The sequence below is a fragment of the Giraffa tippelskirchi genome, chromosome 9 (genome assembly GCF_054371585.1).
Source record: "Giraffa tippelskirchi isolate mGirTip1 chromosome 9, T2T-mGirTip1v1.2.pri, whole genome shotgun sequence".
NCBI lineage: Eukaryota > Metazoa > Chordata > Mammalia > Artiodactyla > Giraffidae > Giraffa > Giraffa tippelskirchi.
This window is the reverse complement of record NC_137283.1, coordinates 19,659,046-19,803,224: the sequence shown is the minus strand read 5'-3', so window position 1 is coordinate 19,803,224 and position 144,179 is coordinate 19,659,046. Positions and strand designations below refer to the sequence as shown.

Below are 144,179 nucleotides of genomic sequence, written 5' to 3'. Positions count from 1 at the left end.
GATTTTTAAAAAATGAGTGATAATATCAAAAGCATGTTGATATAAAATTAAAATTTGATTGTTTGTTAAAAAGTTTTCTCTGACTTCTGAACCGCTTTTGATAACAGATGGTAAAAATTTCCTTAACTCTATGGAATCTGCCTGGACAGCAGAGAGTCTATATCTTACCCAGGTTCACTGTGCTTTGATAGCCTAAGAAAACAGGATCTTCTCAATATTAAAAAAGGCAACTTTATTCACAACTGTGTAGCCAAGTGTGTTTGCCTTTGTCTTCTATTGTCACTTTGGTTAACTAGATAAAGAAGTATTATTTCATAATGACCTGTAATCCTATTTAACCAAATAATCAAACCTTGTGACACTTTCCAAACTTTTAAACATGAGATTAGGTATGATAATACAAAACTTGTTAGTTTATAAAAAGAACAGTTGGATCTAAATTTTGTTTCTTAAAGATTGAATAAGTTAAAGTTACCTGTTCCGATGGCTTAATTTTTTCATTAGTACTTGTGAGAAACCAAATTCTAAAATTTTGATCCCAAACAAATTTTAAGGTTACCCCTGGAAAATCTCAAACAATTTGTCTCTGGTAAAATATTAAAAATAATTAAGTTTATTAATATGTTAAATTACATGGGAAGTACTATCAAAATGATGTGATACATCTTATGTACAGATGCATATCCTTAATAGGATTTAGAAATTGTGTAAGACCCCTAGAAAGCTGACATTTTCTGATATCCTGTCAGTCATAACTGTAGTTGGTATCTTAAAATGTTATATTGAATATAATATATGATGTTATAATGAACTCTCGTATCTTTAACCAGGAGCGTTTTAAGTCTTTTGTTATTAATATGCAGTTACTGTGTTACTTTGGCTTTTGCAAGGGTGAAACTGATGGAAAGGACCCTCCTGGCTACTCGTGACCACTGACAGCACTGCCAAGTTACAAGGCATTAAACCTGAGAGGCGCATTGGACAACTGGTGAAGGCTCCACCTGACATCTGATTCTGCGCAAAGTCTGGAGACCGCGAAATCAGATAACAAGGAAGATAAATAGCCTACCTGAAGATAGACTACATCTCCCTAAGAATTTGGGTCAAGACTATTTCTTTTCATTCCTCCTCCTTTTTCTGACTATTCTTTTCCTAATTCTTACACCAGAAAGGTGTCATGATTTTTTGTCTACCTTTTGCCTTGTTCTGACCTGGAAAGATAATTTCATTGTTCACATACCTCAGGCCATTGGCAAGGTAGGACATCCAGGCTCCAGCTGACTGCTGGATTGACCACACTGCTGACTATCGTCGTTTTGCCTGCTATGAAGTTCTCCTTGATTTCCAAAGCCTCAGTTTCTCTGGAATCAACAGCTTCCTCTCTTCTGTATCAGACTCCCTAACTCTGAGCACCCCTTTCCCTGCCTCTCCTTAGCACCCCCAAACCCAGGGCACCTTGTGTCAAGGCTTTCTACAAACCTCATGTGGGGTCTATAGAACTTCAAATTTTACTGGCCTCCATGGCTGTGGTCATTAGTTTTTCTTAAAGCTTTAAATGCATGTTCACAGCTGACCAAAACAAATGATCACCCCAAGACTAGAGCTTCAGAAAAGGAAAAGGTAAGCGAATGACCAACTTAAAGAATGTGAACCTGACCCTGTGACCTGACTGACCACAATCTGAGAACTCCAGTGCAGTAGCTGGGGGTAGGGCTGATGCTTTACATTTTGATCACATCTCTTAGTTAATCTGAGAGTCTGGTCAACAGTGGGCGGCAGGGTGGGAGTTGAGGGGGAAGGATTGTTAAAAACAACAGAACAGAAGCCAAAATGAAGTCACTTACCCTCAGCCCTATGTCGCCACACTGAGATAATCACAGTTTGGGCTTTCTCAGAAACGAATCTTAAACCAGTCCACAGGAATCTCCTCATCAGCACTAGTAGGTAATCTGCCAGAAAACCCCCCTGCCATTCCCTAAAGGACAGTAATCCTGTAATAACCAACCTGTGTTTTGTCTAGAGGAACTGCCTTCTTCCTCTGCTTGTAAACGGTTTTCATTTTGTACAGCTCCTCGACGCTCCTTTTTATTTGTTAGAGTCTATGATGTGATGCTGCTGCTGCTAAGTCGCTTCAGTCGTGCCCGACTCTGTGCGACCTCATAGACGGCAGCCCACCAGGCTCCCCCGTCCCTGGGATTCTCCAGGCAAGAACACTGGAGTGGGTTGCCATTTCCTTCTCCAGTGCATGAAAGTGAAAAGTGAAAGTGAAGTCGCTCAGTTGTGTTCGACTCTTAGCGACCCCATGGACTGCAGCCTACCAGGCTCCTCCGTCCATGGGATTTTCCAGGCAAGAGTACTGGAGTGGGTTGCCATTGCCTTCCCATCAAATAAAGCCAGTAAGATTTAAAAAGTTACTCCATTGAATTTTATCATTAACACTAAGCATCCATGATGGGAGAAGTACCACTAATATGGGGTGGTGTTGGAAACAATTTAAGTAAAATGATTTTTTAAAATAGGCATATGGCTGCAGAAAATAACCTAGTCCCTTCTAAATCATCATGAGTTGGAGAAATATCCAAAGGATACTTCAGAAAGAACTTCTCCTTATGATGGGTAAAAGTAATAAGGAACACTCAATTTCATCTGGGATTTTCTACTTGCAAAAGGAGAGACTGGTTTATTTTTAAAGTTTCTATCAGTCAGGCCATGTCTAAATTAGAGGTTACAGATAAAATAATCCTTTAATAGTTCACTCATTTTCTGAATAAATAACATATTATCTAAAAACATACACACTAGTACTATGAGAAACTTAACCATTCTCAGGAAAGTTAGGAGTTTTAGGAACATTGGTTCCTTAGAAACAGACTGTTCAACTTCCAAAATTAAAAGGAAATCCAACTCTGAGCTCTATTTATTATAGAAAAATTGATTTATAATTATAAGTGCAATTTGTATTTCGTTAAACAGTTTTTCCAAAGAATTGACTACTGTTCTAATGGCCTTGTTTACTTAAACAATTAAATTAGCATTTAATGAGAAAGAAAAGTTGTAGCCAATTAAAGACCAAAGTAATATAAACACTGTATTTTCTAGCAATTAATTGATAACTCGCTTACCATGGGCTATCTAACAATTAACCAAGGAAACATTTCTAGGAAATAGAACAGACTAATGCAAATGTGTTCTGGATTTATTCGTTTCAATCCATTTACCGTACTATCTAATCTGGCATAAGCAGAAAACCCCCAAGAAAGATTAATATTGAAAAACACTTCTAAAGCCTTCTGGTGTTGGGAGCTCTAATTGTTTTGGTAACAGAAACTTTTAAACGAAGGAATTTCTAAGGGCATTCATCACAGGCTTCTCTATCAAAATAGGAGAATAAAGAGTTTTCCAGGTGTTTTTTCCCCTATATTATAAACTGGCAGCTCTCCACCCAACTATTGGTGGATTCAAGCTTGCTCTCCCGTGACAGTGTGGGGCCACTGTATGGTTACAGGTGTCATATTTAAACACCATCTCTGTCACCAAGAAAGAATATTGCAAGTGACTGTGCGAGGCATCATTAACCTTGACTCCTATTGCATATTTAAAACATCACTAATTTTTTTTTTTTTTACTTTGACCTTTAAACACTTTTCAATTCAAAACTGACTGTGGACCACAGTAGTTCCCTGTGTTGAGTCACTGCACCACTATTAAGAACAACTAAAGTAAAACTTACCTTTTCACCTCCTATGAGTGGGGTCCATGATGTTTCTGTCTTCAGGTAAAAGGCTGAAGGCTCATCCAACTGTCCGGCTTTTTAATTAGTGAATGTGACATTTGATTATTTAAGGAAAAAAAAAACACTGGCATGTTGTAAATAAAATATCAGATCAGGCTTTCTCAACCTCAGCACTGCTGATATTTGGAATAGGATAACTCCTTCTTGTAGTGGGCTCCCTTGTGCATTGCAGGATGTTGAGCAATATTCCTAGTTTCCACTCACTCGATGCTGGTAGCAGCCCCCCAGGATGACATCTAAAATGTCTCCAGACATTGCTAAATGGCCACTGGGCGGGGGGCAGCACCCCCCACCCCCTGTTGAGAACCACCGTCTAGACTGTTAAACAAGTGTGCACTGCTCATGCGCAACTTTGGCGGCTGTGTTGGCAAAGCTCTGGGAACCAGCTGTACAGAGTGACATATGTACTTGTGTAAGTAGTTCTGACCCTACTCAAGTTCTTTCACAGAAAGAGAAAATCTTCATACATTTTGAAAACCAAAGGCAAGGGGCCATGATACAATCACCTACCACCATCATGTTTTCTCTCCTTTCTAGGGATAGTTAAATGAGGTTTTAGGCTGCTCAAAGTTTTGGGATCATTTTTTTAGAGGCAAATTGAATCTGTTTTCCTGAATGTTGTAGCATTAATCACCAGGAAAATGTTCTTGATACAGGAGATAGCCTTCTCCCGGGCTTCTGAAACACAGCAATCTCAAGTGTTCTGCGGGAAATTGAGTCTTGTGTTGACTCATAGTTCATCTGTTTATGATATCATCTTCATCTGGGCAGACAGTAGAGAGAAATTACATGAGTTCTATTAAGGTTCAAACACCACCCATCTATCCCAACACAACAGTCACAAAAAAGATAATTTTTCTCAATATCACCATTAGCTTCAGTCTGTGTAAAATTATTACCTACATCCACAGAAACGCAATGGACCATTTTAACTATTTATTCCACTCAAGCTGTCAAACTAAAACAGAGTGAAAATGCCAATAACATATAGCTAGGTCTTAATACACTTCTAGTGTATCGTAAATGGAAACCTAAATACATTATAGACAGCTTTCATCAGTAAAAGAAATACAGCTGGCTAGGCTAGGGTGAACCAAAATCCCTTTGCCCAAGCCCTGTCCACAGGGAACGCACATTTAAATTTTCACTAAAAATATTATTTACATCACCTTCCATATTCTTTTGAGTTGACAATACGGATCTTGTATTTCTGCACCCTGAGAAGTCTAGCACTGGGCCCAGCATTAAGAAAATATTAGACAAAAAAAAAAAAATGTTACTTGCATAAATGGGTCCATAGCAGCTAATTCTGTTTGCATCAGATAAGGCTGTAACATTATAATTTACACAGCAGTGTGACTCACACATAGTGAAACGAGCAAAAACAAAGTACATCTGTCATTTCTTTGAGTCTACAAATTCAGCAAAAAATAAATTGACATTGATCAAAATAATCTATTTTATAGAATTTAATGAGGTATACAGATGTTTTATAAACAAACTCAGGTGAGATCAAAGCTAGAAAACAGTTGAATGATGCAGTGTATCTTTAAAAATATACTTTAAAATATCACTTTATAAAAACAATTTAACATAATTGCAGAACACCTGGAAATTACAAAAATAGTTTATTATTTAATTCTTGTAATTCTCAAAACTCCATTTCCCAGATATGTTATTCATTTTATATAGAATTACATTTATTTCACATAATCCAATAAATATATCTGATTCTCTAACAATACACTGCAAATATCTTAAATAAATAATTTTTAAGGGTTTTGTAACATTTCACTAGAATGCATATACTGAGAATGACAATCACATACCTATTAATGGCTATTTAAAATATTCCCATATTTCTCAGTTAAAAAATACAGTTGATAACTATTACCCATGTATTGTGTGTACTTGGAATTACTATCTGCAGCTTTGTCATTTTTAAGCATTTTGTTATGCATCGTACCAATTGTTATGAGTTGAACTGTGTCGCCCTCAGAACTCCTATGTATAAAGTCTAACCCCTGGAAACTCGGAGCGAGTGTTTATTTAGACATGGAGTCATTGAAGATGTGTTATGTTTAGATGAAGTCATACTGCAGTAGGGTGGGTTGCTCATGCCCGTGTGACTGGAACCTTATTCAAAGGGGATATCTGGACAGAGACACAGAGAGGCAAGACGATGTAAAAAGACGAGAGAGCACAGCCTTGTGCGAGGTGAGGAGAGAAGCCCGAAACAGATCCTTTCTTCCAACCTCAGGTGGCACCAGCCTACTGACCCTCTGATTTTGTACTTGTAGCCTCCAGACCTGTGAGACAGTAAGTTACAGGAGTTTAAGCCACTTGGTTCAGAGAACTTTGTTGGTGGGGTGGTTTAGATGTTAAGTTGTGTGTGACTATTATGGCCCTATGGACAACAGCCCACCAGACTCCTCTGTCCATAGGATTTTCCAGGCAAGAAGAGTGGTGAGTTAGAAAGAGAAACCCCAATATAGTATATTAACGCATATATACAGAATTTAGAAAATGATGATCCTATATGCAAAGGCAGGAAAAGAGACACAGATGTAAAGAACAGACTTCTGGACTATGTGGGAGAAGGCGAGGGTGGGATGATTTAAAAGAATAGCATTGAACCATGTACATTACCATATGTAAAATAGATGACCAGTGAAAGGTTTATGCATGAAGCAGGGCATGCAAAGCCATTGCTCCAGGACAACACAGAGGGATGGGGTGGGGAGGGAGGCAGAAAGGGCGTTCAGGATCGGGGGACACATGTGCACCTGTCGGGGATTCATATCGATGTGTGGCCAAAACCACCACAATACTGTAAAGAAATTACCCAATTAAAATAAAAAAAAAAAAAAATACTGGAGTGGCTTGCCATTTCCTTCTCTAGGGGATCCTCCCAACCCAGGGAACCTTACAGCAGCCCTAACAAACTAATATTGCTACCAACACTGTGGAAAATTTCTCCCTAAGTCAGAACTCCTTTGTCTCTAGCCAGCCCCACCACACCTTCACTAACACTTAAAATAGTACAAGACTTTTTTTAAAAAAATCTTTTACTGTATTGTATTTTCAGGTCAGTATACATCTATCTCTATTTCCCTTCTTCCAGCCCAGAGTACTTAACAGCGGGCATTTTCTTAACTTAATATTGCAATGGTCTTCAAATAATTAAAGAAACAATAATAACAATAGCTAATACTGAATCCTTTCTATGTTCAGGCTTCATGACAAATTAAACTCTTTATGTTAATGATTTCCTTAATTGCCACATTAATGAACTCATGGAAATGAAGTGTCATCTCCATCTTTCTTTTAGTTTGGCTTGTCATATAAGTCATGTCACGCGCATTTTAGATGTTCATTATATGTTGACAGCTTTGCTCCTCTGGCATAAGTCTTTACAAATGATTATGCCCTGCCGCAGAGTTTTAACTAGCTAAATTCTAACCACAGTGGTCCTCAGAAAACTAGATTACAGTTGGCACTGGGGTGGCATTTATTCCAGGCATTAGAATTTTCACTGAATTGAAAGCAATTGGAATTTCTCTCAAGTTTTCACAGTGGATTAATTCACTGAATAACTCCCCCTAGCTTCCTGTCCCAGGAGGGAGGAGACCAGCAGTCAGAAAAGCCTGTTCAGATGGTTGAGCCAGATATGATGCAAACGTTGCTAAGTGAGTGACAGCAATCGGCAAGGATTATTACACTGGAAGCTGATGGCGGAGCAAGAAACAGCTGTTGGGGTTTGGGGAGCAGAGAGCACTGGATGCCAGGGTGGTAATGAATGAATTGTCTGGGGAGGTGGCTGGGTGGTAGCAAACAGGGCTGAACTGGAGAGGGCAGGACAGACCCCAGGGGTGGGCAGACAGGGCAGGGTCTCAGAACGGCGGGGGGCAGAGGGCGGCGGGGCTGGAGGCATTTGTGGCAAGACAAGGTGGGCTATGGCAGGAGCATAAAGGGAAGTTAATGAGGGCAGGGTGGGCTGACAGCAGCACTGGATTTTTGTCACTTAGGTTGCAGCTGCAAGTTAATGCAGAGCTTGTTTGGGGGGACAGCTGTCAAAACCTGAGGTTAGCTAGCCTCTGTCTCACATAAGCACTATGCAAACACAGCCAGGGCAGAGTTTGAGGAAGATTTTTTTTTTTTTTTTTGCTGATAACAACCTATTTCTTACTATCAGTGAAAGAACTTGGATTTTACTATTTGAACTCTAAGTATACTTTACTCTTTGAACTTTTTGAACTGTAAGGGACCACCTAGGAAACGTGTCATCTCAGATTTACAGGGTGGGAAATTTGAAGGAGCATATGAATGGAGTGAAGCTCTGATGAAGGCTGGGGCATGCATTTATTAATTCAGGCCAACACCGCCTTCTCCAACAGAAGTGTCTGACCTCATACTCACTTGGCGCTCTTCAAGATTCTGCACCCAGTTCTGAAGCGGGGCTAGTGGGCGGATTCCCACAGCACCAAGCAATTCTCAAACGTCAACTGGGCATCCTACATGTGCTTTCCTGGAGGGAGCATCAGATGCCACGGGTTAAGGTCTCTGTCCCATGAGACTGCCCTCACTTCAGATGACAGTCACAAGTTTAAGTTGTCACCTGTGCTTCTGAATGACTGATTATACATCAGAGCTTCTGACCACCCACTCCTTGGGGGTCAGTTAATTAGCTAGAGCAGTTCACAGAACTTAGGGAACCAGGTTACTCACTAGATTACCAGTTTCCTATAAAGGATGAAGGTCCATAGCCAGATGAAGAGAGAAACACGGAAAGGTTTCCAACAAGAGTGTCTGTACTCAAGGAGCTTGGGGTCTGGCACAGGGGTGTGTGAAAGATTTCTGGTCCACGACCTGGAAGCTCCCCAGTCCCCCTTCTTTATGAGTTTTTTTGAGGAGGGTACACTTCATAAACATAATTGGTTAAATGATTGGCCATTGATGATGATTCAACCTCCAGCCTCTCTTCCTGGAAATCAAGGAGTAGGATTAAAAATGACAACCTTCTGAACCTTCCTACATTGCTAGTGGAAATGTAAAGTGGTACAGCCACTATGGAGAATAGTATGGAGGTTCCTTAAAAAATGAAAAATAGAGCTACCATATGACCCTGCAATCCTGCTCCTGTGTGTACATCCAGAGGACAACATGGCCCAAAAGGATGCATGCACCCCAATGTTCACTGAAGCACTGTTTATACTAGCCAAGACGTGAAAGCAACCTAAATGTCCCTAAATCGATAGAGGAATGGATAATGAAGATGTGGTACATACATGCAATGGAATATTACTAAGCCATTAAAAAGAATGAAATAAGGCCACTTGCATCAACACAGATGAAGAAATTGTCACACTGAGTTAAATGAGTCAAGCAGAGATAGACAAATATAGTATGATATCCCTTATATGCAGAATCTAAAAAGAAATGATACAAATGAATTTATTTACAAAACAGAAATAAACTCACAGACTTAAGAGAACCAACTTATGGTTACCAGGGGTGAAGGATGGGGGCAAAGGATAGTCAAGGATTTGGGACTGACATGCATACACTGCTATATTTAAAATGGATAACCAACAGCACAGCACAAGGAATTCTGCTCCATGTCATGTGGCAGCCTGGATGGGAAGGGAGTTTGGGGGAGAATGGATACATGTATACATATGGCTGAGTCACTCTGCTATCCCCCTGAAACTATCACAACTCAGTGAATCAGCTATACCCCAATACAAAATAAAAAGTTTGTTAAAAAATGACAAACTTTAATCACGTGGTTGGCTCCTCTGGCAACCTGTTTCTATCTTCAGGTGCTTTCCAAAAGTCACCTCATTAGCATACCAAAGACATTTATGAATCTCATCACTTAGGAAATTCTACAGGTTTTAGGAGCTCTGTGCCACAAATGAAGACTAAATATCTATTTCTTATTATAAATCACAGTATCATACTCTTTCTGCCTACAAGAGTTAAGACTGCTTCCTGGCTTAATTTTTCCTGCCTGCACACCTACTAACACATTTTTCCAGTGGTATAACATGAATGTTTGATGCCTTCACTGAGACCTTGCCTATCCACTGCAAAAGGACATGTCTGGTTATATGCAATAAAATGACTGTTTATGCACAAGGCTAGATATCGAATTTGGCTAAACTGCAGCTGAGAACAACAGCCATATCCTGAGTGTGTTTCTTCTGGGAGTTTATTAATTATGTTCAGAACCATCTAGCAGTAAAAGATAATGTGCTTGGATTTCTCTAGCTGGAAGTTCACTCATCTCGTATTCTGGAAGCCCTCCTTGTGCTGGCCCTACCGCTTGCTATTCACTACTCAATACTCCTCCAATCACACCCACCCAAAACCCAAACAATTTCAGCATATTTCTTTATCTACTGGATATTTATTTTTGTATCCCTTTTCTTTATTCAGGAAGGATTTTATACTATCCAAAGAATTTACAGAAAATGATTTTATGGTTTTCTTTCTGGTTGATCATTCATTCATCTGTTCATTTTATCATTCAGTCAAAATGCACTGACTGGTGTTATTTTTTTGTGAGGGGTGGGCATTAAGTTCTGGGAATGTCCTCATGAACTTTAAGAGACTCTTTTTAGATGGCAGTAAAGCCTAGCAACTGGAGAAGGAAATGGCAACCCACACCACTAATTCTGCCTGGAGAATTCCATGGACAGATGAACGTGGTGGGCTACAGTCCGTGGGGTCACAAAGAGTTAGACACGATTGAGTGACTAAATAACAACACAGCCTAGTGACGACAGCTATAAACTTGAGGCTTCCCCAGGATTCCTATCACCTCTAACTACTCTACCATCACACCAAGGCAGGACTTCCAGGGTCATTCAAGATTTATAAACAGTGCTCTGGGGAACTTAGCAGTTGCCAGGAGAAATTGTGGCACTGGTGTTAAAAAAAAAAAAACAAAAAAACCAACTAGGCCTGGGGGTGCCCAGGCAGTGGCTTATGTTTGCAGTACAGTCTGCTGGTATCTTACATGCAATTGAATCCATCCTCTTGCATTTCCCTGTGATCTGAACCCTGAGAAATGGTCTATGGCAATGGAATCCTTTTCAAATCAGAAAAGGAATGTTTCACAAAGGCTTCTTTTCCCAGGAGCATGTGCAAGATCAAGGTCGCAGTTCACAAATTCTACTTTGGTTTAACACCTTGATAATGTCACTGTCTCCACGGGAAAACTTTCGTGGTATTAACGCACAGCAGGCATGACCTTTAACTATTACAGTCTGTAATCTTGGATGCATTTTGCAGGAGGCTGTGCTCCTTTGACCATTTAAGTACTATGTAACTGTAGGGCTAGTGCTTTACCAGGCATTGATAGAATCCTTCTTCCCATCAGTTCCACTAGGGTATCAGGGGCCCAGATCAAGGCCAACAGAAGAATAGTCTCACCTTCTCCCCTTGACCTCTTTTCCTCTCACAAAGTCCCTTTGGTGTGTAAGGCTCTGGAGATAAAAGATGAATGAGAGATAGCTCTGCCCAGTTTAGGGGAAGGACCCAGCAGAATGTACTTCATTTTAACATAACATAAAATTTTTTTAAATTACAAATAAGAGCAGTGACCAGAATTTGGACTAGAACTTCAGGATGGGATGATTTAGTGAAAGGAGAAAACTTAGCATGGGGAATTGTCTCAATTTACTATTTGACAATAAAAGCAAGCTTTTATACTTTCTGCAAATCAAACCCATATTCTGAAATAGATAGTAGAACAAATAAATGTAGTGAAGCAACAGAGTGCTCATGAAGGTAATCTCTATAGATTTGGTGGTGTGGTGAGCACAGTGGTAGGAGTGATCTTCTCTGAGGTCCTCCCCTTCAGAACACTAACAGGTCTTGGCACACTTTCAATTACTAAGAGCTATTAAAAATAAAATAGGCTTCTTGGATAATCATGAACGTTTGAGAGACAACCAAGAGCTATGGCAGGGTAGAACAATAAATTTTATCCCCTACATGAGGCTACTCCTTTTGGAGAGGTGATAGTTTTATTTCATGCACAGAAATCAACAAAGTGAGTCTAGAAAAGCGAATAACCAGAGGAATATGTTCCAAATGAAAGAACAAGATAAAACTTCAGCAGGTGTGATAGCTCGACTTCAAAGTGATGGTCATAAAGATGATCAAAGAACTTGGGGAAAAGAATGGATGGGCATAGTGAGAATTTCAAGAAAAAAATAGGAAACATAAAATACCAACTGCAAGTCATAGAGCTGAAGAATAGTATTACTGAACTGAAAAATAAACAAAAATACACTCTATATGAAGCAGAATAAAGATTCAGTGAACTCAAAGGGTGTGGAATTCACCTAATAAGAATCGCAAAAAGAAAAAGCAATGAAAAAAAGTGAAGATACCTTAAAAGACACGTGACACAATCAAGCACACCAATATTTGCATTATTGGGGCTCTGAAAGGAGAATAGAGAATGAAAGGGGCAGAACACTTATTTAAATAAGTAATGACTGAAAACCTCCTTAAATTGTGGGAAGAAACATACATCCAGACCAAGGAAGCTCAGAAAATTCTGAGTAAGATAAACCCAAAGATATCCATACCAAGACACATTATAATTAAACTGTCAAAAGTTAAAGACAAGGAAAAAAATCTTACATGCAGCAAGAGACAAATAACATGTTATGTACAAGAGAACCCTCATGAGATTATGAGATTTTTCAGCAGAAACTTGGCAGGGTAGAAGGGAGTTGCATGATATATTTAAGTGTTAAAAAAAATTTCCAATGAAGATTTTATCTGGCAAAGTAATCATTCAGAGTTTAAGGAGAGAGAAAGAGTTTTCCAGACAAACTGAAGCTAAAGGAGTTTATCACCACAAAACCAGTATTATGAGAAATATTAGAAGGATTTAAGTTAAAAGAAAAGATGACTAATTACTGAGAAAAATATACAAAAGTATAAATTTCACTGGAAAAGGTATACATAGTAAAGGTAGTGATTTAATTACTTGTAAATCTAGTATGGAGTTTAAAAGACAAAAGTAGTAAAAAGAACTCTGAAGATAATAGTTAAGTGATACACAAGATTAAAAGATCAGAGATGTGACATCAAAGATATAAAACATGGGAGGAAGTAAAAATGTAAAGATTTAAAATGTGTTCAAATTTATGCTGTTATATACTTAAAACAGACTGTTATGAGTTGTAATATGTAAGTTTTATGGTAACCACTAAACAAAAAACTATAGTAGATACACAAAAGATAAAGAGAATAGAATATAAACATATTACTAAGCAAATATATTAAACCACAAATAAACCTAAGAAGAAGGACCAGAGAAGAACTACAAAACAGTTAAAAATAATGAATAAAATGGCAATAAGTATGTCCAATCAATAACTATTTTAAATAAACAGACTAAATGATCCAATCAAAGAGAGACTGGCTGATGGGATTTTAAAAAGACCCATTGATATGATGCCTACAAGATACTTACTTCAGATATAAGGACACACAGAGACTGAAAGGAAAGGGACAGAAAAACATATTCCCTGCAAATGGAAACCCAAAAAGAAAGTTGGAGTTGCAAGAATTAGACAAAATGACTTTAAAACAATGACTAATAAGGGATGAAAAAGGACATTACATGATTAAAAAGAAGTCAATCCAACAAGATGATATAAGTAAATAAATAATTAATAAAAAGAAATTACAATTGACACCACAGAAATAAAAAGAGACTACTTCAAGCCACTATACGCCAATAAAATGGACAACCTGGAAGAAATGGCCAAATTCTTAGAAAGGCACAGCCTTCCAAAAGTGGACCAACAATAGAAAATATGAACAGATCAATAACGAGGAATGAAATTGAAACTATGATTAAAAATCTTCTGACAAACAAAAGTTCAGGATCAGATATTTTCACAGGCGAATCTATCAAACATTTAGAGAAGAGCTAGTGCTCATCTTTCTCAAATTTTCAAAAAGATTACAGAGGAATGAACACTCCCAAGCTTAGTCTAAGAGGCCACCATCATCCTGACACCAGAACCAGACAAAAATATCACACTAAAAAGTAAATTACAGGTCAACATCTATGATGAACATAGAAACAAAAATCCTCAACACAATACTAGCAAACCAAATCCAACAACACATTAAAAGGACCATACACTGATCAAGCGGGATTTATCCCAGAGATGCAAGAGTTCTTCAATACTTTCAAATCAATCAATGTGATACACCATATTAACAAACTGAAATATAAAAACCATATGATCATCTCAACAGATACAGAAAAAGCCTTTGACAAAATTAATACCTGTTTATGATAAAACCTCCCCAGAAAGTGGGCATAGAGGCAATCTACCTCAACATAATAAAGGCCACATATGACAAACCCACAGCAAACATCATTATCAATGGTGATTAGTTGAATGTGCTTGTTCCAAGGTCGCGAAAAAGACACGTCCACTCTCGCCACCATTATTCAGTATGCTTTTTTTATGCTTCAGTCCAAAAGCTCTAGTAAAAGCAATCAGAGAAGAAAAAGAAATACAAGGAACCCAAATTAGAAAATAAGAAGTAAAACTGCTACTGTTTGCAGATGATGTCATACTATACACAGAAAATCCTAAAGATGCCACCAGAAAGCTACTGGTGCTCATCAGTGAATTTTGCAAAGTTCCAGAATACAAAATTAATGCACAGAAATCTCTTGCATTCCTGTACTCTAACAACAAAAAATCAGAAAGAGAATTTAAAGAAACAATCCCATTTACTTTTGCAACAAAAAGAATAAAATACCTAAGTAATAAGCCTACCTAAGGAGGCAAAAGACCAGTACTCAGAAAACTGTAAGACACTGATAAAAGAAATCAAAGATGACACAAAGAGATGGAGAGATACACCATGTTCTTGGACTGGAAGAATCAATATTTTGAAAATGACTATACTACCCAAATCAATCTACAGATTCAATGCAATCCCTATCAAACTATCAATGTCATTTTTTCACAGAATTAGAACAAAGAATTCAACAATTCATACGAAAATACCAAAGACTCCAAATAGCAAAAGCAATCTTGAGAAAGAAAAACAGAGCTGGAGGAATCAGGCTCCCAGACTTCAGAATACACAACAAAGCTACAGTAATCAGGACAGTATGATACGGGCAGAAAAACAGAAATACACATCAATGAAACAGGATAGAAAGTTCCTACATAAATGTACACCCCTATGGATATCTTGTCTTAGATAAAGGAGGCAAGAATATACAATGGAGAAAAGACAGCATCTTCTATGACTGATGTTGGGGAAACTGGACAGCTACACATAAAAGAATGAAATTAAGTACTCCCTAACACCATGCACACACAAACTTATAAAGGATTAAAACCCTAAATGTAAGGCTGGACACTATAAAACTCTTACAGGAAACACAGGCATAACAATCTTTGACATAAATCATAGCAAGACCTTTTATGATCTACCTCCTACAGTAATGAAAATAAAAACAAACAAATGGGACCTAATTAAACTTAAAAGCTTTTTCATAGCAAAGGAAACCATAAACAAGACAAAAAGATGACCCTTGGAATGGGAGAAAATATTTGCAAATGAAACAACTGATGAGGGATTATTTCCAAAATATACAAACAGCTCATGGAGCTCGATACCTAAAAACAAACAACCCAATCAAAAAATGGGCAGGAGACCTAAACAGAAATTTCTCCAAGAGGACATACAGATAGCCAATAAACACATGAAAAGATACTCAACATTCCTCATTATTAGAAAAAATGCAAATCAAAACCATAACGAGGTATCACTTCACACTACTCAGAATGGCCATAATAATAATAATAATAATAATAATAATAATAATAATAAAAAATCTTCTCTGACTGCTGTTGACCAGGAGTCCCAAAACTATGTTGAATAATAGTGGCAAGAGTGGGCACCCTTGTTTTGTTCCTGATCTTAAAGGAAATGGTTTCAGATTTTCACCGTTGAGAATAGTGTTTGCTGTGGGTTTATCATGTATGTTTATCAACCTCAAACACGCAGATGATACCACTCTAATGGCAGAAAGCAAAGAGGAACTAAAGAGCCTCTATATAAGGGTGAGGGAAAAGAATGAACACACTGGCTTAAAACTCAACATTCAAAAAACTAAGATTATAGCATATGGTCCCACCACTTCATCGCAAATAGAAGGGGAAAAAGTGGAAGCAGTGACAGATTTCATCTTCTTGGACTTCAAAATCACTGTGGACGGTGACTGCAGCCATGAAATTAAAAGGCACTTGCTCCTTGGAAGGAAATCTATGACAAATCTAGGCAGTGTATTTAAAAGCAGAGACATCACTTGCCGACAAAGGTCCATATAGTCAAAGCTACGGTTTTTCCAGTAGGAAAACCCGGCTTTGCCTAGGTTTGGATGGCACAATCAAAGTATTGTGTGGATGTGAGAGTTGTGCCATGAAAAAGGCTGAGCACCGAAGAATTGATGTTTTCAAACTGTGGTGCTGGGAAGATTCTTGAGAGCCCATTTGACTGCAAGGAGATCAAATCAGTCAATCCTAAAGGAAATCAACCCTGAATATTCTCTGGAAGGATTCTTGCTGAAGCTGAATCTGCAACACTTTGGCCACCTGATGCAACGAGCTGACTCACTGGAAAAAACCCTGATTCTGGGAAAGAGTGAAGGCAAAAGGAGAAGGAAACGAGAGGATGAGATGGTTACACAACAGACAGGAATTTGAGCAAACTCCAGGAGACTCTGAAGGACAGGGAAGCCTTTGCAGTCCATGGGTTTGCGAAGAATCAGACATGATTTAGCAACTGAATAACAATAACAAAAAAAAAGTAAGTACTTAAGAATCAAACAATTCTAAACACAAGAGAAATTAAGCTAAGAGTCATCAACATTAAGTATAATACTTTCATTGTGCCTAGGCTTTTTTTAAATTTATTTTTTAATTGAAGGATAATTGCTTTATCTTGAAGAAATTCCTAGAAACATGGGGTCTACATCAAAACTGAATCATGCAGAAATATAAAATCTGAATAGACCAATTATTAGCATGGATATTGAATTGGTAATTTAAAAAACCTCCTAACAAACAAAAGCTCATGACTAGACAGCTTCACTGGCAAATTATACCCAAAATTTAAGGAAGAGTTAATACCATTTCTTCTCAAATTCTTCTAATAATGGAACAAGAGGAAACAATTCCAAACTCATCTCACAAGGCTAACATTACCTTGATACCAAAATAAGAGGATAACACAAGAAAGAAAATTACCAGACAATATTCCTGTTGAATATAGATGCAAAAATCCTCGACAAAATATTAGTAAACCAAATTCAACAATACACTAAAAGGATCATATACCACGATCAAGTAGATTTGATTATAGGAATGCAAGAATAGTTCAACATCTACAAATCAATCAAAGTGATATACCACATTAGGAAAATGAATAAAAATCATATGCTCATTGCAATGGATATAGAAAAGTATTTGAGAGTACTTAAATCCATTCATGATAAAAATCTCAACAAAGTGGGTATACAGCAAACATACTTCAACATGATAAAGATCATTTATGCCAAGCCCACAGCTAACATCATAGCGGTGAAAAACTTTCCCTCTAAGATGAAAAACAAGACAAAGATGCCCACTCTTACCACTCTTATTCAACTTAGTATTGAAATTCTTAGCCAGAAGAAAAAGAAGTAAAAGGCATCTAAATCAGAACAGAGATGGTAACACTGTCACTAATTGTAAATGACATACATATAAAATCCTAAAGATGTCACCAACAACTCTAAGAACTAATAAACAACTTAGAAGTTAAGAAGCAGGATACAAAATTACTATGCAAAAATCTATTGTGTTTCTATATACTAATAAACTAGCAGAAAGAGATTTTAAGAAAAAAAAACATTTATAATTCCATCAAAAATAATAAAATGCCTAGGAATAAATTCAATAAAATACCTAGGAATAAATTCAGGTGAAAGGTCTACACACTGAAAATTATAAATGCTGATAAAAAAAAAAACCTGAAGAAACATACTGAGAGATATTCCATACTCAAGGATTGAAAAAAAAGGGAGTATTTTTAAAATATGCATACTATTCAAAGCAATTTACAGATTCAACGCAATCCCTATCAAAATCCCTATGGCAATTTTCAACAGAAACAGAACAAATAATCCTAAAATTTGTGTAGAACCACAAAATATCCTAAAAGCCAAAGCAATTTTGAGAAAAAAGAAGAAAAATGGAGGCATTTCACATCCTGATTTCAAACTATATTACAAAGCTGTAATAATTAAAGCAGCATGGTACTGGCAAAAAACCAGACAAATAAATCAATAGACAGAAATAAACTCATAAGTATATGGTCAATTAATTAATTACAAAGGAAACAAGAACATACAATAGGGAAAGGATGGTCTCTTCAATAAATGGTGTTGAGAAAACTGGATAGCCACCTGCAAAAAGAAACGAACTGGACTACTATTTTATATCATACATAAAAACAAACTCAAAATGCATTAGACACAAAAATAAGAATTGAAACCATAAAATTCCTAGAAGAAAACACAGGCAGTAAGCCACATTGACAGTGCTCTTGTTGATGTTATTTTGGATTAGACCCCAAAAGTAAAGGCAATAAAAGCAGACTAACAAATGTGGCTACAATATACTAAAAGACTTCTGCACAGCAGACAAAAACCATCAAAATGAAAAGGCAACTATTGAGTGAAGAAAATATTTACAAATCATACCTCTGATTAGGAGCTAATATCTAAAAAATATAAGGAACTCATATGACTCAATAGCAAAGAAACAATGTAATAAAAATGGGCAGAGGATCTGAATAGACACTTCCACAGAAGACATACTGATAGCCAACAGGGTCATGAAAAAACACTCAACATCACTAATCATTAGACAGATGCAAATCAACACCACTGTGAGATAGCACTTCATATCTTTTAAAATGTTATTATCAAAAAGACAAGAGATAACAAGTCTTGGCAAGGATGAAGAGAAAAAGGAATCCTTGCACACTATTGGTGAGAATGTAAATCAAAAGAAGATTAGTCCTGGGTGTTCATTGGAAGGACTGATGTTGAAGCTGAAACTCCAATACTTTGGCCACCTCATGGGCAGAGTTGACTCATTGGAAAAGACCCTAATGCTGGGAAGGATTGGGGGCAGGAGGAGAAGTGGACGACAGAGGATGAGATGGTTGGATGGCATCACTGACTCGATGGACATGGGTTTGGGTAAACTCTGGGAGCTGGTGATGGACAGAGAGGCCTGGCGTGCTGCGATTCATGGGGTTGCAAAGAGTCGGACACGACTGAGTGACTGAACTGAACTGAAATCAAAAGATACATGTACTATCATATTCATAAGCACATTATTTACAATAGGCAAGATAAGGAAACAACCCAAGAAAATATAAATTATGTCAAATTATTCCTATATATAAATTATTACTAATTATTATTATTGTGAAGATGGCTCAGATGGTAAGTAATCTGCCTGCAATGTGGAAGATCTGAATTTGATCCCTGGGTCAGCAAGCTCCCCTGCAGAAGGGAACGGCTACTCACTCCAGTATTCTTGCCTGAAGAATCTCACGGACAGTGGAGCCTGGCGGGCTACTTTCCATGGGGCTGCAAAAAGCTGGACATGACTGAAGTGACTTAGCATGCGCGCACACACACACACACACACTCACTCACACACACACACACACACATATATATATTTTAACCATAAAAAGACAAATATCTTGTCACTTGCCACAACATGGATCAACCTGGTGGACATTATGCTAAATAAAGTCAGGCGTAGAGAGACAAACACTGTATAACCTCAATGTGAAATTAAAAACCAAAACAAACAAAACCCCCAACAAGCTCATAGATATAGAGAATAGAGTGGTGGCTGCCAAAAGGCAGGGGCTGGATGGTGGGTGAAGTGAAGCAGGTAAAGGGGATCAACATGCACAAACTTTAAGTTATAAAATAAGTCATGGGGATGTAATGTACCACACAGTGTATACAGTTAATAAATAGTACTGCTTGGCATATTTGAAAGTTGCTAAGAAAGATCTTATAAGTTCTCATCTCAAGAAAAAAAAAAATTTGGTAACAGTATGATAACAGATGATAACTAGATTTATTATGCTGAACATCTGCAATATATATAGATATCAAATCATTACGTTGTATACCTGAAACTAATGTAATGCTGTATGTCAATTATAACTCAATAAGAAAAATAAAGAAGCTCACAAAAGAATTCTTACACAAGCTACTGTTTGAGATTTCAGTAATAAACATTGGAGACATTTGAAAGGAATTTTAATGTTTGAACTTGGAGGAATTCTGAGATCTCCAGTAGTTTAAACTAAATGAAACAAAGCTGGTACTGAGGACCTAGAAATCAATCTGGGAGTTAAGGGGTAAAATGTGCAGGGCATGGTACCTGCCTCAGACTATTGGAGTGAAAAAGTTACATTATTTCTTATTCTAGTTAGAGCTCTGAGGATGCAATTGGCTTTGAAGATATTAACTCTTCAGGGGGAAAGGAACGCTCATTTATCACTAGCATTCTGTGGTTATTCTTCATGACTAACTGAAATGTGCTGGATACACACTTTTAGAGCTAATGTCCAACTATTCTAGAGTAGATAGAAATAATCCAGCAAGGAGATTTTAGAACTAACTAAATTTAGAGAAAAACCCATTTGTGGGGTGGGGGGTGGGGGTGGGGTGGTGGTGGTGAGGGACTACCCAAGTATTGCTTTAGTGAAACAGACATTAGGCTCTAATATTTAGTCCATCATTTGTTTAAGACTACTGGCCCTGAGAGAAATTAAAACAGCAGTCATGATCACAATATACTGTTATCTACAATGCATTCTGGCAGATAAATTCATGGGCTTTGTAGCTAGTCAGCCACAGGTTAAATTCTATACTCACCATATTCTCATTGTATGACATTAGGCAATTTAACCTGAGTATCAGTTTCTACCTATGTAAATTGGAGTTAGTATTACAATCCATCTTTAGATGTTGAGAGGTCCAAATGAGTGCACCCTTGTCAATAGGGAAAACAGATTAGCATTAAGAATATAGTAAGTGTTCAACTAAGGGTTGCTGTGCTGTGCTCAGTCATGTCCGACTCTTTGTGACCCCATGGACTGGAGCCCACCAGGCTCCTCTGTCCACAGAATTCTCCAGGCAAGAATACTGGAGTGGTCTGCCATTTCCTACTCCAGGGGATCTTCCTGACCCAGGGATTGAAGCCAAATCTCTTATGTCTCCTGCATTGGCAAGCAGATTCTTTACCACTGTGCTGCCTGAGAAGCCCCTCAACTAAGGGTAGTTACTGTTATTAGGATCATCATATATGTATATGCAGGACACATAGTTTTAGCCTGGAGAAGGCAATGGCACCCCACTCCAGTATTCTTGCCTGGAAAATCCCATGGACTGAGGAGCCTGGTAGGCTGCAGACCATGGGGTCGCTAAGAGTCGGAAACAACTGAGCAACTTCACTTTCCCATTTCACTTTCATGCATTGGAGAAGGAAATGGCAACCCACTCCAGTGTTCTTGCCTGGAAAATCCCATGGACTGAGGAGCCTGGTGGGCTGCCGTCTATGGGGTCGCACAGAGTCGGACACGATTGAAGCAATTTAGCACTAGCAGTTTTAACCTGCTCAATAATTTCTTTCTTGTAGTAGATAGCATGTTTATTTTCTTAATTCACTTCTTCCCTCATTTAATGTTGGTAGCTGTCAATCAAGTTGCCTCTTCTTCTCTGGTGAGGAAGCAGATGCTTGATCCACACAAACTTAAGTCACAACCTCCCTACAAGTCCTGTATCTTAAGAACAGAAAATGTTTAGACAAACTATTATAAGATAGGCTTTGAAGAACTTGTCCATATTTTCTCTTACTCCATTCCTTGATAATAGCTATATTTCTATCTTAGGTTTGATGAGCTATCTAGTTTTGTTTAACACATTCATTTGCATTTACAAGAGAGCTGGTTTCTAATGCTTATAACCAAAGGGCCCTCAATGATGTATCAATACTAATGCTTCTTTGTGTACCAGTTGACTCTGAATATTCTCTATTAAAGACCTAAATTTAAGACAAGATACTATAAAACTCCTAAGAGGAAATAAATATAGGTAGAACACGCTTTGACATAAATCACAGCAATATTTATTTTTTGGATCTGTCTCCTAAAGCAAATAAATGCAAAAATAAACAAATGGAAACTAATTAAACTTAAAAGCTATTATACAGCAAAGAAAATCACTGAGAAAATGAAAAAAAAAATCTACTGAAGGGGACAAGATACTTGCAAATGCTATTGTGGGTAAGGGATTAATACCCAACATATATAGACAACTTATATATCTCAACAACAAAAAACCAAACAACTTGATTAAAAATGGGCAGAACTGAATAGATATTTTCCCAAAGAGGACCTGGAGATGGCCAATAGACACATGAAGAGATACTCAACATCACTAATTATCAGGGAAATGTAAATTAAAACCACTAGGATGTGAGCAAACAAGGACCCTGTTGTTTGTTCTTGCTTCCCATTGCTGCGGCAGGGGCCCCAATAAAGTCTTGGCCTGAATTTCTCATCTGGCCTCTGACCAATTTCCTTTGATTAAGGAGGGCACAAATTCTCGTCAGTAACATTTTGTGGCGCCCACCATGGAGCATGGTCCCTTCCAGGGAGGGAATTTGGGCACCTCTTGAAAACACCAAACACAGCTTCCCCATGGGTGACAAGCAGCTGCCTGAAACTCCTGTTTCAGCATTACCACGTTTGGTAAGGCTGCCTTCCTGATCCCTGGGGCCTCAGTACCCTTATTCAAGCAACGGTCTCCCCTTCCCCTTTGTTCTTTTCCTTCATCATTCCCCTTTCTCTCTCCTGAAATATCTTACTTCTCTGTCTTCTCGTCTCTCTGGCCTGTCCTTCCAAGAGAGTGGACATCAGGCAGCTACAGCATCACTCCTCTCAGCCTGTGATACCATGTCCCTGCGGCTGGCAACAGCTCACCTTCACGGGTGACAAGCAGTGGTGGGAGAGGCATGCCTCACACCGTGCAGATTGTGGTCCAGCAGGTGCTCCCTGACTGGAGATTTATGAGCGTGACAGAGGTTCAAATCTCATATCATGTATTCGCTGAAAATGGGATTGTCCTAATCTTCTCACCTTTATTTTCCTGTCCCTGAGAGAAGTCCTGTTGGGAACAAGCTAAAGTGGTAGATTTCTATATACTGGTGTACCCGTGGGTGAGAGTCCCCACTGTGGGTGCAGCCCCACAGACGATGTACAGCTGACTGGTTTCCAGGCTTGACCACCCTGGCTGGCAGTGGACAGGATGCTCCCTCCTTCACGGTCCTTTCTGGAAGCAAGCAGCTTGGTGCCTGAATACACACCCACAGGTGGTGGGTTCAAAGTGCAATCTCTCTTTTTCTGTCTCTCTCTTTCAGTCTTTTCTGTCCCTCCTCCCTTTACTTCTCCCTTGGTCCTCACACCTACACTTCAGTCCCCTTTATCCTGAAAACTTCTTGTTCGTGTCCTTAAGTTCTGTGATGGGTATCTTTGTTTGTGGTGTAGTTTTGTCTGTCCAACTGTTCCTGCTAGTTTTTGCCACCATTGTGGGCATCGTGGAACACTTAAGCCTTGAAACACAAACACAGCCCATGTTGCCTGAGACTTCAGCCTTGGCTTACTTAGTGCATTTTAAAGAACAAAAAGAAAAAATGGGAGCTTGTGTTTTTCCCTCTGCTCTTTCAATGTAACTCTTCTTGCCCAAGCTCAAGGAGCTTGCATCTCTCTCCTCTGTTTTGCAGTATAACTGTTCTGCCTGGGCACTGAGGAGCTACCTGATTCATCTGTAGCCCTCCAGACTGAGGGAAAAAAGAGGGCCATTTTACATTCAAGAGGCAAACCTATGACAGGTACAGTTCTGTAGAAATTAAGTTGTCTAGCTTAAACTTGCAGGTTTAACTAACACAGACCTGTCTTTAGAGACATCAACGTTAAGTATGATACTTTCATGCCCCTTGGGTTACTGGAAGGCAATTAGCGAATATTGTTTCTGTTATAAAATCTGTCAACAGGGAAAATAACCTGATATGATTAAATCTTTCAGTAAGTGTAACTGGGATAAGAATTTTTTGGTAAACACTATAGGAATAATAATAGTTTGGAAGCATCCATCTAATATAGTCTCTCCAAATTTTGGTAAATTTGAAACAATTAAGCTAAATGATAGGAATTAATTGAATATTCAGGCCATTTTAAATAAGATAAAATACTGGAACATTAATTGCTAAACAGGTCTAAATTTAGCTACTTTTATCTTCTTGGGAGAGAGAGACTAAAGATGTTTGGTGCCACCCTGACATGTTCGCTATCAATTTACGGAATGCTAATGCAAAGGACCAACTTCCCAGGTACTCAGTGGTAAATAATCTGCCTGCCAAGCAGGAGACACAGGTTCCACCCTTGCATCGGGAAGATCCCCTGGTGTAGGAAGTGGCAACCCACTCCATTATTCTCGCCTGGGAAATCCCATTGACAGAGGAGTTTGGTGGGCTGCAGTCTGCAGGGTCACAAAAGAGTCAGAAATTAAACAACAAATGTAAACGGAAGTCCATGTCTGCTTAAGGAAAGTAGAATGTATGTTTTCACAAAAGAAGGTATGAAAAATAGAAACATATTTTGTTGAAAGGAAAAAGGATGACTCTGTCCTAGAGCTGGCTATTTCTGAATGGGGGAAAGAATGACGGACAAAGTATGGCTATAGAAAGTTGCAGAAGGTTTGTGGAAAAGGAACATTGAGAAAAGAATTTCGTATGTGCTCAGGATTTTCTAGGTTTGGATTGAATTTAATTAGGGAAATGGATTTTATTAAGAATAGGCTGGTACAGGGCTGGATTTGGTTTCTCTCTCTCCGTAAGAGAACAAAGTTGCCCTGGATGCTTCTTTGGACAACAACAGATTGTGTGAGTTCCTATGCCTTTAAGTGATCTGTATTTATTTTAGATTTTTCTCCCACCATAACTCAAGGGATGTGTACTGCTTCATAGACACCTATGATCCTATTTGATCAGGTGTTTTAAAACTTTTTAAAATTGACAGACTTCACAAATATCAAATTCTAATTGAAATTCTCTTGACTTCTGGTTACATTTCCGGTGCTTCAAGGGCCCCTGGAACATCCCAAAGAGAGATCCTAAACTAATTGGGTTAATATGTAAGGAGAGTTTTGCCACATTCTCTGAGAACCTTGACAAGTTTAGGGAAGAATCTGTCAGGCTGGGGCTGCCATTCTCTCTCACTTGGCAGGGCATCGTGGTTATTCTGGCTCCCTGTTGAACCCCGGATGAAAAGGAGTGTATATTGAGAAAGGCCAGGGAACACACAGATGGCCTACTGGCCACCAGTCCACACCATTAACTTCATCAGATGTGGATGCAATCCCAGAACATGACCCGCACTATGAAGATCCTATAGGCCAAGCTAGGATAAGACGTTACACTACTTGTCTTTCAGAAAGAATGAAAAGGTGTTTGGTGAAGTGTATCAATCATGATAAGATTTATATAAGAGGTTACACAGGAAAAAAGATGAAAACCCAGCAGTCTTTCTGAGCCAGGTGTCAGAGGCATTCAGGAAGAACATGGGTATAGACTCGGAGTCCACAGAAAACAGGACACTACTGACCATGCATTTTATCACCCAGGCTACTCCTGATATCTGGAAAAACTTATAAAAGCTTGAGGCTGTGCGCCAAACCCCATTGTCAACCTTGGTAGAGGGGGCCTTCAAGGTCATTAACTTAATGGCAGGGGGCAATAAGCAAAGGGGGCTAATAAAGAAAATGCAGTTTTTGTCTGCTCTGATTCACCCACCACCTCGAGGGGACCCTGGAGGGATACAAAGGCTAGAGACCACCAAGAAGCTGACTGGGCCTGAACCAATATGACTTTTTTTGTTGGAAAGGGGGCACTGGAAGAGCAAATGTCCTGAGTACCCACCATGGGACAGCCGAGGGGGAACCCCGACTGGCCTCAGTTCCTTGCACACCTCTTGCATAAGAGATTTCCACACACCAAGTAATGGGGTCTGAGTGCCTGTTCCGGCTCCAGATCTCACTGGATCCATCCTCATTATTCCAGGGGAGCCTCGGGTCACCCTGAGTGTGGTAGATAGGAGACTGAATTTCTTGTAGACGCTAGAGCTGCCTCCTCTGTTCTGCCTTGGCCAGCTGGCCACCTCTCCAATCGTGACTGTACTGTGACCAGAGTTGATGGACAGCCAAAGGCGGGGCAATTTACGTCTTCCCGTGCCTGCGGAATAGGGTCTATTATTCTCACTCCTTTTTTGTACATGCCAAAATGCCCTTCTCGTTCTTCGCAAGAGATTTACTAAATAAGTCAGGATCTAGTACATTCTTAAGACAGGGTGAAGTCCAAGGAGGCAAAGAATCCAAACAGAGAATGCATCCATTAGTAGCCCCAGATGACCCACCTATTGGGTATCAAAATACTCCCCAAACCAACCCCCAAGAAATTAGAGAACAAGCAGATCCTGCAGTTTGGTGCCAGGATGGGCTGCATGTCCCCCACCCCCACAAAAAATAAGTTTACGGCCTGGAGGGAAAAAACCCTGGAAGAAACAATAGCCTTTAAAGCCTGAGGCCCTGAAGGGATTCCAACTTCTGCTTAGCAAATTCCTAAAACATGGACTCATGAGGCCCTGCTAATCTCCTTGCAACCCGGATTCTCCCTGTTCAGAAGCCTAAGGGGGAGTATCAGTCTGTGCAAGACTTAGGAGCAGTGAGTGAGGCAGTCATCCCTATTACTCCCACCGGTGTCAAACCCACCCTCCTCACCCAAGTCCTGGGGAGGGCCCAGTACTTCTCTGTTTTAGACCTCTAAGATGCATTTTTCTGGATTCCCCTATATCCAGACTCTGAATATCTTTTTGTCTTTGAATGGAGGGACCCTGACACCCTGGAGGCTACCCAATATACATGGACAGTGCTTCTGCAGGATTTGGGGGACAGCCCCCATCTTTTTGGAAAGGCATTCATAAGGGAACTGAGCCTTGTGAAGGGAACTCTGCTACAGTATGTTGATGACTTATTGAAGCTGATCAGAACGGCTGTTTTTCAGTCTATTTTCCAGGACTCGGGCCTCTGGGGTTAAAACAGATCCAGTCCATCTGGACTCAGTGGCCCTGGGATGGCCAAGCTGCCTGTTGGTTAAACGAGCTCACCCTGGGACAAGACGTAGATGTATTAACCCCTTATCAGGTATAGTCTGTGCTGGAAGTCAAAGGACATCATTGATTGACTGGAGGAAGGTTAACAAGATATCAGGCCTTCCTAACAGACATCCCCAACATTACCTTAAAGGTGAGCCAAACCCTGAACCCAGCAACTCTGCTTCCGGTGGTCGAGAGTGGAAATTTGTTGCCTCAGTGTACAGAGAAATCTTAGAAGAACTTACTCCAACAGGTCTGACCTAGATGAACTTCTTGAGAGCCCTGAGGTTGAATGGTTTACTGATGGGAAGAGTTATGTAGAAGTGGGAACCCGAAAGGCAGGGTACACCACAGTTAGTCTAGATGAAGTCACAGAAGCCAAGGCCCAGCAACCCCAGACATGAGCCCAGAAGCGTGAAGTAATCACATTAATGAGAGTTTTGCAATTAGGAAAGGATAAGAAATTAGATATTTTTACTGACTCTAAATGTGGGTTCCACATGCTACATACTCATGCTGCCATTTAGAAAGAAAAAGAAATGTTAACTGCTAGCAATTCGCCCATAAAACATGAAGATCTGATTTTGGCTCTTTTAGAAGCAGTGCAGGTCCTGACCCAGACAGCTGTAATCCACTACAGGGGCCAGAGGGAGGGCTCTTTCATCAGCTAAGGGAACAGCAAAGCTGATCAAAGGGCAAAACAGACAGCTTGATTGCAGTAACCTGAACAAGTTATAGCTCCAGTAACTGGCTCCCCCTGAACTCCTGAGGCTTTCCCAATGTTCCCCACAGGGAACAAGAACAGGCTGAGAAATGGGGTTATGAGAAGGGAAGCACAGGCTGGTATAAAGAGGAGGATAAGGTCCTAATCCCTGAGGCCCAACAAAGGAAACTCTCTTGAGAGCTTACCTGACGTCACCCACTATGGGAGGGATGCACTATGGGCCTTGATGCAGAAGGCTTTTTCCAGAGAAGGGGCTTAAAAGAAGAGTAAAACAAATAATGCCTGCCTGTGATTTATGTGCCCATAATAAGCCACAGATGTATCCAACCCCCTCTTCATTACTCAGGTCAATTCAACACCAAGGAACACATCTGGAGGAAGACTGGCAGTTAGATTTCACCCAAATGCCCCCACGATCAGTATATACATATCTTCTAGTGTTTTCCAATACTTTCACAGAATGGACTGACACCTTCCCTGGCCAATCTGAAAAGGCTATGGACATCTGTAAGTCCCTTTTAAAAGCATAATTACTTGGTTTGGACTTCTGAAGTTCTTCCAGAGTGATAATAGGCTCTCTTTCACAGATAAAATCACACAGGGGCTCACAAAAGCCCTAGGGATAGACTACAAGCTACACACCTCTTGGCATCCCCAGTCTTTAGGGAAGGTAAAGAAAATGAACCATACTTTAAAGAAAACCTTAGCAAAGCTTGGCCAAGAGGCTCATGTTCCCTGGACAAGCTTGCTTCCCACTCTACTCCTTGGGATTCATGTAGTCCCCAGGAGTGGGCTGAGACTTATTAGCCCATCTGAAATGACCTATAGGAGACCTTTCTTGCTACTGACATTCTGCTGGATGACAGGAGAACAAGGCCCTGATATGAAGTATTAACCTAGGACAAGTTTGTTGCAGCAGAAGTTGGTTACAGCTGCTTCCAACGTTCTAGGCTTTATTCTTTTAGCCCACTCAAGCCATTTTCTCAGAAATGTTTGTCTTTCTTTGTCAATCACATTTTCTGTGTGTGTGTCAATCACATTTGAGAATGATTATCTTCTAATCAGAGCTGTACAATGTATGTGGTGTTTGCTTCCTGAGAAAGTGCTCCCTAACTCTCCCTTCTTTTGTGGGCATTCTTTATTCCAGAAAGACAGTCACAGTGTGACAGCCTTAAGGACCACAGTAGTTCTCCCAAGGCTGCCTGACACCAACTCTGATGATGTAGAAGTTTTCTGAGAGAAAAAAAGAATGAAAGCTTGCATCCACTCTACTCTTCATCTATGGCACTCCCTTCCCCTCCTGAGCTACAAAACCCCTTCCTATTTTTCCCAAGGGAGGGCACAGTCTTGAAGGTGCTTCCCTCCAGTGACCTCCTTAGGCTGGCAGAGCAGTAAAAGCTACTCTTTTCTATTCTACACCCAAAACTCTGTCTCCATATTTCTATTCCACACTGGAGAACAGAGGCCAGGATCTTGGCAGCAAGTTCAGAAGGCAGTCCAGGACTATGCCCACAAGGCACTACACCAGCTCCCACTGAACATACAGAGGAAGGAGCAGTTCCTTCACAAATAAACCCTAGGGACCAAGTTCTTAAAACCTGGAAAGGCGGGTCCCTCCAATACCAATGGTTGCCAAGATGGAAGGACCCCTATAAAGTAATATTAACCACTCCCACGGCTGTAAAACCGCAAGGGATATCTAGTTGGGTACATCTATCCAGCGGCTTCCCAGGTGGCCCAGCAGTAAAGAAACTGCCTGCCAAGAAGGAGACGCTGTTTGGATCCCTGAGTTGGGAAGAGCCCCTGGACACACCTCTCCTTGATAAACAAAATACAAAGAACTACAAGGGACTAAAAATAACTGCACGCATGTACAGTTAGGGAAAATTCTGGACCGAAGATACAAAAAGAGACCAAGAAACCCAACTACCACTTTCGAAGAGCCCAGAGCAAAAGCAGGGTACTGTGCATGCCCCCTACACACAACATCACCTAACGGGTAGGCAAACCACCGAAGCTATCACTCCAGCCCAACTTCTTGACACATCCCTACCCTCACCCCATAAAAGGAACAAGCTCACCACACCCTCAGAAAATAAGCAAGCAAGGGAAGCTGTTGTTTGTTCTCACTGCCCCCTGCTGTAGCAGGAGCCCCAATAAAACCTTGCCTGGGGGGAAAAAAGAACAACACAATGGGATATCACCTCACACCAGTCAGAATGCCTATCATCAAAAAGAACACAAACAGGGACTTCCCTGGTGGTCCAGTGGCTAAGACTCCAGGCTCCCAATGAGGGGGCCTGGGTTCGAGCCCAGGTGAGGGAACTAGATTTCAAATGATGCAACTAAGAATTCACATGATGTAACTAAGTGTTTGCATGCCACAACGAATGCAACAAACATTCAAGATCCCACAGGCTGCTACTAAAACCTGGATCAGCCAAATAAATAAAAAAATATTTAAAAAAAAGAAAACAAATGTTGGCAAGGATGTGGAATAAAGGGAACCCTTTTACACTGTTGGTGGAAATTAAATTGGTGCAGTCACTATGCAAAACAATATGGAGGCTCCTCATGAAACTAAAAATAGAATGACCATATTACCCAGCACTTTCACTGCTGGGTATATATATGAAAAGAAAAACCCAAAATGCTAATTGTATACTTTTTATAAATTTTAGATTTTCATCTGTGCTGTTTTCTTCCTACTCTTTCATTTAATGTTGTGAAATAAATTTATTCTGAGATTAAATATTTTACAAGCATCATTTTTATTAACTACAGACTATCCCATAGAGTTTTATTGCCATTTACTTATTTCCCTATGTTAGACATGTCAGATGCTACCAATTTCTGCTATTATAAATAAAGTGTAGAGATGTTTGATGACTAATTTGAGCATTGCATCAACCTAGCCAAGTATAAGTCTTTTGTTTTAAACACAGACCAAAGCAGGCCAGAGTGAGTACATTTGAACCTCATGCTAAAGAGCAACCCATGCACTGAACATCACTGACTTTCTCATCTTCCCTTTCAACTTTCCCCAGCAAGCTACCAATTATATGTTGATTATTTGGGGTCTGACTATATCAATAATATAGACAAATATTTGAAAATGTTTTTACAATTCACAATGATATATACACTTCAAAAGATAAATGTTAAATGCTGAAAGGTTCTAGTATATTTTTTAAATAATATTTAATTTTTCTTTCTTCTGGGGCCTCACCATGCAGCATGTGGGAACTTAGTTCCCTGACCAGGGAATGAACCTGCACGCATGCATTGGAAGGCAGAGTCCTAATCACTGGACCTGCATTTTTTAATACTAAGATAGACCACAACAGAAAGCAGTTCAGGTGATGCTCTCTAGTTATACCAACTCTCTATTTTATTCTCTTAAAGCTGACTTTGTTCCATGGAATCCAACTATAGAAATATAAAAGCCAAGAAAGAAGTCTCCTGAAGAGGTTGCACTAAGATACAGTTGAGAAAACCATGATCCCAAACAAAAGTCATCTTTTAATCATCCACACTGATCTGTGGCCATGTCTCTTTTATGCTTCAGAATTATGTTTTTATCCTTTGGAATCCTCAGGTCTTTCTGAAACCTGAGCCCAGAAAGATGATTATTTTTCCTCCAGAGATGGAGACATTCAGGGTTCTACGTCGCTTACTACGCATATGAAATCACAGAAACCTGTTAAGAGTTCACATAGTATTCCATTTTTGGAAAAAAAACACAGCAAATTTTTATGCTCAGTGAGAGAAAGTGACTGGAGTTTGCTATTGTTTGAGGTTTCTTAAAAAGCTCTAGAAATATCAATAGTACCTTTTATTAACATGAAAGCAGTCTCTTAAAATATAATTTTGGTAATGAGTATATTTTCTGGGCACAATAAATTCATGTCAGTATTAACTCCAATTCAAAGTAATTTCATTATCTTCAATTTGAAGAACAGTAACACTTTTATGTCCAGGGTGGGGGTGATAGTTTAATAAGATCAAGAGAATCCAATTTGATTTGGTGATTAGATTTCTTAAGGCCAGGTTTACTTTTCTTTGTACATTTTACCCCTTCACCTCCTCCTTTTGATAGCTTGATATTTTTCTTTGCTTCTAGGAATCTAATACTCATGAACATGTTTGCCTAGTGCCACCAGCTTCAACATAGTATCAATGACCTTATTTGTCACTTTGTTACTTTCAGACCTTCATACATCTCTTACATCAGTTCAGTTCAGTCCAGTCACTCAGTCATGTTCAACTCTTTGCAACCCCGTGGACTGCAGCATGCCAGGATTCCCTGTCCATCGCCAACTCCTGGAGTTTACTCAAACTCATGTCCATTGAGTCGGTGAGGCCATCTCTTACATCATTATGAGAGAAAACTGAACCACTGACACACTTATATAGATTGTTCCCAGGTGGTTTGTTCACAAAAATGCTTTTAGACTTCTAAAAATCACTGAATGCTCTAAAGAGCTTGAGTTCATGTGAGTTATACCTATACCTATTGGCTGGCTTCCCAGGTGGCACTAATGGTAAAGAACCGGCCTGTCAGTGGAGTCTTAAGAGACATGGGTTCTATCCCTGGGTCGGGAAGATTCCCTGGAGGATGGCATGGCAACCCACTATAGTATTCTTGCCTGGAGAATCCCTTGGACAGAGGAGCCTCGTGGGCTATGGTCCATAGGGGTGGACACGAATAAAGCAATTAAGCATGCATACATATTGGTATTTACCAAGTTGAAATTAAACCAGGTTAAAAAATCAAATTATATATGTATTAATTCTTTTCAATTCATTACATGTTAAAAACAACATCAGTTCAGTTCAATCACTCAATTGTGTCCAACTCTTTGCCACCCCATGGACTGCAGCACACCAGGCCTTATGTCCATCACCAACTCCCGGAGTTTACTCAGACTCATGCTCATTGAGTCGGTGATGCCATCCAACCATCTCATCCTCTGTCATCCTCTTCTCCTCCTGCCTTCAATCTTTCCCAGCATTGGGGTCTTTTCAAATGAGTCAGCACTCCGTGTCAGGTGGCCAAAGTATTGAGAGTTTCAGCATCAGTCCTTCTAGTGAATATTCAGGACTGATCTCCTTTAGGATGGACTGGTTGGATATCCTTGCAATTCCAAGAGACTCTCGAGAATCTTCTCCAACACCACAGTTCAAAAGCATCAATTCTTTGGTGCTCAGATTTCTTTATAGTGCAAATTTCATATCCACACATGACTAATGGAAAAACATAGCTTTGACTAGATGGACCTTTGTTGGTAAAGTAATGTCTCTGCTTTTTTAATATGCTGTCTAGGTTAGTAATAACTTTCTTCCCAAGGAGCAAGCATATTTTAATCTCATGGCTGCAGTCACCATCTGCAGTGACTTTGGAGCTCCCCCCAAAAAAAGTCTGCCACTGTTTCCACTGTTTCCCCATCTATTTTCCATGAAGTGATGGGACCGCATGCCATGATCTTCGTTTTCTGAATGTTGAGTTTTAAGCCAACCTTTTCACTGGCTTCTTTCACTTTAATCAAGAGGCTCTTTAGTTCTTCTTCACTTTCTGCCATAAGGGTGGTGCCATCTGCATATCTGAGGTTATTGATATTTCTCCTGGCAATCTTGATTCCAGCTTGTGATTCACCCAGCCCAGCGTTTCTCATGGTGTACTCTGCATATAAGTTAAATAAGCAGGGTGACAATATACAGCCTTGACATACTCCTTTTCCTATTTAGAACCAGTCTGTTGTTCCATGTCCGGTTCTAACTGTTGATTCCTGATCTGCATACAGATTTCTCAAGACGCAGGTCAGGTGGTCTGGTATTCCCAGCTATTTAAGAATTTTCTACAGTTTTCTGTAAGAAAAGGGGCTAGTTCAGCTGGCAACAGGAACAGTTGTACCAGAGCTCTTTCTCTCAATAAAACCATCACACCTCAGTAGGCAGAGCATATGTACACTTTCAAGGGTGTCATATAAATGTTAAAAAAATATGCACTCCATGAAAAGATGCTCAACACTGCTAAGTATCAGGGAAACTCAAAACAAACCACAGAGAGATATCACCTCACACCATTCAGAATGGCTATTATCAAAAAGAACACAAATAGGGACTTCTCCGGTAGTCCAGTGGCTAAGACTCCACACTTCCAATGCAGAGGGTCTGGGTTCAATCCCTAGTTAGGGAACTAGATCCTACATGCTGCAACTATGAGTCCACATGCCATAACTAAAGATACCCCATCTCAATGAATGCAATGAAGATGTAAGATCCCACATGCCACAATTAAGGGCTGGGGCAGTCAAATAAATTAAATAAAGTATTAGTGTTCAGTCATGTCTGACTCTTTATGACCCCATGGACTGTAGCCTGCCAGGCTCCTCTGTCCATGGAATTTTCCAGGCAAGAATACTGGACTAGGTTGTCATTTCCTACTCCAGGGGATCTTCTCAAGACAGGGATTGAACACTCATCTCTTACATCTGCTGCATTGGCAACTGGGTTTTTTTTGTTTTTTTTTTTTACCACTAGTGCCACTATAAAAATAAATATTAAAAAAAAGAACAGAAATAAAAATGGTGAGTATATGGAGAAAAGGGAAATATTGCAAACTGCTGCTGGGAATGCAAACTGGTGCAGCCACTGCAGCACACTGTAAGGAGGTTTCTCAGAAACCTAAAAACAGAACTAGCATATGACTCAGCAACTCCATTCCCTGGTATATATCCTAAAAAAATCAGAAACACTAATTGGGAAAGATATATGCACCCCAACGTTTATAGCAGCATTACTTATAATTGCCAAGATATAGAAGGGACCTAACTGTCCATCAATTAAAAGACGCTTACTCCTTGGAAGGAAGGTTATGGCCAACCAAGATAGCATATTTAAAAGCAGAGACATTACTTTGCCAACAAAAGTCCGTCTAGTCAAGGCTATGGTTTTTCCAGTGGTCATGTATGGATGTGAGAGTTGGACGGTGAAGAAAGCTGAGCGCCGAAGAATTGATGCTTTTCAACTGTGGTGTTGGAGAAAACTCTTGAGAGTCCCTTGGACTGCAAGGAGATCCAATCAATCCATCCTAAAGGAGATCAATCCTGGGTGTTCGTTGGAAGGACTGATGTTGAAGCTGAAACTCCAATACTTTGGCCACCTCATGCGAAGAGTTGACTCATTGGAAAAGACCCTAATGCTGGGTAGGATTGGGGGCAGGAGGAGAAGGGGACAACAGAGGATGAGATGGTTGGATGGCATCACCGACTCGATGGACATGGGTTTGGGTAGACTCTGGAAGTTGGTGATGGACAGAGAGGCCTGGCGTGCTGCAATTCATGGGGTCGCAGAGAGTTGGACATGACTGAGTGACTGAACTGAAGTGTCCATCAACAGGTGAATGAATAAAGATGAATGAATGAAGATGATGTGTATACACACACACACATATACATGTGCATACTGGAATACTACTCAGTCATAAAAATGAAATTTTGCCATTTGCAGCAACATGAATGGACCTGGAGAGTATTTTGCTAAGTGAAATAGGTCAGACAGAGAGTGACAAATACTATATTATGTCACTTATAGGTGGAGTCTAAAAATATACAACTAGTGAATAGTGAAAAAAAAAAAAAAAAAAAGGCAGATTCACAGGTTTAAAGAAAAAACTAGTGGTTACCAGTGGGGAAACGGAAGGAGAGAGGGACAATATAGGGATATGGGATTAACTGGCATGAGCTAGTGTGTATAAAATAAGCTATAAGGATATATTGTACAACATGGGGAATATAATCAATATATTATACTATTTACTATAAAGTATACTCCATATAGTATAATATGTAGTATAGTATTATATAGTATAGTATGTATATATTATATACCATAAATGGCTTCCCTCATAGTTCAGTCAGCAAAGAATCTGCCTGTAATGCTGGAGACTCAGGTTAGATTCCTGGGTCAGGAATATCCCCTGGAGAAGGAAATAGCAACCCACTCCATTATTCCTGCCTGGAGAATCCCATGCACAGAGGAGTCTGGCAGGCTACAGTCCATGGTGTCGCAGAAGTTGGACATGACTTAGTGACTAAACCACCACCACCATAAATGGCATATGTTTAAAACTGTGAATCACTATATTATATATCTGTAACATATAGTAATATAATAAGATCATGGCATCCAGTCCCATCACTTCATGGCAAATAGATGGAGACACAATGGAAACAGTGAGAGACTTCATTTTCTCGGGCTCCAAAATCACTGCAGATGGTGACTGCAGCCATGAAATTAAAAGACACTTGCTCCTTTGCAGAAAAGCTATTATCAACCTAGATAGCATATTAAAAAGCAGAGACATTACTTTGCCAACAAAGGTCCATCTAGTCAAAGCTATGGTTTTTCCAGTCGTCATGTATGGATGTGAGAGTTGGACTAATAAAGAAAGCTGAGTGCCAAAGAATTTGATGCTTTTAAACTGTCATGTTGGAGAAGACTATTGAGAGTCCCTTGGAATGCAAGGAGATCCAACCAGTCCATGCTAAATGAAATCAGTCCTAAATATTCATTGGAAGGACTGATGCTGAAGCTGAAACTCCAATACTTTTTCCACCTGATGAGAAGAACTCACTCACTAGAAAAGACCATGATGCTGGGAAAGATTGAAGGTGGGAGGAGAAGGAGACAACAGAGGATGAGATGGTTGGATGGCATCACCAACTTGATGGATGTGAGTTTGAGTAAGCTTCGGGAGTTGGTGCTGGACAGGGAAGCCTGGTGTGCTGCAGTCCATGGGGTCCCAAAGAGTCTGGCAAGACTAAGCAACTGAACTGAGCTGAACTGTTTCATCAAGGACTTAATTTGATGTTAAGTTAACTTAACTCTTAATTTAAACTGGCAGTTTTTTAAAAAAAATTCCAAGTGCATTTTGATGGAGAAGACACTGGATAATAGTACTAGTACAGTTTGGTTCCACTGTTTTGATTCATGCTAAGCTGCCAGGACTTTTACCACCATTGCATTTCCTCTTGTTGCTGTGCAGTTGCTAGGTCATGTCTGACTCTTTGCGACCCTATGGACTGCAACATGCCAGGCTTCCCTGTCGTTCACTATTTCCCAGAATCTGCTCAAACTCATGTGCACTGAATCAGTGATGCTATCCAACCATGTCGTCCTATGAGGGCAGGAGGAGGAGGAGGAAACAGAGGATGAAATGGTTTTTGCTTTAATTATTCCAAATGTCAGTTAAGTGAGAAAGCAACTACCATCTTAATACTATTAGTAAAGTAGGTTTGACTTCTTGGACCTCCTGAAAGAGTCTTGGGGATTCCTAGTGTATGCAAACCATACTTTAAGAACGGCTGATTTAGGTAACCAAAATTTGGGAAACAGCTTATGTTATACCATCACATGCTAATCTTTAATTTTACTGAATTACTGGGTAATTCCCTAGGTTGAGCTTTCACTACTCTAACTCCATTAAATTTTTTAAAAATGTGTTTGTACATTTGTCTGTACTTATGTTTATAAAAAGAGAGAAAATAAAATATTCAGAAAGAGGGATAGAGAAAATAAATAAAGGGCTGTTTCTTAAAAAAAATAAAAGAAGGGTCCACTTCTTTTATTTTGGGACTTTAGACATGTTTGCCTTATCATGGCTCTTGAGGAAAGTAGAACCTGAGACAAAGGCTAACATGCAGGTAATTTATTCAGGAGCATTATACTCTTGGAATATAATCCTCAGAAATAAAGGAAAACCAATAAGATGCATTTTAAGATTTTTTTAGATAGCACTCTACCCCCTCCTGTCTAAGAGACCAGTGCTCAGCCTTACCAGGACCTTATAAAAGATCCTTTGAATCTCCTGCCCAGGAGGACACAGAGAAGCCTTCCTCCATTGACTGCAGTGCCTACTCCTCAAGGGCAGCCCCAAAGGCATTAACCACCACAGCCTCAAACTGCTTCTACATTGAGTGCTGGTGGCTTAAGAGTGGTTCTTACCTGGGTCCCATGTTATAACGCTACAAAAATCCAAGGGCAGGGGTCAGAGTATGAGGAGGAGACTGGACGTCACTCAGTACCCAGAGTAAGACATGAAGCGTGTGCTGCTTCTGGCATGACCATGGGTCTTCATTAGGACCGCCTCTATCATCATCACTGTGTTAAGTCTTGGCCTGATGTCAGAGGTGGAATCTCTGAAATAATGTATGTGAAACCACATGGCACAACGTAGGTATTTTGTCAATGTGAGTCATGTGGGAAATTGTGTATGTCCTACATTGGATATAATCTGAAACACACACATCAAGCTTAGATACACACACTCCCCACACACACACGTATATATGTGTGTGTGTGGTGGGGGGCGTGTTAGTTGCTCAGTCACATCTGACTCTTTGCGACCTGCCAGGCTCCTCTGTCCATGGAATTTCCCAGGCAAGAATACTGGAGTGGCTTGCCATTTCCTTCTCCAGGGGTCTCACCAATCCAGGGATCGAAGCCAACTCTTTCTGCATTGGAGACAGATTCTTTACCATCTGAGCCACCAGGGAAGGCCAAATATATGCGTGTATGTGTGTGTATACATACATACATGTAAGTATTATAAATTGGAGGACAGTTTTAATTTGGCTGGCCATGTGAAAACGAGTGAACAGACCACCTTACCAAAGCAACCAGCAAGAACATTCATACCTAGTATATTTTGAATGGATTCATGAAGCTCTTATTTTCTAAAACACGTAGAAATAGCAGCTAAGGCTGCTAACGCTTACGGGACTTGGAGCCTGGTGTGTCCTCAATCCATAACAGGCTGCCTGGGCTGTGCTGAGTTGTCTCCAGTTTATACTAAATGTTACTCTTTGGCTTTAATGGACCTATCTTGTAATTGAAGAAGCTTAAGCAAGGGCATACTCTCTAAAACTGTAGTCCCAGTTTAGGAATTTATTGTAAAAAATTATTCAGAAGTGAGTTCATAAATTTATGTATGAGGAAGAATTATTTCAATGTAACTCAAAATCATAACAATTTGGAAACAACCTAAGTGTTTCAAAATATAAGTGAAGTTTTAGATCATTTATGGTAAACGGTATCATGAGATATTTTCCAGACATTAGTGAGTTTGTGAAAGTTGCTCAGTTGTGTCTGACTCTTTGCAATCCCATGGACTGTAGCCTGCCAGGCTCATCTGTCCATGGACAGGCTTGCCTGTCCAGGCAAGAATGCTGGAGTGGGTAGCCGATCCCTTCTCCAGGGAATCTTCCCAACCCGTGATCAAACCCAGGTCTCCTGCATCGCAGGTGGATTCTTTAACATTTGAGCCACCAGGGAAGCCCAAGAATACTGGGGTGGGTAGCCTAACCCTTCTCCAGGGGATCTTCCTAATCCAGGAATCAAACTGGGGTCTCCTACATTGCAGGAGATTCTTTAACCAGTTGAGCTACCAAGGAAGCCCAGACATTAACATACAGTTTCCAGACATTAACGTGTGGCTTTGAAAGATGGGAAAATCCTCATCATCTAAGTAACCCAATATAAATGTAGGATATAAAATTTCATATTCAAGATAAAAATACATGCTTAGAAACTAGAATGAAAAATTGCATCAACTTTAACACTGCTTACCTCAAAAAGATAGGATTATGGATGATTTGGGTTTTTATTATATTTATTAATATTGTCACAACTTTTATTGTGAGTATGGGACACATTTTTATCATAAAACAAGAGAGATGTTAATAAAATCTAGAAAGAAAAGCTAAAAAGATGGTGTCAAACTGTTAACTAGCCAGTGTGATTGAAAGATCAAAAGCAATTCAAGAGATATTAAATATTTAACACACCAGCCTACATCTCACTGATTTCCTTTTGTCGCCCATGTTAGGCTTAGACTTTATTAGTAATTTTTCTTCCAGCAGAGTGCATTGTAGTAGAAGCAATCAAAGCATCTGTATCTTGACTCTCCTGGACGGCTGCCTATCTCTTTTTCTGCCTGTTTAGGGCAAGCAACATCATCATTTCTGCACTTTATGACTCTAAAAGCTATTTCCACTTTTCTAACATTCAAGAGGAAATTCTAGACAGAATTGCTAGACTTCACAATGAAGGCTTTTCTGCAAGCCCATCTAATGTTGCTCTGGCAGCCCAAGGTCCCAAGAGGACATGGAGTGAATTGAGTAAAACTGGGACAAAGCCTGTAGGGGCAGCCAACAATGCTGAATAAATCTGGTCTGATTTTCTTTCTATATTCAACTCTACCCTTTGAGGGGATGCTCTGTCATCATGCCCCTGCAACAGCTAGAAAGATATTTTGCTTAATCCATTACTGAAAATAGCTCGATTATTTCACCTATGTGAGTACCCTTTTGGATAGACAAAATCCAGAAGAGATTTAAATATTCCTTTACTCTTATTTCAAGTCTGTCTGTTTTGTCCCTGCCCTGTCTGCCTCTTTGGGGGCACCCACACATCATTCTTGTGTGACTCCTTTCCATCCTTCTTGTATTATCCTTTACCCTCTTAGACCTGGCTTCTTAATTCTGTTGCCATATCTTATACATGAGCTATTACAAAAACTTCCATACTTGCAGTTGTGCCAGTAAAATCAATTTGCTGTTAACCAACACATTCTTCAGAGTGAACCTATAAGACCAACCTATGTCTTTATAAAATTGATAACTTCTCCTAGAATTTTTCTCTGGAGGACAGAAAAGAAAAATCAGTATGATACTGGATAGCACAGTTGTTTTAGAGTGTATTCTAGATACTCAAAACAGCATTTCACTGAACAATGTATCCTAAATTTGTATAAAATCATAAAAGATCCTAAATAGCCATAGCAATCTTAAGAGAAAAGAACAAACCTGGAGGTGTCGTACTTGATTTCTAGCTATATTACAAAGCTATGGTAATAAAAACAGCATGGTATTGACATAAAAACAGACACAAAGATCAACAGGACAGAATAGAAACCCCAAAAATAAACCCACACATATATGGTCAATTAATTACAAACTTATCAAAAATACACAATAGGCAAAGAATGGTCTTTTCAGTAAATGGTGTTGGGAAAATGGGATAGCCACATGCAAAAGGATAAAAATGAAGTCATCAAAACAGTAAGGTACTGGCACAAAAACAGAAATACAGATCAATGGAATAGGAGAGAAAGCCCAGAAATCAACCCATACACCTATGGTCAATTCATCTATGACAAAGGAGACAAGACTAAACAATGTTAGTAAGAGTCTCTTCAACAAATGATCTTGGGAAAACTGGACAGCTACATGTAAAAAAAATAAAATTACATCATTCTTTAACACTATACATAAAAATAAGCTCAAAATGGATTAAAGATTTAAATGTGAGGCCAGACATTATAAAACTCCTAGAGAAAACATAGGCAAGACATCATCTGACATAACTTGCAGCAATAGCTTTTTCGATCCATCTCCCAGAATAACAGAAATAAAAATAAATGAAAGGGACCTATTTAAACTCAAAAACATTTGCAAAGCAAAAGAAACAATAAATAAAATGAAAAGACGACCCGCTGATTGGGAGAAAATATTTGCAAATGATGAGATAGACAAAACATTAGCCTCCAAAGCTACAAATGGCTCATGAGGCTTAACATCATTGAAACAACCCAATCAAAAAATGAGCAGAAGACCTAAATAGATATTTCTCCAAAGAAGACATAAAGATGGCCAAGAAGCACATGAAAAGATGCTCAACATCACTAATTATTAGAGAAAAACAAATCCAAACCACAATGAGATATCACCTCACACCAGTCAAAATGGCTATCATCAAAAAATCCACAAACAATAATTACAAGAGAGGGTGTGGAGAGAAGGGAACTCTCCTTCAGTGTTGATGGGAATGTAAGTTGGTACAACCACGATGAAGAAGAGTATGGAGGTTCCTTAAAAAACTAAAATTAGAGCTACTCTATGACCCTGCAATCCCACTCCTGGGCATATATCTGAAGAAAAACATGATCCAAAAGGATACATGGACCCCAATGTTCACTGCAGGGCTGTTTACAAAAGCCAAGACATGGAAGCAACCTAAATGTCCATTGACAGAGGAATGGATAAAGAAGATGTGGTACAAATATACACTGGAATATTAACCAGTCATTCAGAAGAATGAAATAATGCCATTTGAGGAAACATGGATAGATCTAGAGATTGTCATCCTGAGCGAAGTAAGTCAGATAGAGAAGGAGAAATATCGTATGGCATTCCTTATATGTGCAATCTAAAAAGAAATGATACAAATGAACATACTTACAAAACAGAAAGAGACTGGCAGACTTAGAGAATAAACTAAGGAGTGGCCTAGGGGAAGGGACAGTTAGGGAGTTTGGGATCGACATGTACACACTGCTATATAGAAAATGGGTAACCAACGAGGACATGCTGTTTAACACAGGGAACCCTGCTCAGGGCTATGTGGCAACCTGGATGGGAGAGGAGTTGGGGAGAATGGGTACTGTTTTGCTGGAAGTCCTAACTTTCATTTCAGGTTTGAAGGACTTGTTAACAAAAGTTACCACTTGTTTTACACAAACAATTAACAAAAGAAACCACTTGTTATACACAAATAAACAATTTCAGTATTTAATGAAGAATTATCCAATTTACTTTCAATATATAATCACCAAACAAAAAGATGAACAAAAACAGAAAAGGAAAGTAACAGTACACACGTGACTAAATTGGCCTGATAGACAATCAGATACAAAAGGCACTGGGAAATCTCATGGAACAGGTCTTGGGGTACTGCGTTCACTCCAGGAGTGAGACTTCAAAATTGCAGTTTGAGGGGTCCCATTTATAACCCCAGGCTGCAAACTGCTAGCACCAACAGTTTGCCAGCAAACTGCAGCTCTGATTTTATGTTAATCTTTTCTAACAATGCTGTTTGTTTTGTCTTCCAATCTTGGAACGCTATTAAGCCCTGGGCTTGATTGGCCAGACCTCCTCCAGGGGCTCAACAATTCCAAGATCTGCCCCCTAATTTGTCTATAGGGCTTCTCAGCTTGCACTCACAGCAGGCACTCAGTCAGGGCAGTGTTCAGTCAGGTCAGAAGCAAGGTCACAGGCCTGCTCTGCTTTCTTTGTTCTGAAGCCTGAACAAGATTACTTCCATTTAATTTCTCTGATACTTGTATATGTATAGTTGAGTTCCTCTGCTGTGCACCTGAAACTATCACATTTTTAATTGGCTATGCTCCAATATGAAATAAAAAGCTTAAAAAAAAACTGGATCACTATCATTTATCATATAGAAAAATTAACTTAAAATGGATTAGAGACTTAAAAATAACATTGGACATCATAAAACCCCTAGAAGAAAACATAGGTGGTGAGCTTCTTGGCATCAGTCTCTGTGTAAATTTTTGAATCTCACATCAAAAGTGAAGGAAAAATAAACAAGTGGTACTATGTCACTAAAATGCTTCTGCACAGCAAAGGAAACCATCAGCAAAATGAAAAGACAACCTATTCAATGGGAGAAAACATTTACAAATCATATATCTGATAAGGAGCTAATATCCAAAATAAATAACTCACATAATTCAATAGCATTAAAAAAATCTGATTAAACTTAGGTAGAGATCTGAGTATTTTTCCAGAGAAGACATTCATACAGACAGTGAGTACATGTAAATATGATCAATATCACTACTAATTAGAGAAGTACAAATAAAAACAATGAAATATCACCTCACATGCCAGAATGGCTATCAACAAATTGTCTACAAGTTAACAAATGCTGGAGAAAATGTGAAGAAAAGGGAATCCTTATACACTGATTTTGGGAGTGTACGTTAATTGGTGCACCCACTATGGAAAACAGTATGGAGGTATCTCAAAAAAACTAAAAGTACAACTACCCTTTGCTGTTCACTCACTCAGTCATGCCCGACTCTTTGTGATGCCATGGACTGCAGCACACCAGGCTTCCCTGTCCTTCACCAACTCCTGGAGCTTGCTTGAACTCATTTTCATTGAGTCAGTGATACCATCCAACCATCTCATCCTCTGTCAACCCCTTCTCTTTCTGCCTTCAATCTTTCCCAGCATCAAGGTCTTTACTAATGAGCTGATCCCTTACATCAGGTGGCCAAAATATTGGTGATTCAGCATCAGTTCTTCCAATGAATATTCAGGGTTGATTTCCTTTAGGACTGACAGGTTTGATCTCCTTGCAGTCCAAGGGACACTCAAGAGTCTTCTCCAGCACCACAGTTTGCAGGCATCAATTCTTCAGCGCCCAGCCATTTTTACTGTCCAGCTCTCACATCTGTACATGACTACTGGAGAGACCATGGCTTTGACAATACAGACCTTTGTAGGCAAAGTAATGTCTCTGCTTTTTAATATGCTGTCTAGGTTTGTCATTGCTTTTCTTCAAGGGAGCAAGCATCATTTAATTTCACGGCTGCAGTCATCATCCACAGTGATTTTGGAGCCCAAGAAAATAAATTTTCTCATTGTTTCCATTGTTTCTCCATCTATTTGCCATGAAGTGATGGAACCAGATGCCATATTCTTCGTTTTTTGAGTGCCAAGTTTTAAATCAGCCTTTTCACTCTCTTCTTTCACCTTCATCAAGATGCTCTTCAGTTCCTCTTTGCTTTCTGCCATAAGAGTGGTGTTATCTACATATCTGAGTTTATTGATATTTCTCCTGGCAGTCTTGGGCTTTAACTGGCTCAGATGGTAAAGAGTCCACCTGCAATGCAGGAGACATGGGTTCAATTGCTGGGTTGGGAAAATTCCCTGGAGGAGGACATGGCAATCCAATCCAGTATTCTTGCCTGGAGAATTCCCATGGACAGAGGAGCCTGGCGGGCTACAGTCCATGGGGTTGCAAACAGTCATAAAAGACTAAGCGACTAAGCATAGCACAGCACTCCGCATAAGAGTTAAATAAGTAGGGTGACAATATACAGCCTTGAAGTACTCCTTTTCCCCTTTGGAACCAGTCCATTTTTCCATGTCCTGTTCTAACTGTTGCTTCCTGACCTGCATACAGGTTTTCAACAAGGCAGGTAAGGTGGTCTGGTATTCCCATCTCTTTAAGAATTTTCCATAGTCTGTTGTGAACTACAAATCAAAGGCTTTAGTGTAGTCAGTGAAGCAGAAGTAGATGTTTTTCTGCAATTCTCTTGCTTTTTCTGTGATCCAAAAGATGCTGGAAGTTTGATCTCTGGTTCCTCTGACTTTTCTAAATCCAGCTTGGACATCTGGAAGTTCACTGTTCATATACTGTTGTAGCCTGGCTTGAAGGATTTTGAGCATTACTCTCTTAGCATGTGAAATGAGTGCAGCTGTGTAGTAGTCTGAACATTCTTTGGCATTGGCCTTCTTTGGGATTGGAATGAAAACTGACCTTTTCCAGTCCTGTGGCCACTGCTGAGTTTTCCAAATTTGCTGGCATATTGAGTGCAGCACATTCACAGCATCGTCTTTAAGATTTGAAATAGCTCAACTGGAATTCCATCACTTCCACCAGCTTTGTTCATAGTGATACTTCCTAAGGCCCACTTGATTTCACAGGCCAGGATGTGTGGCTCTAGATGAATGATCACAGCATCGTGGTTATTCAGATCATTAAGATCATTTTGGTATAGTTCTCCTGTGTATTCTTGCCACCTCTTCTTAATATCTTCTGCTTCTGTTAGGTTCATACCGTTTCTGTCCTTTATTGTGCCCATCTTTGCATGATATGTTCCCTTGGTATCTCTCATTTTCTTGAAGAGATCTCGTCTCCTTTCCATTCTATATCTTCCTCTATTTCTTTGCATTGTTCAGCATTGTTCATTATTTATAAAGGCTTTTTTATCTCTCCTTGCTATTCTCTGGAACTCTGCATTCTGATGTACCCATCTTTCCTTTCCTCCTTTGCCTTTCGCTTCTCTTCTTTTCAGCTATTTGTAAGGCCTCCTCACAAAACCATTTTGGGTTTTTGCATTTCTTTTTCTTGGGGATGGTTTTGATCACCATCCCCTTTACAACGTCATGAACCTCTGTCCGTAATTCTTCAGGCACTCTGTCTGTCAGATCTAATCCCTTGAATCTATTTGTCACTTCCACTGTATAATTGTAAGGGATTTGATTTAGGTCATGCCTGAACGGTCCAGTGGTTTTCCCTACTTTCTTCAATTGATGTCTGAATGTGGCAATAAGGAGTTCATGATCTGAGCCACAATCAGCTCCTGGTCTTGTTTTTGCTGACTGTATAGAACTTCCCCATCTTTGACTACAAAGAATATAATCAATCTGATTTTGGTATTCACCATCTGGTGATGTCCATTTTTAGAATTGTCTCTTGTGTTGTTGGAAGAGGGTGTTTGCTATGACCAGTGGGTTTTCTTGGCAAAACTCTGTCAGCCTTTGTTCTGCTTCATTTTGTACTCCAAGGCCAAACTTGCCTGTTACCCCAGGTATCTCTTGACTTCCTACTTTCGCATTCCAGTCCCCTATGATATAAAGGACATCCCCATGATCCAACAACTCTTGTCCTGACTACCTGTCCAGAGAAAAACAGAAACACTAATCCAACAACATATATGCGTCCCCTCTCTCCGCTGATCATAGCTTTGTTAGTTATAATAGCTAAGACACGGAAGGAAACCAAGTGTCCATCAACAGACGAGTGGATAAAGAAGATGTAGTACATACATACAATGGAATATACTCATCCATAAAAAAGAATAAAACTCTATCATGTGTAGCAACATGGATGGACCTAGAGAATATTATGCTTAGTGAAATAATTTAGAAATAGAAAGACAAGTATCATACGATACAAATGAATTTATTTACCAAACAGAAGCAGATTCCCAGACCTAGAAAATAAACTTACTGTTACCCAAGAGGAAGTATGGGGAGAGGGGTAAACTTGGAGGTTGGGATTAACACATATACACTATAGATAAAACAGACAGTCAATTAGTACCTACTATATAGCACAGAGAACTCTATTCAATACTCTGTAATAACCTACATGGGAAAAGAATCTAAAAATAATAGTTACATATATATATATATGTACAACTATATCACTCTGCTGTACACCTGATGCTAATATAACATTGTAAATCAACTGTATTCCAATATAAAATAAAAATTTAAAATATAAACAAATCAAATCAGAAGCAGAAACAGACTCACAGATATAGAGAACAAACAAATCGTTACAGAGGTGAAAGGGAAGGTAGGAGAGACAAGGTGAGGTTAAGAGATTAAGAGATATAAAATATCATGTACAAAATAGAGAAGCAACAAGAATCCATAGCACAGGGAATTATAGCCATATCTTTTAAAAACATTCAATGGACTATAAAAATACTGAATCACTATGTGGTACATCTGAAATTAATATAAATCAACTATACTTTATGTTAAAAAAACAATTAAAATTATTATAAGTCAACTATACTTCATATTAAAAAACACAATGAAATATCACCTCACACCTATTAGAAAGACTATCAAAAAGAAAAAAATTAAGTGTTTCTCAGGATGTGGCGAAAAGGAAATCTTGTGCAGAAATATTGGTGAGAGTGGAAATTGATAGAGCCACTACAGAAAACTGTATGGAGGTTATTTAAAAAGTTAAAAACTACCATATGATCCAGCAGTTCCCCTTTCAGATATTTATCTGAATAGAGCCAAGACTCTAACTTGAGAAGATACATATTTACTGCATTACTTACAAGAGCCAAGACACAGAAGGAACCTAAGTGTTCACTGATGGATGAACAGAGAAAATGTGGTATATACGTACAACAGAAAATCATTCAGCTATAGAAGGTAATAAAACATTGCATTTCTGTCAACATAGAAGGACTTCATGAGTATTTTACTAAGTGAAAATAAGTCAGAGAAAGACAAACACCATATTATTTCATTTATATGTGGCCTCTAAAAAAACCCCACTAAACTCATAGAAACAAGGAAGATTGGTGGCTGACAGAAGCTGTGTGCACTGTGATCAAAAAGGTGAAGAGGGTCAAAATATACAAACTTCTTGTTGTAAAAGTACATTGAGAGATGTAATATAGAGCCTGGTGACTATGGTTAGAAATACTCTATTATACATTTGAAAGTTGCTAAGAGAGTAAATATTAAAACTTCTCAAAATTAATATTTCACTTAAAACTGGACCTTGGCTTCTGCCATCCCTCACCTTTTCATCAAACCACAATGAATGTTGCTTAGAAGACCATGGTGGTGGTGGTGGTGGTTTAGTCGCTAGGTCCTGTCTGACTCTTGTAACCCCATGAACTGTAGCCTGCCAGGCTCTTCTGTCCATGGGATTCTTCAGGCAAGAATACTGGAGTGGGTTGCCATTTCCTTCTTCAGAGGATCTTCCCGCCCCAGGGATTGAACCTGGGTTGACTGCATTGCAGGCAGATTCTTTACTGACTTAGCCATGAGGGAAGCTCTTAGAAGAGCATACATAAGTTGAATTTCTTAGCAATTTGTAAGGATGGGTATTTCTCCGTATAATTCTGTGGACTAATTTTCTAAAAACAAGTTTTGTAAGAAAATTTAGGGTTGAAGAATAAAAAACATATTGGCTTTTAGGTATAATGCTTCCCTGGTGGCTCAGTAAAGTATCTGCCTGAAATGCAGGAGACCTGTGTTCGATCCTCGGGTTGGGAAGATCTCCTGGAGAAGGGAAAGGCTATCCACTCCAGTATTCTGGCCTGGAGAATTCCACGGACAGAGGAACCTGGTGGGCTACAGTCTCTGGGGTCATCAAGAGTCAGACGTGACTGAGCAACTAACACATACACATATTTGGAAACAAACCTATGACTGAAATCTTATATGCATATATTTTTACATTAGCCAAATAAAAAAGATACAACATAAATAAAAAGAAAACAGTATCATGCAGAATTAGCAATAATGGTTACTTATGATTTATGTGATGTTAAAAAATATACCACTGAGGATGTTCCTCCTCTAAAAGTTCAGGATCTCTGCATAACAAACATAAGAAGGAGGCTCCTCATATTGGGGGATATAACCCAGGGACTGTCTTGTATTATCCAGTGGCTTTCTAATTTTATTATACTAAACACACTAGCCAACATCACGAAGGGTATCAACAGCATCTGCTAACTAAAGGATGCTGAGATGAAAAGATTTGGGGAGTCTTTGGAATATTAATTCACAATTTGGGCTGAAGCCTTCCATTTGCACATAATGCATAGATGCCCTCCCCAGAATGTTCAGTAACATCTGTCTGTACCCCTCTTAAGACTTAAGTTCTACTTTCTAGTACAGCTATTAGTTTACTTTACCACATTCATTAGATAGTAAACTCCTTGGGGACAGAATGGGGAGTGAGCTGTGATATGGCCCTCAAACCTGAAGTTACAGTACCCTGGGTGTTAATGAGCAATTCCTTGATGCAGGAGCAAATGGTCATGTGTTCATTGAGTGGAAACCACTCTGCATACAGGCATGCCCTTACCGTAAATATCTTTTCATCTAATGCGTATAACCCACTCTGAGCTTCAGTATCTTTCAAAATACATAGAGACCCTGAAAAGTAAGGGCAAATGCTGTCACATCTACATCTATTTTAGTTAAATGACAACTATATGTGAATTACAAAAGTAAGTTTTTTCCTCTAAGTAGATAGGGAATTCCTGGGGCTCAGTAGTAAAAAAAAAAAAAAAAAAAAAAAATTGCCTGCAATGCAGGAGACATGAGTTCAGTCCCTGGGTGGGGAATATCCCCTGGAGAAGGAAATGGCAACCCACTTGGGTATTCTTGCCTGGAGAATCTCAGGGACGGAGGAGCCTGGTGGGCTACAGTCCATGGGGTCACAAAGAGTCGGTCATGACTTAGCGACTAAACCACCACCACCTGGGTTGATACATCTCTTTGCAACGGTGTACACATTGATGATCCAAGTATAGTTTGGTTTTCAGCCCCCATCTAACCGCTTAGTTAAGTGAACAGACACAGGGAACAGCCTATTCCACCATACATGTTCCCCTATTCACTGCTTACTAATTCATAAAGTAAAAGTTAACATCAAGAATCCAGACCCATGATAGCTGTACCTCAGGTATTAAGATAGGTTTTAACTGGTGATACCCAAGACACATACTCAAGCTCTTCAAATCCAACTAGAATTTGAGGGATATTTTAAGGAAGCTGCCAAGTCTAAAGAATGCTGCATAGAATTCTTTTCAAACCACATTAGAAATATGTTCCTCAGAGTCTTGTGGCATAATTTTATAGTTACCACATGTTTCTTACCACTCTCTAGCACCAAAATAGCTGAAGAAAGTAAATACCTTTTGGGGGGCACTTGCTAGGCCTCCAAAGTGCAAAGACAGCCTAGACCTTGCCACAGGCATGAACTGTTGTTAGAGAAACTCTTGCTTAACCCTTCACAGTTATATCCCCAGCTGCAATACACTGAAGATTCTAGACATACCAGGGAAGAAGCATGTATACTAACATAAGCTTATATACTAATCATACTGTAATAACTAACATGTGCTAAGCACTTCCCATGGATGATCTTCATTCTTCACAACAGCCTTGTGAGGACTATGGTATTAATTTCATGTGATGAAGAATGGAGGCTCAGAGAAATTAAATAACTTTTTCAATCTCCCTTATCTAGAAACTATAGAACCATAATTTTCTGATGAGAAAAGCTAATTTCCATCACTTCATTATATTTCCAACTACTTTACAGGTTAATATAATTCTATAAATTTAGAAGTCAGGAGCTTAAGTTCGTCTAGATAAGAATCTTACTATAACAGGTTGAGTAAGTGACTTCTTATGGTCTCACTGAGAATCTCACAGGATGGAGCAAACCAGCTCCCAAAAGGCAGACTCCAAGATGGGATGCTTTAATTACAGAGGTGTTACACTGAGTTGAGACTGAAACCTTGACAACATTCTACCTAGAGTTCCATGTGTTGCTGTTTGTATATATGCAGAAGAAATTCAACCTTTCTCTCCTGTGTAAACACATACTGCCAGTGTGAAAGACAAGTCTCAAGCTTTTATAACCTTCCTCCTATCCCACCCCCACTAAAGTGTTCTCTTCTTAGATTTAAGCATTTCCAGATTATGCTGGTGTCCTCCAGGCGCCATCGCCACATTTGAGCACCTCTATCAATCTGTGGGGATCTTTATCTGGGTGTGTCATAAGTTAACAAAAATATTTTCCACTATGATTCTTCAGTATTACTGAATACACATAATACCAGTATAAAACAGGGACAATAAGACTGTTTGGTGAATTAAGGTTTCTCTTTGTCATTCAGGGCTATTTGGCTACTTATGTTTCCTAATCTGGGCAAATGCTAATGCCAGCAGAGTTAATTTTAGTGTACTTATTTCTTTTTCTTTTGGGTAGGGTAAAGGCAGGGTTATTATCTTCTCACCCTCTTCAGTCAATCTCTGCTCTTTGGGTTAAATGTAAAACAAAGTCCTATTCAAAAGGAGGCAGAATTTAAGAACAATGCTTTCTGGAGTGAAACAGAGATAAATAACTTACTTCTTACTTTGATACTTATGACATCTACAGCCTTGGAAAATTATGTAGCCTTCCTGAGCTTCAGTATCTTCATCTATAAAATGAGGATTCTGATCTTTTCCTTTTGGTGGTGTTGCACAGGTTGTTAGAAATTAAAGTGTTCATCTAAGCCCTCAAATTAAGAGGGCTGTTATCTTAATTAAAATAACTGAAACATTTCAACAATTACTTCTCAATAACTAAGTGAATATGCTGTCAAGCACAGTTTATTGGGAAATTAACACAATCCCAGAGCACTCAAAAAACCTGCAATGCTGCTGACAGTAATATATTCCTTCAATCCTCAAGGCTTTAATAAAGAGATACAAATAAGTTTCCTGATGCATCTACATGATAATAATTATATTTACATATAACCTATTTTCACAGTTTAATATTTTTCAAGCTATTCTTTCTTGATTACTCTGGACAATGATGACATATTATTAGTTATTGAGAATATATAAAGAAAGCTGAGCGCCAAAGAATTGATGCTTTTGAACTGCGGTGTTGAAGAAGACTCTTGAGAGTCCCTTGGACTGCAAGGAGATTCAAACAGTCAATCTTAAAGGAAAGCAGTCCTGAATATTCATTGGAAGGACTGATGCTAAAGTTGAAACTCCAATACTTTGGCCACCTGATGCGAAGAACTGACTCATTTGAAAAGACCCTGATGCTGGGAAAGATTGAAGGCAGGAGGAGAAGGGTACAACAGAGGATGCGAAGGTTGGATGGCATCACTGACTCGATGGACATGAATTTGAGTAGGTTCCGGGAGTTAGTGATGGACAGAGAAGCCTGGCAAGCTGCAGTCCATGGGGTCTCAAAGAGTTGGACACGACTGAGTGACTGAACTGAAATGAGAATATATTGGGATCCCATTGCCATGCTCCAAAATCAGGTCACTGTCATCTTTCTCCAGGGTTACATCAGTGACTGCAAATTATATCACACCCATTGAGACTTAGCTGCCCACATTTGAAATAAAAAAAGATATGTGGCTTATCCTGAATGCTTATGGAAACTAATTCAAATGTTTATGTAGTTATGTGGCTCATAATAAGGCAAAGCTTAATTTCATTTCCCTATTAGTTAAGAAGAACCTGATAACAGGATATGTCTTCCTCCTCTGTATGCTCATGCTACCTATTATAAGCACTGACACAAAAGAATAACCTAATATATATTCTATAAGTGATCTCCTTACCCTTCAACTTTCAGAAGTGCTTTTCCAAGCGAGCTATAAGCAGAAAGACAATCTTGCTTCATATTCAGTTATTGTGTTTAGTCATTAAGTAGTGTTTGACTCTTTTGCAACCCCATGGACCGTAGCCCACCAAGATCCTCTGTTCATGGGATTTCCCAGGCAAGAATACTGGAGTGGGTTGCCATTTCCTTCTCCAGGGGATCTTCATGACCCAGGGATCAAACTTGTGTCTCCTGCATTGGCAGGCACATTCTTAACCACTGAAGCACCAGGAAAGCCCCTCTCATTCAGTACCATAAGCTAAATATACCCATTATTTGAGTTGCGTCTCCCAGGAATTGCCTGAGGTTAGGTGGCACAGTTGGTCAAGAATCTACCTGCCAATGCAGGAGACACAAGAGATGTGGGTTCAATCCCCGGGTCAGGAAGTTCCCCTGGAGAAGGAAACAGCAACCCACTCCAGTATCCTTGCCTGGGAAATTCCAAGGACAGAGGAGTTTGGCAGGCTACAGTCTATGGGGTCACAAAGAGTAAGACATGACTGAGTGACTCAGCATGCACGCAATAGCAGGGAACGATTGGAACTTGTGTTCTGAATATGCATCTCAATGTTTGTGGGGAGAACTCTGGGAGAACTGCTTGACAAGCAGTTGAAAGTTTTATTTCAATTACAATTACAACTGCTATCACTGAGTGTCAAACATGTGAGATATGCCTCTGGAGGTAGCAGACCCCTCACCTCCTCAAACATCAACAGCAGTGACAAGACAGATCAGAAAGAGGCAGTTGCTCTCAGTCTTTTAAAATACATAGGACAGTCACATTCATACCAAATGATTAAAAAAAAAAAGATTAATGTTATTCAATTCAGCACCTGGAAATTAATCATTTCAGCATTATTTTTGGGTTAACAAGACACTTTAGTGGAATCATTTGACAAAGACTATTCACATTAAATTGAGAGGAGAGGCACAGATGTCAAAAGCTAATTAGCAGTGAATGAATTCTACAAAGGATTATGAGCTAAGTCTTAGAAACAGACTCTCTGCTTTTTGGAAATCTCTTTACATAACTTTATCTGGTCGTGGCCTTTCTTCTCTCAGTGAGCTATCAAAACCCAGCCAGAATATGTCATCTACCTTGATATTCCTATTTTATAAAAAGGTACATTAGGAATCCAATTAAAAAATCATTATCACAGATACCGTTTTTGAACAATTACAGTGTTATAGGAATTGTGCTTAGAACATTTTATTACATTTTAATACCATTATTATCCCCATTTTTAGCTAAAGAAAATACGATGAAGAGAAGTAAAATAATTTTCTCCAGATCGGATTATTTAGGCAACAACTGGTTGCTTTCTTATAGATGAAAATTTTCACCTCTAATGTTATTTCAGCATTAGGACTGTGTATACTCAGTAGCTTCCGAGTCTTTGCTACCCCATGGACTGCAGCCCACCGGGCTCCTCTGTATCCTTCTATTAAGACATATTCTACTTTCAGAGGACATCAAAATCAAGTTTCTCAAATAAAATACACAGTGAACCAGTAGGCAATATAATTTAATTTTGAGGAAAGAACCACATATTTATGAAATACTGTATTTCTCAGTTCTAGAATTTCCATTTTTTTTTTTTTAAATCATCATTCTCTGCTGTGGTTTTCTGACTTTTGATTCATTATGAGCATATTTTTCTTTGTCTCGCTGAGCAGTTACAATCGTTACATTAGTTACTGTCTTCTAACTTTAACGTTTCGATAATTTGGATAATTTGGCTTTTTTTTCTGATTTTCTTAAACTGAGTATCTGTTTTCTTAAATTGAGTATTTGTTGTATATTTCTGTTTTTTTGTATGTTGAGTAATTTTGAATTATATCATGGATATTATGGGTGTTATGTGTTGGAGCTTCTGGATTCTGCTATGCTATTTGGATTCAGAAGAATGGTAACTTTGTGTTTTAGCAAGTACTTAACTTAGTTGGGCTCAAAGTACAAAATCTGTCTCTTGGACAAGTGAAAACTAATCTTAGTTCTTTTATCCTAATATTGGTTGCTTGGTGTCTGTTCCATACAGGTATCCTTTGGGGAGGGAGCAGAGTTTTGGATAGAGAATTAGCAGATTCTGCTGTCTCTCTCCTTCTCATACTTTGCCCCCATTGCTGTTCCAAAACTTTCCAGAGTTTGTGAATGTCCCAAACTCTGTCCTTCAGTTTTTTAGGCAAGAAATATCATGGGTTTTCAATCACAGTTCTAGGTCATCCTCCATGACCCTGAATGTAAACTGCCCTTAGTTTAAAGAGAGCAAGAACACGTATTGAGTGCTATCCCCAAGTTTTAACTCCTTTCTAGAATCTTTTTCTTTTGTTCACTCTTAGTGCCTTTAGGAAGTCATTTTTTGTATTGTGTCCAGAGTTTACAGTTGTTGTATATGGGAGGGTAGGCACTTGTTTGGCCATACTAGGATTTCCCTTTGAGAATATAAACAAGTTAGAAACTTTTTCCTAATAAATATAAATGTGTCCCATGCAAATGAGTACACATACTCACACATATACAACTTAGCAGGCAGTTCTTGGAAGTTAACTGCATTTCTGGAAAATGAACATATGGTAGATCTCAGGTCAAAATTCTCTGATAGGAGGCAGAGTCAAGATGGCAGAGTAGGAGGACATGCAGTTCATGTCTCCTCACAGCTTTCAAGGTCTTGGTTCCCAGGCAGGCGGCGGGGTCTGAGCCCCTGTGGTGTGAGCATCAAGTCCATACCACTGGACTAAAAGAGAACTTCAGACCCTGGGAACATTAATCAGGACCTCTCCCAAAGGTCCTCCTCTTGGCACTGAGACCGGCTCCATCCAACTGCCTACAAACTTCAGTGCTAGATGTCTCAGGCCAAAAAAGAAGCAAGACAGGAACACAGTCCCATTCATCAACAAAAATGAGACAACAGAGAAATATTTACAAATGAGCAAAGTAAAAACCTACAAGATGAAACAGACCAAATAAATGAAGAGGAAATAAGCAATCTACCTGAAAAATAATTCATAATAATGATAGTAAAGATGATTCAAAATCTCAGAAATAGAATGGAGGCATGGATCGAGAAAATATAAGAAATGTTTAGCAAGGACCCAGAAGAACTAAAGAACAAGCAAACAGTGATGAACAACACAATAACTGAAATGAAAAATATACCAGAAGAAATCAATAGCAGAATAACTGAGGCAAAAGAACAAATAAGTGAGCTGGAAGACAGAACCCTAGAAATAACCAGAACACACAGAAAAGAATGAAAATAAATGAGGACAGTCTCAAAGACCTCTGGGACAACATTATATGCATCACCCTTCAAATTACAGGGCTCCCAGAAAAAGAAAAGAGAGATGATCTGAAAAAATACTTGAAGAGATTATAGTCAAAAACTTACCTAACATGTGAAAGGAAATAGCCACTCAAGTCTAAGGAAGCACAGAGAGTCCCACACAGGATAAACCCAAGGAGAAACATGCCCAGACACATATTAATCAAACTAACAAAAATTAAATTCAAAGAAAAAGTATTAAAAGCAGTAAGGGAAAAGCAACAAATAACACATAAGGGAAACCCGATAAGGTTATCAGGTGCTTTTTCAGCAAAACATTTCAGGTCAGAAGAGAGTGGAAGGATATATTTACAGTGATGATGAAACCTACAACCAAGATTACTCTACCCAGCAACGATCTTACTCAGATTCTACAGAGAAATCAAAAGCTTTACAGACAAGCAAAAGAGAACTCAGCACCACCAAATCAGCTTTACAATAAATGCTAAAGGAACTTCTCTAGGTGGGAAACAGAAGAAAAAGACCTGCAAAAACAAACCTAAAACAATTAAGGAAATGTTAATAGGAGTATACATATCAGTAAGCACCTTAAATGCTAATGGATTAATTGCTCCAACCACAAGACACAGACTGGCTGAAAGGTTCAAAAAGCAAGACCCATATGTATGTTGTCACAAGAGACGTGTTTCAGACCTAGGGATACATACAGACTGAAAGTGAGGGGGAGGAAAAAGATATTCCATGTAAATGTAAATCAAAAGAAAGCAACACTCCTATCAGATAAAACAGTCTTCAAGATAAAGACTGTTACAAGAGTAAAGGAAGGACACTAAATAATGATGAAGGGATCAATCCAAGAAGATACAATGGTTATAAATATTTCTGTGCCCAATGTAGCAATACTTCAATACATAAGCCAAATGCTAACAGCCATAAAAAGGTACATCAACAGTAGCACAATAACAGTAAGGGACTTTAACACTGCAGTTACACCAATGGACAGATCATTCAGACAGAAAATTAATAAGGAAACACAAACATTAAATGACACATAGGCCAAAAGACTTAACTGCTATTTACAGGACATTCCATCTGAAAGCAGGAGGATACACTTTCTTCCCAAGTGCACACAGAACATTCTCCAGGATAGATCACATCTTGGGTCACAAATCAAGCCCCAGTGAATTTAAGAAAATTGAAATCATATCAAAGATCTTTTCTGACCACAATGCTATATGAGACTAGATATCAACTGCAGGGGAAAAAAATGGTAAAAACCCACAAATACATGGAAGTTAAACATTATGCTACTAAAGAACTAAGAGATCTCTAAAGAAATTTAAAAATTACATAGAACCAAGTGACAATAGAAGCATGATGACCCAAAACCTACGAGATGCAGCAAAAATTGTGAGTTCTAAAAGGAAAGTTTACAGCAATACAATTCCACCTCAACAAATGAGAGAAATCTCAAATAAACAACCAAACTTTATGCCTAAAGCAGCTAGAGGAAGAAGAAGAAACAAAGCCCATAATTAGTAGAAGGAAAGAAATCAAAAAATTAAAGCAGAAATAAATGAAATAGAAATGAAGAAAACAATGGCAAGAATCAATGGAACTAAAAGCTGGTTCTTTGAAAAGATACACAAAACTGATAAACTTTTCACCAGATTCATCAAGAAAAAAGGGAGGAAACTCAAACCAATAAAGTTAGAAACAAAAAAGAAGAAATTACAACTGATGCTACCAAAATACAAAGGATCGTAAGAGACTCCTACAAGCAAATATATGCTAATAAAATGGACAACCTGGAAGAAATAGACAAATTCTTAGAAAGGTACAACCTTCCAAGACTAAGTCAGGAAGAAATTGAAAATATGAACAGACCAAACACAAAGACTGAAATTGAAACGGTGATTTAAAAACTTACAGCAAACGAAGTCCAGGACCAGGTGGCTTAACAGGTGAATTCTAACAAACATTTAGAGAATAGTTAACACCTATCCTATGAAACTGTTCCAAGAATTGCAGAGGAAGGAACACTCCCAAACTCATTGTATAAGGCCACTACAACTCTGATACCAAAACCAGACAAAGATATTGCAAAAAAGGAAGATTATAGGCCAGTGTCACTGATGAACATGGATGCAAAAATCCTCAATAGAATACTAGCAAACAGAATCCAACAATATAGTAAAAGGATCAAACACCATGATCAAGTGGGATTTATCCTAGGGATGCAAGGATTCTTCAGTATCTGCAAATAAATCGGTGTAATACACCACATCAACAAATTGAAGAATAAAAACCATATGATAATCTCAAGAGATGCAGGAAAAGCATTTGAAATATTTTAAGCACCTATTTTTGATAAAAACACTCTAGAAAGTGGGCATAAAGAGAATATACTTCAACACAATAAAGGTCATACATGACAAGCCCACAGCTGACTTCATACTCAATGGTGAAAAGTTAAAAGCATTTCCTCTAAGACTTGTTCCTCTAAAGAACAAGTCAAAGATGTCTACTCTCACCACTTTTATTCAACATAGCTTTGGAAGAAATAGCCACAGCAATCCAAGAAGAAATAGAAATAAAAGAAATCCCAATTGGAAAAGAAGCAGAACTTTCACTGTGTGCAGATGACATCATACTATTCATAGAAAATCCTAAAGATGCCACCAGAAAACTACTGGTGCTCATCAATGAATTTGGTAAAGTTGTAGGATACAAAATTAATGAATAGCAATTTCTTGTATTCCTGTATACTAGCAACAAAAGATCAGAAAGGGAAATTAAGGAAACAATCCCATTTACCACTGAAACAAAAAGAAAAAAAATACCTAAGAATAAACCTAGCTAATCAGGCAAAAGATCTGTACTCAGAAAACTCCAAGATATTGATGAAAGAAATCAAAGATGATACAAACAGATGGAGAAATACACCATGTTCCTGGATTGGAGGAATCAAGATTGTGAAAATGACTGTATTACCCAAAGCAACCTACAGATTCAATGCAATCCCTATCAAATTACCAATGGCATTTTTCACAGAAGTAGAACAAAAAATTCTACAATTTGTATGGCAACACAAAAGACCCTGAATAGCCAAAGAAATCTGTTTTTTTCCTCTTAAAAAAATCAGCTTTATTGAGATGCAATTTAAATACAGCAAAATTTACTGTACAAACACAAATTTTCATTTAATCCTTGGAATAATTAAAAAAAAAATCACGTAAGTGTTTTCCTGTTACAGTTTAGGAAACTGAGTCTCCCAGGGTCTTGTTAAGACACGGGGCAAGCCAAGACTAGAAATCCTGAATCTAATGGAATCAGTTCAGTTCAATTGCTCCGTCGGGTCTAACTCTTTACGACCCCATGGACTACAGCATGCCACGCTTTCCTGTCCATCACCAACTCCCAGAGCTTACTCAAACTCATGTTCATCGAGTCAGTGATGCCATCCAACGATCTCATTCTCTGTCATCCCCTTTTCCTCCCACCTTCAATCTTTCACAGTAACAGGGTCTTTTCCAATGGGTCAGCTCTTTGCATCAGGTGGCCAAAGTATTGGAGTTTCAACTTCAGCATCAGTTCTTCCAATGAATATTCAGGACTGATTTCCTTTAGGATTGATTGACTGTTTGGATCTCCTTGCAGTCCAAGGGACTCTCAAGAGTCTTCTCCAACACCACAGTTCAAAAGCATCAATTCTTCGCTGCTCAGCTTTCTTTATAGTCCAACTCTCACATCCATACATGACTACTGGAAAAACTATAGCTTTGACTAGACAGACCTTTGTTGGCAAGGTAATATCTCTGATTTTTAATATGATGCCTAGGTTGGTCATAGCTTTTCTTTCAAGGAGCAAGCATCTTTTAATTTCATGGCTGCAGTCACCATCTACAGTTATTTTGGAGCCCCCCAAAATAGTCTGTCACTGTTTCCATTGTTTCCCCATCTATTTACCATGAACTGATGGGACCGGATGCCATGATCTTTGTTTTCTGAATGTTGAGTTTTAAGCCAACTTTTTTCACTCTCCTCTTTCACTTTCATCAAGAGGCTCTTTAGTTCTTCTTCACTTTTTGCTATAAAGGTGGTGTCATCAGCATATCTGAGATGATAGTTGATATTTCTCCCAGCAATCTTGATTCCAGATTGTGCTTCATCCAGCCTGGCATTTCGCATGATGCACTCTGAATGTAAGTTAAATGAGCAGGATGACAATATACAGCCTTGATGTACTCCTTTCCCGATTTGGAACCAGCCTGTTGTTCCATGTCCAGTTCTAACTGTTGCTTCTTGACCTGCACACAACCTATTCCATTAGCCTCCTGAGAAATCTGTTTGAAAGTAACATCTTCCCATCTCTAGATGTATACATGCATACAACCAAAGGACCAGCTGTCAGAACTGTTGGCCAAAATATGCTAAAACTTCTTCCAAATCCAACCATTTAGAAACACCATCAAAAGATTCAGTAATTAACAGTCCTCTAGAACACAAATCTTATGAGGGCATGGACCCTGTCTTTCTTCATTGCTATATTCCATTCCCTAAAACAGTATCTAGCATATAATACTTGCTCCATAAATATTTGCTAAGTACAAACAATCCTAAGCAAACATATCACCTCTCTGTAATAAATATAACATACATATAGCACTATTAGATAAAAAGGACCTGACCAAAGTATCCAGCAACTAAAACGCCCAATAAACAGAAAATCCATTCTTAAAATTGCATCATATAGTTAAAATTGCTACCTAAAGCACTGAGATTTTGATCTAATCAGTCAAAAATAAATTCATCTGCAAAAAATGCAAACCTTTTTGGCAAACATAACATTTTAATTAAACTAAAATATAAACTCTTGCAAGATATAGATATGGTAGATATAGTGAAATGAGTTTTCAATGGTGATATTCTTTGCTTAAGGCATCAACTAGCACTGAAAGTGTGCTCGAACCCTGCAAGAATGCAGATATTTATACAGCACTTTTGATTTAAAAACAAACACACACAAATCTCCACTCATATCACATCTTCACAAACACTACGGTGATACTTCAAAGAGATCTAATTTTATAGGTATGTATATTGTGTGCAGATTCAACATGACTGCACTTAGAGGTACTCTTAGCTGCTTGGTGTTACTGAAAAGTAAGACTAATAGAAAAAAAAAAACAAATGCAAATATTTTGTAATACCCTAAACTATAATGCCTAGTATTTCTAGATATCTAAAGAAAGTTAAGAACCTGTGATATCCTCAAAAGTGACTTTTATTTCATTTTGCTTAATAAATATATACCAATGCACACACTTTTTGGGAGAAAACTATTATATAACCAGTAACACATGACAACTACATGAAAGATTTACTCCAATTTCACTAGAATAAATTAAACCTTTCAAAGACATCTGAACAAAAATCCTGGCACTTAAAGTCTACACTTAAAGTGTAAATACTAATTTAAAGTAATAGCAGTGCTTCCCTGTGTTCTAGCAGTTGGGAACCCACCTGCCACTGCAGGGGACACAGGTTTGATCTCTGGTTCAGGAAGATCCCACATGCCATGGCACAACTAAGCCTGTGCACCATAATTACTGAGCCTGTGCTTTAGAGCCCAAGAGCTGCAACTACTGAAACCCATGTACATACAGCCATGCTCTGGAACAAGATAAACTACTGCAATGAGAAGCCTGTGCACTACAATTAAGAGTAGACCCACTCATCACAACTAGAGAAAGACTGCATGAAGAATAGATAAAAATAATATAAATATTGTATTTGTTTTGCCATACATTGACATGAATCCACCATAGGTGTACATGTTTTCCCCTTCCAAAACCCCCCTCCCACCTCCCTCCCCATTCCATCCCTCAATATTGTAAAGTTAAAAAATAAACTAATTTAAAAACAAGTAAAAAATATTAACACAGAAAAAAATATAAATAAATAAATCTTTAAAAAAGTAATAGCAAATAGTGTTTTAATGTAAGAAACATCCAATACTAAACCAGTCACTTGGTCATTATACTGCATTATACGACTAGTACTTATATTACAATATTAGCAACTGTGTGTCATCACAAACTAACACAGAAGCCACAACCTTGTCAATTTTTTCTACTTTTAAAAATCATGACTTGGAAAGATCAAGCAAAACACTATTCCACACAGTACTACTATAAAGTGGGTTTTTTACGTACCTTCAGAATTTAGAACCATAAGCTTCCACATCAGCTTTTTCACATATTGAAAGAAGGAACTTTATGCAAAGGGTGCTTTTCCAATCACTGTACTAATTGTATGCAACATTTGAGAATCACATCTAACTCTGACATCAGTACATGGTGCCAAAGCAATCCCTAGAAAGAAAAATGGAGGTGGAGGTATCAGGCTCCCTGACCTCAGAGTATACTACAAAGCTACAGTAATCAATATAGTATGGTACTGCCAGAAAAAAAAAAAACAGAAATATACATCAATGGAACAGGATAGAAGGCCAGAGATAAACTCATGCACATATGGTCACCTAACCTATGAGAAAGGAGGCAATGGAGAAAAGACCAGTCCCTTTAATAAGGGAAAACTGGAGAGCTACATGTAAAAGAACACTTCCTAACACCATACACAAAAATAAACTCAAAATGGATTAAAGAGCTAAAGGTAAGGCTGGATACTATAAAGATCTTAGAGGAAAATATAGGCAGAATACTCCTTGACATAAATTTCAGCAAGATTTTTTTTAACCCACCTCCTAGGGTAATGAAAATAAAAGCAAAACTAAACAAATGGGACCTAATTAAACTTGAAAGCTTTTGCACAGCAAAGGAAACCATAAGCAAGATGAAAAGAAGACCCCCAGAATGGGGGAAAATATATGCAAACAGAAGCAATGGACAAGGGATTAATTGCCAAAGTACACAAACAGCTCACAGAGCTTATCATCAAAAAAACAAAAAACCCAATCAAACAATGGGTGGAAGACCTAGACATCTCTTCAAAGCAGATATACAGATGGTCAAAATGCACTTAAAAGATGCTCAACATCACTAATTATTAGAGACATGCAAATGAAAATTACAATGAGGTAGCTACCACCTCATACTGGTCAGAAGGGCCATCATCACAAAACCTACAAACAAAAAATACTGGAGAGGGTGTGGAGAAAAGAGAACCCTCTTACACTGTTGGTGGGAAAGAGATGGGAATACCAGACCACCTGACCTGGCTCCTGCGAAATCTGTATGCAAGTCAAGAAGCAACAGTTAGAACTGTACATGGAACAACAGACTGGTTCCAAATCGGGAAAGGAGTACATCAAGGCTGTATATTGTCATCCTGCTTATTTAACTTATATGCAGAGTACATCATGAGAAATGCTGGGCTGGAAGAAACACAAGCTGGAATCAAGATTGCCAGGAGAAATATCAATAACCTCAGATATGTAGATGACACCACCCTTATAGCAGAAAGTGAAGAACAACTAAAGAGCCTCTTGATGAAAGTGAAAGAGGACAGTGAAAAAAGTCGGCTTAAAACCTCAACATTCAGAAAACGAAGATCATGGCATCCGGTCCCATCACTTCATGGCAAATAGATGGGGAAACAATGAGAGACTTTATTTTCTTGGACTCCAAAATCACTGTAGATGGTGACTGCAGCCATGAAATTAAAAGGTGCTTGCTCCTTGGCAGAAAAGCTATGACCAACCTAGGCATCATATTAAAAATCAGAGATGTTACCTTGCCAACAAAAGTCTGTCTAGTCAAAGCTATAGTTTTTCCAGAAGTTGTGTATGGATGTGAGAGTTGGACTATAAAGAAATCTGAGCACCAAAGAATTGATGCTTTTGAACTGTGGTGTTGGAGAAGACTCTTGAGAGTCTCTTAGAATGCAAGGAGATCCAACCAGTACTTCCTAAAGGAAATCAGTCCTGAGTATTCATTGGAAGGACTGATGCTGAAGCTGAAACTGCAATACTTTGGCCACCTGATGCGAAGAACTGACTCATTGGAAAAGACCCTGATGCTGGGAAAGACTGAAGGCAGGAGGAGAAGGGGATGACAGAGGATGAGATCATTGGATGGCATCATTGACTCGTTGGACATGAGTTTGAATAAGCTCAGGGAGTTGGTGATGGACAGGGAAGCATGGCATGCTGGAGTTCATGGGGTTTCAAAGAGTTGGACATGACTGAGCAATTGAACTGAACTGAACACTCACTATGGAGAACAGTATGGGGATTCCTTAAACTAAAACAGAACTACTGTATGACCTAGCAACCCCACTCCTGGGCATATACCCAGAGAAAACCATAATTCAAAAAGATATATGCACCCCAGTGATCACCGCAGTACTATTTACAAGAGTCAGGAAGCAACCCAAATTTCCATCAACAGATAAACTGATAAAGAAGATGTGGTACATATAAACAATGGAATATTATTTAGTCATAAAAAGGAACAAAATTGTGTAATTTGCAGAAACATGGATGAACTTATAGGCTGTCATGCAGAGTGAAGTCAGTCAGAAAATGAAAAACAAATTTTGTATATTAATGCATATATGGAATCTAGAAACATAATACAGATGATCCTACTTGCAAAGCACAAACGGTGACACAGGCATAGAGAAAAAAAAATGTAGAGAACAAACATATGGACACCAAAGAGAAAAGGGCGCATGGGATAAATTTTGAGTGACATATATTCACTACTATGTATAAAACAGATCACTAATGAGAACCTTCTGTATAGCATGGCAGGGGGGTAGGGAAGAAGATACAATATATTTCTAGGATATATATTAAGTCACCTCCAAAATGCATTCCAATATACGTTGCTGCTGCTACTGCTGCTAAGTCGCTGCAGTCGTGTCCGACTCTGTGCGATCCCATAGACGGCAGCCCACCAGGCTCCGCCATCCCTAGGATTCTCCAGGCAAGAATACTGGAGTGGGTTGCCATTTCCTTCTCCAGTGCATGAAAGGGAAAAGTGAAAGTGAAGTCGCTCAGTCGTCCGACTCTTAGCGACCCCATGGACTGTAGCCTACCAGGCTCCTCCGTCCGTGGGATTTTCCAATATATGTTAGGTACAGATAAATATGGTTTGATTTCACTTAAATGAAATACCTAAAATAGTCAAATTCAGAGATTCAGAAAGTAGATGCCAGGGGCTGGGGGAGGTGGGGCAGGTGACTGGGGCATTACTGCATAATGGAAACAGTTTCAGTTTAGGAAGGTGAAAACTCTGAGAGATGGATGATTGTTAGCGTTCCGCAACTATGTGAATGTACTTAGTGCCACCGAACAGTTAAATACGGTTAAAATAGTATGTTGTCTATTACGTGACTTTTATCACAGAGAAAAAAAAAAACATTTCAAAAAGATTTCCTGATGGCCGTGCTTGGTACTAAGATTACAAAAATTGACCAAGATGTAGTCTCTGCCCTCAGAGTCCTTGTTCTTGACCATGTGTGTGCTCACTCAGTCATGTCTGGCTCTCTGCGACCCCATGGACTTTATAGCATGCCAGCCTCCTCTGTTTATGGGATTTTCTAGGCAAGAATACTGGAGTGGGTTGCCATTTCCTCCTCCAGGGGATCTTTCTGATCCAGGGAATGAACCCGTGTCTCCTAGAGCTCCTGCACTGCACGTGAATTCTTTACTGCTAAGCCATGGGGTCAGAAAAGCAGCAAACTTTTTTCTTAAACAGCAAGATGGTAAAAATGTTAGAATTGTGGGTTGGTCATTTGACCTCTGTCACCACTTCTTAACACTGTCATTACAATGTAAAAGCAGCCATAGACAATGTATAAATAGTGGCCATGGTATATTCCAATAGGATTTTTCAACAGAAAAACAGGCTACAAGCTAATGGGCAATAAATAGTTCACTGGTCCCTTTTCTAGAAGAGAGAGGAAATACAAAGAAAAATAGTAAGAGATTAAGTGTTAAAGAGAAATACAAAATAATAAAGCGAGAGAGACTAATTATTGGAGGAGGATGCTAACATTGTATCCTAGTTAAAAAGCGAAAGAAAACAGCAGAAACTTCATTTAAAAATGTTTCATCTCCTTAGAGCCAAGACCCAGACATCAAACAATCAACTCTCCCCTGGTTTATGTACAGAAGTCACATCTTTGTCAGTTCTGCAAAACTCAAACTCCAAATCTCGTTGTGAATTAGCTTTGACATTCAATGTCTCAGTGTTTGTAGCTATTAATTTACAGTCCTTTCTCCCACTGGAACATGGGTTTATGGTAAGGGTGGTGGGTGGCTTGTCATTTACTAATTTGCTTATGTGGCCTTATATTCAGTGTGATAATCACATAGTACTCACTAAATATAGAAAATAACTTACTAATGAATTAATATCCATACTGCAGGGTAGTAATCACTTCTTAAAAGACATACACAGTGCATTAATGTTTCACTAAGATGAAAATCACAAGATCATGTCTGAGCATAAGTACAAATTCCAATGGGAAAAAATCTGTTATGTTCCGAAGGATGGCTAAATTATAAAAAAACATTATTTTTATTTTCTTCTCTGTCAATTAAAAGGACACATGTTTACATGGGGAAGAAGATTCCTCAATTCTGCCTTTATAACCCAAGAATATTTCTATTCTTTGTTGACTCCCGTTTTCCTCGTCTCTCATTCCACTCGAGGAAGAGGAAATAATAATTGGATGTGCGAGCTAATTCGCTCACTCGTGTCTGACTCTCTGCAACCCTATGGACTGTAGCCCACCAGGCTCCTCTGTCCATGGGATTCTCCCAGCAAGAATACTGGAGGGGTTGCCATGCCTTCCTCCAGGGGATCTTCCCGACCCAGGGATCAAACCTGTGTCTCTTATGTCTCCTCTGTATTGCAGGCAGGTTCTTTACCACTAGCGCCACCTGGGAAGCCCCATAGACATCTACCATGAATTAGTTATCATCCAACTGTGGAGTTTCTACTAGGGCTATTTTGAACCTGTAGGGGTCACCATGGAGCATCATTAAATAACAGTGTGGGAAAACTTCATAGAAAACTTAAAGAATAAGAAAATGGTGGGAATCACAGAAGCAAAATTTTCAATGTAAAACTTACTCTAAATTTACTAGAAGTCCCTTGAAAAATCATTAGTTGTACGCATGACAATATCTATGCAATAGATCACAATCACATCTTCCCTAGCAGCAGATAAGGCTGTATAAAGAACAGTCTCAGAAATGCAAAGAGATTTGGCTTTTTTTTTTTTTTTAATCTCCTGGAGACTAGAAAAGTAAGTATATCAGCTAAGATATAAGAAGTACTGAGAAATGAGTCTCTTTCAGAGAAAACAACTGATTTTCATGAAATCTGGGGAAAACATCAGCTTGTAAGTAGAAGTATTCAGTGACAAGAAGTTTTGTGATATTTTCTAAGAGTTACTGAAAGTCAGTGTTAACTTCTCTCCCGATTGTGGTCCATAAAAGGCTTATACATACTTTGATCAGTTGATCAAACTGTGGTGTATGAATTGCCTGCATCTGAGATACTTGTTAAAAATGCTGACATCTATTTGTCATCCTAGACCTCCTGAATAAACTCTCAAGGTGGAGGTGCAATGTATAAGAATCCAAACATTTTAACAAGCATAGGAGATGATTTTAAAACCTGGGAACACTGGCAGCAACTGTTTGGACCTGTGCTTAAACTTTGTCAGTTTTGTTGCACCATATATTCTCAAAAAATCATTGGAATACAGGTTAATGTATTAAGCTTGGGCTAATAAGGTGTTGTAATTAACTGGAATCTAAAGAAATGTTAAATCTAAGGCATGTTAAAGAAATTAAAGCTTTTTTCTTTTCTTTTCTCTGCCCAAGATAAAACATGTAGCATTATAAGTTTTTGTTTCATTAAATGTAAAATGGGTGTCTTGTATAGCAAGCTTATTTTATTGTCAAGTAACAGCCAATTTGAAGCTTCAAGTAAGCAGGTGGGAATGTACAGCACAATCTGCAGGAAGATGACAACCTAAAAACTTAATCATCTCACATGAAGACATCCATTAATACCACTGTGGTGATATCATTGCTTATTGGGATGTCTGTATAAATATGTTGCGGTGAATACTTCTGTGAGTCTTAAAGCTCCCATTCAACTTTGCCTTGGCAGAATAAAATAGAAATTTACAACATCTGATGTAAATTCACTTAGAGCTTGATGACACACTTTTAAACATGACTGTCAAAGAATTAAATGAGAGTATAGATAAGTGACTTTATAGTGGTACCTGTAAAGGCAAATTAAAGAGGGAGGGAGTAAGAATTTTCTGAAAAATTTAGTCAAGTGAGAGAAATATATAGTTTGGGTTCTGAATTATTTATTCAGCTTTCTATGTGGATCTAATTTATCATGGTTATTGCTCAATTCTACTTTTCTTATGTAGCTGAAGGCTGTGGTATATTCCTTCTAGTATGATTCACAGTTAATGGTGTGATTGGGTATTCCTGATCGCCTCATTTGTGTGCAGTGATAATTACGGTCGTAGTAAACATTTATTGAAATGTTTATGTGACAATCATAGCTCTCATTACTTTACTTCTCATTCATCTTTTGTAGCAGTTCTATAAGGTGTATATTAATATTTCTATTTTAGAGATTTATGAAAGGAACTAAGGCACAGAGCATTTAAATAACATGCACATCTAGCAAGTAGAAGATCCAAGACCAAAAGCTGCTCCTCTAATTATAAAGACTTGCTTCTGTCAACTACACTATGCTGAGAGCTTTGAAAAAGAGGTTTGAGTCAAAGGCAACCTTGATATTGTTTTTGCTTCCCATTGTATGACTTGATTGGTAACAATCAAAATGTAAGAGAAAAAGACTGGGACGAAATGCAAAATACTGGGTATGGGATCTAGTTTCCTGAGAGACCTCAGAGGAAGGAACCAAGCAGATTGATTTCCCTTCCTTTCTCTCTTCCATGGATGATGTCCTGAAGAAACTGCGTGGGGCAAGCAGACATATTTGACTGTCCTGCTGATCTGTTAGCAGCTGGTAATGAAGTGGTCCCTAGCAGGGACATACACTATTTCACATCATTTTCTTTACTTACTGAGGTTCTTTTTTCAATCTCACCCTCACTGTCCTGGTTTTACAGTTCACAAATGAAATATCAGCATCTGAATGGGGCCACTTAATAGGTTGACTCAGGAAATGGCTTCTTAGAGGCACTGAGTTAAAACAATGGTCAACATACACATAGACTTTCCACGTGCCAGACTCTGTTCTCAACGCTTCAGACACTTTAACTCATTTAATCTTGGCAACCACCCAGTGAGATATTATCATCACCGTTTTATAGTTAAGGAAATTAAGATAAAGAAAGATTAAATCCTTCTATGGGATCCCAATTTTTAAAAAAAGGTTCTGTACATGTTTGTCACACATGAACACACAAATGAGTAAATGAATGTAAACTTGCTCAAGAGAATGAAATAATTTGGAAAATTTCCCTTTTAATATTCACTGGGTGTTGCCACCTACATTATTCTACTTGTTGAAAAATAATTTCAGCCACACATCTAGCAAAATGCATTGTACAAGATAGATATCCAACACTTATTTCTTAAAGTAATATATTCAGTATTTCCTAGTTCAGGGTTGTTTTTTTTTTTTTGAAAACATGCAAAAATCTTTCCCTATGCACAAACATTAAGGAAATTGAATAGCCATGCTGTTGTATGGTTCAAGGAGCTCAGATTATGAGGAAAAATAATAGTTGGGAAACTCACTTGGGAAATACCTTGCCACACCTTTGTTTTATCTGAAATAGAGCCAACTTGCTGGAATTCCAGTAAGTTCCTTAGCTAAGTTCCTTAGCGTTTCAAGATCAATGATAAATAAATTATAAAGTAAAGATACTGCCATGAAAATCAGTGTGGTACCCAGAAAAATGAACAGCCAAGAAATGAGCATCTCTTTTGTGCTCCATGAATCTCCTAGGCATACACTGATTTTTGTTAATGGTCTTTGTTTTTTATTCATTATGACTGTTTATGGTGCAGTGGCTTCTGTTCAACTCTTGACAAGAGCTTCAAGAGACTTGAAAAAGGTAAAAGATTTGATGAAGACTAGAAACAAATAACTAAGGAATTAAAATGTTACAACACTGTGGATTGTTAACCCAAAGACCTGGGTCTCTAAAATGATGGTGTCTCAGATTTCCTTAAGTATTTCTGCATTTTTCTTCCTTTCTCCAGTTATAGATATTTTTGAAGCAGCAAACCAGTCTATAAATAAATTGATTTTACGTGAAGAATAGAACACCAGTGTTTGGTATTCAATTAAGCCCCATTTATTTCACTATACTATAGACTGTTTCTTGAAAATTCTTTACAGCCTAATATTAAAGTTTTAAAATCACACTATTTTTCATTGCAGGGCTTCACAAGTGGCTTAACGGTAAAGAATCTACCTGCCAAGCAGAAGACATGGCTTTGATCCCTAGGTCAGGAAGATCACCTGGAGGAAGAATTGGCAACCCACTCCAGTATCTTGCCTGGCAAAGCCCATGGACAGAGAGCCTGGTGGGCTACAGTCCATGGAGTTGCAAAGAGTCAGACACGATTTAGCAACTAAATAACAACAACAACATTTTTCATTGCACTGTAATCAAACATCTAACTGACAACCACTTCTACACTGATGTGTATGGGAAACTTCGAGTGTTTTTGTTTCACTTTTGGGAACTCTCACATACATCTATTGTTAACTGCCAGTTGTATCTTATAGTTTTAACACAAGAATATGAATGTGAGTGGGGTGATCTATAAGTCTTTGGATGACTACAACAAACCTCCTCACCCCTTCTTGGAATGTTTGAGAAATGGCTTTCCTACTGATAATGCTGATAGTAGTTGTAACTCCTTCAACTGACTGCTACAGTCTGGTTCCAGGAACTGATATGAAGCTTATTTGTGTGACTGCATTATTCCATTGTTCTGGTGACTGATTTGACAACTGGCAAACATCCAAAATTACAAGCCATCATATCCTAACTGCTATTATTCTGCTCAAGTTAGTAGAAAAGGCTGTAGAATATTCTTATAACCATATATCCATCCTTGAATTTAGTAATCTGTCATTAAAATTTTTCCATTTATTCAGGCAATTTCTCTTATTTATATTTGTCTAGGTATTTGTTTATTTTATTCAAGTTTCAAAATTGGTTGGCACACATGGTTCAAATTATTTATTATTTTTAATGTCTGCAGGATCTGTAGTTGTACTTTTCTTTCAGTACTCATAGCATTTAAATACACCTCCTTACTCTCTTTTCCAATTTTGAAACAGAAATTTGTTAATTTCAATTGTCTTTGTAAAGAACCAAATTTTGGCTTTGTTGAGAATTTTATCACTTTGTATACCATTTCCATGCTCTAAATTCTAATTAATTTTTATTTTTACTTTTATTAGTTTTATACAATATCTTATTTGGTAACATTTGAATGGATATTGAATATATTTAAGTCTTTTTACTTTCTACAGTACATAAAGCTAAAGATTTATCTCTAAGCACAGACTAACGACACCATTTTTCTATGCTATTACCACGCAGTGAAATTTTTTCTAATTTCCATTGTGATTTTTTATTTAGCCCATTAGTTACCTAAAGATTGATTCTTAATTTCTGAAACTACATATTTTTTCAAATTTCATTTTTATTGGTTAATCTTTTGTTTATATTGCCATTTACATGTGTGAGTGTGTAATATGTTAATGATTTAAGTGTGTTTTAAAAGAATATATATACTGTTATTTTGGTTCAGTGTCCACCATTTATATTTCCATAAAACAAGAGTTTTAACTGAGTTGTTCAAATCTTATGTATCGTTTTTTTCCTTTTTTGTTTATTTTTCTTCTTTTTGGCTTTCTTGTTTTATCAGTTATTAATAGAAATGAGAAGTTTTCGACTATGATGGTGGATTTGCCTAGCTTATATTTTAACTTTTTATTTTAAAATAATTATAGGTTCACAGGAAGTTGCAAAAATAGTATAGAGAGATTCCACCTACACTTGACCCAGTTTCCTCGATGGTTACATTTTCGTAACTATAGAATACTATCAGAACCATAAAACTGACTGCAGTGCAAGATGTGCATAAAGACCTATGGTGTACAACCACATGTATAGATTCCTGTAACATTGACTCCACTGCAATTAAGTCACAAAACTATCTTAGCACAATCTAACTCTCTGCCTTAAGAAACTAGAAAAAGAACAAAATGAGACCAAAGTTAGTATAACAAAGGAAAAACTAACAAATTTTTAGCCTGACTAATCAAGAAGGAGAGGACTCAAATCAACAAAAGCATAAATAGAAAAGGAGAAATTACAACTAATATCACAGAAATACAAAGGGTAATAAGATACCATGAACTTCTATGTGCCAACAAACCGAATAATAGAAGAAATGGGAAAAAAAAAAAGTCTTAGAAATATACAACCTAACAAGACTGAAACAGGAAGAAATATAAAACCTAAACAGACCAATTACTAGTAAGAAGATGGAATCAATAATCAGACACCTCTCAAGAAAGAAAAGCCCAAGACCAGATGATTTTAGTGATAAATTTTACTTAATATTTAAAGCTATCTACAGATTCAATGAAATTCCTATTGAACTACCAATGGCATTTTTCATAGAATTAGAACAAAAATTTTACAATCTGTATCAAAACACAAGAGATTCTGATTAGCCAAAGCAATCTTGAGACAGAAAAACAGAGCTGGAGGAGTCAGGTGCCCTGACTTCAGACTATACTACAAAGTTACAGTCATTGAGACAGTATGATACTGGAAGAAAAACAGAAACACAGATTTGTTTTTGGTACAGGATAGAAAGACCAGAGATAAACACATGCACTTATGATCACCTAATCTTTGACAAAGGAGGCAAGAATCTACAACAGAGAAATGACAATCCCTTCAATAAGTAGTTCTGGGAAAACTGGACAGCTTCATGTAAAAGAATGAAATTAGAAGACTTCCTGAGCTTCCCAGGTGGCACTAGTGGTAAAAGAATCTGCCTGCCAATGCAGGAAATGGAAGAGATGTGGGTTCAATCTCTGGGTCAGAAAGATCCTCTGGAAAAGAAAATGGCAATCCATTCTAGTATTCTTGCCTGTAAAATTCCACAGACAGAGGAGCCTAGTGGGCTACAGTCCATGGGGCTGCAAAGAGTCAGACATGACTGACTGACTCAGTAAACACACACAGAACAATTCCTAACACCATACACAAAAATAAACTCAAAATGGATTAAAGACCTAAATGTCAGACTGGACACTGGACACTATAAAACTCTGACAGGAAAACATTCTTGGACATGAATCATAGCAACAAATTTTTTTACTCACCTCCTAGAGTAATGAAAAAAATAGACAGATGAGACCTAATTAAACTTAAAAGCTTTGGCACAGCAAAGAAAACCATAAACAAGATGAAAATACAACCTGCAAAACAAAATAAAATATTTGCAAAAAAGCAACTGACAAGGGATTGATCTCCAAAATATACAAACTACTCATGCAACTCAATATCAAAACAACAAAAAACCCAATCAAAAAATGGGTGAAACACCTAAAGAGATATTTCTCCAAACAAGACATATGGATGCCCAACATGCACAAGAAAATATGCTAAACACCCTTACTTATCAGAGAAATGCAAGTCAAAACTACAATGAAGTATCATCTTACATTGGTTAGAATGGTCATCATCAAAAAATCTGCAAATAAATGCTGGAGAGGGTGTGGAGAAAACGGAACCTTCTTAGACTGCTGGTGGGAATATAAATTGATACAGCCACTATGAAGAACAGTATGGAGGCTCCTTAAAAAAATAAAAATAGAGTTAGCATATGACCCAGAAATCTCACTATGGGGCATATACCCTGGTAAAACCGTAATAGAAAAAGACACATGTATGCCAGTGTTCACTGCAGCACTATTTAAAATAGCCAGAACATAGAAGCAACCTAGATGTCCATCAACAGAGGAATGAATAAAGAAGATGTGATACATCTATACAATGGAATATTACTAAGCCATAAAAAGGAAGGGAATTGAGTCAATTGTGGAGAATGGATGGACCTAGAGTCTGTCATACAGACTGAAGTCAGTCAGTGAAAAATAATTATCATATATTAACTCACACATCTGGAATCTAGAAAAATGGTACACATGAACTTATTTGCAGGGCAGGAATAGAGATGCAAATGTAGATAATGGACATGTGGATAAAAGTAGGGGAGAGGAGGGTGAGATAAATTGGGAGATAAGGACTGACATATACATACTACCATGTGTATATGGGATAGGTAGTGGGACTCTGCTGTAAAGCACAGTGAGCTCAGCTGAGTGCTTGTGATGACCTAGAGGGATGGGAAGGAGGTCCAAGAGGGAGGGGATACATGTGTACATATAGTGATTCACTTCTTTGTAGAGCAGAAACTAATGCAACATAGTAAAGCAATTATACTGATAAAATTACTTTCTTAAAAAGAACATTAATGCCAGTCCTTTTCAAACTTCCAAAAAATTGAAGAAGTGGGATGATGATGATGAAGGTTGCTCAGTCATGACCACCTCTTTGTGACCCATGGACTATACAGTCCATGGAATTCTCCAGGCCAGAACACTGGAGTGGGTAGCCTTTCCCTTCTCCAGGGGATCTTCCCAATCCAGGGATAGAACCCAGGTCTCCTGCATTGCAGGCAGATTCTTTACCAGCTGAGCCACAAGGGAAGGGGTTGGAGCACTCTGAAATTCACTATATATTACTAACATTACCATGATACCAAAGCCAGGAAAGGCCATTATCCCAAAGAACTACAGGCCAACATCCCTAATGAATATAGTTGCATAAATTTTCAATAAAATACTTCAAACTCACTTTAGCAGCACAATAAAAGGATCATTCACCATGATCTCCAGAATGCAAGAATGGTTTAACAAATGCAAATCAATAAATATGATATTCACAGGCCCACCTCTGGGCTATGGACTAGTATCTCCTGTCTCCTGTCAGATCAGAGATGACATTAGATTAGAAATAAAGTGCACATTAAATGCTATGTGCTTGAATTATCCTGAACCCTCCCACCCCAGTTCATGGAAAAACTGTCTTCCATGAAATTTGTATCTGGTGCCAAAAAGATTGGGGACCACTGTAATATACCACATTATTAGAATTAAGGGGAAAAAAATCTTATGATTATCTCAATATATTCAGAAAAAGCATTTGAAAAAACTCCAAATTTCTTTATGATAAAAAAAAAATCTCTTCACAAATTAGGTAGAGAAGAAGCATAACTCAACATAATAAAGGTCACATATGATAAGGCCACAGCTAACACTATACTCATAGGTAAAAAGTTGAAAAGCTTTTACTCTAAGATCAAAAACAACAAAAGTGTACCCACTCTTACTCCTATTTTCCATAGTACTGGAAGTTTTGCCACAACCATCAGGTGAGAAAAAAGAAACAAAGGCATCCAAATTGGAAAGTAAAAAGTAAAACTGTCTTAATTTGTAACTGACAAGATTTTATATACAGAATCTAGGTAAAAACTCCAAAAAAATCTGATAGATGTAACCAATGAATTCAGTAAAGTTGCAGGACACAAAATTGACATAGGAAAATCGGTAGCATCTCTTCATGAGAACAACAAATTGTCTGAACAAGAAATATGGAAAACTATCCCACTTACAATAGATCAAAAACAACAAAATGCATAGGGAAAAACTCATCAAGGATTGGACAATCTCTACTCTGAAAATTAGACACTGATGAAAGAAATCAAAGAAGATACAAATAAATGCAAAAATATCATGTTCATGGATTGCTAGAAATAATATTTTTTAAATGTCCTAATTAAGCCACCTATAGATTCAATGCAATCCTTATCAAGATACCAATGGCACTTTTTTATAGCAATAGAACAAACCATCCTAAAATTTATATGAAACCACAAAAGACCCCAAATAACCAAAACAGTCTTGAGAAACAACAAAACCAGAGTCATCACAATTTCTGATTTCAACCTATATTACTATACAGCAATAATAATCAAAACAACCTGGCACTGGCATAAAAACAGACACACAGACCTATGGAACAGATCATTAGCCAGAAATAAGCCCAAGCATGTGTGGTCAACTAGTATTTGACAAGGGAGCCAAGAACATTGGATGGAGAAAAAGTGTCTTCAGTAAATGGGCAGGAAAATTAGATATTCACATCTTGAAGGACAAAACTAGGCTCCCATATCATGCCAGTTATAAAAGTTAACTTGAAATTGATTAAAAGCTTAAGTGTAACATCAGAAACTATGAAACTCCTAAAAAAAAAGCTAAGGAAAAAGCATCCTTAACATGGGTCTTGGTAATGATTTTTTGGACATAACAGCAAAACATAAGCAATGGAATATAAGATAAATTAGCTGTATTACATCCAACTAAAAAGCTTCTGCACAGCAAACAAAATTATCAACAAAATGAGAAAACAGCCTATGGAATGGGAGAAAATATTTGCAAATCACATATATGATAAGGGGCTAATATCCAAAATACATAAACAACTCATACAACTCAACAGCAAAGAAACAAAATATTCAATTTAAAAATGGGCAGAGGAATAAACATTTTTTGAAAGAAGATATACAAATGGGCAACAGGTAAATAAGAAGATGCACAACATCATTATTCACCAGGGAAATGCAAATCAAAACCATAACAAAATACCACCTCATGCCCATTAGACTGGCCATTATCAAAAAGAAAAGAAATAACAAACCCTGAGGATGTGGAGGAAAGATAACTCCTGAGCATTCTTGGTGGAACTGTAGATTGGTGCAGCTACTATGGAAAACAGTATGAAGGCTCCTTGAAAAATTAAAAGTAGATCCAGTAGTTCCATTTCTGATAACATACCTGAAAGAAACAAAAATACTATGTTGAAAAGATTACCAAACACCCATATTCATGACCTTATTACTTAGAATAGCCAAGACATGGAAACCACCTAAGTGTCCATCAACGGATGAACAGATACCTACAATGCGTAACTACTCAACCATAAAAAGATGAAAGTTTGCCACTTGTGATGGTGAAAGTCACTCAGTCGTGTCTGACTCTTTGACCCCATGTACTATACAGTCCATGGAATTCTCCAGGCCAGAATACTCTCTTTTCCAGGGGATCTTCCCCACCCAAGGATTGAACCCAGCTCTCCCACATTGCAGGTGGATTCTTTTACCAGACTTGTGATAGTATGGATGGACTTTAAGTGAACTGTTAAGTTGGATAGAGAAAGACAAATTCTGTAAGATCTCACTTATTTGTGAAATCTAAAACAAAAACAAGACAGACTCAGAAAAAGAGGGCTATAGTCCATGGGGGTCACAAAGAGCCGGAAACAACTGAATGACTAACACTTTTCATTTGCATAAATACCATACAACCAAAAATTTTTTCATTAATTCACTTGGACAATCTGTGTTTTTAAACTAAAACATTTAATCCATTTATAAATTGCTGATATTTGGGGATTTTTTTCTATCATCTTATTTTTACATTTTGTACTTTGCCTTATATTTTGTTTTCTATTCTTGTTATCTTTGCCTTCTTTTATATTGTATTTTCTTTCCTGATTTAATTTTTCCTTCTACTTGTTTGCAAGTTAAAAGTTTTCATTCTGTTACTCTATATTTTAATGTCTACACTAGTTCATTAAACATTAAGGTCGTGATTATCTTTACCCCTTCCTCCAAACACTAAGTCCTTAGAACATTTAAACAATTTTTTTCTCTATTTACACACTATTGCTTCATTTTGCTATTATTATTTAACTGTATAAGATTTTGTTGTACACAGTCAATGTTTTGTTTAGATTTGTTTGCTATTTACATCATTCATTACTCACAATTTCTATAGTACAGTACATTTTTGTGAATTCTCCTGAATACAGGTTCGCAGGTAGCAAACTCATCTTTTTATCCATTTTAAAGGATGTTGGTTTTATCTATGTTTAAAAGATATTTTTCTTTAACTGAAGTATAGTTGACTTAAAATATTGCATTAATTTTGGGTGTATAAGACAGTGACCTGATTTTATACGTTACAAAATAATCACCACTGTGTGTCTAGGTAAAATCTGTCACCACATAGTTATTGCAATAGTGTTGACTATATTCCTTATACTGACTCATATCTCCATGACTGATTCATGACTCATTCATTTTATAAATATAAGTCTGTACCTCTCCATGACTCATGACTCCATGACTCATTCATTTTATAAATATAAGTCTGTACCTCTTAATCTCCCTCATCTATTCTCATCTCTCTAACAACCCTTCTTCTCTAAAACCACCTGTTTGTGAGTCTGTTTGTTTCACTTGTTTTGCTTTTCAGTTTTCACATATAAGTGAAATCATATGGTACTTGTCTTGTGTCTGACTCATTTCACTTAGCATAATACCCTCTAGGTCCATCCACATCGTCACAAACTTCTATATCCTGGCTATCGTAAATAATGTTCCAATGAAGACATATCTTTTTGAATTAGTGTTTTGTTTTCTTTGGAAAAATACCCAAAAGTGGGTTTCCTGGATCATATGGTAATCCTATTTTTAGCTTTTTGAGGCATCTCCATACTGTTTTCTACAGTGGCTGTACCAGTTTACATTTCCACCAACAGTACAAGGTTTCCCTTTGTTCCACAACCTCACCAACACTGATATTTTTTTTTTTTTCTTTTTTACAACAGCCATCCTGACAGGTGTGAAGTGATACCTCACTGTGGTTTTGATTTGCTTTTCTCTGATGACTAGAGATACTGAGCATTTTTCAGGTATCTGTTGGCCATTTGTATTCATTCTTGGGGGAAAAATGTCTTTTCAGATCTTCTGTCCATTTTTGAATTGGATTAAAAAATTATTTTTGCCATTGACTCTTACAAATTATTTATATATTAATATGTGGGACATTAGCACCTTATAAGATATATGATTTCCAAATATTTTCTTGCATTCAACAGGTAATCTTTCATTCTGTTCATAGTGTTCCTCACTGTGAAAAAGCTTTTTAGTCTGATGTAGTCACAAAACTTTATTATTGCTTCTATACTGCTAAGACTAATGTCAAAGAGAGAGCTGCCTACGTCACCTTTCAGGAACTCTACAGTTTCAGGTCTTACACTTAAATCTTTAATCTATTTTCATTATTTTTGTATACGATGAGAAAGTAGTTCAGTTTGACTTTTTTGCACATAGCTGTTCTGTTTTCCCAACACCATCTACTGAACAGCCTGTTTTCTTTTTTCCCCAGTGTATATTTCTGACCTCCTTTGTTGTAGACTAACTAACCAGATAACTGTGGGTTTATTTCTGGGATCTCTATTCTGTTGTATTGATTTATGTATCTGTTTTGCACTAGTACCATACTGTTCTGATTGCCGTAGCTTTGAGTATAATTCCAAACCAGGGAGCTAGATGCCTTTAGGTTTGCTCCTTTTTCTCAAAATTGCCTTGGCTATTCAGGACTTTTGATGTTTCCATACAGATTTCATAATTATTTGTTCTAGTTCTGGGAAAAAATGTCACTAGTATTTTAATAGGAATTACATTTCATCTGTAGATTGCCTTGAGGAGTATAGTTATTTTAACATTAATTATTTCACTACACAAGCAGGCATATCTTTCCATTTGTTTTGTCTTCAACTTCTTTCATTTCTGTCTTCTATTTTTCCAAGTATAGGTCTTTTTGCCTCCTTTATTATATTCTTCCTAGGTATTCTTGATGTAACTTAACTGGACCGTTTCCTTAATTTCTTTAATAGTTTGTTGTTAGTATACTGAAGCGTAACAGTGTCAGTGAGGATGTGGAGAAAATAAAACCTTTGGTCACTGTTGATGGGCTTGTAACTTGATGCAACCGCTATAGAAAACAATATGAAGGCTTCTTAAAACTTAAAACAGAACTAGCATTTGACCAGCAATTCTACTTCTGGCAACATATCTGAAGGATGTGAAAACACTATGCTGAAGAGATTATCTGAATGCTCATGTTCATAGCCAAGACATGGAAACAACCTAAGTGTTCACTGGTGGATGAATGGATAAGGAAGATATGGTATGTATACCTAAACACATATACATACGTGTATATATATAATGTGTGTATATATATGTATATTGATACATACATATACATACAATGAAATATTATTCAGTCCTAAGAAAGAAGGAAGTTATGCCATTTACAATGACACGGATAGACCTTCAGATCATTATGCTAAGAAAGTAAAGTATGAGATCATCTCATTTATATATGGAATATAAAACAAAAACAAAACAAGCATAATGAGCAGAGACAAAAGCAAAGCAGCTCATGGATACAGAGAACACGTAAGTGGTTACAAGAAGTTGGAGGGTAGAGATTAGGGGTGAGTGAACAGGATTTAAAAGTAAAAACTCCCAGGTATAAAATGTAACCCAAGTTAATGTAAAGAATAGCATGGGGATTACTATTAATAATAGTCCTACATTATTGAAAGTTTTTAAGAGAGTAGATTTGAAAAGACTTCATCACAAGAAAAGAACTGCAACTATATATGTTGATAGAGGCAAACTAGATTTGTTATTGTGACTCTTCCACAATATACACAAATATTGAAGCATTATGTTGTATATGTGAAACTCATTTAATATTACAAGTCAAGTATATCTAAATAAAAAAAGACATTTTTGATGAACATACCATTCTAACTACTCTCTAAATATTCATTCTGAAGGTATTATTACATTCCTTCTAGGTTCCTCTTTTGCTTCCAAGATATCAACTGCCAGTTCAATTGCCATTCATTGAAAATATGTCTTTTCTCTCTAACTGAATTAGGTGCTTCTCTTTGTCTTTGCATTCTGTAATTTTCAGTATGATGTATAAACAGATGTGGACTCTATTAAATATTTTTCTTTCTTTTTTTGGCATTATGGAATCAATAAATTGTCTTTTGTTTATTCTGAAAAATTATTTGCTATCATCTCCTCTAATACTGTCTTTTCATCATTCTTTACCTCCTCTCCTTTTGGAACTCTGATGAAATGTAATTTATGTATTTCAATTCAAATATTTGGTTCTCTTTTTAATTATTTTCTATTACCATAAAGTCTATTAGGGTCTTTTTTTCTCAAAAATTAAACTTTCTGAGGTCTCATACTGACTCATATTTTCAGTTTCTTACTTCATTCAGCATATTTATCATTTTCTTTTATAATCCGTATTTTGTAATTGCAATACAGGTTTCCTTTATCAGTCTGTTTCTGCTGGTTCTTGTTCTAGTGGGATCCTTCCTGTTTCATGATCTTTCCTCAACTTTATGAGAGCTTTTGAAGCCTTAGTTCAAAGTGAATCATCTCAAAAAATTCAAATTTGTTTCATACAAGTACCTGGGTAGAACCAATAGCCTAGGAGAACTTTAAATCCTCAAGTTTAGACTTGAGGACTTTAGGATCAAGTAGGAGGTAAAAAACTGGGCTTCAAATTCACACGGGTCTAACTTGGGTATAAAACGTCAGAGTGAATTTCTTTCTCTCCAATACTTTGCAGTTCATTTTAAAATGGGCAGTTTTCTTTGCAGCCCCCTGCAGAGTTAGGCTGACTTCACCTTGACCCCCATAGGAGGGCTCTAGCTTAATACAGAAGGTTCCTTTTAGACTTTCCTTTGTTCTAATTACTTAGATGGGGCTTGTTCTGTCCTGTTAATCTGAGAGGCTGTGACACTTGAACCTCAGGTTCACCAAGTTTAGTAAAAGACCCTCAAGTTTAAAGTCAACTTTTCCGTCTCTGCTTTTATTTAGATTTTGGTCTTTTGAATATTCTTCACTTTGTTTCAGTTTATTGATACCTTTTTAAAGGTTTTATTAACATATTTGATCCACTACTTCAAAAACTGGAAACAACCCAAGTACCTTTCACCAAAGGAATGGGTAAATACACTGTTGTATACATACAATATAAACACACTATTAACAATGAAAAGGAATTAACTATGCACAACAGTCAATTACACACAGCAACAAAGAGTAAATTTACATTTTGTTCAGTGGGAAAACAAAACACTGAACACAAAGAGTATGTAGTGCGTAATTCTACTTATATGACATCCAAGAGCAGGCAAAAGGAAATCAGTGTTAAGAGAAGCCACATTAGCAGTTAGAAGGATTAGGCGGATTGGTATTAGTCACTCAGTCATGTCCAACTCTTTACAACTTCTTGGACTGCAGCCTGCCAGGCTTATCTGTCCATTGAATTATGCAGGCAAGAATACTGGAGTGGGTTGCCATTCCCTTCTCCAGGGGCTTTTCCTGACCCAGGGATCGAATCTGGGTCTTCTGCATTGCAGGCAGATTCTTTACCATCTGAGACACCAGGGAAACCCTTTGGGGGTTGTGGGGGTGGTTACTGACTAGAGAAGGCCATGAAGGAACTTTGTGGTGCTCTGGAAATGTTCCATAGCTTGATCTGGGTGGTGATTTTACAGGGATTAAAAACTCATCTAACTGTATGCCCAGGATTAGTGCATTTTACATCCTGTAATGTATGCACGTTATACCTCAATAAAGTAAAATTACCCTCCAATTTTAGTTGCTTTGGCCAGGGTACCTCACCTGTCTTACTACTGCAAATAAAAATCCAAGTGCTTTACAAATATATAAGGGATTTATATTCATTACTTACATTACCAGCGTGAAGTAGAAGATCAGGCAGTTATTTAGAGAAGGCAATGAAAATATAAAACTGCCACTTCTCCCTGTTTGCCAATAAGGTTTTAAATTTTTTTATCATAACTTAAACTCCACATTTCATTTTGCTTTTATAGTCAGTATCTGAATGAGCGGAAACATCTCATAGAGAAAATGTACTGGAACAAAATATTAAGTAATATAATTGCAGATATAATTTCTAAGGGTATAGTAAAGCTATCATTTTTGTAACAAAAGTCCTGCAAATAAATGTGCTTTTAATTCTTTAATAAACACCACCATGAAGACCACTGGCAGTTAGATCTGAAGGATTGTGATTAATTTTTCTAGTGTCTCACTTCTAGATACCTATATCATTTTTAGCACTGCACACTCAGGGCGTGTTTTTCATGTCTAAGTGCAATTCATCTATAAACTACATTTGTGCATAGAAGTTTATTAATATAGAGGATGTATTTTATTAGCAAAAGGAAAGAGGTAGTGAAATGGATGTATTTATGCTTTAATAGCCACTGTTTACACATTTACTAACAGAATCATTAATTGTCTTTGCAAATGAAGAGAATGAAGTAGATAACAAATTATAGATGACTCAAGATATTTATCCTCCACAGAGTGAAGTTTGCAATTAACACTGTACTGATGGAATGACTCCAATGTCTTTTTACATCTTTGCTTTCTTCAGCAAGTTTAGCCAAGCCCTAACATAAAAGAAGATCCCACCAATGTTTGCCAGATAAATAAACAATAATGATAACTTACCCCTCTTTTAAAATCACATTAAAACAATCATATCCTCATTCTTTAATATCTCTCAAGTAAGTTTCACAGTACTGTTATGGGAAAAGAGTAATACTGTAACCATTGTTCCGATGAATCAAGTATAAGCACGAGCTTGCTATTATTTTTTTCTAATACAAAAAATGCTTCAGTGGGTATGAGAGAATATGTATAATGATTGGAAACTAATTGTTAACCACTTGATTCCTAAGCATCAAAAACTGAAATAAATATTCACTAAGTGCAATATTCACAAGGTACTCCCCTGGAATGGGTAGATCCTAAAACTCCTAAGGCATTACCTCAATATACTCGGAAACTGGCCCCTTGATATTAAATGCTTTGAAGCATACTTTTGGTGTGATGCTCTAAGGGGATCCTAGAAAAAAGAGATGAAGCTCTTTGACTCAGCAATTAGATGGCTAGGACAGACCCCAAGGAATTCTGCAAAAGTGTTAATGGAAATAGAAGTAAACACATTAAGGGTGAAAATACTGACTGTTTGGTTATTTCCTCACATTACTCCAGGCAAATAGGGCTATCCTTTGTGTTTTGCTACATTCTTCATATTCCTTTCATTCCTCAGAAGCCAAAGATGGATATGGTACCTGTCAGGTGAAAACTTAGAAGTACCGGTTCTGATGTAGTAGAGAGACTCACTGTGTTCAAGGATAACACATCGAATGACCATTCATAAGACATAATTTCTGGGACTTCTCTGGTGGTACAGAGGTTAAGCATCCACCTTACAACGCAGGGGAACTAAGATCCCATATGCCGCAGAGTGACTAGGCCCATGTGCTGCAACTGCAGAGCCCACAGACTCTGGAACCAGAGTGCCACAACTAAACCCCAAACTGTATTAATTAATTTCTATATGCCTTGGTATTCATCACCTAATATTAAAAATTTCGGTTGAGAACAGTATTGATCTCGCAGGGTAGTTATTCTAATAGAACAAGATTATAATCTATGTCAAGTGTCTTGCACTTTGCTTGAAACACACACAAAAAATGCCAAATACACATTGACTATCATAGCTATTGTCTTCCTCTTCATCATCGTTTATAGTAATAAGTACTGGCTAAGAGTCAGTACTTTGAAGTCTGGCCTGATATCTTGTCCCAAAACTGTCACTTGATAGTTAAACAACCTTAAAAACGACTTCACATCTCTTATCCTCAGTTTTTCCACCTTTATATTAGGAATTAGCCCTTGATGCATTCAATTGCTCTAATTATTACCTGGTGTGATGCCTGCCACAGTTCATTTCAGTTGCTCAGTTGTGTCCGACTCTTTGCAAACCCATAAAGCTCAACATTCAGAAAACAAAGATCATGGCATCCGGTCCCATCACTGCATGGCAAATAGATGGAGAAACAGTGGAAACTGTGGCATACTTTGTTTTGGGGGCTCCAAAATCACTGCAGATGGTGACTGGAGCCATGAAATTCAAAGATGCTTACTCCTTGGAAGAAAAGTTATGACAACCTAGATAGCATATTAAAAAGCAGAGACATTACTTTGCCAACAAAGGTCTGTCTAGTCAAGGCCTGCCACAGAGTAACTGTCTAATCAATGTACATGATGATCAATGCCATCTCTCTACAGGACGGAATCTCCAGGGCAGACTATTCATCTCTATTATATGGTTTATGTGTGAATTCACAAGGCAAGGCACTGATGAAGAGATGTAGAAGGGATATGCAATATGAGACAGCATTTTGTATCATGGGAGCAGACTTTAAGATCAAGGAAATAAGGGAAAGAGAGGAGGCGAGAGTTTGATTTGAGTGACAGGGCCTTGTAAAGGATTATTTATTACAACTTTTTCTAGTCCAAGGAAGCACTGCAGGGTCCTTCACTAGAGGAGTTTTCCAAATCAGACAGGCTTAGAAAATATTAGTGATAAACTGAATTTCAGCAGCTTGTTGGAAAAACATACCTAAGGATCAATACATCTGTGAGGCCATTTTAAATTCAAGAGTAACTTAGCTTGAATTACCTAGATATCTGCCCTAGTATCTCACTTAAAATCTCCACATTCTGAATGAGAGCCCTGTGAACTAGCTAAACATAAGTATCCTTTGAACCTGCCGAAATACTGGCACTGAAGACTCTGCCAAAGGCAACAGAAAAACAAGGAATAATGAACTCAAATCCATGGATTCAGTCAGTCCTGCCAGTGCCTGGTCTTTCATTATCCTAGCAAAAGGCAATTTACATAAAATTTTAGTTGTCCTTTCTGTTTACATTCTTTGCTTGAAACTATTCCCCAGTAAAGAATCTTCTGGGTTTTTGTGTTGATGGCAAAATGCCCTCTTCCATGGCCTTAATAACCCTCCTGGCTCTTATTCCTCCAAATATGCTTCCATTTTCCTCTCACTCTACTTGTTTGATAGCCGGTGGCTTTGCAGACAACTTCAGGTGGTCATGCAAATGGGATTACTCCTGCCTTATCCCCAAACATGCAAGAATAAACTCGACAGGACACTGAGAAATGAGGATGAGAGATTCATTCTTGGAGGGTTGAATTCTCTTATCCCTGTCAATATCCTTCCCTGACTTAGAGGTTTTTCTCCCTCCTTGCTGTCACATTTTCTCATGTCACAAAGACAAACCTGAAAAAAGACACACTATTGAGGGTGTCTCACTATCCTGTGTAGGTGATCTTATTGAAGAAATTAAATCACTTGGAAAATGAGTGGAGAGGAACAGCAGTCATTCTGCACTTCCTGAAAGCATTGTGCACCCCAGGCATTTTGTTCTGGGGGGAAAATAGGTTACACAAATTAAAGCACTTTTTTTTTTTCTTTTTACTACTTGACTGCTGAATGCTTCACAGCTTTGTAATTTGGAAAGAGTGGTTCAACTCCTTTTGTGCCTTACTTTATCATGCTATATAATTACATCTGCTAGAGCCCAGCATCTAATTCTGCTTTTCAAGTATGCATACCGTGTATCATTGCAAACGACATTTCTTTTAGATGTTGCTGGTTGCTTAGCTCTTTCATTTTGTACTTTTTATATCAGTACCAACTCCACTCAACAGTTTTACAAGGCATCTTCTCATTGTGACTTGCCTTACTTCCACAGAGAAAAAATTATTGCAGATAATACATTATAAAATCTGTATACAGAGGTTTCAAACCACTTGTTCATTTCCTGTCTTCTGTCCTTTCTTCCTTCCTCCCTCCCTCCCATATGCTTTATACATAATAAATTTGAACTAGTGGCCAACATTTTGAAATCGGGACATTTCACTGGACCTGAGTAGGGACGACTCTATAGATGGGGATGGATAGGGTGGACAGTGCTTGCATTTTTTTGTATAGTTTCTATCTCTTCCTACAGGCTCCCTGATAACCTTGCTTGATTAATTTGCACTCCCTGCAAGAACTATGAGGACATTAGAAGCTGTGATCCCTACTATATAGAGAGATGAGAATAGCTGTTCTTTTGTATTTGCTTCAAGTAGAGGAACCACCATATATGCTTGCTATCCTCAAACAGTTGAAACTCAACTGACAGGCTTTATTGCTTTCCTTAACACCCTGCGGTTCAACCTTGAGTTGAAATCATTGTACTCCTGCTCTGTGACCAGGGAAGTAAATTACCTGGCATTTTGGAAGACAATATAATATTACAGGGTCACAACTGTAAGGGTAGTTGGTTTGATTGGTACAGATAACCTACTCCCAAGAACTTTAAGCATGATTTCAAAATTAAAAATATACAGATAAAAAGATACTCACTGGAATGTCCATTTAAGCCAGGAAGATTTCAAAATGCTAATTAGGAAGATTGTGTTGAAACATGAAAAACATGTTAAGCAAAAAAGGGCAAATGCAAAATGGTATACACACTGTTACAACAACTAAGCCTCTAGAGATACATGAAAATACAGGGCAGTCATGTAAAACTTTAGGAAGTGTTGCTTTTTAAAATTGTCACACATTTTATCAATTATTTAGTAAAACAACCTTGAATTAATATATTTTATCAAAGGAGAAATATGCCTCTTAGACTCATTTCCATCTTAATTTGGCATAATAATATTTATGTTTTAAAAAGAAATTCAGACCTTGGTTAACTTTCATCTCCTCAGTTGGAACCCTCTTTCTTAGTACCTGCCCCCTTACCCCAAAGATAGGGAAAGCCTTGTGTCTAAATGAAACCACTCAGTGATCACCAAGCTTATAATTCTTCACCCAGAAATCAATTCACTTTTTCACTTCTTTGAACATGGATATGCAATTGCCTTATGTCAAAAGAAAATTGCAGGAGATCTAAATGTAAAAAATGCTCCTGGAAACTTCAGAAGCCCTCTGAATCTTACCCACCAAATTCAAACAAGTAGATGAGTGTGGGCTCTCTCATCCTGTGAGTCTTGGCATCCCAGAGGATACTGTGTAGATTAGCATTTTTGAATTATAAATTTACTCAAGACTTTAATGAAATGAAAAAAGAAAGCAAATTTCATATAATCACCTTAACAGATGTGTAAAATACATTTGATAAAATTCAACATCTGTTCATGATAAAAACTTTTAACAAATTATGTATAGATGGACCATACTTCAATGTGACAAAGGCCATAAGTGACAAGCACAAAGCTAACACCATACTCAATGGTGAAAGGGTTGAAAGTTTTTCCTCTACCATCAGGAATGAGACAGGATGTCCACTTTCACTAGTGCTACCCAACACAGTACTGGTAGTCCTAGCTAAAGCATTCAGATGGTAATAAGAAATAAAAGGCATCAGAATTTGAAAGGAAGAAGTAAAACTGTCCCAATTTGCAGATGACAATTATATATATAGGAAATAATCAACAAATTCAGTAAGGTTGCAGGATACAAAATTAACATACAAAAATCAGTAGCATTTCTACACAAAAACTACACATGATCTGAAAACTAAGTAAGGACAATAATCTCATTCACAATAGCATCAAAAATATAATATTTAGGAGTAAATTTAACCAAGGAGGTGAAGGATCTACACTGAAAACTATAAACACTGATGAAAGACTGAAGAAGATACAAATAAATGGAAATATATCTATGTTCATGGATTGGAAAAATGAATGTTGTTAAAATGTTCATATTACCCAAAGCTGTCTATAGGTCAATGCAACCTCTATCAAGATTCCAACAGCATTTTTTTTTATAGAAATAGGAAAAATAATTCTAAAATTTATATGGAACTGTCAAAGACCTGCAAACAGCCAAAGCAATCTTGAGAAAGAAAAATGAAGCAGGAGATATCACTCTTCTTGATTTTAAACTATACTATAAAGCTACAGTAATCAGTAAACAGTACAATACTGGCATAAAAAGAGACACACAGACCAATGGAAAAGAATGAAGAGCTGAGAAATAAATCCATACATATCAAGTCAACTAATATTTGACAAAGAAGCCAAGAACAGTCATTGAGGAAAAGATAGTCTCTTTAAAAAATGTGGTGGGAAAATTGGATATTCACATGTAAAATAATGAAATTGGACTCCTACTTTATACCACTCACAAAAGTTAACTCAAAATGTATTAAAGAATTAAACGTAAGTCCAGAAACCATAAAACTTCTAGAATAAAACCTAACAAAAATCTTATCGACGTGGGTCTTGGCAATGCTTTTTTGGATACAACCCCTAAAGTGTAAGCAACAAAATAAGAATTAAACAAGTGGGACTACATCAAAATAAAAGGTTCTGCAGAGCAAAATAAATGATCAATGAGAAAGAAAAGATAACCAATGTCATGGGAAAACATAGTTGCAGATGATGAATCTGATAAGAGGTTAATATTCAGAACATATACAGAACTCAACTCAACAGCAAACCAAGAAATAATCCAATTTTAAAAACAGGCGAAAGCTCTGAATAGTCATTTTTCCAAAGAAGATATACAAATGGCCAAAAGGTACATGAAAAGGTGCTGAAATTACTATCATTAGAGAAGTATCAGTCAAAATAACAATGAGTTATCACTTTATGTTAGAATGGCTATCATCAAAAAGATAACAAATTCTTGCAAGTATGTAGAGAAAAGGAAACCGGTGTGCACCGTAGATGGGATTGTGTACTGGTGCAGCCACTATGGAAAACAGCATGAGTGTCCCTCAAAAAGTTAAAAATAGATCCAGCAATTCTACTTCTGGCAATATATGCAAAGAAAATAAAAATACTATGTTGAAAGTATCTGCACCTCCATATTTGTAGCAGCATGTTTACAATGGAGAAGACATAGAAACAAAGTATCCATTGACAGACAAATGGATACAGAAGTTGTGGTATCTATATACAGTGGAATACTGCTGCTGCTGCTGCTAAGTCGCTTCAGGCGTGTCCGACTCTGTGCGACCCCACAGACGGCAGCTCACCAGGCTCCCCCGTCCCTGGGATTCTCCAGGCAAGAGCACTGCAGTGGGCTGCCATTTCCTTCACTAATGCTGCTGCTGCTGCTGCTAAGTCGCTTCAGTCGTGTCCAACTCTGTGCGACCCCACAGGCGGCAGCCCACCAGGCTCCACCGTCCCTAGGATTCTCCAGGCAAGAATACTGCAGTGGGCTGCCATTTCCTTCTCTAATGAAGCAAATACAACATAATCATTGAGTGTGCACTATATCCTAGATGTCTGAGATAATTTGTTCACAAAAACATGAAACAAAAGACTTTTTTTCCTTGGTTTTCTGGTAGAAATCTGTCATTGAAAAAGAAGTCTTGTTCCCAGGGTTGGATGGAGCTCATCTCAGAGGTCTTGCCTTGCCGATCGAGCCTCCTCTCAGCGGCTGCCTGTTAGGTCAGGCTTGTGGTTTAATTTTTTTTACAGTTTCATTCCAAGAGTCTTTATGGTAATAATACAGCAAGCATTTTTCTCAGCGTGAGTCTGTGCCAGGCACGGGTCTAAATATATTTATTAGGGCCTGTAATCCTCAAAGCAACCCTTTATAGCAGATACTGCCCTTAACTTCCTATACAGGCAAGAATCTAGAGATTCAGACAAGTGACTTGTCCAAGGTCACACAGCTAGTCAGGGCCTGTACGACTGCAGCAGGGATCTTAATTATATTGCCTTGCTGCCTTTGATGACTGCATTCAGGGTAACAGCAAGCACCCCAATTCCAGAATGTGTCAAACTGCTTTGACATGAGGATCAAATGGATATGCTTTCTTGTGTTTCCCAAAGAAAAATGAAATGTACATGCATACAGACTACAAATACTTGCTCATCCATGGCAAAAAAAAAAAAAAGAGTCCTACCCCAAACCAACAATCCTTGAATTTTTTTTAAAATAAAATTTCCATTTTTTTTCAGCAAACTATCTTTCTCTATTACTAATTTATTTTAGGTGGTCAGTACATTGTAATAGTTTGGACTATTAGAAGGTTCCAAACTCCTCACCACCAAGAAATGGCCCAAATCTATTGGAACAAAGGAGATGCCAATAATTTGGTAGAATTTTGAGGAAAGAGGGGTATTCATTCCACTGGGATTATGGAATTTAGTAGAAATGCCACCATATGGGAAAAGAGTACTTGAGATGGAACATGACATAGAAAGGAAACTCAGAGATGGGAAGAAAGCCCTAAGTTTTATCCAGGCCCAACTATGAGTATTTTAATTCCTCTATTGGGTTAATATACTTTGAGTTTTTAATTCCATGCCCCCCCCCAAGGTCTGATTTCTATAGCATTTCATACAACTGTCAAACAGAAGCCAACTTCAGAAATAGCCCTTGTGAATCTATTTTTCCTGCTCAGAAAAGTTTAATCTAATTATACTTGCAAAAAAAAGGGAGAGAAAACTATTTTCCAATACAAAACCAACAGACAATGCATCTTCTTTACTGACAGAGTTTTACTTATCAAATATGAAGTAACTCCAAGCCAGACATCCTGGAGCGTGAAGTCAAGTGGGGCTTCCGAAGCATTGCTATGAACAAAGCTAGTGGAGGTGATGGAATTCCAGCTGAGCTATTTCAACTCCTAAAAGATAATGCTGTTAAAGTGCTGCACTAAATATGCCAGCAAATTTGGAAAACTCAGCAGTGGCCACAGGACTGGAAAAGGTGTTTTCATTCCAATCTCAAAGAAGGGCAATGCCAAAGAATGTTCAAACTACCACACAATTGCACTCATTTCACACACTAGCAAGGTAATCGGAGAAGGCAATGGCACCCCACTCCAGTACTACTGCCTGGAAAATACCACGGATGGAGGAGCCTGGTAGACTGCAGTTCATGGGGTTGCTAAGAGTCGGACATGACTGAGTGACTTCACTTTCACTTTTATGCACTGGAGAAGGAAATGGCAACCCACTCCAGTGTTCTTGCCTGGAGAATCCCAGGGACGGCGGAGCCTGGTGGGCTGCCGTCTATGGGGTTGCACAGAGTTGGAAATGACTGAAGCGACTTAGCAGCAGCAAGGTAATACTCAAAAGCCTTCAAGCTAGGCTCCAACAGTACATTAACTGAGAAATTGTGTATGTTCAAGCTGGATTTAGAAAAGGCAGAGGAACCAGAAATCAAATTGCCAACATCTGTTGGATCATAAGGAGAAGGCGATGGCACCCCACTCCAGTACTCTTGCCTGGAAAATCCCATGGATGGAGGAGCCTGGTAGGCTACAGTCCATGGGGTCGCTAAGAGTCGGACACGACTGAGCAACTTCACTTTCACTTTTCCCTTTCATGCACTGGAGAAGGAAATGGCAACCCACTCCAGTATTCTTGCCTGGAGAATCCTAGGGACGGCGGAGCCTGGTGAGCTGCCGTCCATGGGGTCGCACAGAGTCGGACACAACTGAAGCGACTTAGCAGCAGCAGCAGTTGGATCATAGAAAAAGCAATGGAATTCCAGAAAAACATCTACTTCTGCTTCATTGACTACACTAAAGCCTTTGACTGTGTGGATAACAGCAAACAATGGAAAATTCTTCAAGATATGGCAATACCAGACTACCTTACCTGCCTTCTGAGAAACCTGTATATGGATCAAGAAGCAACAGTTAGAACCAGATATGGAACAACAGACTGGTTCCAAATTGGGAAAGGAGTACGTCAAGGCTGTATTTTGTCACTTTGCTTATTCAATTTATATGCAGATTACATCATGTGAAATGCCAGGCTGGATGAAGCACAAGTGGGAATCAAGATTGACTAGAGAAATATCAGTAATCTCAGATATGCAGATGACACCACCCTTATGGCAGAAATCAAAGAGGAACTAAAGAACCTCTTGATGAAGGTGAGAGATAAGAGTGAAAGGCTGGCTTAAAACTCAACACTGAAAAAACTAAGATCATGGCGTCTGGTCCCATCACTTCATAGAAAATAGATGGGGAAACAATGTAAACAGTGACAGACTTCGTTTTCTTGGGCTCCAAAATCACTCTGGACAGTGACTGCAGCCATGAAATTAACAGATGCTTACTCCTTGAAAGAAAAGCTATGAAAAACCTACATAGCGTGTCAAAAAGCAGAGACACCACTTTGCTGACAAAGGTACATATAGTTAAAGCTATTCTTTTTGGTAGTCATGTACAGATGTGAGAGTTGGACCATAAAGAAGGCTAAGCGCCAAAGAACTGATGCTTTTGAACTGTGGTGTTAGAGAACACTCTCTTGGACTGCAAGGAGATCCAACCAGTCCATCCTAAAGGAAATCAGTCCTGAATATTCATTGGAAGGACTGATACTGAAGCTCTAATACTTCAGCCACCTGATGCAAAGAGCCAATTCATTAGAAAAGACCCTGGGAAAGATCGAGGGCAGAAGAAGGGGGTGACAGGGGATGAGATGGTTGAATGGCATCATCGACTCGGACAGGAGTTTGAGCAAACTCCGGGAGATAGTCAAGGACAGAGAATCCTGTTGTGATGCAGTCTATGGGTCGCAAAGAGTCATATACAACTGAGCAACCAAACAACAAAAAAGATTAGTTAAGTATTTTCAAGACACTTAGACACATTTAAAAAAATCCTTAACATATTTTCCAAAAAGTATCAGATAATTATTTCTTTTAAAATCAGCCAACATTCAGGGATGGCATTTTATATTTACTGATTACTGGGAATGGTTTTAATGCCCACGATCACTGATGGGAGCAGGATGGTTACTCATACAAATATTGTGTAACAATTGTGAAGCAGCCTCATTTTAAAAACTCTTATCTTCATGTATAACTCTACCTGGAGAGTGAAAACTAACAGCAGCCAGTGTGAAAATGAAAAAAGCAACCAAAAATGTGAATGACTCACAAATTATCTTTGCCAATCTCTTGATGTTTAGTAAGTTTCTGGAAGAAAGGAAAGAAACGCTTTGTAACTTAAATTTTATGTGGGTATCTGAAGTATTAAGAGAAGGGCTAAGTCAGCTGGAATAAAACAAAGCAGAGTACTGAGAATTATTTGGATGATTAATTCCTAAAGTTATTATGGAACAGGAATATTAATTTTGGAGACAATTAAACTAGCTAGGCATATTAAATTATCTGTATAACTTCTCTACTACTTTGCCAGAAAGAGTTCATGGTTTGTGAATTTTCCAACAAAGCCTGATACAGTATAAGCTTCATAATTAAGGACTTAGAACATTAGATCATAATTAAGGACTTAGATTATTCTTACCATTGCAGATAGGTTGATCAGGTGAGGAAAAAAGGTGTAACACAATGTAGGTATTGTAATACATACATACATATATCTATGTATCTATATATCTCTCTCTATATAAAGAGCATATATTATATAAAAATACAATATATGTATACAACAAAGATCCGTCTAGTCAAAGCTATGGTTTTTCCCATAGTCATGTATGGGTGTGAGACTTGAACTATTAAGAAAGCTGAGTGCAGAAGATTTGATGCTTTTGAACTATGGTGTTGGAGAAGACTCTTGAGAGTCCCTTGGACTGCAAGGAGATCCAACCAGTCAATCCTAAAGGAGATCAATCCTGAATATTCATTGAAAGGACTGATGCTGAAGCTGAAACTCCAATACTTTGGCCCCCTGATGCGAAGAACTGACTCACTGGAAAACACCCTGAAGTGGGAGGAGACTGAAGGTGGGAGGAGAAGGAGATGACAGAAGATGAGATGGTTGGATGGCATCACTGACTTGATGGACATTGAGTTTGACTAAACTCCAGGAGTTGGTGATGGACAGGGAGGCCCGGCATGCTGCAGTCCATGGGGTCACATAAAGTCAGACACGACTGAGCAACTGAACTGAACTGAAACACATATTGGGGCTAGTAGTAAAGAATCCATCTGCCAATGCAGGAGACACAAGAGATGCGAGTTTGATCCCTGGGTCGGTAAGATACCCTGGAGCATGAAATGGCAACTCACTCCAGTATTCTTGCCTGGAGAATCCCATGGACAGAGGAGCCTGGTGGGCTATGGTCCATGGGGTCTCAAAGAGCTGGGCATGACTGAAGCAACTTAGCACAGCACAGCATGTATAATTTCCAAGTAAGATACATATATATACATACATATATATATATAATGTGTACATGGATATATATTATATAGATTATACATTATATATATACATATATATAATTTCCAAGATGTACATATAAAATGTATACAGATCCTAAAGTATACATATAGTATATATAGTATATCTATCGTACATATTCATGTAATATACACAAGCATATTAGATGTACACATATGTGTATTTTATATATACACATAATTTCCAGGTAAGATTCATATGGCTATGATTCACAGGGTCGCAAAGAGTCGGACATGACTGAGCGACTGAACTGAACTGAACTAACTGAACACAGGCTAATGCAGAAGGAAGTAAAAGCTGGAGTAACTGGTAGTGGGTGGAGAGGATGCAAAGACAAAAAGGTCTGGACCAACTACCACAAAACGTTTGCTTTTTGGGTCTACATGCATGAGACTGTGTAAGCTTCATCTATCTGTGATGTGCAGAATCTCTGCTTAGAGATCTTTCTCCTGCATGCAGGGTCCATTGCTCAGGGTTGACCAATCTCCAAGGAAAATGATAATTAATCATTCAAGCATTTATTTATTCTTCAAACTAAAAAAAAAAAAAAAAATTAGTGTCATATTACTCATCCCCCTTTAGGGCCCTTAAGTAGACTCCCTCCCTGAGCCTCATGTACTGATTCATTGTCAAGTACATTTTTCTCATCTGCAAAACAGTGTATCATTATTTAAGTGGTTTGCAATAAAAGTTACAGGTGTTTCTCTTAATCTTTAAGGTATTTTCATTTATATAGTTTCAAGAACACTATACTTTCTATACACTGTATTATTTTTGTTGTTGTTGTTGTTATTTTCCTATCTCACTTGTTATTTTCTGTATCCTTTGCTGGCTCCCTGCTCAATTTTTACTTTGGAGTGCTTCAGGGTTCAATCTTAGAACTCATGATTGTTCTCTTACTAAGTGAATTCATCAGACTCCAGGGCTATAATGTCATCAGTAGGCTGACATTCAAATAAATTTCCCTCATCATGACTGCTCTCAATCTCAGGGCTCAATTGCTCACTTAACCCTGCCACTTGACTATCTTAACAGGCACCCAGAACAAATATAAAATAGAACTATCGATTTCCAAGATCCCTACTCCTTCACCTACTACGTTGGTACAAAAATAACTGCACTTTTACTCTGTTGAATTTTCCTGTTCGATATTGGAATATATTCTTACATAAATGTTATGTTATACTATGCATGTGTGCGTAGTCGTGTCTGACTCTTTGCAATCCCATTGACGATACATCATTTTAATGCACATTTTTCACTTTTTTGCTGATGACTTATTACTTTATTTTATATATAGACTATAGAAATGATGTTAGACAAAAAAGCTAATTCAAGTAATTTTTTAATTCGATTTCAAAATGGGTCATAAAGCAGCAGAGACAACTTGCAACATCAACAATACATTTGGCCCAGGAACTGCTAATGAAGGTACAGTTCAGTGGTGACTCAAGAAGTTTCGCAAAGGAGATGAGAGCCTTAAAGATAAGGAGTATGTGCATCCGTGGCTAATTCATGTAGATGGATGACAAAAACCACCACGATATTGTGAAGTAATTATCTTCCAATTAAAATCATTTTTGAAAAATGAAATAAAATTCAGGAGAAGGAAAATATTTAAAAAAAAAAATGAGGAGTGTTCAGTTCAGTCGCTCAGTCTTGTTCGACTCTCTGCGACCCCATGAATTGCAGCATGCCAGGCCTCCCTGTCCATCACCAACTCCCGGAGTCTACCCAAATCCATGTTCATCGAGTTGGTGATGCCATCCAACCATCTCATCCGGTGTCATCCCCTTCTCCTCCCGCCCCCAATCCTACCCAGCATTAGGGTCTTTTCCAATGAGTCAACCCTTCGCATGAGGTGGCCAAAGTATTGGAGTTTCAGCTTCAACATCAGACCTTCCAATGAACACCCAGGATTGATCTCTTTTAGGATAGATTCATTGGATCTCCTTGCAGTCCAAGGGCCCTGTTGGAGCTCAAGAGTCCTCTCCAACACCACATTTCAAAAGCATCAATTCTGCGGTGCTCAGCTTTCTTCACCATCCAACTGTCACATCCATACATGACCACTGGAAAAACCATAGCCTTGACTAGACGGAATTTTGTTGGCAAAGTAATGTCTCTGCTTTTAAATATGCTATCTAGGTTGGCCATAACCTTCCTTCCAAGGAGTAAGCGTCTTTTAATTTCATGGCTGCAGTCACCATCAGCAGTGATTCTGAAGCCCCCCAAAATAAAGTCTGACACTGTTTCCACTGTTTCCCCATCTATTTCCCATGGAGTGATGGGACCAGATGCCATGATCTTAGTTTTCTGAACGTTGAGCTTTAAGCCAACTTTTTCACTCTCCTCCTTCACCTTCATCAAGAGGCTCTTTAGTTCTTCTTCACTCTCTGCCATAAGGGTGGTGTCATCCGCATATCTGAGGTTATTGATATTTCTCCCGGCAATCTTGATTCCAGCTTGTGTTTCTTCCAGCCCAGCGTTTCTCATGATGTACTCTGCATATAAGTTAAATAAGCAGGGTGACAATATACAGCCTTGATGTACTCCTTTTCCTATTTGGAACCAGTCTGTTGTTCCATGTCCAGTTCTAACTGTTGCTTCCTGACCTGCATACAGGTTTCTCAAGAGACAGGTCAGATGGTCTGGTATTCCCATCTCTTTCAGAATTTTCCACAGTTTATTGTGATCCACACAGTCAAAGGCTTTGGCATAGTCAATAAAGCAGAAATAGATGTTTTTCTGGAACTCTTTTGCTTTTTTGATGATCCAGCGGATGTTGGCAATTTGATCTCTGGTTCCTCTGCCTTTTCTAAAAACAGCTTGAACATCTGGAAATTCACGGTTCATGTATTGCTGAAGCCTGGCTTGGAGAATTTTGAGCATTACTTTACTAGCATGTGAGATGAGTGCAATTGTGCGGTAGTTTGAGCATTCTTTGGCATTGCCTTTCTTTGGGATTGGAACGAAAACTGACCTTTTCCAGTTCTGTGGCCACTGCTGAGTTTTCCAAAGTGTAGTGGTCAACTATTGGAAGCTGACAACAACCAAATGAAGGGATAATCCAAACTGATTCTCTTACAACAACAGAAGTTGCCAAAGACTTCAATGTCAATCACTATGGAGGTTCAACATTTGAAGCAAATTGGCAAGGTGAAAAAGCTTGATAAGCATGTGCCTCGTGAGTTGGTCAAAAAATCAAAAAAATCGTTTTTTGAAGTGTTGTCTTCTCTTATTGTATGTAACAACAACAAACCATCTGTCAATTGGATTGTGACATTTGACTAAAAGTGGATTTTATATGACAACTGGAGATGACCAACTCAGTGGCTGAACCAAGAAGCTTGAAAGCACTTCCCAAAGCCAAACGCATATCAAAGAAAGGTTATGGGCACTGTTTGACAGTCGGCTGCTGGTCTGATCCACTACAGCTTTCTGAATCCTGGCGAAACCATTACATCTGAGAAGTATGCTCAGCAAATCAATGAGATGCACTGAAAACTGCAATGCCTGCAGCCAGCATAAGTCAACAGAATGAGCCCAATTCTTCCCTATGACAACACCTGACCTCACGTTGCACAACCAATGCTTCCAAAGTTGAACGAATTGGGCTACCAAGTTTTGCTTCATCTGCCATATTCACCTGACCTCTTGCCAGCCAACTACCACTTCTTCAGGCACCTCAACAACTTTTTGCAGGCAAAATGCTTCCACACCAGCAGGAGCCAGAAAATGCTTTCCAAGAGTTCATCGAATCCTGAAGCACTCATTTTTATGCTAAAAGAATAAATAAATGTATTTTTTTCTGGCAAAAATGTGTTGATTGTAATGGTTCCTCTTTTGATTAATAAAGATGTTTTTGAGCCTTTTTATAATGATTTAAAATTCAGTCTGAAATCGCAATTACTTTTTGACTAAGCTAAGACTTCTTCCCTAGAATTCCCCATCTTAGAAAATGGCAATGCCTGTGCTGACACCAAAACCCAAAGAATTTAGATTCCTTTATTTTACCCTTTCACATCTTTTCAGGGACTGGTGTCATGGAAGACAATTTCTCCACAGATTGGGGGGTAGTAGGGGAATGACTTCAGGATTATTCAAGTACATTATATTTGTTGTGCATTTTATTTCTATTATTATTACATCAGTCCCATCTCAGATCATCAGGCATTAGATCATGTAGATTGGGGACCCCTGTTTCAAGGCATTAGGAAGTTCTGTTGATTCAATTACCAAATTACATTCCAATTTCCAGAGCTTCCTTTCATGTATACAGTTATATTCCAAGGAGAGCCATTGTCTCTTAACTTGATTAAAAACTTCAATGGAACTACTTCTAATGGGTCTTACTGTCTCACTGTTGCCCTTGAAATTATGCTCTCAGCTGCCAATGACTTCTTATAATGTTCATAAGGTCAAGTAATCCCCTTATTGAAAACTTTCCACTGAATTTCTACCACTCCCAGAATAAAACCATGATTCCATTTCCGATAAACAATAAAAGTCATCTGGGCTCAACCTCCACCCACAGCCTCCCATATTTCCATGCTCTATGTCTACTGGCTATACTTCTTTCTCTGCTTCAAAGGTGACTCAGTAGTTCCTCTACTCCTGGTCAGGGCCTTTACACCTGATTTTTCCCTCCTGGGTTCACTTCAATTCTTCCCATTGCTGTGTTCTCATGTTTCAGCTCTCAATCAACCATTACTTCCTCAGGGGGGGCTTTCACTATGACTCCACCTAAATTAAGAACATAGTGATGCTCCAACACATTACCTTATTTTATTAATTTCATGTAATATTAGTGTAACCACAAGACATGATTTTATTGGAGTATCAATGTTGTGTTAGTTTCTGCTGTACAATGAAGTGAATCAGCCAAGTGTATACATATATTCCCTTCCTCTTGGACCTCCCTTCCACCCCACCCTCACCCCATCCCTCCAGGTCATCATAAAGCACTGAGCTAAGCTCCCTGTACTATACAGCAGCCTACCACTAGGTATCAGTTTTACACATGGTAGTTTATGTATATCAATCCTAATTTCCCAGTTCGTCCCATCCTTCTCTTCCCTCCCAGTGTCTACATGTTTGTTCTGCACATCTATGCCTCTTAGAATGAGCAATGCTCAGTTGCCCAGTTGTGTCCAAGTTTTTGTGACCTCATTGACTGTAGCCTGCTAGGCCTCTGCCCATGGAATTTTCCAGACAGGGATACTGGAGTACAGTGCCAGTGCCTACTCCAGGGGATCTCCCCAACCCAAGGACTGAATCTGCGTCTCTTGTGTCATTGGCAGGTGGATTCTTCACCATGAGTGCCACCCAAGAAGCCAAATTATTTACTATTCAGCTTAGCACCGAAACAGAGCAGGACCCTATGGTCCTTACCCCACCCCCTATCCCCATCCTCAACTTGCCTTGAAAAAAAAAAATTATTGAAGTATAGTTGATTTACAGTGTTGTGTTTCTGCTGTACAGCAAAGTGAATCAGTTATACATATATCCACTTTTAGATTCTTTCCCCATATAGGTCATTACAGAGTATTCAGTCGTGTTTCCTGTGGTATACAATAGGTTCTTATTAGTTATCTATTTCATATATAGTACTGCATATATGTCAATCCCAGTCTGCTTGCCTTTTGCTTGTAGAAAAACTTTAGCCAAAGGATAAGTTTCATTGGAGAAGTGAGAAAATACAGAACCAAAGGAAAGTAGTCAAATAGGACGAAATAATAATAACTTAATCAGTAAGCAAATTCAAGTGAATTTGATTGGTTCCTCCTCAAGAGCTGCTGCTGCTGCTGCTAAGTTGCTTCAGTCGTGTCCGACTCTGCACGACCCCATAGATGGTAGCCCACCAGGCTCCCCCGTCCCTGGGATTCTCCAGGCAAGAACACTGGAGTGGGTTGCCATTTCCTTCTCCAATGCATGAAAGTGAAAAGTGAAAGTGAAGACGCTCAGTCGTGTCTGACTCTTAGCAACTCCATGGACTGCAGCCTACCAGGCTCCTTTGTCCATGGGATTGTAAAGGAATGAGATGTGTTCTAATAAAACTTTGCTTATAAAAATGGGCTGTGGTTTACTAACCCCTGGGGGTTGCTGGAAAAGCACACAAAGAAATGGGCACTAGGCAACAGTCCCAGGCTTGATTTGTCCTATTTACAAATAACATTCTCGTTTGCAATTCAGCACCTTAATAACCAAAAGGTGAGACTTCCTTGGGAGTCAGTGGTTAAGACTCTGCCCTTCCAATACAGGGGCACTGGTTTGATCCCTGGTCAGGGAACTAAGATCCCACATGTCATGTGGTACAGCCCAAAAGCAGACAAACAGCTGCTGCTGCTGCTAAGTCGCTTCAGTCGTGTCCGACTCTGTGCGACCCCATAGATGGCATCCCACCAGGCTCCACCGCCCCTGGGATTCTCCAGGCAAGAGTACTGGAGTGGGTTGCCATTTCCTTCTCCAGTGCATGAAAGGGAAAAGTGAAAGTGAAGTCGCTCAGTCGTGTCTGACTCTTAGCGACCCCATGGACTGTAGCCTACCAAGCTCCTCCATCCATGGGATTTTCCAGGCAAGAGTACTGGAGTGGGGTGCCATTGCCTTCTCCGAGACAAACAGAAACCATCCCAAAACAAAACAAAGTAACAAAAAGGTATCCTGATATTGAACGTAAAGATATTCTGGAAACTGAAAGGGTTTAGTAAAGATATTCTGGAGACTGAAAGGGTTTATACCCTGCTACAGTTTAATCAATGGACAATAAGGTCCAGCAAAACCTGAGCAAGCTGAGCCAGCTTGCCTGCCCTGTGCTTACACACAATGCCTGTATCCGACGGTTTTGTAACAAGAAGACTTCAAGTCTGCCACACTCAAAAGACTCCAGTAGACTAAGCATCTGGGAGAATCCAGAGAATGACGACAATGTCCAATCTTTCACCTCAACAGAGGCGCCTTTATTGCTTGGTGCAGATAACCCAACCTCATTTGGCTCATTGTCAGTTACGTCCAAGTTTACAGTTTAATAATGTAAACCACAATTTCATATGATAAAGAGCAGACTGCCAAAGAAGGATCTTTTTCGTTGCCTTATCACATGAAAACAGTCCATTTTGGCTATGGTTTCTACACCAAAGCTCACAACCAGGTCTGGCCACAAACACAAACTAACTAAGAAAACTGAGATTAACTTTCTCTCAGTCAGTGTGAATCCAGCTGTCCTAAATTACACCAACTGTCTCCACTTGGTTGCAATGGGGGAGGCCCAGGGCTGGCCCTGCGCAGGCAGGACTTATTTAAGTATCTTTGCTCTTGAAGAGCTGCAGGTGGAGGCCTGCAGGGAGATGAAGCAGGTGAACAGAAAGACAAGCTACTGGTTTAGCTCCGACTCTTCTAGCCCGGAATCCCAGGCCATTAAGAGCTTGGCCTGAGTTCTTTCTCAGCATTTTCTCCTAAAGGCAGTGTTATCAACCTCAAAGAGGCAAAAACTGGTTTGTTGGGGGCAAAAACAAAAACACTTAGCTTATAAAATGTTCTGTGACCTGTCAAAGGGTCACAGGACACACACAGATGTACCGTCTATCTGTGATGTTGAATTTTCATTGGGTGGGGGGCACTTAGGGGGAAATACAGATAATATTCTGAACCATATCCTGTGAGCTGTCTTGTAGATACTAAAACCCCCACTAGCTGGAAGGAGTTAACTACATGATGACCAGACTATAGCCATGACATGAGCTGTCTGCCACAATTCCAAGAACTGGCCTCAACAAAATGGAAACCAACAGACCCTGGAATGAATACTAACTGTACTTACAGCGATAAAGTTGATGCTGAGCAGACCACACTGGGACCAATTTCAAGACGACTGTCCGAGTTGATTCTACGCAGCCCGCTCCCTCCATCCATAAAAGCTCTTGCCCACTTTTTGTGGGCAAGATTGTCCGTGAGGCAGGGAGGAGGGGGAGTTGACCTTTGGACAGGAGTCTGCCCTGACCCCTCATCACGTTGCTGGCCTCTAAAATAAGCAAACATTCTTTTCCACCAACTTTGCCTCTTTAGAGTAGCTTCAGAGGGGTAAGCAGCTGGACCCCACTTTCGATAACGGCACAGTGGAAAATATTATCATGTTAAGAGGAGAGACCTTGTTTGTTACATATCGTGTGTTCCTGATGCAAAGAACTGCACCTAATACAAGGAAGGAATTAAAAATAGATGTACCCCAAAATGAATGAATGGAGACTATATGAATCAAGAGTAGCCTATCAGGGCCAGTCTCCTCGGAGAAGCTGGAAGGGCTACCATTAGGAGGTGACATTGATGACTTGGTGGCATGATGTAGCTTTCCTTCTGAGAGTGAGTTGCAGGGGAGCATGAGGTTGGGGAGTTGAACACTTTTGGCAAGGGGGATGACATATGCCAAGACTCAGCGGCAAGAGGAACACTGGTGCACTACAGCAGGGATCTGCAACCTCCGGGCCACAGACCTGTATGTCCTGTCAGATCAGCAGCAGCATTAGATTAGAAATAAAGTGCACAATAAATATAATGTGCTTGAATCATCCCAAAACCATTCCCCTCACCCCCAGTCTGTGAAAAATTGTCTTCAATTAAACTGGTCCCTGGGGCCAAAACAGTTGGGGAGTGCTGCTCTAGAGAAATAAACAAAGGGCTTGTGTGCCAAGAGGGCTGGTGTTATAGGTGGTGAATGAAAGTCGCTCATTCGTGTCCAGCTCTTTTCTATCCCATGGACTGTATAGTCCATGGAATTCTCTAGGACAGAATACTGGAGTGGGTAGCCTTTCCTTTCTCCAGGGGATCTTCCCAACTCAGGGACTGAACCCCGGTCTCCCACATTGCAGGCAGATTCTTTACCAGCTGAGCCACAAGGGAAGCTCATAGGTGGTGACCTCTGAGCAAATTGCTTCTGTCTTCATTCATAAGCAAAACTTTCGGTGGAATTATAAAGCATTCTCAAGGCCCATGCACACTTCCTGGCCCTTTTGTTCTGTAAGGATCCGCAGAAATCTGTACAGCCTACCAATTAAAAGTTGCTAATTTGAAAAAGCATAAATTGTACTAGTGGGGAAGACTTCCTGGGATTCATTTATTGGGCTATACTTCTCTGCGAGGGAGGTGCTCTCTCTATGGACAGTGCCAAGCCTAGTTCTGACATGCTGGGAATTTGATATTAGAATCCTCTTGGGGAGCTGAGGTGGCAGTCCTTAACTGGGAGTTAGAACATGTGGGCCTTCACCCCAGGGTTGTTATACAAGATTAGGACTCTCATGCCTTGATGGCACTGAAACCCAATGATCTGGTTTACCTCTATGACTCATGCATCATGTAACCCCTACCTCGCAGAATTTCAACTTTCTCAAAAAACATTTTGTAAAAATGGCACAGTAGGGACTTCCCTGGTGGTCCAGTGGCTAAGAATCTGCACTCCAACTGCAGGGGGCCCAGGTTCAATTCCTGGTCGGGGAGTGAGATCCCACATACCACTACTAACGAACAACAAGATCAAAGATCCCAAGTGCCACAACTAAGATGCTGCAGAGGCAAATACATAGATAAAGATAAATATTTTTTTAAAAAAGAAAAAAGGGCACAGTATAGAGACCATTATTCCAAAGAAAGACAGAGAATGGAACCCCAGCTGTCAGTTATGATCAATACAACCATGAGTGAATTATCTCAGCTCTCTGAGTGATGAGAATTACATATAATCATATACTCCCAATCCTAAAGAAGTGCCTGGCACACAGTGATAGGATAATTGAAATTATTATTCATTAGTTATGGTGGTTGTTAATATCAATTTTCTGTAAAATTGCTAGTTGAGAAACTGTAAAAAAAATCAGTCCTTGTAATGCTTTGATGGGAGCAGAAAGCTTGAGTATTTGTTTTCATATTTGTTTACCTTCTCTGTTTCCTACTACCTCAAAAAACAATACTTTTCCTGGAACATAGGAGGCAGTCAATAATATTTTAATCATATGAAGCAAAAGGAATGCTTTGTAACCCCTATCCCAACCCAATTACCTTTGGCAAAGAATACTTGACAAACTGAGACTACATCTGTAATTAGAACTCATATTATTACAAGGTTTCAGGATTAAGTTAAACTGGTCTCTGTGCCTCTTTCTCTTAACTCTTCTAAGTATTTAGAAACAGGAGTAAATTTTAATAAATGCAAAGCTTGTGGACAAAAATGTCATCAATGTAACTATAGGGTTAAACTGCTTTGTTTTTGCTTCAGAGCCCTGCAAGAAAGGCACATTTGGAAGAGAATTTATGCCTGAGAGACTGTTACAAAAGTGGCCTGTCATACTCTTGAAGGGGAAGATGCTGACTTAAGCGAAATGACAATTTCATGTGCTGCACCTGAGGCTTAAAATCTCACCTGAAATCAAGTGAGAAGCCTATTTTCAAGAAGCAAAGAGACGCAGGTAGGTATCAGTGAGGCTCTGGTACCACGTGATTCTCAGCCCTGGCTGCACATGACAATCACCTGGGGAAACTGAAAACCATGCAGATACCTAACCCTCTAACCCTCAGGATTTTAAACAAAACCTCTGAGTTGAGCTTGGTAGCAGATTACAAAGTTCTGGTGTCACTTGTATACACTGCCAGGGCTGAGAACCCCTGGTTAGGTGAAGAAATAAAGGACCATTATGATATTTGAGCTGTTTGGGAGAGCTACATCAGACAATATTGCTGGCTTTTTACTTTGCAATATTAATAGCTGTCCTGATATGTAGGCTGCCAACAAATCTTATACAACATCCTTAGAACAACAGCTGACATTTGCGTTTTTGTCAGTTTCCAGAGGTACGTATATATTATGTTTAATTTTCAAAACTGCCCTTAATAACCAGAAAATATATTCATTTTTTCAAGGTTAAAAAAAGAATGAGCTCAGAAAACTCACTTAACTCACCCAAATTTCAGTCGGTTGGGTCCTTCTTTTTTGCCACTTATTTCTTCAATAATATATTAAGTATGTGGTATGTGATGAAGGCTTATGCGTTAACTAGTTCTGGCGGAGCCTGGTGGGCTGCCGTCTATGGCGTCGCACAGAGTCGGACACGACTGAAGCGACTTAGCTGCAGCAGCAGGATGCAGAATTCCAGGCAAGAGGAGGCTCCATGGCGACAGGAACATGGCATCAACAAACAAAGTGAAAGACCGTTTCCTGATGAGAGTTTTGTCCGAAGGTGCTGGGGTAAGGACCTTGTACAGGTTTGAAATCACTGGAACTAGAGTTCACTGCTCTCCTGGTCTCAGTTCCTGTCTTCAGCACTCATTCTCTTCTCTCTCCATCCCAGGCATTTAATCTCCATTTCAACACACAGTCTTTTTTGTTAGAGACTATGTTTTCCTGTCGTGGTGCCGACTACCCCTACACACATCCTTCAGGGACATCTTCACGCAAAGCGTTCAATTTTCTCGCAGCCACTATAAGAACATGTGACCAAGGGCTGGCCAATCCTGTGCCTGCTCACTCTGTTCAGTGATTGGTCTAAAATATGGGTGTTACCAGTATGGCCAACGTAGACCTTCGGCGTGATTTCATTCGAGGATCCCTGGAGACAGTGCATCTCTCTTCCTGGTGGATCATGAGCTGTGAGATGCCTTCTCTTTTGCCTCTTAAAGAGAGAGCTGACTGTCGCAGAAGACACTGACGTTAGCCGGCATAGAGAAGGGCCGACAAACAGAAGCAAGAGACGGAGAGAGTGAAATCTCGGACCATATTGTGCTGTGCCTTGAAACCAGCTGTCTTGGATTTCCCAATTACTTAAGACAATAAATTACTTATACTGCATCAAGATGTGTGAATTGTATTTGTCAGTTTTCCGACAGAAAATAATCTGGTCATTACACCATATGTCTCAATAAAGACTTGGAGCGTTTGAATGTGTTTCAGGTGAACAAGTTTTAGCTCAGAATGGGGCTGTTAATGCATACTTGAAAATCTTAAGGACCATTCCTCTGCAATCATAGCCTTTGGCCTTGGCTACAAAGGACATTTCTCAGAGCATCATGGAATGTGACCCTACATCAGTGCAGTACTTCTTGAGGTGCACTTCTGGACCAACAGCATCAGCATCACAGGGGAACTTGTTAGAAAGGCAAATTCTCAGGCCCTTTCTAGGACTTACAGTAGCAGAGACTCTAGGTGGAGCCTGGCAATCTGGGCTTTAACAAGCCTTCCAGGTGATCTCGATGCAAGCTAAAGATAGAGAACTACTACTGTAGAGTCCAAACATGTCCCTCTCTTTTAATCAGAGGTAGCTACAACATACACACAACTCTTCCTTGTCTAAAAATTTGCCAGACCTAGAGAATCTGAAAGTGTTTTAACCTGTTCCCGTTAATAATGACAATAAACAGTAAAAGTCATAGTAGCTGTGAGTTGAATGCTTCATTCAATGCTTCTAATAGACAATCATACCACTTTCTCTGCATATATTATTTCCTTTTTGACTGTTGGCACTGTGCACTTTTTTTGGTTTCAGTGTTTCCCCAAATGAATAATTCACAATACCCTGGAAACCGTTCCTGGATTAGGACTTAGGAGGTACATCTCTATATTTATTTGTGGGATGCATTTTTGTGGCCCTTTTTAGTCTTTCAAGAGAGAGAACATCATTTGAAAGAATCAGCGAGAAACTTCTGATGGTAAAACGAGACACTTTTGCAAGGAGGTTAGGGATAGAAAGTTTTTGCAAATAATTAATTATTTGCCTGTTATCACAAAAGCATGTCTAACCCAGGTGGAATGTTGCACAATTTACAAGCCATTTGTTTTCAGTAAGGCAACTTGAAGCTAGTAAAAGTACTCTGGTACTGTGGGGAGGGAATCATAAGTTATTTATTTAGTGGCGCTGATTGTTTTGAGCACTTGAAGGACTATTAGACAGATTCAACTGTAGTAGTTTCAAACGCTGATTCATATCAGCCAAATGGGCACCTTAAGAATTATCTAGGGGCTTGTGGAAAGTATGGTTTTCTGAGGTTCTGAGTCCAATGGTCTGGAAGAGAGCCCAGGAATCTATATTATATGCAAAGGCTTTGAAGCTAGATCAGGGTCCTCTCTAAATCAAGACCGTTGGTTTACAAACTATGCATTAGTTATTTGGAGGAACTGTCCTAAGGCCTATGGGCAATCCTTCAGTGAGGTGCCACTTTTATCTGTTTATATTCTGAATTTTAGTATAAGGTTTCATTTAAAGAAAGGAATATGCTATGATCTTTTAAAATCACTCTTTTGATTTACTCTTTTGCTTAATGTTGTAGGAGCTTTTGGACTGGAGTCCAGGCCTCTCTCTACCATTACAAGGCTCCTTCTGCCTGACCAAAGGGCCAACAAGGATCCAGGACTATTGAGGGGAAAAGAGTTTGCTCAGAACTGTCTAGCTTCTGGCTACAAAGCAGGTTTAGGGGTATGATAATATGATCAGGTCCTCTATGTCTTCTAACTTATGAACTCACCATTTAAAGGCTGGCTCTTTTTGAACTCGGCTTGTTCATTCACAGAAATCTGCAGAGAGGTGACGCTGACTCTGTTTCAGTTTGCTGAGGTCCAGTGAGTGACAACTAGAGAGAGAATGGTTTAAGTTGTCAGAGGCTTTGGGTTTAAAGTAGAGAAGCCTGAAACTGTCTTTCTTCTTCTATGGGGGATCTCCTATTGCTTCTGATTGTGCATCTTTTTGGTTTTAAGATTTTAAGACACAGGTTTTAAGATTCTTGTTATGGAAATAAAGAAGCACTATTTTATCTAACACAATATATCTAAACACTATTTTATAAAACTCTGAGGGGGGCAATTTATGATTATGAGACCTTGATACAGATTTTGGAGAAAAACTGAAAAGTATTCATTAACAAATATACATTTAAGGCATAGGCCGAGAAACTGAGGTTCATGGGAAAGCAAGGAAGAGATTGTGCAAACATGTACGTATAATATGTGTAGCACCAACTACCCTCACAATCACAGATAAAACACATTCTGTCTCATAGAGATTGTTTCTAAGTTTCCTTTGTAAATATGATGCAAGCAACAGGAAAAAAATATTGTATAATCCCCCTTACTAACTGGGATACAATCTGCTGATGGCTACATTTGTCCTTGTAATAATCCACAAAAGGCTGGTTTTGTGCTCAAAAGATGACCACAGAGTAACGTGATACTCCTTTTCATACAGAGCATAGAACTTTCATAGTTTTGTTTAGTTGTTTTATTTTTTTTTTAAGAAAAAACAAAAATAAAAACCTTTTTCTTTTCAAACCTGAAGTAAAGAATTAATAAGTTATTTTACCAAAAAATGTTCAAGTTCTTGCCCCAAACAGTTCGAAGTCAGGGTGTTAGGAACTGTGCCCCTATAGACAACATGTTCCATTATTACCTGAAAGAGGGGGTAATCAGGATTCTTCAGAGAAACAGAGCCAACAGGATGAGCATCTACAGAAAGAGATTTATTCTAAGAAATTGGTTCATGTAATTAGGAAGGTGGACAAGTATCAAGACTGCTGGGTGAGCTACAGACTATTGTTGAGTCAGAGTCAGTGGTGTAGTTCCTATTCTAATCCAAGCTGAGAATCAGGCCTTACAGGGTGTAGGGAGTGGATCTTTAATGGACATCTAGCCCAGCAGAGAATGATCAGACCTGGACATTAGAAAGACTCAAATGTTAAGTGATACTGTAGGGGGTGTTCTAAATTATACTCTTCAATCCCCATTATTAACAGAGTAAGGTCATGATAATATTTAAACTATTTTCTGTATACTTAGTATTCATGAGTTGGGCTTTAAATGGTTAGACACAACTTTTGAAATAAGCTTATGGAATCAAAACAAATCACTTTTGTCTTTAAACTGTCACAGAGCCAAGAAATACGATGTAAGAGGAAGGGTAAGAGGAAGACTTGTTTCCCTCATAGCACAGTAATTCAATTTTACTTTGACCTGTAATAGTAATACATTTTCCCTTCTAAGGGCCCCCCAACAGCATATTCCAGTATAGAGCCCACTATGTAGTCAGGGCGCTTGTATCTGACAAAATTATCTGTTGTTTTAGGAGATTATATCTAAACACCTATATTCTTTTGTGCCAGCTTCAGAAATCCTCATGCTGCCAGACTTTGAATGTGATGTAAGTATCAACCCCCAAATAAGGAACCAGATTCTGACAGAGCTATATAATCAAAAGTAATTTTCCTTTTGCAACCATTCCACAAAGAAATAGAAAACATTTGAAGTTCTTCAACTACTTCCACTGTCTTACATTAGTATTCGTTTTCAAGAGTTTTCATATGAAGCTAGGTCAAAGCCGAAATAATAATATCTTGCATCATTTTATTTTTTATTTTGGTACTTCTCCCCTAACTTACAGCCTGTCTCTTTCAATATTCCCACTATCCTTTCATTTTGCCTTCTGGGCAATCTTTTCTCAAATCAAAGAGCAGAATTTTCTTGTTATGTTTTAAATACTTTAGAGCCACCCCTGTATTTCTAGGCAACAGTATCATGAGCTCCAGTCTACACAAGGAAAAGCAGAACGTATAGGCTGAGGGATTTGGGAAAGGAAGTGAAGACGCCAGTGCTGGGATAACCCATCTGCTGCCTTTGACTTTGAAAATGAGTGAGCCCAAGGTGAAGACCGAGACAGGCCATATATAATAAAGGCATCTGGAAATTTTCAAACGGTGCAAATTTATCTTCCAATTAAAAATAGAACCTAAGTTTTAAAAAATAAGCCTTTGGAGAGGAAGTATCTCACCTCACCTCTAAACCAGAGCACAGCACATTCTAAGTTCAAAGATAGAGATACATCTGTGGTGCTTTTTAGAGGTGATAGAAGAGGTGATAGTTGAGGCTTTGCCTGGCTTTGCTGTACCAGTGCTACTGGGAAGCAGAAGAGGAAGGTTTAGGGCATTTTTTCATGCATCCAGAGGGCTGTGAGGGAAGATTTCATAGAGCAAGAGGTATTTGCCTTATGGCCTAGATCATATATTCTGTATACCGCTGCCAAAATTCTTTGACTAGGGAACTATGCAGCTGTAAGTACAGATGTGATCTGCCTGCCTAACACTCAAGATAGCTAGTGGCAGTCTCCTGTGTCTCAGCACCCTGCATAACCAGAAATAACGACAAAGCCAGCCTTCACTGCATACTTAATACTTCTTAGGCACATGGGTAAGTGCTTTGCATACATTATCTCACTGACTCTTCCAGGATATACAGTGAACTATCACCATGACCACTTTACACATGAGGAGATGAAGTTGAAACACATGAAGTATTTTGTCCATTCAGCTAGAGAGTGTGAGGAAAGGAATACAATTCCAACAGAACCAGTGACATAATCTGTGAGGCCCTCTGTTTATAAAGCTTATTATTTTCATTATTTCTAAAACTGTTTTTAATACAAAAAGCTACACATATTTAATGTACGTAATTTGATGTGTTTGGACGTAAGCCTATACCCACAAAATCATCACCTCCAAAATTTTTCTTGTGTCTCTTTGTTTTTGGTTGTGTGTATATATGGGTGTATACGTATTAACACTTGGCATGAGATCTACTTTGCTAACAAATGTTTAAGTGCTCACTCCTGCTATATTGTCAACTATAGGCAGAATGTTGTACAGCCAATTTCTAGAACTTATTCATTCTTGCATAACTGGGACATTATACATGTTGAACAACAACATCTCATTCTCCTTTTCTCCCAGCTTCTGACAAATGCCAATCTATTCTTCTTTCTATGAGTTTGTCTATTTTGGATACCGAAGTGGAATCATGCAATATTTGGCCTTCTATGACTGGCTTAGGAGCAAGCATCTTTTAATTTTAAGGCTGGAGTCAACATCTGCAGTGATCTTGGAGCCCAAGAAAATGAAGTCTGTCACTGTTTCCATTATTTCCCCATCGATTTGCCATGAAATTATGCAACTGGATGCCATGATCTTCGTTTTTTTAATGCTGAGTTTTAAGCCAGCTTTTTCACTCTCCTCTTTCACTTTCATCAGGAGAATCTAGTTCCTCTTTGCTTTTTGCCATAAGGATGATGTCATCTGCATATCTGAGGTTATTACTATTTCTCCCGGCAATCCTGATTCCAGTTTGTGCTTCATCCTGTTTAGCATTTTGCATGATGTACTCTGCATAGAAGTTAAATAAGCAAGGTGACAATATATAGCCTTTACGTACTCCTTTCCCAATTTGGAACCAGTCTGTTGTTCCACGTCTGGTTATAACTGTTGCTTCTTGACCTGTATACAGCTTTCTTAGGAGGCAGGTAAGGTGGTCTTGTATTCCCATCTCTTGAAGAATTTTCCACAGTTTGTTGTGATCCACAGTCAAAGGCTTTAGCATAGTCAATGAAGCAGAAGTAGATGTTTTTTTCCAGAATTCTCTTGCTTTTTCTATGATCCAACGGATGTTGGCAATTTGATCTCTGGGTCCTCTGGCTTTTCAGATCCAGCTTGAAAATCTGGAAGTTCTCAGTTCATGTATTGTTGAAGTCTGGCTTGGAGAATTTTGAGCATTACATTGCTAGCATGTGAGATGAGTGCAATTGTGTAGTAGTTTGAACATTCTTTGCCATTGCCTTTCTTTGGGATTGGAATGAAAACTGACCTTTTTCCTGTAGCTTTGTTATATATTTTGAAATGAAAGAAGTGTGATGGCCCCAGCTCTGCTTTTGTTTCTCAAGAATTACTTTGTCTATTTGTGGTCTTTTGTGATACCACATGAAATTTTGGATTAGTTTTTTCTTTGCCCAAGAATAATGCCATTGGGATTTTGATTTGGGATAGTATTGGATCTTTAGATCACTTCAGGTAACATGGACATTTTAAAAGCAATAATTATTCCAGTCCATGAATGTTGGATGTATTCTCATTTATTAAGTTTCTTTAATTTCTTTTATCAATGTTTTATAGTTTTCAGCATACAGACCTTTTAACACCTCGGTTAAATTTATTCCTGGGTATTTCATTCTTTTTGAGACTATGATAAATAGAATTGTTTTCTTCATTTCCTTCTTGGATATTTTATTGTCATTGTGTAGACGTAAAACTGATGTTTGTATGTTGATCTTTTACCCTGCAACTTTACTGAATTTGTTTGTTAGTTTTAACAGGTGTGTGTGTGTAACATTTTGAGTTTTCCATGCATAAAAGTGTGTTATCTGCAAACAGAGATAATTTTATTTCTTCCCTTCTGATTTGGCTGCCTTTCATTTCTTGATCTTGCCTAATTGCTCTGGTTAGGAATTCTAGTGCACTATATTGAACAGAAGTAGCAACAGTGGGCATCCATGATTTGATCCAGATCTCTGAGGAAAAGTCTTCAGCATGTTATCATTCAGTGTAATGCTAACTGTGGGCTTGTTTTACATGGCCTTAATTATGTTGAGTTAAATTCCATCTATGTCTCCTTTGTTGAGTGTTTCTATTATAAAAGTGTGAGTTAGTCAAATGCTATATTTTGCCTCTATTGAGATAATCATATGATTTTTATTCTTTGTTATGTTAATATGATAGATAGTATTTACCGATTTGCATATGTTGAACAATTCTTGCCCCCTAGAAATAAATCCCACTTGATCATGGTGTATGATTCTTTTAATGTTCTGTTGAATTTGGTTTACCTAGTATTTTGTTTGAGATTGGCTGCATTTATGTTCATCAAGGATATTGGTCTGTAATGGTCTTACTTTTATTTTCTTAGAGTGTCCTTATTGGCTTTGCTATGAGGGTAATGCTGACCTAGTAAAATGAGTTTGACTCTAATAAGAATTGTTGCTAATTCTTCTTTAAATGTTTGGTAGAACCCACCAAACAGGCTCAGTGGAACCATCTGATCCTGAGATGGTGGTTGCCATTGTTGTTGTTGGGAGGTTTTTGATTATTGATTTAAAGTTCTTATTTGTTATTGATATGTTCAGTTTTCCATTTCTTCATGATTCAGTCCAGGTCACTTGTATATTTCTAGGTATTTATCCACTTTTTTTTTCTAGGTTATCTAATTTGTTGGCATATAATTGTTCATGGTAGTCCTTTTGAACCCTTTTATTTCTGTCACATCAGTTGTAAAGTTTCCTTCTTTATAAAATTTTATTTATTTGGTCTTCTCTTTCTTTTTTAGTTAGTACAACTAAAGGTTTGTCAATTTTTTTTGTCTCTTCAAAAAGCCAACTCTTTATTTCAGTGATTTTTTTAATATTGCTTTTATAGTCTATTTCAGAGAAGGCAATGGCAACCCACTCCAGTACTCTTGCCTGGAAAATCCCATGGATGGAGGAGCCTGGTAGGCTGCAGCCATGGGGTCGGGAAGAGTCGGATACGACTGAGCGACTTCACTTTCACTTTTCACTTTCATGCATTGGAGAAGGAAATGGCAACCCACTCCAGTGTTCTTGCCTGGAGAATCGCAGGGATGGCAGAGCCTGGTGGGCTGCCGTCTATGGGGTCGCACAGAGTCGGACACGACTGAAGCGACTTAGCAGCAGCAGCATAGTCTATTTCATTTATGTCTTCTGTGATTTTTGTTTCCTTCCTCCACTAACTTTGCACTTGATTTCTTCTTCTTTTTCTAGTTCCTTGAGATTTAAAGATAGGTTGTTTATTTTAGAGCTTTCTTATTCTTAAATGTATATAAACTGCGTTCTTCAGGTTGAAGCAGACAACAACATGAAAGCCTATGATAGTATAATACTCACTGGTAAGGGTAAATATACAGACAAATATGAAAAACAGTAATACTGGTTTGTAAATCACTTTTAATTTTAATGTAAAAGTTAAAGCACAAATGTATTAAAATAAATTGTATACACAAAATTTGATAATAGGTTTATAACATTAAAATGTAATCTCAACATTAATAATATAATGAGTTATTTTTTCCACCTCTACTGATCTGTAGTTCTGGCCATTTATTTGCCATCCTGTAAGTCTCTAAGAGAAGATATTCATCTCTAAATTAGAGATCAGTGTTTTATAGCTGAGGTATTTTTGTTCTGGTAATTGTGAAATTTTCCAGTGCAGACATGGTAAGGTTTCATGAGATATACTGAAGTGTATCTGCCCTTGAGCTTTCTGAAAGTGAGGTGCTGTATAAGTCAAATCAGGTATTAACATCGTCACAACTTTATGTGATAGCATAACCAGCAGCAGCTGGTAGCAGCAACCAGCAGCAGTCTTCCCTGAAAGTGTTTATTCTCATCTAGGCATGATCATGCATTTATGAGTTGATATTTAAATGTGACAAGGCTCATTTTTAACTTTATTTGAAAATAGTAAATTGTTAGTGGTTTTATATTTCCATTTCTGTTGCAGAGGGGCCACAACTGGTATATACTGTGGTCCAGACATGCATATTACTGAAATATGTCTGTTGTTTTATAGCTATGGCTTGAAGACCTCTTACATTGCTAATGGGATGAAGTTATATGCTCTCCTTTAGTTTCAGATGTGTAGTGGCTCTCTTATCAGTTGTGGAGTCTAAAAAAACATGCAAGAAGTCATTGGTGAACAGTTGTTCCAAGTAGGTTACTCTTCTATACTTTCCTCTTACTCTTATTTTTTTTTTTATTTACATATATTAAGCCTCTGTGGGTCAAAAATCTCTCATTGGGGCTAGGTTGGCTCCAAGGAAGGTAAGACTTTTGAAAACAATTATATCTCTCAAACTTTGTAGAGTGGGAGCCAGAAGATAGAGAGGAAGATAGAGAAAGTCAGGAAGAAAAGGAAGGTGGTAATTACATAAATGAATTAGACAGGAGATAAGGAAGATTTCAGAGGAGACAAGGGATCTATCAATCAATTTTCTCTCTCTTTGAAAAACATAGCAATGTGATTTATGTCTTTTAAATAGCGTCTAAACAGTATTCTATTCTTCTAAATTTAAAAAAGCTGAAAAATAAAGAAAAAGAAACAGACTAACTTTTGTACTAAGTACACCTTAGCAACGAGATAACCCTGGGTAGGAGGAAAGAGGTGGAGGAATAGATTTTTTAAAACAGCAGTATTCTTAGTTTTGTTTTATAATTGAGCCGTGAGTTAAAATTTTTGAATTGGTTACTAAAGGAATCTATTACTGGCTTTATTGCCATGATCAAATATTCTAGACATACTTATGCTTAAGGTTTCAATTTTACAGAAACCACTTTCAATTGCCATCACTGGAAGAGATTAGTTTATGAGACGTGAGCAAACTCAATTTGAAAAAAAGTTTTTTTGAGCTCTTATTCTGTATATAGAACTGGGCATCATGAAGCATACAAAGAAAAGAAGACATCACGACCGGGCATATCATCAGCACATGTGGAACAATTAAAGGCAGCTGAGGCAGCTCATGGTGGGACTCGAGTGTGGCATCACTGTTAGCACTTAGGGAGATAAGAGGAAGGAACAATTGTCTCAGGTAGAGCAAAGCTTAAACAAATGTTAAAAGAGTAAAAAGATTTCAAATAAGTCACAAGGGAAAGAAGACTTTCCAAACTCAGGCATGAAAAAGACGGCAGGGAAAAGAAAGAGTTGGGATGAATTGAGGAAGTAACATTGACATATATACATATACTATCACGTGTAAAATAGGTAACTAGTGGGAAGCTGCATATAACACAGGGAGCCCAGCCTGGTGCTCTGTGCTGACCTACAGGGGTGGGATGGGAGGGGGGAGGGAGGCTCAACAGGGAGGGAATATATATATATGATTGATTTTCATTGTTGTAGGGCAGAAACCAGCACAATATTGTAAAGCAATTTTCTGCCAATTAAAAAATAAATAAATAAATAAAGATGGATTGACATAAAAAGTAGCCTTGGGCCAATCTGGAGATGGGTAGATCAGACCTGAGTTTACAGGGCAAAGCGAAGATTACTGCTGGAACTCTTAGAGGATATGAACCAGAGAAAAGGGGGAAATGAAGTTATGTGTGCATAGGAAACATTTATTAAATGCCTAATGTGTGCTGGGCACCACTTTAACATTTGGAGTTACAAAAACAAGTAGGATTTTATACTCCAGAATCTCACTATCTTGTAAAAGAAACAAACATGTAAGTCAATAATCACAAAATTAGTGTAATATACACAATAATGGAGGTTTTAAGATCTTCTAGGGGCAATAAGAAAGGGTATCATCTACATTGGAGTTGCTAGAAATAAATGTAATCTCTTTCCCATTATAGCGTTCAGATCAGAAACTTGGATTCAGGCACTTCTGTGTAGATGTAAAGGGAAAAATCCTAAATGCCAAAGATTTGAACTGTCCTTCTTGCAAATCAAGTTTTAGTGTCTTCTGACTTAAAAGCAGTGGTCATTTCATTGGATGTGTTCAGCCTTAGCATCACCACTGACAATTCAGTGGTTTGACAAACTTAGGAGGGAGAAAAAAGACCTGGAATCAAAGAATGTTTTCAATTCTTTAGGATGCATTTACAATAGAACACACCCCCATTTAGAGCAACATAAGCTCTGCAGGCTCAAGCTTTCAATCCATTTGAAAGCCAAATGGATTGTTTGAGAGAATGTGGTTTCTGCTGATAATTGGAAGAAGGATAAGAAGGTTATAAACAATGGGCTGAAAAGTAAGTAATGTTTAGGGAACAATTTTACTCGGTATCTCTACTTCTTATAATTAAGTCTCAGCTCAGTAATTTGTTTGGAACTCAATTTTCAGTAATTTTTTGCAAGTCATAGGATGCTAGGTCTATGGGTATGCTAGCTGTGTTAAACTAACCTACTGAAGTTATAGCTGAAGAAATTTAGAAAAGGCATGCTGCTGCTAAGTCGCTTCAGTCGTGTCCGACTCTGTGCGACCCCATAGACGGTAGCCCACCAGGCTCTCCCGTCTCTGGGATTCTCCAGGCAAGAACACTGGAGTGGGTTGCCATTGCCTTCTCCTAGAAAAGTCATGAAAAAGTTTTAACTATTGCGTACTATCTACATTGGAAAACTGTTGTCATATGGAAGTAAGGAGAAATGGGTCACTTTGTCTGTAGTTCAGTTCAGTCGCTCAGTCGTGTCCGACTCTTTGCGACCCCATGAATTGCAGCACGCCAGGCCTCCCTGTCCATCACCAACTCCCAGAGTCTACCCAAACCCATGTCCATCAAATCAGTGATGCCATCCAACCATCTCATCCTCTGTCGTCCCCTTCTCCTCCTGCCCTCAATCCTACCCAGCATTAGGGTCTTTTCCAATGAGTCAACTCTTCGCATGAGGTGGCAAAAGTATTGGAGTTTCAGCTTCAACATCAGTCCTTCCAATGAACACCCAGGATTGATCTCCTTTAGGATGGAATGATTGGATCTCCTTGCAGTCCAAGGGACTCTCAAGAGTCTTCTCCAATACCACAGTTCAAGAGCATCAATTCTTCGGCGCTCAGCTTTCTTCACCGTCCAACTCTCACATCCATACGTGACCACTGGAAAAACCATAGCCTTGACTAGACCTACTTTTGTTGGCAAAGTAATGTCTCTGCTTTTAAATACATTATCTAGGAGCCCCCCCAAAATAAAGTCTGACACTGTTTCCACTGTTTGCCCATCTATTTCCCATGAAGTGATGGGACCAGATGCCATGATCTTAGTTTTCTGAACGTTGAGCTTTAAGCCAACTTTTTCACTCTCCTCTTTCACCTTCATCAAGAGGCTCTTTAGTTCTTCTTCACTTTCTGCCATAAGGGTGGTGTCATCTGCATATCTGAAGTTACTGATATTTCTCCCGGCAATCTTGATTCCAGCTTGTGTTTCTTCCAGCCCAGCATTTCTCATGATGAACACTGCATATAAGTTAAATAAGCAGGGTGACAATATACAGCCTTGACGTACTCCTTTTCCTATTTGGAACCAGGCTGTTGTTCCATGTCCAGTTCTAACTGCTGCTTCCTGACCTGCATACATGTTTCTCAAGAGACAGGTCAGATGGTCTGGTATTCCCATCTCTTTCAGAATTTTCCACAGTTTATTGTGATCCACACAGTCAAAGGCTTTGGCATAGTCAATAAAGCAGAAATAGATGTTTTTCTGGAACTCTCTTCCTTTTTCGATGATCTGGCAGATGTTGGCAATTTGATCTCTGGTTCCTCTACCTTTTCTAAAACCAGCTTGAACATCTGGAAGTTCACCGTTGATGTATTGCTGAAGCCTATCTTGGAGAATTTTGAGCATTATTTTACTAGCGTGTGAGATAAGTGCAATTGTGCAGTAGTTTGAGCATTCTTTGGCATTGCCTTTCTTTGAGATTGGGATGAAAACTGACCTTTTCCAGTCCTGTGGCCACTGCTGAATTTTCCAGATTTGCTGGCATATCGAGTGCAGCACTTTCACAGCATCATCTTTCAGGATTTGAAATAGCTCAACTGGAATTCCATCACCTCCACTAGCTTTGTTCGTAGTGATGCTTTCTAAGGCCCACTTGACTTCACATTCCAGGATGTCTGGCTCTAGATGAGTGATCACACCATCGTGATTATCTGGGTCGTGAAGATCTTTTTTGTATAGTTCTTCTGTGCATTCTTCCCACCTCTTCTTAATATCTTCTGTTTCTGTTAGGTCCATACCGTTTCTGTCCTTTATCGAGCCCATCTTTGCAGGAAATGTTCCCTTGGTATCTCTAATTTTCTTGAAGAGATCTCTAGTCTTTCCCATTCTGTTGCTTTCCTCTATTTCTTTGCACTGATCGCTGAGGAAGGCTTTCTTATCTCTCCTTGCTATTCTCTGGAACTCTGCATTCAGATGGGATATTGGCAATTTGATCTCTGGTTCCTCTGCAGACGTTACAATAAATTCAGTATTCATTCATGTATTCATTCACTCACTAAATTTTACTGAGTATTTTCCATTGACGAGACATTGTGTTGGTTTCTTGTTAAAATTTTAGGATTGCGCAAGTTTCGTCTTTTTGTTAAATTGAAATGTAGTGGATTTACAATGTTTTGTTCATTTCAGGTGTACAAGTACAGCAAAGTAATTCAGTTATGCATATATATGAAAAAGAAAAGTGAAACTATTAGTGACTCAGTCATATCTGATTCTTTGAGTCCCCATGGGCTGTAGCCCACCAGGCTCATCTGTCTGTAGAATTTTCTATGCAAGAATACTGGAGTAGGGAACCATTCCCTTCTCCAAGGGAATCTTCCTGACCCAGGGATTGAACCCACGTCTCCTGCATTGCAGGTGGATTCTTTATCATCTAAGCCACCAGGGCACCCACACATATATATGTATATGTGTATATTCTTTTTTCTAATCTATTCCACTATAGGTTACTACAAGATATTGAATGTAGTTCCCTGTGCTATACAGTAATTTCTTGTTGCTTATTTTATATATAGTATTGTGCATCTGTTAATTTCCTCTTCCCTATTTATCCCCCACTTCCCAATTTGGTAAGCATAAGTTTGTTTTCTGTGTCTGTAAGTCTGTTTCTGCTTTGTTCCTTTGTACTGTCCTTTTCTTTTACATTCTGCATATAAACGATATCATACAATGTTTGCCTTTCTCTGTCTGACTTACTTCATTTAATATGATAATCTTTAGGTCCATGTTTCATCTTTGAAATCCCATTAAGCAGTTTGAAATAGTGTTTTGTAGTAATAATAAAGCTAGCTAAAACTTATTATACACTTACTGTGTGGTAGGCTCTTTTTAAAGTATTAACTCGTTAAATAATCATATATATTTTGTGAGTATATTATTATTTTTGTCTTTCTTTTACAATTGAAGCAACTGAAGCTCAAAGAAGTAAGAGACTTGCCAAGATCACAGAGCCATACAGTATTCCAATTCAGGTAGGCAGAATCTAAATATTTTGATAAATATAATATGCATCTTTTTCAACAATCAACAAGAATGTATTGAGTATATCCACTGACGTGTGAACCTTTCCAGAGCAAAGACTTTTCCTATGTTATCTCCTTATGCTCAACAACTAGCAAGGAAAGCCATTATTAGATATTTGCGTGTGTGTGTGTATGTGTGTATGTGTATGTGTTAAGTGGCCTCAGTCATCTCTCTTTGCGACCCTATGGACTGTAGCCCACCAGGCTGTCCATGGAATTCTCCAGGAAAGAATACTGGAGTGGATTGCCACACCCTCCTCCAAGGGATATTCCTGACTCAGGGATTGAACCTGCATCTTTTTACATCTCCTGGATTGGCAGGCGGGTTCTTTACCACTAGTGCCACCTGGGAAGTCCTTATTAGATATTTATTTAATGTTATTGCATATATACATCAAGGAATACTAAAAATATAGAAGATACGGTTCTACTTCAACATATTTATAGCCTAAATACCACTGTAACTAGATTTTATAGTCATTAACAAAAAGTTTTCAAAATTTGGAAATAAGGCAAAAGTATATATAATATGTCCACTGAAAGTTATGCTGCTTCATTGTGTAATAGGCCCACCCAAGCATTATCTCATTCTCTAGGAAACATACCGGTGTTTGAATTTGTTACTTATTGAAATTAATTACATGCAAATACTGTGAGCTTACATATTGACTTGTAGATTTCTCTATGGTAGACAAGATGACCCCAATGGTTATGGCTTTCTTGTTCTGTAGGACACTAACTGGTTTTCCTTGTAACTGCAGTCTAACATTGATTTTTCTAATACTTTGAAATAAATATTCAGTTCCTTAAATAATCTTGGGAGCAACTTGATCATCTTGTTGTTGTTGTTTAGTCACTAAGTCGTGTATGGGTCTTTGTGACCCATGGACTGTAACTCACCAGGCTCCTCTGTCCATGGGATTTACCAAGCAAGGATATTGGAATGGATTGATTTCATTCTCTAGGGGATCTTCCCAACCCAGGGATCAAAGCTGGGTTTCTGACATTGCACTTATTTTTTGCTCTTACACTACTAAAATTTTCTCAAATGCAATTCTGTATGGTGAACCACATGAAGACTCCAAAATTTATTAAAATTACAGGAAGAAACTAGACTGTTCTGAAAGATGCTTACTGTATGATTGTGGAGAAAAGATATGACTGCAAGTGTACACAGTGGTGAACTTTGACGTAACTAGCTGGGAAGTGGGAAGAAGTGAGTCTTCAACAACTAGTCAGTCTTGCTATCCTTTGACTTTATGGCCCTTATCAGAGTGAATGCTGTTAGACTTACTCTTGAGTATAGAAATCATGTCACATCCATCTTTGTATCCCTTTGGCCTGAGAGGGTGCCTTGATGTTTATGCTTTCAGGAAATGATTGCTGAGTCAATGTCCCAGTTAATGCCAATTTGAGCTTTGTGTAAATCCTTTAGTCCTATTTTACTCTCTCACACACACAAAAAGAAGACATGGAACCATTTTTGCATACTGACTGAAAGCTGGTAATGTCATGGAGAATTAAATAGAGATACTATAGCTGTTAAAATAGCCATAGATTTAACAATGCAGAAGAAAAGATTATAACATTAGATGGGACAGAGACCACATAATAGTTCCCTTGAAAGTATGGTATCACTCTACTTTTTACAAAGGGAGACAAAGAGAATTAGTATCACAGCCATTGAATAAAATAAATTTGATGATATCATCATCACTGCAATTAAGAAAGACAATTCTTAAAGAAGCATGACAGAGAGAAAGAGAGAGGAGGGAAATAGAGAAGCATGAGAGAGAAAATACGAAGAAATAAAAACATTACCCAGGATTAATTCTTACCCTGGGCACATAGTATATGCAGCATCTGAAATCGCCTAATTCATCTCTGTCTGTTACTCTGATTTGGATGATAGAGTAGCTCAGTTAAATTGAAATTGAGTTAACTTGACAACCAAAGACTGGCATTGTTACTGGCTGAAAATCATTAATTTTGATGTGATAAACTCCTTTCTAATGGGGGCATTTTTTATTACCTCTGGTGTTTTTTTGTTTCGGTGACTTTTTCCAATAATGTCAATATTTCAAGTATGCCAGAGGAGAAACAAAACAACCATATACTCTTTTCTCCATTATTATTATATTTAAAAACTTCTTGCTTCCCTTGTTTGCTTAATGTAAAATGAAAAATCAACAAGGTTAAGAACAACAAATTGTGATAGTAATGTATTGATTAATTCAGAAGTTTTATCAGCATATAAACATGGAAATAAGTAATGAAATATACTAAACTTGGATATCAGGCAGAAGTTAAAACCTACTGGGAATACAACCCAGTCATCTGACAATGCCTTAATCAGTAAATATCTTCCTTTGGGAGCCTGCTGTATGAATAGTGTCTTTGTACCAGAAATTCAAAGAAGCATTTCTTGTATAGGCACAACGGATCACAATCTTGGCTGCATATTGTCATCTCCAGAACTTTATATGTATATATATAAATTTATATATATATACATGCACGTATGTATATTGGGCTTCCCAGGTAGCCCATTGGGTAAAGAATCCACCTGCAATGCAGGAAATGCAGGAGACACCAGTTAGATCCTGGGTCGGGAAGATCCCCTGGAGGAGAGCATGACAACCCACTCCAGTGTTCTTGTGTGGAGAATCCCATGGACAGAGGAGCCTGGCAGGCTATAACCCTTAGGGTCGCACAGAGTTGGACACAACTGAAGTGACTTAGCATGCATGCACATATGTAAGTTAACCCTATGTACATATTTTATATATATATATATATATATATATGATTATTCCTAGAGATTTGTATTTGATTGGTGTGTGGTGCATCTGGATAATGGAATTTATCAAAGATCCGCAGGTGATTTACCATGAGGATAACACGCTAACTGAATGACAGCTTGTCTTAAAATGTGTTCAGCTATCAACTCTGAAGAGTAGACTCAAAAATATTAAATGAGAATCCTTCACTCCAACATGATGGTGAGCAGGTCACCTCTTGGTAACCTGATAGACTGGCAGTGGCTGCCTGGAATGCAGTATTAAAAAAGACATTAAAGCCACCTGTTACCTTAGGAGGACATGGTGTTCTGATGTACTAGGGACAGGAAGAGTAAACTCCATATATTGCTCATCCCTGATTTTGCAAAAATATATATGTTTATACTTAATTCAGATGACTTAATAAGTGACCTCAATTCAGCAAAGAATCAGCACCTTCTTCTTCCCCTAATTTCAATTTTGTGAGGCAAAAGTGCTCTTTGTCCTGCTTCTTTTTTGCTTCCTCTTTCTCTGTTTTCACAATTTCAGCCTTGACTAGGTGGTGATAGAAAATATTGATTAAAAGGGCTCATGTTGCTTCCTTAAGACTGAACTTCTTGAAGTCAGAAATTGTGTTTTATAATCTTTGTATCCACAGCACCTAAAATGGGGTTTGGTATGTGGGTGCTAATATAAACAATCAGTCATTCAAATGGCTTCACTCAAGACCACTTTTTCAAACACATATCTTCTAATCTTTAAGGACCACTTCTACATTTTAAAAACTATCCTTATTCTATCTCTTCCTCTGTGTTTAGTTATTACGGCATTGTCTTGGTGGGGCTGGATGGAAGGTGTCTTTGGTTGGAAAAGCTTTATTTTTAGTCTGATAATCTTCCTGTACTCTTTCCTGTGTGTCCTGTCACACTGCATCTTAAGACTGTCTGCCTGTGGGGCAGGTTGTATGTGACAAAGATGGCGGCCACATCATCTCCCATTGCTTATGCTCCCCTGCTATGTGACCTGGCAGTCCTGCACCAAGAGGTGGGGTTTATTCCTCCACCAACTTAAATCTAGACATCTTCTATACTACTTTGATGAATAGATATGGTGGAAGTAATTCTGTGCTTATTTCTTGAGCATAGCCCTTAGCTGTCCTGGCAGCTTCGTATGTCTCCTTCATGGAAGCCAGCAATATTGTAAGATTTGTGTCTACCCTGAGGCACCAGGCTAGTGTGGAAATGCAATGTGGTGAGAGATAGAGAGAGATGCCAAGAAGCACCAAGGTACCAGCTGTGTAGATGAAGAGACCTTGGCTGTGGTTCCTCCAGTCCTGGCCACCAGCTGATGCCGCATGGTTCAAACTGCCCATCTGAGCCTTTCCTAATATCCTTCCCACAAGAGTCTGAGCAAAACAAAAATTAATAAAATATTTTTAATTCACTAAGTGGTACTTGGTATGCAGTAATAGCCAACAGGGACAGATTCTGATCAATTCATATCAACCACGGTAGTCCCTCCACGATGCTGTACTTTCTGCTAACTGGCCTCTACTTGAAGACAAGTTTCAAATCATCAGAGCTTGACCACATGGCCAACATGTTTCTAGATGCTACTTAGTGCTCTGGGGTGACCTAAATGGGAAGGAAATCTAAAAAAGAGGGAATATATGCATACATATAGCTGATTCACTTAGCTGTACAGCAGAAATGAACACAACATTGTAAGGAAACTGTTTCATAAAGATTAACTTAAACAATATTTATAGATTCAAAGAGGTCTCTTTGACTTTCAGCTATATCTTATGTTGGGTGAATGACTTTGGACATAACATTTTTCTTTCCTGATCTTCGGTTTTCTCATTTTGTGAAATGAATACGAGATAATAATGGCGCATGCATGCTAAGTTACTTCCGTTGTGTCTGACTCTTTAACCCCATGGACTGTAACTCACTAGGCTTCTCTGTTCATGGGATTTCCCAGGCAAGAATACTGGAGTGGGTTACCATACCTTCCTCCATGGAATCTTGGTGACCCAGGTATCGAACTTTGCATCTCTTACACCTCCTGCATTGGCAGGCGGGTTCTTTACCACTAGTTCCACCTGGGAAGCCCCAGATAATAATGGTGATGGTCGTTCAGTCATGTCCAACTCTTTGTAACCCCATGGACTATAGCCTGACAGGCTCCTCTGTCCATGGGATTCTCCTGGTAAGAATACTGGAGTTGGTAGCAATTTCCTTCTCCAGGGGATATTCCTAATCCAGGGGTCAAATCCAGGTCTTCTGCACTGCAGGCAGATTCTTTACTGTCTGAACCACCAGGATTATTGAGGTTTAAACAGATGTTTAAAACCACTGGGCAGAGCGCTTAGCTTGCTTAAAGTGTCTAGTACATGGGACTTGTTAAAAACTGCAAAATATTAATAATACCAGTTTTCTGCTTCTTCTTTTGTTGTTGTTGTTGTTGTTTCAATAATTATTGGCTGGGCAGCAATGTTTCACGGAGAAGGCAATGGCACCCCACTCCAGTGTTCTTGCCTGGAGAATCCCAGGGATGGCGGAGCCTGGTGGGCTGCTGTCTATGGGGTCGCACAGAGTCGAACACGACTGAAGCGACTTAGCAGCAGCAGCAGCAATGTTTCATGTTTCTTCCTAACTGTATCCCCCTTACTCTGAGACACTCATATTCTCAGAGTTTGGAAATATTGCCTCTTCAAAACTTCAGCCCATGATGGTTCTTTAGTGAGTACCAAGCATGGCTCCCTGTCCCCATCGTTTTAGGTGAGAAGGCAGATCTCTCAAAAGAGATTGCCTTTGAATAGGTCCTCCCCAAGGCAGCAGCAGATTCTCTCCTCTCTGATTTTCTCTTCTTTATTGTTTCATGGAATTTCCCCTTCTTTCACAGATGTGGAATGAGGGAGGAAATGGTTATGTTTAATATGTCAAAGTTATGGCTGGCATTTAAATTTATAACTACCATTGGATGTAGAAGCTATGGGGACAAATCAACGGCATTCAAAAGCAAGTGCTTCCTGAACTCTCTATCTGGTATTGTTAGCTGTTATTTTAAGTATCTGATTTCCTCAGCAGACTGTGGGTCCCTTAAAGTCGGGCAATGCTCTTTTCTTCTTGCACATAGAGATAGACATGTTACAATTCTGAGTATATTAGATATTTATTTGAATACAAGACACACAAGTGAATAGAGAAAAGGTGGCTAAGAGTGGCTAATGATGTTTTAGATATTCACAAATTATTTTCTTTAAAATATAGTCTCTAAAGCACCATCTTAATAAAGACAGGCAGGATTACCATAGTAAACAGACACAGAATATATCAGTGCTCATTCAAAGGTGATGTCCTGGTCAGTGGGTGGTGAATGAAACACCTAGGCCCTTTTCATTTTGTGGCTCCATCATCATTCAGAGTTATGTCTGTACAGCCTGTGTAGCAGGAGACCCACCTACTTGCTTGAAATCACCAGCCACAAAACACATCACTTCTGCTCCACTGAGTAGAAACTAGCCATATAACCTCACCTAAATCCAAAAGGTAAAATTCATGGAGGCAGATGGTTTGGGTGTTCTTCATGTAGCGAATGCCCTGTGTCATGTTTAGCACCATTTCATTGTTGTTCAGTCACTCAATCATGTCTGACTCTTTGCAACCCCAAGGATTGCAAGATAGTAGGTTTCCATCTTATGAGTGGCTTATGATGGCTTTACCATCTTATAAGTTTGCTCAAACTCATGTCCACTGAGTCAGTGATGCCATCCAAGTTTAGCACCATACTTGTCCTCTACCCACTGATATCAGTGGCAACCCCCAACTTCACCAGTTGTGACTCCAAAAAAAAGTCTCCAGATGTTGCAAAATGTCTCCTTGAAATTGCACTTCATATGGTTAACAGCTGGTGACCAGCAGAATTTCTTGACCCTGTCTTACAGAACAACAGATTAGGGAACTGAGTGTTAAAAACTCCTTAGCTTGTAAACTGCCTTCACTGACTATATGCACCTTAGTTATTTTGCTTCTTTTCTTTTTTCTCTTTCTTTAATTGCATACCCTCCAAGCCTCAGGTAGCCTAGGTAGCCTATTGCAAGACTTCTTAACCACCCCATAGACATTGCCTTCAACATATGGGTAGCTATAGTAATGGGGGCTTAAATTGTTTTTTTCAGGAACTTGGAGTCAGCTCTTGTCCAGTTTAAGTCAGCTAAGACTGGTTTGGACAACTGACACTAAAACTAGGCCTGTACAATGATGAATAACCTTTTGATGTCACAGAGCCAAAAACTCCACCCTCAGATAATACAAAACACCTCCATTTTTGAACACTTACACCATGAAGAGGCATGTAGCTCAGGTACACCTGCATGGAACACCAGTTACCTCACCTTTTCTCTACCTCCCATCAACCTTCCCCGTGCTTAAGACCACCTGCTTCTTTATCCCATAAATATTCCCAACCCCTTGCCTTCAGGCAGTTGGATCTGAGGCTTTCCTGTATCATCATTTGACTGCCTTGTGAATAAACTCTTTCTCTGCCACAAACTTCAGCATCTCAGTGTTTGGTTTGCTGTGCATCAGGCGAATGAACCTGGTTCAGTAACACCCTGGGGTATAAAATCACTCATGTTTAACAACCTCTAGACATGCCCAATATGCACTAGTGGAATAGGGGTAGGATAATCACCATAAAAACTTACATTCAAAAAGAGAAAGCTATAAGGCAGTAATCAGTCTGGTCCATTGCCATGATGGATCTTGGGAACAGGCAGTGAAGACGCCTGGCAGTGAAGAAAGTACCTTGACTAGAATCATCATATCTTCCTTTTGTTCTCTGGGAAGAACTCCCTCTGGGATGCTCTTCCTTGCCTGTTTCCCTCCTGGCTATATCTTAAGTGCACACAGGTGCCCTTATGGAGCTTCTGTAGCCTGCTTGCTGCTGGTGCAAGTTTTGAGCCCCTGGGATGTTTTATGACTTGAGCGGTTAAAGACATCTTTATGTCAGGCTTGTGCTTTCACTGCAATGCAATTCTCTTAAAAACTTAGTAGACTTTTGATCTATTTGCTTCTAGAGAGTTCTAGAAGCAACAACAATGTCCTAAGCTTTTGCCTAGATGCATCCTCTATATTTCTTTTCTTCTTTGTACACATGTCCCTTTCTCCTAAATTAATGGCACTTACCTTGAGGCTATCTGAAATAAAAGGCTTGGGTAGATATATAAAAATCTTTATCTTTGGCACAAGGCTGAGTTCCTTTATTTTAAGTGACTACAAGACCTTTTAGAACTAACACCCAAAAAAGATGTCCTTTTCATTGTAGGGGACTGGAATGCAAAAATAGGAAGTCAAGAAACACCTGGCGTAACAGGCAAGTTTGGCCTTGGAGTACAGAATGAAGCAGGGCAAAGGCTAATAGAGTTTTGCCACGAGAACGCACTGGTAATAGCAAACACCCTGTTCCAACAACACAAGAGAAGACTCTACACGTGGACATCATCAGATGGTCAACACCGAAATCAGATTGATTATATTCTTTGCAGCCAAAGATGGAGAAGCTCTATACAGTCAGCAAAAACAAGACCGGGAGCAGACTGTGGCTCGGATCATGAACTGCTTATTGCCAAATTCAGACTTAAATTGAAGAAGGTAGGGAAAACCACTAGACCATTCAGGTATGACCTAGATCAAATCCCTTATGAGTATACCGTGGAAGTGACAAATAGATTTAAGGGTCTAGACCTGATAGACAGAGTGCCTGATGAACTATGGACAGAGGTTCGTGACATTGTACAAGAGACAGGGATCAAGAAAATCCCCATGGAAAAGAAATGCAAAAAAGCAAAATGGCTGTCTGAGGAGGCCTTACAGTTAGCTGGGAAGAGAAGAGAAGCGAAAAGCAAAGGAGAAAAGGAAAGATATTCCCATCTGAATGCAGAGTTCCAGAGAATAGCAAGGAGAGATAAGAAAGCCTTCCTCAGCCATCAGTGCAAAGAAATAGAGGAAAACAACAGATTGGGAAAGACTAGAGGTCTCTTCAAGAAAATTAGAGATACCAAAGGAACATTTCATGCAAAGATAGGCTTGATAAAGGACAGAAATGGTATGGACCTAACAGAAGCAGAAGATATTAAGAAGAGGTGGCAAGAATACACAGAAGAACTGTACAAAAAAGAGCTTCACGATCCAGATAATCACAATGGTGTGATCACTCACCTAGAGCCAGACATCCTGGAATGTGAAGTCAAGTGGGCCTTAGAAAGCATCACTACGAACAAAGCTAGTGGAGGCGATGGAATTCCAGTTGAGCTATTTCAAATCCTCAAAGGTGATGCTGTGAAAGTGCTGCACTCGATATGCCAGCAAATTTGGAAAACTCAGCAGTGGCCACAGGACTGGAAGAGGTCAGTCTTCGTTCCAATCCCAAAGAAAGGCCATGCCAAAGAATGCTCAAACTACTGCACAATTGCACTCATCTCACATGCTAGTAAAGTAATGCTCAAAATTCTCCAAGCCAGGCTTCAGCAATACGTGAACCGTGAACTTCCAGATGTTCAAGCTGGTTTTAGAAAAGGCAGAGGAACCAGAGATCAAATTGCCAACATCTGCTGGATCACTGAAAAAGCAAGAGAGTTCCAGAAAAACATCTATTTCTGCTTTATTGACTATACCAAAGCCTTTTACTGTGTGGATCACAATAAACTGTGGAAAATTCTGAAAGAGATGGGAATACCAGACCATCTGACCTGTCTCTTGAGAAACCTGTATGCAGGTCAGGAAGCAACAGTTAGAACTGGACATGGAACAACAGACTGGTTCCAAATAGGAAAAGGAGTATGTCAAGGCTGTATATTGTCACCCTGCTTATTTAACTTATATGCAGAGTACATCATGAGAAACGCTGGGCTGGAAGAAACACAAGCTGGAATCAAGATTGCCGGAAGAAATATCAATAACCTCAGATATGCAGATGACACCACCCTTATGGCAGAAAGTGAAGAAGAACTAAAGAGCCTCTTGATGAAGATGAAAGAGGAGAGTGAAAAAGTTGGCTTAAAGCTCAACGTTCAGAAAACTAAGATCATGGCATCTGGTCCCATCACTTCATGGGAAATAGATGGGCAAACAGTGGAAACAGTGTCAGACTTTATTTTTTTGAGCTCCAAAATCGCTGCTGATGGTGATTGCAGCCATGAAATTAAAAGACGCTTACTCCTTGGAAGGAAGGTTATGGCCAACCTCGATAGCATATTTAAAAGCAGAGACATTACTTTGCCAACAAAAGTATGTCTAGTCAAGGCTATGGTTTTTCCAGTGGTCATGTATGGATGTGAGAGTTGGACGGTGAAGAAAGCTGAGCGCTGAAGAATTGATGCCTTTGAACTGTGGTGTTGGAGAAGACTCTTGAGAGTCCCTTGGACTGCAAAGAGATCCAATCAATCCATCCTAAAAGAGATCAATCCTGGGTGCTCATTGGAAGGTCTGATGTTGAAGCTGAAACTCCAATACTTTGGGCACCTCATGCGAAGGGTTGATTCATTGGAAAAGACCCTAATGCTGGGTAGGATTGGGGGCGGGACGAGAAGGGGACGACAGAGGATGAGGTGGTTGGATGGCATCACCGACTCGATGGACATGGGTTTGGGTAGACTCCGGGAGTTGGTGATGGACAGAGAGGCCTGGCGTGCTGCAATTCATGGGGTCGCAAAGAGTCGGACTCGACTGAGCGACTGAACTGAACTGAGTTTTAATAGGCCTTCTTTAAATTGTCTCCTGTTCTTTGTACTCTATAAGAAATTGGCTTCTTCAGTCCCGTAATTCTTTAGTTTCTGTTTGCAAACTTTTGCTTGTAATGACTTCCTATAAGCAGCAAGAAACAAACAGTAAGTACTGGTATTGTAACACATTCCATCTGCTGCTTCCAGAGCAATAGACTCAGTATGCCTTCGATCTTCTTTCCAAGTGATTGAAGGTGACAGTTCTACCTAACATGCCTCCATTTTTGCAGACTGTAAAATCTATTTCTGAACTACCTGCTGTGAGCCCAATCAGTCCTTCATTGCTACATATTTTATCAGTTTTTGTTAAAGCAGTACTGCACTTGAAAATACTAATTCCCATGTTAGGTGGTATAGATTTGACTGCTTTGACACATAGATAATATGTGCTAAAATTTAGGCATTTATACTAATATTTATTAATACATATGTTAATGCTTATTCAGGTCAATGTATTAATATATTGACATGCAATTTTACTGGGGCTTCCCAGGTGGCCTAGTGATAAGACACTGCTTGCCAGTGCAGGAGATGCAAGAGACATGGGTTCAACCCCTGGGTTGGGAAGATCTCCTGGAGAAGGAAATGGCAACCCACTCCAGTATTCTTGCCTGGAAAATTCCATGGGCCAAGAAGCCTGGTGGGCTACAAAGAGTTGGACATGACTGAGCACACATGCACACACACACACACAATTTTATATACAAAATTATAAATGTATATAATTTATATGTTTCTGATAATATAAACTATTTCAAGCATACAAGTTTATTTTTCGATCATGTAACTCTTCAAGGCAGGCATGATTTGTGGGTGGTTTTGCTCTTTAAAGTGATTACAGGACACTGTTTTTTTTCCATTTTATGGCTATACCACCCTTGGAGCCTCAGGAAGAAAAAGGATATCATAGAAGAGCCATATCATATCCTCTCAAACTACATTGGCTAGAACTTAGTCATGTGATTATTATCTAATTGCATGGCTGTCTGGGAAAGGCAGTCTAGCTATGTGACCAGGCAAAGAAAGTCATAAGGGTCTTGGCTGTAGCAGCTGCTCCTCCATATCTTCTGTGTTCAAGTGAGTCCTGATCCCACTGTGAGTTTCTGACCTCTACACATAGATGTTTCATACTCAACTTGAAAGGCAATAGAATGTGTGTGTGTGTGTGTGTGTGTGTGTGTGTGTGTGTGTGTTACTCACTCAGTCCTGTCCAACTCTTTGGACCCCCATGGACTGTAGCCCATTGGAACCCCATGGACTGTAGCCCACCAGCTCCTCTGTCCATGGCAAGAATACCAGAGTAGGTTACCATTTCCTCCTCCAGGGGATCTTCCTGACCCAGGGATTGAACCTCGGTCTCCTACATTGCAGGCAGATTCTTTACCATCTGAGTCATGAGGGAAGTCCAATAATAGAATATGCCATCCCTAAATATGCCACTTTTGTATATTGATTAGATGAGCTGTAGGTACTTGAAAAACAGGACTTTCAGGGAGAGGCTTTCTCTGAACTCCCCTTTTCTGCCTAAAGACAGAACTTCCAAAATGAATTCAACTGTATTAAATTGCCTCTCCATGAGATCCATCAACAGTAAAGCCTCAACAGTCACAGGTTACTAGATATTGACACCACACCTAGACAAACTTTGTCACAAACTATCACACCTTCCATCTATTTTTCTAAAGGTCCTAAAAATCACTGACTCTCCCCTAAGAGGCCTATAACCCCTCTTCTCTCTCGTTATTAAGATGGTATTTAATCTTGAATTCTAAGCTCCTTTGGGGAGTTACACATTTTCTCCTGGCTATGTTCCATGTATACGTCAGGTATACATGTTATTAAATTTCTGTTTGTTTTTCTCTTGTTAAGACATCTTTTATTACAGGGCCTTAGCTAAGAACTCAGAGGTTTTAGGGAAAATTACTTTTGCTCCCTGAGAAACTCAAAATGAAACGTTGTTCTTCCATTTCAGTAAATGGCATGATCATTCACTTAGTCGCTCAAGCCAGGAACCCAAGGATTCCTTCTCTCCCTCTACCATTTAATTTTTAGTCCTTGAATTTTGTTTGTCCATTTTAAACACAGCTAAAGAGTACTGGATTAATGGTAATCCTTGGTTTATTAACATTCTTTGTGACTTTCCCTATACTATTTTTCTGCACTTTCCTGTCTGAGGTAACTGCCATCTTTAAACTGTTTTTCTCATGATATTTTATCTCATATATATATATGTATTCATACATATATATATTCCAAAAAGCATGTTGTTTAGGTATTTTAATGTTTATAAAAACAATCTTGGGCTATTTGTAATCTTCTGGGACTTGGCTTTTTATTCAATACTGTAATGTTAAAATTTCTCCGTATATTACATATACATATAGCTTAAATATTGATTGTTGTATAATATTCCAATGATAATATCACACTTTACTCATATTCACTGGGCATTATAATTTATATATTCTTGTGCATATGTTGGGAGCCCTAAATGTCCCCCTAAAATGTGCCTCAATAATATATTAATTATTTTGAATTAAAGTTACTTAACAAATGGCCAATGAAAGAGGAACACTCTGACTCTCCTTTCTATCTCCTGAAAGTAGAAAAATGCCAGAAGTAGTGAATTAAGGCCTAGAAACCTGCATAAGCAAAGCTTGTACCTCTTTCATTTCCTACCCCAAGCTAAAAATCTATTTAATAGATTCTTAAGTAATTAAACTCTTTAATAGCTTCTTCACAAAAACCTAAGTTTCTTTGTTTGTCCTGTCAGCTCCTCACAAACTGATTGTTCCTTTGTCTAAAATTTAGAAGAACAGGTAATGACCTAGGCTTACCACTGGCATCTGAAGTATGTGTGTGTTGGAGGTCTAAGGTATGTAGCCCTGAACCCTTTATCCATGGAATCTGACAGTGCTGATACTGTGCTATGCTTAGTCACTCAGTCATGTCTGACTCTTGTACTGCGACTCCATGGACTGTAGCCCACCAGGCTCCAATGTCCACGGGGATTCTCCAGGCAAGAATACTGAACTGTGTTGCCATGCCCTCCTCAAGGGGATCTTCCCAACCCAGGGATCGAACCCAGGTCTCCTGCATTGCAGGCAGATTCTTTACCATCTAAGCCACCAGGGAAACCCAACAATAGTGGAGTGGGTAGCCTATCCCTTCCTGAGGACAACTTCCTGACCCAGGAATTGAGCGAGGTCTCCTTCATTGCACGTGGATTCTTAATCAACGGAGCTATCCGACAATATCCAAACTGATTTAAAATCTCAGACATCCTGCTTGTGTTTGAGAAGTGCTTGGGATTATGTGGGAGATCTTCTTTCACACAGATATACTGGGATTGGGTTCTGGAACTCAAAATAACTCCCATCAGAAAGATAAAAGATAAAATCTTGTCTATCAAACATTTGATGTTGTCAGGCTTCTTAATTTTCACCCAGAAAATTTGCATAAAATGATCCCTTAAAGCAGTTTTGGTTTGCATTTCTCAATTACTTTTAGTTGACCATCTACTCATATATTTGTTTTTCCATAAAATGCCTCTTCATGATTTATATGGAGATTCTTTTGGTTGATGTTCCATGAAGATTACTGTGTCACCTACAAATGGTAAGATGCTATTTCCTTCTTTCTAATCCTTACGACTTAATGTCTTCTTCCTGTCTTAGTTGCTGACGCCCTGTACAGTGTTGAAATGAGTGGTGTGAATGTTTTTTAGTCCTGATTCTAAAGGAAGTGCTTCAGACACTTCCCTACTTAGGATGTTCTTTCTTTATTTTTTTGTTTTAAAATATTTATTGAAGTATAGTTGCTTTACAATGTTGTGTAGTCTCTGCTGTATAGCAAAGTGAATCAGCTGTATGTATACTTTTATCCGGAGAAGGTGATGGCACCCCACTCCAGTACTCTTACCTGGAAAATCCCATGGACGGAGGAGCCTGGTAGGCTGCAGTCCATGGGGTCTCGAAGAGTCAGACACGACTGAGCGACTTCACTTTCACTTTTCACTTTCATGCATTGGAGAAGGAAATGGCAACCCCTCTTTTTTGGATTTCCTTCCCATTTAGGTCACCACAGAGCGCTGAGTCAAGTTCTCCATGCTATACAGTAAGTTCTCAGGAGTTATCTATTTTATACATAGTAGCGTATATATGTCAAACCCAAGGATGCTATTTATTACTGTTGTTATTAAATAGAAACTCTTTACTGGGCTAAGGACATTTTATTCTATTTTGAATTTAATAAATTTTTAAAAATCATAAATTTATGAAAGTCAGTATTTTAGGTGGATAAGCTAGCAACATGCTATGTGTTCTAAACAGCCCTTGTTCCTTTCAAAAAAAGGATTTCACTATCAGGAAGTTTTACAAACACTGACTATTCTATTCACACACAATCTACGTAATGTTGTTAAGTGTTCAAAGAATTCCTGAGGTTAAATATCTTTTTTAGTCCACATTTGTCCAACACGTTTGATACTAAAAATGTTCTCTTATCTAACATATATTAGTACCCATAGAAAAAAAGCAGACTGATCAGAGCAGGAAGTAATGGAATGTGGGGAGATATGGTAGAAAGCAGGTTTAACAGATCTTGGAAAATGTGTTGAAGGATTTTATTTTGAAAATAAGAAGAACTGGACAGTGAATTATTTTATTAGGGATTTTATTAGGGAAGGAGGAAAAATAGCGAAGACAAGAAGAAAGATTCAAAAATGATACTGAGGTTTGAAAGGTAATAAGTGGGGAAATGAAGTCATGAAGCAAACATAGGAAAGATAGGGAGAGAAGTTTAATTCAGTTTGAGCAATTCTACATTTGAGTTGCCTGAAAGAATTTCAGGTGATTTCTAGCAAGCAGTTCGATATTCATTTCTGTACCTCAGGGATAGATTAGAGGTTTTTTGTTTTTTGTTTTCTTTAAATTGGAAGATAATTGCTTTACAATGTTGTGTTGGTTTCTGCTGTACATATATACAATGGAATGTTACTCAACCACAGATTAGAGGTTTGGGAGTCACTCTTATAAAGCTAGCTGATAAAATGAGTATAAATTCCCAATGTGAAAATGATGAGAAATCAAACATCCAGTTCAAGAAAAAGTTCTTGGGGAAACAGCCATATCTAGAGGGATGAGAAGAAGAAAAGAAATGAGTAAACTCAGGGAAGAGAAGGGGAAAACAGAGGATGTGATGGTTGGCTGGCATCACCGACTCAATGGACATGAGTTTGAGTAAACTCCGGGAGTTGGTGATGGACAGGGAGGCCTGGTGTGCTGCGGTCCATGGGGTCTCAAAGAGTCGGACACGACTGAGTGACTGAACTGAACTGAATTGAAACTCAGGGAAAAGTACCCCAAACTAAAAACAAACAATGAAAATTTGGCCAAGAGGAAAATTCTACAGTGTGTTGTCTGGAAACATTCATGGAAGTTGATAGAAAACATTAAGGAATAGCTGAGGATGATGAGTACTGTCTGTATCATTTTCTTAGAAGAATTTCATCTTCATTTTCTTTTGAACATCTACACTTTACTTTTCATAATACTCTATTCTGGCTAGCTTCAGAATATGCATTATCCTAAAGACCTTCCGTACATTGTGGATTATGAGCTAACTGCTGCCAAGAGCTATCTGCTTCTGTGACCCAACTGTGTAGAATATGGATGGGAGAAAACGTTCTGTTACAGATGGAAACTCTTCAATTCATTATCACAGGGGAGTTCTGCAGCATCTTGATACACATGCAGCTAAGCCCCAGGACCTAATTTGAATTGGGAAGTTGGACAGTAATGATCTCTTCTAGCTCAGAGAGCATGAAAAACATTAGTTTACCATCATCCAGACCACATCTCAGAACTTTTCAAATGAAAGGAGGAATCATGGATGCATCTCAGGGTATGTTTATGAGTCACTGTTGGCAGGGCATCCTGCTAAACAGTTGAATAATAGAAACTGAACTCATCACTGCCCAATAAACTCTGTTCTCATTAGTGACCCATCTCATGAATTTCTTGCTGGTATCCAATCTGAAGCTGACAAATTCACTGCAGCTTACTTGAATCATAGAAATGCTGTGGTGAACATGGACAAAGCCAGCCAATGAGGGATTGTCTGAGATACTGTCAACACCATAGGCTGTGTCAAATGTTCCATAAGAACCAATTTTTATGAGAACAGCCCCTGAATTCAAGCATCATCAGTAGAGCAAGTAATGCATTGTCAAAAACTTCTAGCTCCTATGATCTAGGTGATTTATCTCCTGAGAAAGTTTTATAAACGGACCATATTATTCCCATGCAATGAAAAAAAATAAAAGGCACCCTTATACTCACCACTGTTTCAGATGAAAAAAAAAGGATGGAAGGTCTTGCAAGAAACAATTAAAAGAGCTTAGAGTCAAAAGCAGGGGGAAATAATGATAGCCTGTGAATACGTGAAAGAAATAAAAACTGATGAGAGTGAAATTACAGTATTTAGAATGGCCCAGTAGGGGATAACTAGGAGTAATGGAATGAAAATAATGGAAGCATTTAGGCTAACTCTCAATGACATCTTGCTGGCAGTGTTAGATGAAGCACTCCTCCTGAGGCAACAGATAGAATTGCTGTCACCTTGGGAATTTGAATCTGGAGTCGAAAAATACATAGATTTGGTGGTTGACAGCAACTCTGCAGTGGCAAAGACAGGAAGCCAGACTCATTTGTTCTTGATTTTTCTTACCTTGAGATGCTGTGATTCTCAAAGACAAAGCATGCTCAATGACTGTCCTTGATCACCTACCACAGTGTATCATTTATAAAGTTCATGTGTGTCCTTAGAGAATGATTTAGCTGATTTATATTCTTGTATTCAAAGTTTCTTTTCTTGTCAGTTATACATCTTGTTTCCAGTTATTGATTCCATGTGTCATTCTTGACATGTGAACCTGATGCTTCTGATGATAATTTTTATTCTCAGATTCATGCAAATGTACATGAGTGACAGAGCCTAAGTAGTGTGAAGGGGGTGACAATGTTTACTCTGGGAACCAAAATGCCACTACTTGCAGAGACACGTAGCACACACAAGGGGTCATTATCTGGTACCAGATCAACTTCGTGGATCCCATGAATCCTCCCTCTCCAGTAGCATGAAATATTTCCTATGAGTACTGGGCTTTTTTCTTTGGACATTATCTTCAGTGTTCTTCAGCTTCTGCAGTGGATACATGAACACTCAAATTTAAAATTAAAACAAAATAGTGAAGCTAAACACTTGAGTGAGATAGTCATTGAAATTGCATTCCTTTAGTTTTTTTTCTCTTTAAATGTAGATTTTCTTCATAGAAACTTAAAGGCCAAGACTTCAGTTCATCTTCAGGTTCTTTACTTGTGTTGTTTTTGTTGTTTAAGTTTCACATATACAACATTGTATTGCTACATCTGTATATGCTGAAGTGTGCTCACCACCAAAATTTTAGTTCCCGTCATGACCATACCGTTGATCCCCTTTCCCATACTGCATTCCCCTATCCATTCCACTCTGGTGAACCACTACTCTGTTCTCCATAATTGGTTTTTGTGTAATTGGCGTCTGTTTTTGTTTGTTTGGTTCATTTATTTTGCCAGCTTGTATTTTATATTCTGCATTATAAGTGAAATCATACATTTGTCTTCCTTTGTATATTTTACTTCAGTTAGCATAATACCCTCAAAAGCCATCCATGTTGTTACAAATGGCAAGACTTAATCTTTTTAATGGCCAAGTAGTATTCCAGTGTCATATATAAACCACATCCTCTTTATCCATTCAACTGTTGATGTGAAGACAAATGAAAATGAAAATACAGCATACCAAAATCTATGGGATGCAACAAAAGAGGTACTAAGGAGAAAGTTTATGACAATACAGACATACCTTAAGAAACAAGAAAATCACAAATAAACACTCTAACCTTACATATAAAAAAACTATAAAAAAGAATAAATGAAGCCCAAAGTCAGGAGAAGGAAGGAAATTATAAATACCAGAGTGGAAATAAATGAAACAGATACTAAAAAGACAATGGAAACCTTTTAGCATTTCAATAAGTTTTGATAATGCTCTGAGAAAATGTGAAAATATCTTGACATTTATTTTCTTGGAGAAGGCACTAAAGATTTTTTGCATTATTGTCTCGTACTCCTTGGAATAGTCTCTGATGACTGCTGAGGAAAGAGGAAATGAGATATTTGTGAACCTCACTTCAAGATATGGGCAACATTCTGTCTGGTCACATTTTAAATAGACGTATTAACTTTATGAAACTGATACATACTCTGATTATGGGATTAAAGTAATGTAGTAAATCACACGGAGGAAAATTTTTAAATCACCTAAAATCAATCCCATTCTCCAGAAATAACTATTATTGCTATTAGGTAATTGCCATTTCAAATGTCTTTGGGTACACAGGAAGACAGAGATACATCATTATAAAATCAAAAAAACTATAAAAATGGCATCATTATGTAATTGATATTAACAGAATTGTTAATTTAATTTATGCAAATTAAACAGAAAGAAAAGAAGCACAAAGAAATTGAATATCTAATAATAATTCACTATACAAAGTATTGTTTTTCTAACTGATCCCTCTAAAGTTAAAAAATAATATTGTGAAAAATATTAAGTTATTGGCATTTGGCATCATTATTATTGTGAAATAGCATTGCAATTTTATCTTAACTTCCTTTTAAAAATAGAATGACTAACATTCTCCAGCTTCCCCCAATTACCACTTTCCAACTTCCTAATATAGTTTTATTTCTAAATTTAATTCAGCTCTGAAATTCCTTTTTTAAATTTCCTTTTTAAAAAATAATTTGAGAAAACTTCCCTGGTGGTCCAGTGGCTAAGATTCCATGCTCCCAGTGCAGGGGGCCTGGGTTCCATCCCTGGTCAGGGAACTAGGTTGCCACCTATGGAACTAAAGCGTTTGCATGTTACACATCAGGATCCTGCATGCCACAAGGAAGATCAAAGATCCTGAGTGCTGCAACTAAGACCTGGCAGAACCAAATAAATAAATAAAAATATTAAAAGATAATAAATTATTTTATCTTGGAGGTCTTAGTCTATTTAATTTAGTTACTTAGTAGGGTTTTCTCTAGCACAAAGGATTTATGGAGAATTTTCTTCCGATACTTATTTCTTTTTTTTATTCCAGATTGAGTTCATCAGCTATTATTTCTATTTCATTCTATTGGACAATGTTCTCAATCTAGTTACTGTGCTATGTATTTTGACTTTGCTTATATATATTGTGGGAAGCTCTTTCCAGAAATTTCATTTGCTCTGTTGAAGTGTGGAATAACTTCTCCTTTAATTCTTACTGTATCTGAAGTTGTTTTTATATTATTGAACTATAGTTTTAGGACTGTATATTCATGTTTTAGATTCTTTTCTTTAGCCCAAAGGTATGGAATAGGATGGGAAGAGAAGAGAACACAGCTGAGGCTTTGTATGGTCTGTTAGAGTATTATTCTTTTTCTGTCTTCTATTTTACTGTTAAATCTTCAGCACCAGGCTTAGCTCAATTCAGTCTAAGAATATGCAGCCTGGATCCTGGATTCTGAATCTTGGTACCACGTCAGCAACTTGGATTTAGGAACATAACCCATGCTGGCCTTCAGTCTTTCTCATTGCCTTCTCATAAGCAAAAGTCCTTGGATCCTTGATACACAGCAACTCAATTCCTTTGTCTCTATTCCATGAATCTTCATCTTCTGTTTTGGAATTCTCTGTCTTATGATTTCTATCTACTTATAGTTTCAGTTTCTTGCTGGATTCCACCACCTTGCTACTTACATCTTTTCTGTCACTATGCAGGTTTTTTGTTTTTTTTTTCTTCCTCCACTTCCAATGGATTTTTCTTTGCTTTTTTTTTTTTGACTGTTCAGGGTATTCATTGCAGCCTGCAACATAGTTCTCCCATCCCTCCCCCACCCCAGGTTGCCAGTGAATTTAAGGTTCTTTCTTCATTGTAAAGTGGTAAAGAATCCTCTTGCCAATGCAAGAGACACCGGGGATGTGGGTTTGATCCCTGGGTCAGGAAGATCCCCTGGAAGAGGGCATGGCAACCCACTTCAGTATTCTTGCCTGGAGAATCCCATGGACAGAGGAGCCTGGCAGGTTACAGTCCATGTGACTGCAAAGAGTCGGACATGACTGAGCATGCACACACAGACTTCACTGTGAAAGAATTTGGAGGTGAAGCAAAATTAAGAAAGTAAAGTGAGAGTTTATTTAAGCAAGGATATACCCTCAGAGGGAAAGTAGGCAGACATGTAAAGAGCTGCTGCCCTGGGTTTCTTTGGCAAGCTGGATCTGAGGGGCTTACAAATGAAGGGGCGGGATATTCACTGGGGAAGGAGGAGTTTGAGGGTAGACTTCCCTGGTTTTCATCCCAGCTCCAACTTCCCAAGGTGGGGGGTTGTCCTTATTTAGTTCAAATCAGAACTGTCATGACTGCATGATGGGTGCTCATCTGTAAGCCTAACTTCATGGAGCACAATGACCATCAGGTTACACTCAGAGGCAGGAGATTCTTGCCTTTTCCCACCTTTCTTTGTCTGAGTCTCAGAATCTTATCACTCAAGATGTGTGGTTTCCTGCCAGTCTCGAAGTTCCTACTTTCTTTTGTCTGCCTATGAACACCTGCTGTTTACATGATGTGTGATTTCCAGCCACCTGGCCCCTGCTCATACCTACTTTTATGCCTACTATAACACCTGTGTGTGGGATCTTAGTTCACTGACCAGGAATCAAACCCACCTCTCCTGCATCAGAAGGCAGATTCTTAACCACTGCACCACCAGGGAAGTCCCGGACTTTCTGTATTTCCAATCCAAACCACCATGAAAGAGGATCTGGTTGATTTAATTGACCATTATTATTCCTAATGCGGAAGACTGCCTCCATCCAGAGTCTCTCATTTGTCACTTCCCAGCCAACAGATAGGCTGCTTTTAGGGCTCATAGTTCAATCAGTTGTGTTCAGAGTTGGGGAGTTACAGAATCAAAACTATGATCACTTTTGCCTAAGAGAGTCCCTACAGGCACTTTTTTCTATATGCACTATAGATAGGTGCTTTTAGAACAGTGTTATTGGTATGACCTGCAACTTGTCTAATATTATTAACCTTCATAAGATGTACAAAAGAGTTAACTATCTTTGATTAGCATACATGTTTATTTTTGTTTTGGAGAAAAAGACCTTGTTTTGCGATTGACATGAGGTAGCTGTGTCTGCCTCATTCACATTTTGCCTGATTTACAAAGTGTCCAGTTAATTGAATTTAGATCAATAACCAGGTTTCTACTGTGGATGAAAAATGCCACCTGCCATGTCAATCAGTAAGCAGGATGTTATGACCTTCAAGCCAGTTACCTACAGCAGCCACACCTACCATGCACCCTGAGGCGATTCAGGATGGAGGAAAACAGGATGGGATAATTAAGTGCCCTAGGTAGTTAAGGTGCATATCAAAGATTGATTTCAATGGGCCTAGGCTCTTGCATCTTCCCATACATAGAAAAATCACTAAATTTATTAACTTGAGATCTTCATTTTTGTCTTTAATTAATGGTAATCTTTTGATATTCCAATTTTATTTATTTATTCCTATATATACTTTTTGTCCTTTTATACAGTTCAAGAGGTTCTCACGACAAGTATGCTGGGGTAGTTTACCATTCCCTTCTCCAGTGGATCACGTTTTGTCAGAACTCTCTGCTATGACCCATCCATCTTGGGTGGTCCTACACACATGGCTCATAGCTTCATGGCATCACCAATGCAAAGGATATGAACTTGGGCAAACTTCGAGAGATGGTGAGGAACAGGGAGGCCTGGCGTACTGCAGTCCATGGGGTCACAAAAAGTCGGACATGACTGGGCAGCTGAACAACAACCACCTACATATCCTATCTCTTCCCTTACCTCTTTGGAACAGTCCCTCAGAGCTATCTGAGAGGCTATGTTCCAGGCTTCAGTTCTCAGTATTCACCAAATGAAACATAATTCTCAACTTTTAGGTTGTATGTTTTTCTCAGACAACACTCTTCATTCAAAAGAGAAATGAATGATGAAATAAATCCATCTTTTAAGACTAAACTACATTTGGTTTAAATAATAGAGAAACACGTTTTGCTTGTAAATCAAGATGAGGCAGTGATTACAGTCATGAAAGAAAGAAGAAAATGGAAAAATTAGTTGTCAGTACTCATATGTCTGATTTTGGTTGGACCTTGAGACAGAAGTGGTCAATATATGCCTGCCAAAAGGCTTATGAAGACCACATTTCTGTTTTCACCAAAATCATTTCATGGAGAACCTGGACCACAGCATACATGGGACTGAAGATGAAACAACTAGAGTTGGATATGGTCATTATATCAATATTTTTCTACCAGTGGCTACATTCCCAGGGAAAGTACAGATTTTACTAATTTTGACTCAATTATGTTTTGACTTGTCTTTGGATGTTTTACAGCATTATATTCTATATTAGGAAATATTTTTTTCTGATTTAATTACTAATTAAATAGTTTGAAATTAAAGCCCCAAATGGCAGAATTCTT

The 144,179-nt window shown here is 38.5% G+C and overlaps 1 protein-coding gene, 5 long non-coding RNA genes and 1 other non-coding gene across 8 annotated transcripts in view; 3 read left to right on the top strand and 4 right to left on the bottom strand.

The window, feature by feature from the left end:
- LOC145520765 (uncharacterized) overlaps positions 1-1,751 on the bottom strand; it is a 10,735-nt gene extending 8,984 nt beyond the window's left edge. Inside the window, exon 1 of the long non-coding RNA XR_014064800.1 lies at positions 1-1,751. This exon is cut by the window's left edge and continues 696 nt beyond it. This is a non-coding gene — a long non-coding RNA (uncharacterized LOC145520765).
- The window catches only part of LOC145520762 (uncharacterized), a 14,095-nt gene extending 12,046 nt beyond the window's left edge, over positions 1-2,049 (top strand). For both annotated transcript variants that reach the window (XM_081528178.1, XM_081528177.1), the window contains one exon: positions 891-2,049. The gene's annotated coding sequence lies outside the window, so the exon portion shown is untranslated. The remainder of the gene's footprint in view (positions 1-890) is intronic.
- Positions 2,050-31,083: 29,034 nt separating this feature from the next.
- LOC145520769 (uncharacterized) lies at positions 31,084-40,163 on the bottom strand. Its single transcript, XR_014064804.1, has 2 exons — positions 36,966-40,163; positions 31,084-32,755 (listed from the first exon to the last, which is right to left on the bottom strand). It is a non-coding gene; the product is annotated as an uncharacterized LOC145520769 (long non-coding RNA).
- Positions 40,164-51,291: 11,128 nt separating this feature from the next.
- LOC145520771 (uncharacterized) lies at positions 51,292-55,000 on the bottom strand. Its single transcript, XR_014064806.1, has 2 exons — positions 53,417-55,000; positions 51,292-52,865 (listed from the first exon to the last, which is right to left on the bottom strand). It is a non-coding gene; the product is annotated as an uncharacterized LOC145520771 (long non-coding RNA).
- A 16,975-nt stretch (positions 55,001-71,975) lies between these two features.
- On the bottom strand, positions 71,976-106,330 carry LOC145520764 (uncharacterized). Its single transcript, XR_014064799.1, has 2 exons — positions 106,081-106,330; positions 71,976-76,989 (listed from the first exon to the last, which is right to left on the bottom strand). It is a non-coding gene; the product is annotated as an uncharacterized LOC145520764 (long non-coding RNA).
- TRNAW-CCA (transfer RNA tryptophan (anticodon CCA)) lies at positions 104,552-104,624 on the top strand. The gene has a single exon. It is a non-coding gene; the product is annotated as a tRNA-Trp (tRNA).
- On the top strand, positions 105,857-131,608 carry LOC145520766 (uncharacterized). The gene is made up of 4 exons (XR_014064801.1): positions 105,857-105,971; positions 108,441-110,299; positions 120,887-120,951; positions 129,114-131,608. It is a non-coding gene; the product is annotated as an uncharacterized LOC145520766 (long non-coding RNA).
- Positions 131,609-144,179: the final 12,571 nt, after the last annotated feature.